This window comes from Haemaphysalis longicornis, unplaced genomic scaffold (assembly GCF_048455015.1).
Source record: "Haemaphysalis longicornis isolate Haplotype H1 unplaced genomic scaffold, Haemaphysalis longicornis Haplotype H1 scaffold_8, whole genome shotgun sequence".
NCBI lineage: Eukaryota > Metazoa > Arthropoda > Arachnida > Ixodida > Ixodidae > Haemaphysalis > Haemaphysalis longicornis.
The window spans coordinates 162238202-162382380 of NW_027526445.1; the positions used below are offsets into that span (position 1 = coordinate 162238202).

Below are 144179 nucleotides of genomic sequence, written 5' to 3' on the forward strand. Positions count from 1 at the left end.
GGTGCATAGAGGCCAACAGAGACTGATCTTGTTAGTCTAAAAACAGGCTAGCAGGCACATTAACAGAACAGGAACATACTAACAAGAACAGACCAACAGGAACATTTCGGACATAGAGAGTTCGACAAAGAATGTTCCTGTTAATCTAAGAGAAACGCTAAAATCTTAGCAGGTCATGTCGAGCTTTGTACTTTGATTGCAACGAAAATTTCGCCAATAATTTATTTATTCATTTACAGATACCTTAAAGACCCCAATGGGTGGGGTCTTAGGGGCAAGTATGGACGGACAAGTATGAAATAGCGAAGTGTGTCCAATTAGCCCACATTGCTAGATACTGAAGTTCAATACTTGCGCACATTCCGAATGCGCGTGGCGGGAACGAGAAGTTTCAGATCATCACGAAATTTCGTAGGCATGACGTATACCTCAACGCAGATTCTTCGTGACTTTAAGGCTTACTATCGCGTTTGCCGCGACAGAATTCGCCGGCACCCTTTTCGAGGGTGCTGTTTCACTGAGGACCAGATGCTCCCATAAACGGGACGACAGCGCATAGGCGCGAAACATTTGTCAATTCGACCGAAAGCTCACAATATACTCTGCTGCTGCTTTTCGGGCACGCATTTAACGTGAGAACATATGCAATACTGAAAATTAATGCGCAGCAGACGACAGCACGTAAATAGCGACTACGTGGTGAAACTCACTTGGTGGATCAAGTGACGCTTGCCACCTTTGCGGGAGTATTCGTAAGGCATCCTGGACGAAAGTTTTAGGTCTAGCAAGACTGATGTCTCGTCGGGTCTAGAGAGATTGGCCCCGCGCGCAATTATGTCGCGTGATCCGTGCGCAATTTATAATGATAGATTGGCATATGCATGCGTTCCCCACAGCGGGGATCGGCCAAAATTAAAACGTATGTGCTGTGCGCCCATTGATGCCGATGCGCACGGAGCAAATCCATTTGTACGCGCGTTTATTTCCTTTTTCCAGTCTGAAAAAACACGATCAGTGAAGACCACTGATCAGTGAAGATCAGTGCAGTGAAGACACGATCGGTCTAACGATAGAAAAAAAGGGTAAATATAAGGTTACAGAAAAGTTTCTCCAAATGAAGGAGAACGGCAAAGTATATAGGAGTGCTATTAATTTGATTGCAGCAAGAATTAAGGCAATTGTAGCGCAAGAGGGCGAAGGTAAAAAGTAAAAAAAAAAAACAAGCTTACCAGGTAAATAAAATGAAAAAAAAAAGTGTAACTTTTAAATTACCATAGCAGCCAGACGCAGACAGAATTTATTGCTAGATATGCATACCCCAAAATTGTGTATATGGCCATGTCGTAGAAACGAGACGTTTCAGGTCATCATGACATTTCACAGATAAGAAACACTTGACACAGGTTTAGCCGGGCTTTCTACGCTATCGTTTTTGTTGTCGCGACAGCACTCGCCGGCACCAACTTCGGGGGCCAGTGCGCGTCCAGACGGGCGCTGTCTCGGACACCCAGAGATACAGAAATAGGACGACAGCTCAAGCGCTGACAATTTTGGCAGTTCGACCGAAAGGCGTGTCTAGACCTACCGTGGCCCAGACTATTACGGGGCAAAGCCGGAACTGTAGTTGCAACCGCAATCCGCTCTGCATTTTCATTCATGCTTCTTTTAGAGCACTCATTCAACGTGTGGACATTTAACTGAGTCGTCGCTACTGAGTACGCCGACGTGCAAGCATTTTGTTCGTGCAATATTGAAACGGGCGCGACAGACAGGATCGGGAAACGAGTCTTGCGGGAAAAACTCACGCGATAGACGGCGAAGCTCTTGCCATCTTTGCGGGTGTATTCGTAAGGCATCCTGTTTCCGGAACCGTTTCCGCATCAGCACATCGCGCACCGTCCGAGCTCGAGGGAGTTTCGCTGGTTTCTTGAATGGCATGCGGCGGAGCCAACCTTCAGACACAATCAGGCCAGCGAAATCCGGAGGCCGCCGACTCATTACCAACTTTCGACCTCTGTCGCCAGATGCCGCCAGCATCGCTTGCTGAAACTGACGCCACTGACGGCGTTGGCGCCCCTTACCGCAATTTGAGCCTACGATTGATGCCACGAGATGGAGTACGCTCATCACTCCATGTGAGCGACTGGTGGATGAATAGCGTGAGTGCTTCAGTAATTGCGCTTTTTTTTTTTTTTGCTCGTTGCTTTGTTTTACCGGCACGCGCGCGTGCTCCGTACCGCGGCATTTTAAAACAATGAGCTTTTGTCTGCTATAATGGAGGACCGAAAAGGTGGGATGAGTGCACGCAATTTCTAACGTCGCGTGCTGGCGTACAGTTTGTTTTGAAAAAAATCTATAAATTGAGTATTGAACTCGCAAGTGCCGTCACGCAACTTTTTTTGACTACCTGCGTAAAATATTACATTCTTGCCCTGGAGTCATATATATTCGTTGCATGCTAACTATCATTGTGGCACTAATGTACACACAAACACATCTAACCTAAAAACGTTAACACACGCACACGCACTCACGAAATATTTAACATTCCACGGAACGTCCTCGGGAGATCTGAAATGGCTGGGAAAGAAAATTCACCCTCCAGCCTACTTGCCAGAACGCAACCAAAATTACCTCCCGCGAATTAGCCGCAAGCATGAAGGAAAAAAAGCCTTTCTTTTCTCCACGACCGGGAAGGAGCCAACACACTTACCCGCAAACAATCGTGCATCTTCATGTCTTCGGGGGCGAGACTCACAACGCGATGCGAGTGGTTTGCGCCGGCTGCGATGCCAACTTCACGGAGGCTTCCGCGGTGAAGTCCGCACCACTGTCCTCTTGCGTCCGACGGTGCACGGCCGCATGCTTGGTTGACTCACGCGATGCACAAAGGCAGCGATGCGTGCTTGAAGAACCTTTCGCCGGGCGGCGGTGACCGAATACGTGCTGCTCGCAGCATGGTACGTCGGGCCACAGCTGCTACTGCTGTCCGCGCGCTCAAGGTTGACAGATGCACCCGGCGTTGTAAATAAAGCGCGCACGGCTCCAGCCGCGCCCGCGAAACAATCGACGTCTCGTCGGGCACAAAGGCGTCGTAAATAAGACAACGTCATGGGGTGCTTACGCGGGGCTATTGTGTTTGGCGATGGAATATGGACGGGATGGATATGGCCAATGATCCAATGGCCCGAGGCATTCCTCAGGGCCAAGGTTAACTACATACTGCCATGCAGGAAGGAGATGCAAATATGATCCAAGGTCAAAATTTTCGAAGTAAGCCATTCCTGCTTTCAGTTTCCAGCAGTGACGACTTGTACTCTCACTTTGGGTACTGTTTGCAGGGTTGTTCAGCTGTGTTTTATTTTTTGCAGTATAGTACAGTAAAAGCTCGTTAATTCGAACTCGAAGGGGACCATAAAATTGTCCGAATTAAGCGGAGTTTTAATTAACGGGTGGGCGCTGGAATGAATAGACATCGTGCCATACTGCGCAGGCAGAACACAAAGAAACCACCTCTGGACTCGTTATCGCAAATTAGGTGCTACGACACGTTTGTGGCAGGTGATTTCTGAGAAAACCTGCAACGACAAGCACTGGAGCACTCATGCCCGCTGCGGAAGTGAAATAAGCTGTTGCAGCAGCTAGCGTAGCGCATGTGCTACGCTGTTTTTTTATTCTGTTGTTTTGCATCTCTAGTAAATTTGGTTTAGTTTAGAGTTGCAGCACATTGTAATCACTCCTGGCCGCTTTATTCTGCAAGGAACGATGGAAACAGGATCCCAGTACAAATTAACCGTTCTGGATACAGACGCGTTCGAATTATCGGGAGTTTTCTCCCATTGAAATATACAGGGCTGTGCCGGGACCATGGCATCAGTTCGAATTAATGGCAAGTTCGAATTAACGAGCTTTCACTGCAGTAGGTTGAGATGTGAACATTTATTAAAAGAGCAAAACAGAAGACCGTTGAGCTGCTGCTCTTATTAAGGAGGGGTTGGACGAGGTGAATTTGAGATGCGAGAGAAAGAACATTGGGGAGAACTGAAAGGGAGTAGACTGCAAGGTATTTAAGCCTGCGAAACGTGGTTTCTTGTCTTGTAGGTTGAAGTGAGGGATGGACAAAGGCCAGAAGTTTCTGGCTGAAGCTGATGATAATCCAGAATTTCATTTGACGTAGTACAGAGATGACACTGCGCATGGTCATTCTAGTCAGCAGCTTCCATGGGTGACCGCGGTGTGAACGCATAAGCAGAGGCGAGAGTTTTCTCATTCCCTGAAACGAGAGACTCGCGGTCCGCACGATGCAGATGTCTGGGACATCAGTCGTTTGGCGAGAAGACTGAAGCCCGTCCGATTGTGGCAACAGGATTTGTCTCCTGTTTTGTTAAAATAGCAGGGTTAATTTTTTGGTTGTATAAAACTGAATTACATGGCTCACATAATTACAAGAAACTTGTAATGCTAATTAACTAAACAACATCTGCATATCTTCAAGTCAAGAGTGAATACCAAGTACCTTTATTGTTTACCTGTGCTTAAAATTATGCAGCTCACTCTGTTCTCAGAACTGCTAGAGATCCCTTGCAATGAAGCTATTTCTACATTAAACCATACGTGGCAATTTTGTGATGCAACTTTTGCAATGAAGCTAAGAGGAAAACGACTTTGTGAGCCATCCTTCATCGGGGAATGTAAAACACTGAAAACGATGCAAGGAATTACCTAGCAAACTTCACCATCATACTTCGTCCATGCAATTCAAGTTCACCCTTCAAGCAAACGAAAAGTTTGTCGAAATTCACTTTATTCACTCTCAAGCAAAGTGACAAGAGCAAGAAAGACCACACACAGTAACTTGCAAAAAAACACTCGAGTTTATTTAACCTATAAAAACTAAGCTTCGAAACGCACAGCATATAGGCCTGAGACCGGAACGAAATAAGTCCAATAAAACAAAGGAAAAGAGCAACACGCACAAATGACAGAATGCCCAAATCCGGGCTGTGTACAAAGTGCAGTGGTGTAAAGCGCCATTCGCAGCAAACCTTTCGTACACGCTACCTTCCTCCCTGAAATAAACGCTAGGTAACCAAGTAAAAGTCTCCCGAAACAAGGCCGCGCTTATTTACATCATGGGCCCACCGCTTGTTATAAACCATCACGCGCCCATCCCCCTTAAAAAACTTATTCTTCTAAAAAAAGATACGCGTGAAAAGAGATGGTGGCGTACAATGCTTAAATGTTAATACTCGCAGAGAGTAAACGCACCCGGAAAATAATTTTTTTCTTTCTTGCCATCAAACAGAAAAGGGAGTAAATAGTCTTTTCTGGAACAACGTGCCGTTTCGTGAATAAGAATGGAGCGGCCTGTTCCCCGCCCCCCACTGCACACACACACCACACAGACGAGAAGGCTAAGAGACGACGTGAAGCGTCCATTGTTCGCCGATGTTCACACCTGGCTTGCGCACTCGTAGGAGCTGCTTCTTCTCGTCGTAGGTGAACCGCAAGCTCTCCACTCCTTTGCCTAGAGGAGGGGGAAAAAAAAAGAGCAACAGTGATGTTGGAATGAGATTTTTTAGTCATATATGTATCTTAACAGTTGAACACTTCCATGAGGAGCACCATACGTTAACAAAAAGTACAAGGAAAGAAACAATTATCATCAACATCAGTCTACGAGATTCCACTGCACTAGGAAGCTGCTTCTACGGACTTCCTATCCTGCCCTGTTTGAATCTATAGTATGCTACCAAATTTCCTTATCCCATCCTTAAATTCAGTTATTAGCCATACCCTACACCTAGTCCCGACTCACAGCAACCACTCTTAACCTCATGGTCATTCCATCTCACTGCATGGCCAGCCCAAGTCCATTTCTTTTCCTTCTATACGAATCCTGCCACCACCGGAAGGACACGGAAGTCGACCTGATAATGGTCCCACCCAGGGCAACGACAAAGTTTTCTCTAATCTGATCTTTACTGGACCTATGATTTCGATCTATGAACAAACCCGAGTTTGTTCCCTAATCCAATCGGCTTGTTGCCCATGCCTGAGCATGACCCCCACCGCTCTTTTATGCACGGCTTGTTGGGATGACGTCAATTGTCCTTCAAGGTATTCAGTAAGGGGCCAAGTTTTGCCCCACAAGCCATCATTGGCAGTACACATTGGCTGTTTGTGTTTCTCTTCAGCAATAGAGGTAACCTGTTCATTACTTGGTAAGAGGTTCATTATTCGGGAGTGCTTGCCAAAAACGCCCCAGCACACGCCAATTTAAATACACCGCCATAAAGTGAGAAGTCCACCATCCATTAATACCAGATAAAAACCAGCATCCTTGTATGTCGAACAGAATGTAAATTCTCTAAACTCAGATCAAAATATGATGAACTTTTCAAAACTGCTCGGTTAACTTTTTTTTTTTTTGCCAACTCTTTTCCGGCCTAACTTCGTAGGCAGCTGATCACAAGACAGTGCCCAAATGAAGATGAAGATTACAATGCAGGCTGTACTGCTGGTTCACTACAACTTCGAAAAGCAAGAAGCGCATCCAAGAACCAGAGAAGTGCGAAGCGGGAGCCTTACTAGTCTTGAGCTGGACGTCCGTAGGCCGTGTGGGATAGCCAGCTATGACCACACGCTCCACCCACGCCTTTGTCTTGAACTTGCCCGGGCCGTTCAGGATCCTGGGACGAGTAATACCCGCGGTTATTCAACTTTCACAAGCCCAACACCACTGACAGTGACGGAGACACCAACAACGAGAGGTTCAAAGAGCACCCCATACTGTTTACAAGCACTGGAAGCCCTTTCCCGAGTCGAGACAGTGGTTGTCTGTACAACCCTTAATGCCACACACACTCCCACAGATTATAGAAACAATCTCTTTAATCAAACTTGCTCTAACATTGGCACGAAACCGGTGCCCTTGAAAGCAAGAGGACCGCAGGCATTAGGATATCGCAGACACACGAGCTCCCCACTTATACCCCTGTCAAACGTGCCTGTTTAAGTGCACTTACGCCGAGTGCACTCAGGTTTCCCGAAAGACACTTTGGCTGAGCGCTGCTAAATGACGAAACTAAGTGCCCCTGGCTGTGATGTCAGTGATGATAGCCGGTGTAAATATTTCGCAATATTACTTGAAATTCCCCTCTTTATCAAGTTAGAAACGATGCACACATTTCGTTGTGCTTGCATTGTTCAACACCAATCGGTACCTCTCACAAGTCCACAAAAAAGATGGTCATATCTTCTGGCGGTCATATCTTCGCATTTATTCACTACACAGCGAATCGCAGCAGCATTATCATTGGGGTAAAATTATAAGACAGTGTGGGTTATAACAGAAAATCCTGAAATGGGAGCACGAACGCAACACACCACCTACGCAAACGCCTCAGAGAACGGCCGCCATGGAGCATTAGAATATGCTTCATCAGTATGGGACCCCAGTCACGATAAACTAACCTACCGTCTTGAAATGGCCCAGAATAACTCTGCACGCTTCATTCTTTCCAATTATAACCATAGAGCCAGCATAACTACAATGAAGTCCAGTCTTGACCTGCCGTTACTACAGACTCGTCGTAAAATTTCTCGCCTCGGCCTATTTCACAAACTATACCATCATAATGAGCTACGCCATCAATAATTTCCATCTCCATCATACCTTTCCCATCGCATTGATCCCGCTCACAAAGTAGTTCTCAATTCATGTCTTACGAGAACGTTTGCGCAATCATTTATACCCCGTACATCACGAGACTGGAACCACCTTCCTGCAGAAGTTGTATCAATTACTGATAACCATTTTTTTCACGATGCCCTTCCTAACATTGTATAATAAGGTGAATTAATCTTTACATAACAAACTGATTGCTTTATTTGCATTTGTATTATATCTGACTGCTTTTGTTATTTACCTGAATTGTTTATTTACTTGAACTGAATGTATCTTTATATAACAAACTGATTGCTTTATTTGCGTTTGTATTGCAACTGACTGCTTTTTTTATTGTGCTTGTATTGTAGATTGTAACCACTCCCCTCTGTAATGCCTTCCCGCCCTGAGGGTAAATAAATAAATAAATAAATAAATAAATAAAACAACGCACCAGGCGGCGCTGGCGCATCGTTAGGCAAGTAAGTGTTTTCACTTTTCATCGCTGCTTCGCTATTTGTGAAAATAAATCAATACCAATAATGAACTTTTAACATTACATATTTACATATAGACCGCCGCTATTACTTGTTATGTTTTCCGATTTCCAGACCTCTGCTGACGAGACAACTCACTCGGCGAGCCTGCCCGGGTAAAGTGTGTTTCGGGAACACACTCAGCTTAAAGTGCGTTCCCTGGAAAGTGTCATTGCTCCTGAATGACATTTTAGCCGAGTGCAGTCTGTGGAAGTGCACTTTAATAGGCACGTATGACAGGAGTATTACTCTCCCCACTTTTCCAGTCTCTATCTACCTTGGTTTTTACCAAGTGCACACTGGCATACGGGCCAGTCCTGAACTTGGTGTCACTGGCACTTACTACTCGGTGCTCGACAATAATTCTTAAAATCTCTTTCTCATCAAGAAATCATGTTTTCTTTTTTTTTTTTCCAAGTGCTGCATTACCACCTGATAAACCAACACAAGAACAACTCAAGGCCTGCTACAGTCAAGAAAAACGGACGCAGGTTAAATCGCAATGTCATCAGTGATGTTCATTATCACAGGCAGTAGGCTCACAACACTCGGCTCCACATTCTGGGTCATTTCCAGAATGTTAAAGGGGACATAAACCAGAAGTACTCATTACAATTTATAAGTATTCAGAATGCTTGCCTAATTTAAGCACTTATTTTCCAGCAGGATACACCAGAATAGGTTTTACCACACATTTGTTGCTATAAAAGAAAACACATTTGAACAAGTACAAATCAAGCAATCTCTAAAAATCTTCAAATTTTTCAAATTATAGGGGTTTAGTACATCAAGACTGCACTTGGGCTACGAGCAGGGGTGAGACAGCTGCGCATATTGCGCAGATTTGATACAAATTTGTTTTCCTGCAACAGGCTGCTCCAAAAGCTTGAAAATTGGTAAAATTGCGCCAAACTGCTCCAAAACAGTCCGACAGCCAACGATTTTATTGCTCCCATCAGTTTCAGTGGGGAAAAATGTTTACTGACCACATAATTTTCCATTACCCCCAAGGTGATGCTGTTTGTAAAAATTAATTGACTGATCATTCAAAAAAAAAAAAAAACGCATAAAATGGTCCCTGAAATAGTTTTCTCGGAAGTCACAATGTCAGGTTGCACATGTTATATTCTGTACGTTTTTAAAGCTTTCCCATCGAAAATCATTGCAAAGTCCTGTATAAAAATACTAATGTTTACTGAGGCGACAAAACTCGTTCAAGTTAATGACAAAACGGCAATTTTCTGAGCGCCGTATCTCCGGAACGACATGACGTACGTATACGGGGCACCGCCATCTTGGTATGGTGAGGATCGGAAAATATGGCCAGCGGGCGAAACAGTTGCTCGTAGTTCAGGCTAGTTCACTCTAGTTCAGGCGTTAAATAATCTGCATTTTGTGTTCCTGCAATTAGTGCCTAACCAATTTTTTAGCAGGAAAAAAAATGTTTTCTTGGACCCCTAAACTTAGTCAATTTTCTGGCGGTAGCGAAAGAGTTAAAGCCGAGTCTGGGATTACAAAAATAATAATTTCGGCATTCCCATGATAATAAAAATGCCTTACGATTGCTTAGTTTCTCAATTTGATATTTTCAACGGAACTCCATGCTATCTATACATAGAGCCTAAGAATTTAAAAATGGTTTGTAAAAAGGTAGTGCATTTGGTACCTCGTGATATTCTGGTAGAAAAACTTTATTAAGCGGCTGTTTCAGTGTTATATACATTCAAAACCGATTAAAAAGTGCTCTCCCCCCCCCCCCTTTTCAAATTGCCAAAAATATGATTTTTTGGGCAATCTAAGGTGACATAATAAATGTCGTTAACTGCTCCAAACCAAGGTTCTTCTGCTCCAAAATCGAGATTTTGCTGCTCCAAAAACTGCTCCCAAACTTGATTCAGCTGTCTCACCCCTGTACGAGGCATATTGTAGTGGAGGGGTCCGGGTTAATTCTGGCCGCCTGGGGATCTTTAACATGCACCAAAATGTCGACACACGGGCGTTTTTGCTTTTCGCATCCATCCGAAAAGCAACCACCATGGCCGGAATCGAACCCATGTACTTGAACCCATGTACAGCTCCCAAGAGTACTCACTCGGATGTTAACGTGTTGTCAGCGAAGCGGAACTTTAGGTAGAGTAGGTCTCCCCTCTTGTAGTTGAAGCTGGAGCCATCATCAACGTAGAGAGTTCCTTCTGCTGATTTGCCCTGAACATGGGGGGAAAAAACGCATGTTTAAGTGTTTCAAAGGTTGGTTCACACATTTTATTATGGGCAATTCCAAAGTCACATTCAATGTCTCATTGCAAAAGTTGCGGCTGCTATCCGTTGCTTAACTGTGCCACTGCTTCGGATTGCATAGGAGACAATGTTCTGTGCTGACGACAGTCACAAGAAGGCAAGTGCGGATAGAACAAGTTTTTCATTGCGAGAAAAGTGGAGGAATAAAAACTCCCCTCTCTAATCACAAAACATTTTGGGCACACTACAATTCAGGGCATTGCTTTCATACAGCGCATCAACACATGCACTACATGTGACCCAAAATCTTTTCACATCGATTTCTCCGTCGTAGCTTTTTTTTTTTTTTTTTGAGTAAAATAATCCACAACCAAGCGCATATAAAAGCAGCAACGAAATCTGTGGACAATGCAAGAGCACTGTGACTGGCAGTCTTCTCAAACATTTACGGCACTGTCAACAGCAAAACACATGCACTGCACCTCGCAGAAGGTAAATGCATAAATGTGTTTGTGTGCCCTTTAGCAAGCTTATGATTTTTCCAAGTAAACGGCAGTGAAGCCTACTCCTCAAATGTCTCCTCTTTTGACAGTGCTAAAGATAGTGCTGAAGCATCAATCCAGTGCACAGCACATAAACCACGCTCATACCACGATCTTGCTTCTTCACATAGGAGGCACGACCTCTCATAAAATATAAATCAATGTGTGGATGAGTGAGTGAATAAGTGCGTGAGTGAATGAATGGGTGTAAACAAGTTTGTGAATGAGTGAATGAATGAACAAACGAACAGGACAACTTTCAACTTGCCTCCTTGCCGAGTGCCACTTGAAGCGTGTACGGGTCGTCCCTGGTCAGTGCAGAACACCGACGGATGCGCTCCTTCTTCGGGATGATGGTGCCGCCTCTCTGGAACACCGGGATCTGAGGGACGGGGAACGCGGGGACGGAAAAAAATGTTTATAAATTTCCTTCGAACTGGTGTCAAATGTGGGGACAACGAACCATCTGTTCCCTACCTCTATGCTAACTAAATTATTGCATGCAGAGTGATTTGGTGTGGCAGGTAGCTGATACATCTTTCAATGAATGAATGAGAGAGAGAGAGAGAGAGAGAGAGAGAGAGAGAGAGAGAGAGAGAGAGAGAGAGAGAGAGAGAGAGAGAGAGAGAGAGAGAGAGAGAGAGAGAGAGAGATGCAAACGGAAGGGTCACTCAATTTCAATTACACAATTGCAACAAACGATCTCTCACAGAATTGCTATACAAAGCCAAAAACGAAACAAAAAAGTAAACCCTAATATGTTCCTCTGAGTTCTTTGTAAAAAAAAAAAAAAAGAAGAAGAAGAAGAAGTGGAAACGTGCCCATTTTAACAATTCAAGAAACACTCTCACGAAGAGTCTATGCAAAAGGTAGAAAACTGTGCAGGACTGTACCTTGCTGAGAGTGACAGGAATGGAAACGGTGCTCAGGCCTTCAAACTTGTCCCAGGTTTCAACGTCGTACCAGATCTGGTAGAAAATAGGAGCAATGTTGTAACAATACCAAACCACTCGCGTCGTGCTCTGGCAAGCTCAAATTTACCATCACAACACATTACTGAAGATGAGGGCATTTCTGACTCTTAGTTAATTAACCCAACAAGAAACGAAAAAAGCTCAAGCAACATGCATGAAATCACGCACTCCATGTGCCTTAAACGCTGAAAATCAGGTGGTGACTAGTAAATCTCTTACCCCAACACAGAAGAAAGTAAGTTATTGTTATAAAGCTAACTCTTGCAGGTGTATTAAACACACTGGTTACTTCAGAGCAACCAAAATCCAGCAGAACTAACTGTAGACTACAGGTGTACCAATAAAAACTGTTAACTGCCAACATTCAATTCAATTTCAATTCCTTCATTACGCCAAGGCAACAAACTTTCCTAGCAAAAAAAAAAAAAAAAAGACGCTATACAGGTAAGTACAAGATTATGCCCAACCAATCATACAGGAACACAAAACACGATCTCATAAGCCTATCATGAGGAATACCATCATTTTTAGAAATTCCACACGAACAACTCTCAAATTTTGTGTTCCCAGCACAGAAACCAGACTAAGGTGGATGCGGAAAAGTTTGAATATTGATTCAGACCACTCTTTATTGAGAGACAAATACCACACACAAGGTTGGGTTACACTTTGCCACCGTCAGCAATCTCAAAACTGAACCCATAATTTCACTCTTGGAAAGACAGAGTCCTCCCCGACTGTGCCACCACAACAGGTATTATTTACAAGGCACGACCACCCTTTAATCAAACCAACTTACAAATACCACAAAAACAGATTGTCCCCGATTTGCACAACGTGACATTCACTGTGCGTCACTGAAAAACCTTGCAAACCGAGATGCGAATAAACATGACACCATTCCCTGGTGCTGTAGGTGCTGGATGAAAACAATTCAAACACCACACAAGCGTTTCGAAGGCCTTTGATTCTAACGTCATTTGACTCAGACGACACCTCTAAGCTGCTGCATGACGTTTTTCAAAGGAAAGCATTTGCTTGAAATGCCATTTGAGTCAAAGAAGCACGACAACCGACATTTGAGAATCTCAAAGGCCTTTAAAACGGGAACGTTTGTACTCTTGCACGCAGTTTCTGCATGCCGTATTTACAAAAGTAATTATTTACGACTGAAACTTGGTTTTTAGAGAGCTTGCTCTTAAGGGGGGAAGTGGGTCTTTAACCTATTTTTTTTTATTTCTTATCCAATTTTGGTGAAACTATGCACTCTTGTACAGTTTTTTGTGCTGATTACAAATATCCAATCAGTTTTTGCAAAAGTCAATTAGTTTTAGGGATAATTACTAATTAGCCGCCATTTTTTAAGGCCTAAATTTAAAAAAAAGTGGTCCATAAAAAAATGTTTTGAACACATGATTGGGTAGTCAAATGCATAAGCGGTGAACTAATGGGAGCACTTTTCTCAACTTGTCTTTAATAGCAGTTTTACAGCTCATTGAAAATCGGTGTTGAGATGGTGGCCATTAGTGGTGGAGGATAAAATGCAAAATAAGTACATATCAAAGCTCATTTTCATAAATCCGTTCTCATTAGTGCACAGTACACATATTTAGCTTCCTGGTGCAAAAAAAATTATAGCTCTACCTGCCATACATGCAGAGATATTGAGGCCTTAAAACTGGGTGGAGTCCAAAATTTGTGTTTTGAGGAAATGGCAAAAAACAAACTACATGAGATTTAATTGACAACAGCAATTAGTATGTACATAATTATAATGATTGAGAGTTAGTAGCCTCCAGGGCTGTAGTCTGTTTGCTTTCCAGCATTTGTGTGCCGCTTTTTCACCGCTCGCTGGACATTTTCACCGCTCGCTAGACATTTTCAGTAGCAGCAGGGGTCAGCTCTGTTTTCACGTAGTGCTGCCACGTCTTCGTATGCAGGCCACGATGGGAAATGTTCATCTCAGCAAAGATGTCGTTTATCGCCGTTTGACGGTTTCCACTCGACTGCATCGTGCGTGCAGCCAGTACGTTCACTACTAAGGGGTTCACCTTCTGTTCCCCTTCAACACGCGGAGAACTCCACGACGACGACACGACTCCGCAGTTCGCGCATTCAAGGCACAATTTCACCGCAAGGCCGTGTTTGCGTTCACCAGTGGAGACGCTAACGTTCCCGCCGCACGTTTTACACTTCACACCATTCATCAAGCCGTTCAACGAGTCCAGGCTCGCAATGACGAAGTTCGTATCGTCAACGGGGCCTGTCGCAACGTCGGGGCTTTCAGAAGCAAAGCAATCCATCTTTCTCTTCAGTGCTGGTTTTGATGCAAGGTCATGTAGGCGCTTTTCAGCTTTCACTTTTTTCTCGCGCACTTCAGACGGCTGCAGCATTACTGTATCTAGTCGAACGCGCTGGCTCAGTCCCGGCGGACCCGCCGGGGCTGCTAGGCCTATCTGGCTGTCAGGCACATCGGCAGCTCCGTCGGCTCCAGCATTACGCTCAGGGTCGCGAGCAATCTCTTCAGTTTCCACTGATGCAGAACGCTTGTTGAAGTTGTTCACTTGTGACTTCTTCCTTTTCTTGCCATACTTCTTCCGCGTACGATATTTTTTCGCCGAAGCAGGCATCGCTTTGCGTTTTCGCTGCCGTTCGCACACAAGAGAGATGGCGGCGGCACGTCCAGGCAACTGATGCGCCTCTACTACTACTACTACTGGTAAGTGGTTCAAGAGAAAAGGAAAGGAAATGCACTGGGGATATTATTGAGCCCAGCTGGGGGCTCACCTGCATACAACCCAGTGCGGGGGGGGGAGGGGGAGGAGAGGGGATGAAAGATTAGAGGAGAAAAGGGGTGATGAAAGAGATGGGTAAGCTAGGAAATTAAAACGTGAAGCCTCTACTTAAAAGCGAAGCAGCAGCAGCAATGGCGCGGACAGCAGACGGCCGTCTACAGGCGCTTGTTGAGACCGGCGGCCTCTGCGCGCGAAGCAGACGGCCCGCGCCGCACTCGGCCAACCTAATCGCGCCGTGGCATCACGTGCGCCCAACGTCCAATCAGGCCTCGAGTTTTACTTTTTTTCAATGCTTATTTTCTCTTCGCCAAGTGGGCGAAGCGGGACAGCAGTGGCGGGAGATTGAAGCGGGAAGAGCGCTCTTTCAAATGACACCGCGATGGCGCCTGTCGCTCCAGGGGGAAAACGGCTGCGCGCCGTGACAAAAGTACCGTTTAAGCGTTCGCTTTTGCGCGCATTGGGCTCGCGCAAATGTTTTGAATTGTTATTGCGAGTGAAATACTAGTTCCCGAGTTTTGAAACTTAGCAGACTTAGGCAGAAAGACTTGACGATTCCGAAAATGCCACTTTCAAAAAATCGATTTTTTTTGCCAATTTTTTTTGTCCAAGACTCGTGCCCCCCTTATTCATTTTCCTTTTGTTTTTGTTTACTATCACTGTCTACGTAACTTGGTACTCTCAACACCAGTGGTGCGAAAAGAAAAGGAAAAAATACTGCCTATTTTGTGATGTGCTTGTGTATGTAGATCATAATCAATTTTATCGTCCACAAAGGTGTTTTTTTGGCCTGGCAGCAGTGGCAACACCAAAACACGGCGAATGAATGCAGCAACTGTCAACTGCGTTTGAGAATTGTCATGAAGATCAGCGGAACTCCTTCCAATTAAAATGACCTTCCAAACCTCCAATCGACTCAAATGCCTTTCAAAAAACGCTCGTGCAGCATGGCTATAACTTCCACTCCACTAAGTCCCACGGTTAATTTGATAAAACTGGGATCGGTTACAACATGCAAGTTGTAGACCTCATCTCAGCAGATGTTCCCGTTTTAATGCTCATGTGATGCGCTAACACGCCACCCTCAACGAGGCGGCGAAAATTCCCGCTCACCTCATTTTCACCGGGGAAGTAGACGCTCACGCTGGTCGCTCCGGCCTCAACAACAGGATGGACCAGGAGGCAGTTTCCTGGTGGCAGTGGACAGTGTATCAAGACTTTTACTAGGCACACAACTACTCTGCTCGACATAAAGTGCACGTGCACACTACCAGCATGGTCAACACTGCAGCCATATGGAGTTAAAAAGCAATTTGTTAGCGCAGGGGCGGTATTCTCGTAACTTTCCCTTTTCAAAACGTCCCTTTTGCGTCTCTTTCATCGTGACGTACTTCCGGTTAAGAAGTGGACGGTGGCAGCATGGAGGAAAGTTGGCAGTAGGTTTGCAGCGCTTGCGTGACGTCACTTCCGGCTGTTTGCTTTTAGCCAATCAGGGCTCGCCAAAAGGGACACTTTTGAAAGGGACGCAAAAGGGACAAAACTTGAGAATACCGCCCCAGGTTTCTTACATAAAATGAATTGCGCTCAACTGAAGGAGCACATCCTAGGTGCATTTTTTTTTTCTTCAGCTGCGCAGAACTGATTGATGGGTGAAGATGACAGGAGTGGCACACATCATAATTTTGGCAGAGATTTTATGGGCCATCATCGGGTGTCACAAGCTAACGGGAGAAGGAGGACATCACCCTCTACACATACGTATGCATCTACGTTGTAATGAAGCGGGAGTGAATCATCCAGAGTGATTGTCCAACCCCTGCTTGGGTAGGTGTCAAGGACTGCACGCTACCAACCATCACCCAATCCTTGCACAAGTATACATTGTGGACCTGCGAGCATTGACACCAGTGTCCGTGTGGCTAGAGGGAAGGCCCCTCGCCTAATCGCTTAGGACAGACTGTGTTTACGACAACATAATCACTTAGGTGCTCCAACCCACCTCTTGCTTGTACACCAGCGGCACAATTAAAGAGCACTAGAAGATGTATAAAAAAATTCTTTGGGCTCTTATATCTGCTCATATGCTTTGAAAGTGAAAGCCCAGTAATTATCAAAGACTTCTTTACTGGTACATTGTGTTTGCGCCTCTTTTTCCGCTTTCGTTTCTTAATCTTTTAACGTAAATTACCCTGACGGACAGCTGCTACAAACTACACTTCACGTTACAACTTCTAACAGTCGGAGCTCTCTTCCGCGTGCCCCAGTTCTACACCCACCACGTGCACCTATCACAGTGCACACATCGGGCCGATTCTTGTTGCATTCTGGTACAGTTCCAGGTTAGTGCGCCGGTAAGCGCACGTGGCTGGTGCTCTGGCGACATGGGTTCAAATCCCATGCAAACCCAATGCTTTACAGCAGTGGCCGTTTTGGTACCATTCATGTTGACGCCACCGACAACTTTGACAATGGTCAGTTTTTTTGTGTAGAGTGATACGCATTAAAATTTTGGCACAGGCCATATGTGCACTACAACACGATGGGTATTACGAGCGGGTGCCCATCGCCATCTTTAAAGGGACACCTCACTGAGTTTACGCGACTTTATTCAAAAGAAACATAATTCGAAAAAGCTGTCCTGCCCTCCGCATCCTCCTCGCCAATTTTCTACGACGTTTTGTGCGACGTCAAAACGAGATCGCTTGGCTTTACTCTGCTACTGCACAGCTGGCCGACCCTCTGACAGAATCAGTCGGCCCAGCATTTAGTCGGTCGGCCGCCAACGGGTCGTCGCGATTTGTTTGCTCAGTTGAAACTAAGCCACGGTACATTTGTGCCTCGAAGAATGTGCCTTTAGTTTGTTAGTTCGTACACTGTATAAAGCACTAAGTTCAGGTAGTTCCACACAAGTGCACATGCCACGCTCCACTAACTGGTACGCTAGTAGAAAAATCTAAGGCCAATTGAAAGCGTGAGAAGAGTCAGCGAAGGTAATATAGGTACTAAGGAAATAAAATCAACTGAAACATTTACCGTACAGCGTAAAACCAGGGTGCAGGAAGCACGACCACACATCTGCGAACGCTTTTCCGTATAAGAAATGCAGTCGCTACACGAGATATAGTGGGAATTTGGGGGACGCTTATTGCACGAGCGATATACAAGAATTGGTCATCTAAGCTGCTTGAAATGCGAAAAATAGACAGGAATGTAAACTGGCTATACATTAAATACTTGTGCTTTTTTTTTTTGCAGTTGGTTTGTTTGTTTTGGGGCAATGTTTTTTTATATTGAATCCACCATTTTTGCATTGCAACGTTTACTGCTCCATGAGCGAGTTCACAGAATGCACACACTGACACTGACCCGCTATCGAGTTCTCTTTGGTGTGGCTGTTATAAGCACCGACTGCTTGCGGGCAGTAGGCCCAGTCCCGAATCAGCCGACCCTTGGCCTGGTGCGAACCGACCCTTGGCCTGGTGCGAAAACGCTTTTTATGATACAGGCACGAGCCAGGCAAGCTCCAAAGATGGGGGAAAAGAGCATTGCATTTGAGCATCTGAACTGACGCGGAGGGCATTCATCCACCGTGTACGCCTCGGCTAGTGATTTTTATGGTTTCAAGCCGCGCTGGTAGGCTTATCAGGCGCATTTTACAGCCAACAACATGGCACAAGTGCGGTGTTCCAATTACTGAGATATCGAGAATGCCCATCCAATGATAACGCTGGATTTCTAGCCACCCTATGTCAGATGCCAAGCTTGTTGTTTCACAAAACCGAAACAGAAATCGGTTTGAATTCTAATCTTGGACATCGTCCAATCACGTGGCACCTTTTACTGACGTCACTGCTTTAGTTAACTAAAGTGCAGCCGCCGCAACCTGCGCATGGCAGTTTTTCTTCTTTCGGGCTTTATAAAATAAATACCGCCTTATTGCCTGGATAAACGATGAAAAGTGTGTTTATTTGAAACGGTCTATGCAGTGCAAGCAAAAACAGGAGCTTGACAAATTCACTTCAGTGTCCCTCTAATGTACACGTGTTCACATAGACGCACACAAAGACTGTTTACACAGGAGGAGAAGGAGGAGAGAAGAGATTGCCGCCCACTACTCACCGACAAGGTGCTGGTCGTCGGTGGCAAAGCCCTGCCGGTCCTTGGGGAATTCCATCCAGAGGGGGCGCATGGGGGGCACACCCGTGCGCTCATTCTCGTAGAACAGGGTGTACCACAGGGGCAGCAGTGCGTACCGCTGGTGCAGGGCCCCCCGCACCAGCTCCAGGGTGTCCGGGCCAAAGCTCCAGGGCTCCCGCCGCTTGGTGTGGATGTGCGAGTGCGCCCGGAAGAAGGGCTGGTACGCACCCGCCTGGTAAAGGCAAGCAGGAAACGTCGTTCAGGGACCAGGACTGGTGTCCGAGACAATTACAGGTTCTTAAAGTACTCCGCTTTTAGATTTTGGTTCGAATAGGACCCGCTGATAATGTTCCACCTTTGGCACACATTTGGGCTGTTGAAGATCAGTGCTCTCTGCACGTCACACGCTATGCGTATCAATGAAATGTGCCCTACATTCTGTCTCAAATATCTTCAAATGGGATACTGGTACCGCCCCCCATTACCTTCCCAGATATGAAATGCTGCCTCGTTTGGTTATGTATGACACCGCCAGCAGATACCAGAGAGGCTGTACCAGACATGGGCGAGACTCTCCCAGATTCAAAACAGCATTCCCTCAGCATAACAGGACTTGGCAACCCAGGTCGACTATATGTGCCAGAAAACGCACAAATGAACAAACAAACAAATTTTGTTTTTTTAGTTGTTACGTGTTAGCAAATTCAGCGTTTTTCACCTGCATAACCCACAACAAAATAATGATACTAACGACAAATCAATGAGTACGTACTAACACAAAGGCAAAAAAAGCTAACCACAAAGAACTAAATTTATTGCAGAATGGCTCTGGTCTGTGATAGTTGGTACCGTACATCTTTGACGGGAATCAGCTTGAACAATAACAAACACAAAGAAGAGGGAGTCGTATGTCGTGTATGGCAGTGTGCCGTGCATCTCCCGTGTTTCTCTGTTGTGTATCTCTGAATTGCAGTGTGTCGTGTATCTCCCTCTTCCTTTGTGTTCGTTATTCTTCAAGCTGATTCCCACCGAATAAATTTATTGGTTTAGGAAAATTCAGGACGGTTAGGAGCTTTCCCAACTCCTTCACACGAGGCATTCAGACACAAGCATTTCTATTTGTAAGTGGCCTTCCCCCCTCCTCCACCATCATCATCAACGGCCTCTCTCCAAATGACCTCTAAACTCTCCTGCACACCCCCTGGCCCGTCACAATGCATTTGGAGGTTGCACAGAGGCAGTGGAGTGCCTGCAGGGGCAAATGCCCCCACCCCAACCCCCCATGGGCCTTTGAAACGAACTGCAAAGGCTACGGTGCAAGTCATTCCCCCCATGAGAGGTGACAGTGGAGGAAGGCAACTCACCTGGTACCAGCGGACGCTGAGCTCGCTGTCGGGGTTCCTGAAGAAGCCGCCCACATCAGCACCACAGAAGGAGATGCCCGTCACACTGAGCGACAGGAGCATGGGCACCGTGATGCGCAGGTGCTTCCAGTCGGCATCGTTGTCGCCCGTCCACACAGCCCCTGCACAGACGATAACACCCAAGTCAGTCAAACATTCCCCAACAAGGAAAGCACTGACAAAATCTTATCATGCACAGGACACTTCTCGTGAATTTGTGTGCTTTCTTTTCTTTCGTTCTAAAGCGAACATTTCAGTCTCTCACTGATGCAAGTGGTCAACCCAAAACACACTGCAGGAAAGCAAACTTCCTCTGAAGATGATGACGATCATGGGTGAAGTGAAGAACAATTGCAACGCTTCCTGTGGTCGCACCCAAACCTGGGTCCCTCACGTTATGAAGCAAACGTCTATCTGATTGCTCCATTGCAGCACAGTCTAAGCAGCTTGGATACGGAGAGGACTGCATGGATGTGCAAAATTAGAAAATGCACCCCTCCATCTCACGACGACGATGGTTGAACGCTAGGGCAAGCTATGGAATGCCCGTATCAGTAAAGCACTAGACAGCACAATCGCATGGCATGCAAACCATTCCAATAAGAAACACCTTATGTGTAGGGTAAGGTGGTGCGATGTGGGTCTGCTCACTTCTCGGTTGGTTCATTTGCTGTTGGGCTTGATTTTGGAAAGCTTCATGGTCCACCCATAATTGTCATTTCAACAAAGGGGTAGCTGATTTTTGAAAAGGCGGCCTCAAATCCCCCATAATTCTTTTTCAAAGTTGACAGGCTGGATCAAGGCAAATGCAGGTTTGCCGCAATTTTTTTTAGCTGTTCTGTAGCGAAGCTTCTGTAGCTTAGAAACACACTTGCATACTGCACCTCTACATTGACTACCGGCATTTCATCACATGACGCCGAACCATTAAAGGCATATTGGCGCAACACATGTGTCACTACTTCCCATTTTTTGGGGTCTTCTTTTCTGACAAGATAGGCAAAAAGAAAAGCAGACATCCAGTACTGTTACCTGAAAGTGATCACTTTGCACTTTAGGACTGAGTGTGGTAAAGGAGCCCCCAGGATTTGATCAGCACTGCATTCAGGGGCCCCCCACTACCACAATACTGTATACTGTTAAATCCCCTGACATGAACCTCCTACACCAGAAAAAAATATTCACACATTCAGACATTCATACCGTCTGGAATGAAGCCAGCAACACCTTTCTGGGGCCAAGGAAAGGCACAACTACTTATACAATGGTTCTTTGCACACAGTGCAGACTGCTCCGCTCCTCTTGTCTTACAGCTGAGTCCACCTGGCCTGAATATCAAGAGGTGCAAAGCACACATCTGTCCTCAGTTACTTTTCCCCATATAATAAGCCTGTGTTTCCTGTTGACTAATTGTATAATGCCATTTTCTTCCCCATATAATCCGCTTGAAAGAGCCCCACCCGCTACTGTCCTACGAAATACCACCATATATCCCAGCCACTTGGCAATAATTAGCAAACCATGCCTCACGGAGAGCCTGGCCAACTTACCGTAACGCTGCGAGCCGATGAAGAACGATCGCGACAGGATGAAAGGCCTGAGCTGGTTGCCAGAACGCAATAGGTGACCCATGTAAGTCGACATGGGCTGCAAGAGAAAAGCGAAAATGGAAATATGAAATAGAAAATTTTATAATACACTCAACGTGGAAGCTACACCACAGTACACAGAATGATCGACTCAATTATTCTTTCCTTTTTTGCCACTGAACCTATTAGAGCACTCCAGTGCGTGTTTCCAGCACTGGGCTTATCCTGCATTAAAAATGTACGCTTTAAAAGTGCCTGCAGTGTACTACAAAGTTACCGCATTTACTCGGGTAAAGAACTCCCTCCCCACTTTTCTTCTTGAAAATTTACTTTTCGTCACCTTGTATAAAAAATGCAGCGGGAATACGTTTTTATCTTGGCAAGGTTGTTGATGGCATAGACGGTCGCAGTAACTTGACATCACGCCACAGTATGCGCTGAAACACTAAAAACGCATTTTAACAGAAAGAAATCTCAACAGTGGCCGGAGACGTGAGCGCGAATGCCCTAACTCACAATTTAAAAATTGCACGCTTGCATAGCACCACCTGATGAACGCAAAACAGACCTTCGACGCTGTGACATGCGGACAAAGCTATAAGCATAATCTTCACTCCTTCCCTGCTCTGTGCTGTTCTGGCGGCATGCAAACAAAGCCCCAAGCATACTCCGCACTCCTACCCTGCTCTGTAGTGTTCCGCGACTTCGCCAATATGCTCCATGGTTTGTTGTTCAACTGTGTTCCGACCTTTTTTTTTTTGTGTTCATGGTGTGTGGCATACAAATGGGCCAGTAGATGAACTACACAGTTAGTTTTAAACTGAGGGTTTTGGAGCATGCATTGAAGCACATGAAAACCGCGTGGCTGGGCGGCACTTCAGTGTTGACCCAGTGCGCGTAGGCTACTGGTGAAAACAAGAGGTTTAGGTGATGAACAGGGATCGCTGTGTTTAGTGGGACCAAAGAAAGCAAGTGGGAAAAGAGGTTTTGGAGGGCCTTGATGGCACGGAAGACGATGCGCTGTGGGTTGACGACAAATGTGAAGCAGCAAGTAACCTCAGAGAGGAGGACAGCTCAGTGGCGAGTAGCATGTTGTGAATAAAACATAAATTTCATTACTTAATTACCTACGTGTTTTTACTACAAAGGTAAGGTTTTTGACAGCACTTCACTTAGCATCTTTATTGTACGTTTTAAAAATCTGTTGCAACTTTCCCCCGCATATTGAACCCTCCCCCAAAATTCATTGCAAATTTTCTGGAAAAAAAAAATAGAAGAAAAAGTGGGCTCATTACGTGAATAAATATGGTTCCATTCCAAAATTACTACCACTGAAAGCTAAAGCCCCCACATCTGCTCAAAACAGATTGTGAGTGTGGTTCTCCTCACACGTTTACTTGGTCGCACTCCTATTCCTCTCGCACGTTCCAGACCAGCCCAACCCCTATGCATGCCACCTTCCAAACTGCCGGTGCACACGAAACCGCTCTGCTACTCTGCCAACCAAGCGTCTGCACGCGACAGAAAACAAGAGAGGAGAGGAAGTGCAGTACTCACCAGGAACATGCCGTACATGTTGTGGATGTCGCGGTGCTCCCATCCGCCCGTGTGCATGCAGTCCTTGTGCATGGTGACCTCGGGCCCGTTGAACACCGAGGGCTCGTTCATGTCGTTCCACGTGTACAGGTGCTCCGTCGACCCCTTGTACTGGTCCAGCATGAACTTGCTCGCCCACCACTGGCGCACCTGCGAATGCCCGAAAGCGGAACAGAGCAGCGACGGGTCACAGGCATTACCACGGCGATAATACATAAAAATAAAATGGAGCTTACATGCTCCAAGTCCGAGGAATTGCACGTGACACCGTGTGGCTGCATCAGCACTTGGCTACACGGCAAGCTATCAACCTCTCACAAAGTATGAGGCAGGTACTATACCGGCACATTGCTGTATTTGACCCTCAATCCTAGAAAATTTCCTCCCAAGCTGCAGCAACACATGACAACATCGCATCAGAAATAACGTTCCTGGCCGAAGGCAGAAACCTGTACTGCTCGCAAAAACACTGCTCTACAATTGCCTTTCAATGGCCACGCCAGTCAATGGCCCTGCAGGGTCACAAACGTCTACCCTCGAACAATGCTCTCCAAACTTGCCGTACCCTAGAAACGCTGCAACAGTGGATATTGAAGGGGGCCATGGTGACAAGATAACACTTTGTTCAATGTGGAAGAACCAGCTTCTGGTTGATTGATTGATTGATTGGGGGGGTTTAACGCGCCGACGCAACGCAGGCGATGAGGCGCGCCGTAGTGGACGGCTCCGGATTAATTTTGACCACCTGGGGATTTTTAACGTGCGCCGAAATCTCGTACACACGGGTTTTTGCTTTTCGCCTCTATCAGAAAAGCGGCCGCCGCGGCCGGGAATCAAACCCGCGACCTCGTGATCAGCAGCGCAACGCCTTAGCCACTGAGCCACCGCGGCAGGTAACCAGCTTCTGGTAACTCAGCTCTACTCAAATTTTTCATCACAAGGAACGCAAGATACATTATCTAACTTTTAAATCTCGCACTACAGTAACATTACATGGGCTGCAGAGACGTAATATGGGGAAACACTCAGACCACAGTTATCAGTGTGTTAACTATGCATTAGCATTCATGTGATGCGATCAAATGGAACTAGAGCCATTACTAAACTCACCCAGTCATGTTTCTAGGCGGTGGCCTTACATTGGCGGCAGCCACCAATCGCACGAGTGAGATTTCGTGACATCATAGAGACCACCTCAAAGTGTCTGGGGGGGTCGCCACAGCTTTATCCGTTTTCCCCACAATTTCTAGTACTTGCTTGAAGATTGTAATGAAATTGGGTAAGAACTAAGGAGCCTTTTTAATGAACAAAACTTATACTTTGTCTTCATGGCCCTTTGAAACAGGGCAAGCTCTGCAAACACCGCAAATTCAGCCCTGCCCCTGCCGCAGCTAAGAGCTCGTCTGCTGACGATCACAACACGCATGCACGCACCTCCGGGTTGACGAAGTCCAGGTAGGAAGATGAGCCCGGCCAGCACCAGCCCTCGAAGTCCCCGCCGTCCTTGTTCTTGACATAGTAGCCGCGGTCGGTGGCCTCCGAGTGGATGTGGTAGCCGGACTCCCGCTTGATGTGCGGGTCGATGATGGTGATCATGCGGCGGCCCTTGGCCGTCAGGTTGCGGATCATCTGCTCGGGCTGCGAGAACTGGGGGAAAGGGGAGAAAGGGAACATGCAGGAGAGGGAGAAATACGTCACGGGAGATCCTTCAGCACTGTGGAAGAGGTTTCAGATGCGACAGCTACCAATACGACACATTTGCAGAGCCCCAAGTGATCAGGCACTCTGTAAAGAAGTGTAAAGTGTAAAAAGAGAGTAAAAATGCCAAGCAGGATCAAATAGGCGTAAAATTTAAAGAGTAAAAGGAGAGTGACATGAGTGCCAGAGTTAAATGGATGTCAGACAGAATGAAGAGTCAACGGAAGTGTCATATAGAGTAAAAAAGAGTAAGAACCTCAAACAAAGTCTATTCCACACCTTCCTCTCACCGGTGGCAGTGGTGTCAGAGTTAAATGGGTGTCAGACAGAATAAAGAGTCAACGAAAGTGTCATACAGAGTAAAAAAGAGTAAGAGCTTTAAACAAGTCTATTCCACGCCTTCCTCTCACTGGTGGCACCGGTGTGGTGCCAGTGATCGAGCGATACTGCTTCCCACTATATCTCCCCTGTCAAGTCAGAACAAAATTCATAAAGTTTGGAACTGGAACGATAACATGGTGGTCGCCATAGTATTTCGTAATATGAACATTTAGAAAAAAGAAACAACACCGCTTCTCATGCGCCAATGCACAATAGGCATGCTGCTACACTGATGGCAAAAGCCATGCTTGACTTTTTTTCTGGTTGATAATTTTCTTTTTCTTTCTTTAAAGTGAGTGGCACATAAACATGCTTTTGCAGCAGCGTTGCTCAAAACGACAGCGGACTTGACGCCTCCCCATCTAAAAAAACTGACCATTCGCTAGTTAAGCTCATCAACCAAACTTTTACACATGGTTTTATGCTTTCTTGGTTTATCTAGGGTGTCATCAGAGGTGCTGCCTACAGTTACAGTACATGGACTGTTATGGCAGGGAACACCATCTTTCAGAACTCAGCAAAACGTGCACCTTAATCCTACAGAACCTTCACCTCCCTCAGTTCGTTTTTTTTAGCACTGGCTGTGCCATCTTTTTTACACCCTTGCAAAAAACAGTATGCCTTGAAAGGGGCAAAATAACCCTATTTCATTTACTAAAGGTAATACAGATAAATAACACTAGTTTTCCGCCTTTCCCTAACAGTGCTCCATAACGAAATAAAGCTTTGCATAGGCTACTAACTACAAGCTATTCCCAATTCACTAGTTTATTCCATGTCACGACATTACAGGTATGCTCTAAAAAAGCACAAAGGAGTTATTTTGAATGGCTCCGTTCAATTTGTAGCCTATAAAAGATAGGAAAAAATATTACAGGGCGGGCGTAGAACTTCCCAAGAATGTGAAAGCGAAAGCCTAATAGGACCCTCCGTCGACCTGCAGTGAAACTTCTGGCAGAGGTTTGCAGCCACTCCCGTCAACTTGGGAAGCTCAGAATGAAGCTCGTTCTGCTCGCTAGCCATTGCCAGGAGCATCCTGTTTGCTCACGACAACACCTTCACCTCTCAAGCTTGTACTGCATGTTTGGCACAGGGCTGCTTCCTTTGACGCTGCTGCTTCCCATTCCCAGCATGCACTTTGTTGGGCTTTCTCAAAATCTTTTTTCGACGCAGCTGTTTCCCTCTATCAATGCGCCCTTCAATTTTCTGTGTAATTCAACTTTCCGTACCTCAGGTTCCATACACCTAAGGCTTTCACCTTAAAGAACTTTACTCTAGAAGACCATGCCGTTTCCTTGCCATTCCAGCTGCATCACACATCACACTAAAAAAGAATTTGCACTTCCGCAAAAAGAAAGAAAAAAAAAAGTAAAGAAGTCCCACCTTGAAGGGGTCCCACGTGAAGTACTTCTTGCCGTCAGTGTGCTCGATGTCAAGCCAGAGTGCGTCGTATGGAAGGTTGTGCTCATCAAAGCCCGCATCGACACTCCGCACATCGTCCTGGTCATTGTAGTTCCATCGGCTCTGGTGGTACGCCACTGAGAAAAGCTGCACACCCGAGACAACCACAGAAATTGCGATGAACAAATCTCGTTGAACATGTAAATGGGGAGGTCCATCTCTCTTGTTACAAACGTTTTAATAGCACAGAGGTCAAAGACAGGCACTTTGTGTAAACCCTTCTTTGTGATTGAGAAATCGTCTTATCCCCTCTCCGCATAACCATGACCACCTCAATACATCCCTAAAATGAGCCCTAAAAAGGGGCTCCTAGGAGTGTAGTTTATCTCCTTCCCCACCTTAGTGTATGTCCTAATGAAAATCCTCTCCCCGCTCTTAGTGGCAATTGAATTTCTTCTGGCCTTCAAAGGCACATTCCCTGTAAAAATACAACTTCTTCTGAACACCGTATATATGGGAATTCACAATCTTGTTGAAACCACGTACAAAGCTTTTTTGTGCTGAAAAAAAAAAGAGAGAAAGAAAAGAAGGCCAGTATAAGAATAATAGGCACACCTGTTTGCAACTCTGAACGGGAGTTACAAAGCTATCAGGCACAGGTTGGAAAAATAGAACACGCCCCCCCTCAGCACAGTGAACAATAGATCACTACACGCAGATATCATGGTGATATGTATATCACCATGATATCTCTCACCTTTGGTAGAGTGTAAATGCCCTTTCATCACAAGTGTAAAATGAGAGTAAAAAGCGAGTAAAAGTGCCAAGCAGGATCAGGTTAGGTGTCAAATAAATTAACAAGAGTAAAAAGAGAGTTAAATGAGTGTTAGAGTAAAATGGGTGTCAGAATAAAGTGTCAACAGAAGTGTCATAGATTAAAAAAAGAGTAAGAGCATCGAACAAAGTCTATTCCGCGCCTTCCTCTCACCGGTGGCAGTGGTGTGGTGCCAGTGATCGAGCGATACTGCTTCATGACGTCCTTTGGCCCCGGTCCCAGCATAAAGAAGACATCGATGAGGCCATTCTCCGAGAACCAGTGGGTCTCCCGATGATTCGGAGGTGGGCTACGCTTCACGAACTCCACCACGGAGGACAGCACTCCCTGCAACAAGGCACAAACCAGGCATGCTTGCAGCACATGTACTTGAGAGTCTTGAAAGGACGGGCACAGAACACAGCGGCCAAGCAAGAAGCACGTGTTAGCAGTGGCAGCAGGCATGCATGTGTTCGCTTGTGGGGGAGAGAAAAAAATCTAACCGTGCATAAACCCTTGCACCATTTTTCTTGTAAGGGAAATATTTGCTGTGGTTGAACGCAGTTAAACCAAAATTGTCAAGTGATAGCGCTGTTTTTGTGCAGTAGACAAGCACACAAATTGCACCACACGGCAATACACAGACACTGATCGACACAGTCAATGCTGTACACACGCACGTGCAGTGAACTTGGATAGATGCAGCGCATCCTTGTATTATTTTCTGACGGCACGGGCCCCTACGTGCGATTACCTGCTTTCACTACGCAAGCGCATGAGGTGCTGGCTTGACCTTGGCCGAGTTCGAAAGTCATATTGATGCTACGGGCTGTTTTTGTGAGATACCACGAGAGCTTAATCATACGGTAAAGAATTTACAAAGGGATCCTGAAATACGTTTTGAATGTGGCGAAGTGTAAGGATCGTTAGGCTACATGGTCAGTGTATCCTTGGTTTTAACGAATGCATCAGGTGCAACTTATTTGTGCACATCAGAAAACTCAACTGTTTTGCAGTGAAATTCGTAGCCCTTTTCCTTCATTCTGTATTTCAAATGTCTGCCATGCATTTACACACTGCTATGTTTACAAGTTATAGAGCAAAGTTTCTTGCTATCAGACAGCTTTTTCGTGCCTTTCTGGTGCGGTGGGGGAAGTAGCTTTTGGCTCAGCTCAATACACTATGTACTTTCACAAAGTTGCACCCACTCTCTCCTTTCCCGTCTCTACATTACTGTAGTCCTAAGCCATGACATTAGTAAATAATTGTACCACTCAGCCCCAGCACGCTTGCAAATGCAGGACCCATCACCACAGTAACACAGATAGCAGCCAGCAACAGTGTCTTGTGCAAGTTCAGAATTGTACATACCGTATTTTCCGGTCTATAAGTCGCACCTTTGTATAAGTCGCATCCTCCTCAAAATGTCAGTTTTTCCGAAAAAAATGTATATAAGTCGCACCGGTGTATAAGACGCACCGGTATATAAGACGCACTTGTTAATTAGGTAAACTCACAGTGAATTAGATCGTTAGAAAGTACAGCGAAAGTACATGGTTGCGGCAGCCGCCGCCTATGAACGCATCCCCCGGTAAGGAGGGCTAGACACGGGCATATAACACCCAAAGTCTACACTGAACCAACTTCTCAAAAATGGTTTATTGATACACAGAGATGGCATGTACTTACGGACAGCGTTTAGGCAAAACCATCGAAGTCTTTTTCCTCAGACTCACTAACAAATAACTCAGTATGTCTTCAGTGGGAGTTCCGCGGGCACATCACTGTCGTCCTCCGGCTATCTAATGTCTTCTTCGCCAACATCGTTACCACTCGCGGACCGGCTACAACTGTTTTGGTAGAAATGGAGTACCAAGAGTCGGAGACCCATTTGGCCACCTCTCCAAATGTTGCGCGTCTCTTGTGTGATGTCATAAATCAGCGCAATAAAGGTGTCATGGCGGACGGAAGTGACGCGACTGGAAGCGGCCCGAAAATCGAAACTTATCAGTCAGCTGTCATTTTAAAAATTAGCAGCACTTTTACCTCCTTCAGAGTAACTCTCTGTAATAATTCATAAGCTGCATTTTGTTTTTGCAACCCAGTGTGATGTTACTTTGAATTTATTCTGAACTGTAGTTACTGTGCATGGCATGAAGTGGCGTGCGGTTGTCGCAGGCCATTATCATTGTTTTTGACTAGATAAAGCTGCAAATTCTTAGGTGTAACGTCCCGAAGCGACATATGGGCTATGAGAAACGCCGTAGCAGTGGTCTTGGGATTAATTTACACCATAGAGCTGTGTCTCAACGTGCGCTGGCCACACGCGGCCGCCGCGAACTGGAATTATTCCATACATAAGTCGCACTGGTGGATAAGACGCACCAACGAATGGGTCTATTCGTTTCACCTGCACCGCGTGAACCAGTTCAGGCGGTGCCGCACTTCGCCGTTCGTTTCAGCGGTGCAGCTCGCGGCACCTGAACCGCGCCGTTCGATTCACCGGTGGTGCCGACGGGTGCAGGACGGGTTCACGGCTTTGCCTGCACTCCCTGCCGAGGAGGTGCAGAAGCAGACGAAAAAAGTGCAGGGCTGGTTCCGCCGATGGCGGAACCCACTTTGCACCACTGTGAACTGGTTCAAGAGGTGCAGGCTGAATCGAATAGACCCGAATATTTCTCAAAAAAACCGCGACTTATACACCGGAAAATACAGTATTTGAATTGGAATATCTGCTGATAAGCCAAAAGACAACACTAAAGCACCATAATCGACATAACAAGCACGATTGAGATTGCAAGCACAAATGTGACTACAGCGTTTGGACCTCAAGATGTTTCAGTGACGAATTCCCACAAAAAGCACATTGCAACATATCTGAATCGACCTCTAACCTATTTTCTGCTCACGGCATAATAACTACATGAAGGATGTGGTTTCGTTTATTTTGTTTACTGAGCTGGTGCCTTGTGCAAGGTGTAAGCACAGCAACCGTGTTACAAGCGAGAACAAGGAAACAGACAAATCCAGGAGTGTTTTACCGTGTCAGGGTCACCTTCCTGCAAGAGATAACAATGGCTATTCTCAGATCACAGTCTTCATAGCCACCAAAACATGTGCGTTTGTAGTCTCAAGATGCCGCAATTTTAAAGAAAGCCGATGACCGCCCAGGACAGATGATCTTAGGTGTGCTAACAGGGACTTACGTGAGCTGGTTCATCAAATTAGGTCCCGGCAGAATCATTAGGCATTTTTGCGCTCTCAATCTTACTTGGCACAAAGCCAAGGCAAGGGCGGCCAGTTGACCCCTTTTATAGTCAAACGGTGCCTTTTTTGGACCACCTTAAGAGAAATGGTGCAAGAGAAGCAAGTTTTACTTTGTTCCCATTAACAACACAACAAATGCCTTTACAATGGCCTTAATTAAGGGGCCATGAAGACAAAATACAATCTTGTTTAATTTAAAAGGACTAACTTTTGCTGAACACTCAACTTTCATTCAAACCCCAAAAGCCTACGTGCTATCAGCCGCAATGCAACAGAGGGAAAGACTAAATGTGTTACGAGTGTGTTAACTAGATGTCAGCGCTGAAGTGATACAGTGGAACCCCGGATAATACAACTTTCAAGGGACCGCGAGAAAGCATCGTGTGACCGGGGTGTCGTACAACCGGGGTGCGGGTAAATTCTGTTTGGTAAATTCCGCCCTAGTGGAAGATCTCACGCGACAGGTGGGGTAACAAATTATTTAAACTACTACGTTTTGCGCGTTCTCGCGTAATTTCAAGTTAAAAAAAAAAGCAACGTTTATGTTGCACCCCCCTTCCTTCTATGCGTCTAAGCTAGCCCGCCAGCCAAGCGCAGCGAGCGCGCTACGCGACAACCAGTGCCTTGCGCACGCGAGATAGACCAACGTGGTCGAGCGAATGGTGAGGGAAAAGGGCGAGTTTGAAACTGCCAAGGACAAGCGAAACGAACGATAGTAGAAGTCAAAGATGGAAAGAAAAAAAAAAAAAGAAAGAAAGAAAGAAAGAAAGAAAGAAAACGGCATTCCCGTACATGGTGGAGACACCCTTTGAACGGTCCCGGGCCGTCACTACTGGGTCAAAGTACTCAACACATAGCCGTTTTCGTTTCCCACAAGATCCAGCAACGCGAAATACACAATTCAAACTTCGCGAGTAAACCGTGTTGCGGCAAAAATTATAGCACGGTCTTGCTACAGTGACTTGGTGCAGTGGCCAGCGATTGACCTTAAATTACAAAAATTTCGTGTCAGTACTCCTTTAATAACAGCTCCCTTTGTTGTTCGAAGATACAATTGCTGTCACTGTTATTGGGACACAACATTTTCTTAAACAGACAAAACTTTCATTTTGTCTTCATGGCCCCTCTAATGCGAAACCGTCAATGTTACTGGTTACTCGTCGGCAAATGTCCACACCACGACCCAGATGTCAGTCAGGTTTAACAGGCGCTGCATAACGTTCTGGCATGCGGAGGGTGCGGCGGGAAGTTCGCACTGACCTGCTTGGAGTTGGGCTCAATGTCCACCCACGTTTCAGCCGCGTTCAGCCACAGCAATCCAACTGTCCTGGACTCGCTACGGGAACCCAACCACACACGCATGCAAATTAACCACCAAACAAGCGTTTACTTTCACTTTTTTTCATACCCTCAAAAACTTGTGCAATGCACAACTGCCAGCTTTAAATACTTCACACAAACTAACCAGACCAGAACACTACTTTTATACTATAAAAACAGCACTGGGTTTCCTGTGATGATCGTTGGTTCTCGTGCAATTTCAGCCTTTGATGCCATTCCTGACCAAAAAAAAAAAAGTCCTATTTTCTCACACCCAAGGATGATATTTTTCGATTCCTTTGAAGTTACACTTCACAGATGACCATATCATCATACCACGTTATAGCATGGTTCAGCACGTTATTAAAAAAGACATAACTTGGGATGTAAGTGCTGCTTAGAAGGCCCAATGCATGCAAGCATGCAAGACATGCATAATCTCCCATACAGCACACGTACACACAACTCAGAACAAATAGTCAAACTGTTGTTTTAACTCAGTGTAGGACCTTTACTCGAAAAGCACACCAGACAGGCAAAAAAAAAAGAAAGTGGGAACAAAGCCATCTTAACACTGAAAACTAAAACCCACTCACGACAATATTTGAAACTAACAAAACGTCACCGTTATAGCCCATCATTAAGCTTAACTGGGCTTTGTTTGAAAACCAATAGAGGCGCCAAAACCTTCACTGCTGCTACTATAAGAAGTAAAAAGTCAGGATACAGATATCAATCAGTGTTTCAAAATAGAAAAAGCAGTCTTAGTTTAGTTTCCTTCACACTATGGCTCCCTGCGAATTACAGTTTACAAAATGCATTTGCATTCATTGCATAATAAAGCCTTCGACTATGTTTCCTAGAAATTGGAATGAAAAGGACATAGAAGCCCAGTGCATGCACAGAAAGCACAGTGCCTTTCCAGTATGCCTCCAAACTTCAGTTTTTCTTTTTTTTAATTAAGGGTGGTTATCGTGACTGAATTATTCTGTGCAATAACATGATAGAGTGGCACTGAAATAAAATGAATGCGAGAATGATGCATGATGAATGTGACAATTGTTGCATTTAGCACACTGGTATGGCCAGAACTGGGGTAAATACAACCGAATTAGTACAAGAATTACGTCAACAGTAGAGGTAACACTGAAATAAAATGCCAACGCATGAACAAATATTTCTCGGAGCACTTAAACCTGCTTACGCGCTTTGCAGACGAAAGCCTGGTGCACTATTGTGACCTTTTATATACACGTCTACTCGTCAAAGCAGCAGCCACGCTAATCTACCTTACTGCTATGAATCACTAATCAATCATTATTCCATCTCAATTCATTTTGATTCACCTTGCCCTCACATTACTATTCATTACTATCAATCACTAATCAATCCTTAATTAGCTTCCGTAATCCTTAATCACTTTCTATACACAGCTGGCATGCTCTGGTTCGCTTCTGGCCTCCCGTAGGTTCTTGCACAGTTTGCATCAACACCAGGGTCATGCAAAACCACCTTTTAATGAAACATACCAGGACTTTGTCTTACAAGAAAAAGAAAACAGCACCCGCACGCACCTGTGAGCCAGCATGTAGGGGATGCTGCCATAGAGGGCCATTGGACTGTCCACCTCGTACTCGAACACATCCAGGTTGTACAGTCGGTAGGGGTCCGTTGAACCACTGCAGGAGAACCACGCAACACAAACAGCTAAGGGCAATTTATCAAAAAATGAGTTCAAATCATAATTTCTAAATTACAACAATAAAGACACACCCAGGCATGTTGTATCTGACTGCTGTGAATGATTTTGAACGCAGGGGAATTGGGCTTTGGAAAACATTGCCCAAACTTGGTTCTTAAGACTTGGTTCTAATCGGATTGTATCATGCGACTGCGTCCAATTTCTTGGTATAATTCTTGACACTAACCTTAAGTTCACATCTCACGTTGATCATATCAGAAAAAAAATGGCATTTGGCATCCGGGCATTGCTGAAGGCACGACCATTCTTTCCAACCAAAGCTTTGTTATCACTTTACTTCGCTTTCATGCACAGTCATATCAACTATGGAATCACTGCTTGGGGTAACACATATCACACCCACCTATCATCCATTCAGCACATTCAAAATCAAGCTATCCGTATCATTACTAGCAGCCCTCGCCATTCAAGTGCATCACCTCTACTCCGCGAAAATTCAGTTTTATCGGTCACAGCATTGTTTGATTATAACTTAGGTATTTCTTTTTTCAAACTACTCAACAACCAATTATGTTTTGAACTTCTTGACGTAGGTACTTTAGTGAACCATAACACTACTAGATTTGCCTTGAATAATAACTTGTTGTTACCTAAGGTAAAAACTAATTATGGCCAGCAAACTTTCCATTTTGCCGCAATTAATCTATGGAACCGCCTACCACTTAATATTAAATCATCACATTCTATCACAGCCTTTAAAAAATCTCTAAAAAATCTTCTTCTAACCTGATATGTTTCCTAATTTCTTTGTTTTGCTGGTTTGACTTTCGTCATTTGTTTGCACAGTAGTTTTTTGTGTACTTTTGTAAACCGTTAGTATTTAATTGTGTATAATGACAATTTGTTTTTTGAATGCCGTGTTTATGTACATAGCTTAATATTTTAGTAACTTCCATATGAAAACCATGCACTACAAGTTCTTGCTTATTTGTTTTCTTCACAAATGTTTTATTGCACTTGTTTTCGCTTTCATTGCTGCTTCTGTAACGTTTTTTGTGTATTTCATCATCGAGGGTCCCAGTGCAGTCGCTGACTTCGGGACCCTTGTCTGTAAATTTTCTTTGTAACCGTTTACTTTTTATGAATAAACTTCAACTTCAACTTCAAAAAAAACAAGTACAACCTATATACACCTCATTAGAAAAAAAAAGTAAAATTAAATTGATGGCTCTTTGCTGAAGAAGGTCGCAAGACCCTGAAGTGTGTGGGGAAAAGTAAAAGAAGACTTAAGAGGTACGATAATAAAAGTTATCAGAAACACATTCATGCTCATTTTTGTCGTGCTGAAGACAAAATCTTAGCACTTGTCGCAGAATTACTAGCACATTCCGGGTTAAGTCAATGACGGATCAAACAGCTGCATAGGGGCCATTCTCAAACAAAGAAAAGAAAAAACAAATGCGGCTAAGCAAGGAAGCAGACGTTTTGCGCGAGAAAATAGCGAAAGTGGGGCTCACACTGTGGACCGTAGGGCAAAGGAGTCTGCGTGCTCGGGGACTCCGTAGACATGGTCAAAGCCCTCGAACGTGAAGTCCATTCCAACAGACATTGGACCTGCGGGCAACCAAATAATGCGCTTTTTTGTGAGACCCAAAACCGATAAGCTGAAGCGAGTAAGCGTAACACAACTAAACTGCAGGCTTTTTGTCTTATCATCGTGGGAGATAAGACAAAAAGCACGTTAATTCCAACATTTCTTTTTTTTTTTTAATGAAGATCCTCATACAGTCAAGTTTTAACCGTTTGTACAGTCCGGGGTCATTTAATTAAGGCTACCTTTCGTTAAAATCCTCTGCATCCCCACATGGGCAGCTAACAAACAACAGATAGGAACTGCACACCACACGCTGGGAAAGGTAGCTTGCTCGCACCTGGCTCCTCCCTTTGCTTGCCAACATGACCTCCATAGGGGCCATTCTCACTCTCCATGAATTAATTAAACTAGTACTTTCCCAAGATAAATTCAGCTGCCATTTTTTTCCCCTTTAAAATAGCTTCGTTCCGTTTCATTGTAAGATTATCCAGACAAGGTCAGCTGCTAATATTTCCTTTTCCTTTCAGAACGGCTTTTGTTCCATTTCCCTCCAACATTATCCCCACCAAACGGGGAAAAAAAAAAAGGAGATCTTAGCAGGTACTGGCCCGCCAAAATGAATCGAAGACAAGAAGAAGGTACCGTGCTTCTTGGAATCCTTGTGTCCCTTGAAGGTCTCCTCCCAGGCACCATCCAAGTCACCCTCATCGTGTGGTTTTTCCTCCGCCTGCCACCATGCCACCACACAAAAGAGAAAAGAGGGAGAGGGAGGGGGAGAGAGTAGTTGAAAACATACACAGGTTTGAAAAGAGCATAAGTGGTACCACTAGACACAGTCATACTGATGCTGCAGAGAAAAGCAATGTATTCTGTGCATAAAAATCCCTAAAAGTAATTGCAGTATTTATAAATATTCATAAATAAATGACTAACACGGCTTGTCACGGAGTCGAACAGAAAGAAGAAGCAGTACGACGCCCACGCAGGAACATACATGCACTCCAAAGGACAAGCACAGTGCCATAGCCATCCTTGTAGGCTTGGCTTGGCTAGCTTTCGCACAGTGAAGCAAACATGCATCGGAAAGCAGTTAAAGTAAAAGCAGCAGGGTTGGAAAATAGGTGTGCTTGCGACAAGAGGCGTAAGAAAAGCAGCTCAGAAACAGGCAGGATGTTCCCTTTGGGGGCAAACTCAACTTTGGCCACTAGCCAAACCAGGTTCCAGCTTCTAGCGGTTTCTTCTCTATAAGCCGGTACCAACAAGTTTCACAGTGCCAAGCGCACTGGAGGATTGAACGAGAGGCCACTTCCCACAGCTATGCTGAACCCACTGCGACTTCGTATTGCTCGGCAGGTAGCATTTGGCAGCATCTGTATGCTCGGCACAAACTTCCAATGGTAAGCTAATCGGGATAAACTTAAGCGCTAAAATAAATTTACAATACACAGACGTCCTCAAAATTAACCCTTTCGGCCCTGGTGGTGTCAACTGATGCCATCACATAAAAGTTCTAGTGCAGAGAGAACGAAACCAAAACTGCTTGTTTTTTGGGTAACTGCTCTTCATTGATGCCTATTGCGATGGATACCACTATGGTTTCATTTTACTGGAACTGCACGCTACAAAGAAAAAGAAGCTCCGGTGAAGACAAAATTACGACATTGAGGCCAAAAAAAATGGCGGTCCGAGTTTTATTCCCAAGCTTGCAAATCTATAAGCAAGTCCATCACAAAGTCATTTCTTGTTTGTAGGTTCATGCAGTCAAAGTTTTAGAAAATATAAAAAGTGATTTGTCTGTTTGACAGAAACGTTTTAATTGCCAGATGTTCTAATTGCCTCATTATTATTTCTGCACTTCCAGCTGTATTTTTTGTTTGAGGGCGTATGGGACCCTGAATTTTAAGAAAACACAGAAAATATTGTTTTGCTTGAAATAAAATAATCACGGCTGAAGGGGTTCCCAGCTAGACCTTCGCAAATTTTCAACCATGGCTCTACTGCGGTATATGGCCGCAGGTTATTTAATAAAACTAAACTCCCCTCGAAAAGTAAATGCACAAATTGTAAAGATGAAGGCATTTGTATTTCACTCCCACGTAAAGTTCCGCAATGCAGACGGCTCTGCCTTTAATGACATAAAGCTAGTTCTTCCGATGCCCCTGTCACATGAAGCTAAATGTCCTTCGAACTAATTTTATTTCCTTCAATGCCTGAGCAGTGAGAGCACATCAGCCAACACTCGCAGGAAAAAACTGCTTTGCACCCCGCACACCAACCCCAACACACACATTTCCTTCTTTAGCGCGGTTAGTTGTTTTCGCCCAATAAACGAAATGGCAATTCAACTGGCCCCCAAGCCCCAGAGCTTTGCCTATGGTCCTACCAACACTTTTCTTTTAACAAGTCAAGTCCAAACCTGTTGAGCTTTTTGCTGAAAAAGTCTGGAACAACCACGCGGGGTTGATTATTTTTATTTTCTCCCACGAGCAGACACCACACCTCACCTCGGGCAATTTATCCCCTCCGTCATTTTCGGCGGCATGATTGTCAACATGCTCGTCGGCATGCTCGCCATCATGCTTGTCGGCTTTCCCGTCAGCGTGCTCGCCCGTTTGCACCTTGTAACCCCGTTCGTCGTAGGCCTGCTGCTCCTGCTAGTGACCGAAGCGCAAAAATTCTCAAACAAAGTCATCGGGTACATCGTCGTTAAGTTCCTGGCACGAAAGTCTGTCAACGAGAAGATCTGCTTTCCCCCGAAAGGAGCGAACACTAGCTATTGAAAAACTTACAGGCGATACATACTCTTCGTCGTCCTGTAAAAAAATGACCGGAAAAGTTTTAAACGCAGAAAACTTTTTTTTTTTTTTTGAGGTGACGTTATGCGAGACAGCGCTGCACATTTCACACGATCAAAACAACCAAATCTGATCGACATTTTTATTATGACGAACATTATAGTAGTGGATATGGGGAAACATGACATAAGTATGTCTGTAATTCAGTTTACCGGGACTAGTCTTGGAGGGTCATGCCACCTGTCATAACCCTCCAAGACTAATCCGCATAACTTGATGTTCGCGCCTATGTAGAGCATTGTCACGTTGGTCATGCAGAGAGTTGGTCACGTGTGTAACCCTCAGTGCTAAATGTCTTTTCGTGCAACCACCACATCACTGCGCTCAATCGCACAAAAGTATGACAAATGCCCAAAGACACCTAAGCACTTCTAAAGGGTTCTGAAAGCGACAACATTAATGCCCAATTGAACGCTTGAGACTTTTTGCTTTCAACCTGTCCATTTGCGAAGGACCATATCCTCTCGTCCCTCTACACAATTTGCTTCACAATCCACTACCGCCGTATGCTTTTGAGTGGCTTCCATCTGTTTCCCACGCGTTGCGCCACTGCTCAGTACTGCCACCAGATACTGGAATATTTGATGACAATGGTGGATTTGCCTGTGTCTGTTCCCTTGTTCAGCTGCATTCTTTTGCTTTTTCCACTTCAACTGTGGTGCATTGGCATCGACAGCCACCATTCGCTACAGTGGAGCTCAAGAACGTGACATGAAATGCCCAGTGCCATACAAGGCTCCAAAGACTTGGCCAAAAAGCCATCTTTCTGTTATGGACGTCGACGCCGGACACCAGCTGTTTTGCTAAGTGGGTAATTTATTGGTTTGGCAGTAGTACAGAGTTTTAGTATAGCGGGAGCTAGCGTTTAGCGCGCGCAAAATATTGCGTTTGCGCTCCGCAAACGTTTTCTACCAACCCCGCTTTTAGTACTGCGCCAGCAACGCTCCGCTAATAGCGTGGTTCTGTTTTTGATGATGATCGTTGTGGCCAGAAACCCTTTGTATTGGGTGGACACCGAAATGTCCGACCCAGGTGAAAATGTTTACAAAATACATATAAAGAAGGGAAAAAAAACGGCTGAATGCCCAAAGTCACTGCACCGTCCCCACCAGCGAGAAGGCTCAGTGTCGTCGCTAGCGCCATCTAGGATATGAACAAATAACTATAATTTCGCAAGCCAACCAGCCCATACAAACGCGACCCCAGGCAAACGGCGTTATCGCCCACACCGGCGGTGTTCGGTACGGCTTGGCACAGCGATACAGGGAAGTACAGTCTAGTATGCTGTGCGACCGCAGGTACCTGTCACTGTCAGCAACGCGAGATCGTCGCTGAAGGCGAGGCGCGCGCGCACAGAACCATTCCGGCCGGCAGCGGCCAGCGGGGGCAGGCCGTCTCGAGAAAACAGGTTTCGCGAGACCAGCGCCAGCCGCGCGCGGCCCGCAACGCCGCAAAGTACCGCCCGCAAACTCTGGAAAATAGCGTGCGTCCGCTAAACGCAAACCTTCCTTTTGCGGACTGCGCATGCGCACTAGGCCGCGCGCAAGAAATAGCGCGCGCTAAACGCTAGCTCCCGCTATACTAAAACTCTCTAGTAACGCGTTTTTTTTACGCAATTATGCCTAAGATGAGCAAGTACTGAGAACACTAGCGCATCGTCGCCCCGCAATTACTGCCTGTGCACATTGCTTATTTTTACATGCTTTTGCTGAAGGCTTTTTAAACTTCGCTCTGGATAACTCAAAATCTTGCCTGGGAAAGTCCAGAGGAGCATTTACACTTAAGTAAAGGTACTACAGTCAAACACGGATATATCGAAGTCCAAGGGGATCGCAAAATAGTTTGATACATCAACACAGTGAGACCCCATTTATAACGTAACAGCTCATAGTGCAGGACCGGATATAATGCGGGCTTTTGTGACCATTCATAGAACTCAATGCATAAGCATACCGCTTAAAACGCGGCTGCCCGAAGCACAATACTGTTTATAGTGTGGTTTTTTGGTGGGTCTGCTGATTGACCGGTGCAGGTGGGGCAGTGCTTTATGGTTGCAAAAGAGAGAGAGAAAAAAATAGAGTAACCAATCCTACGTAGCAGCGCGCTCGCTGCTCTCCTCTAACTTAAAAAAAAACGGCACCCTTAAGTTCGCATGTTCCGTTTGCACTCGCGTGATAATCGCAGCCGTCCATGCTTTTGGCACACCTCTGAAGATAGCGAGGTGCCACGCATGCGGTAAATTGTTTCTAGTAGAATGCTAGCAGATTAGCAAGCCCCCTTTCTCTTTCCCAACATCTAAGGATAGCCAGCCGGGCGCGAGCGACTCGGGAGGTTTTCAATAACTGTATACGTTGTGCTGATAAGATGCTGTACTGTATACGTTACGCTGAATAAAATATGCCCATCCTAAGCTTATCGGAAAAATCTCCACATCATTGAGACCTTTTCAAAGTGTCAACAAGCGGTAGCTTACAGATTTGCTCCTCACAGCATGGAAAATTCCAACCACAGCGCAACGACCCATGCTCTTTATTTAACCCAAAAAAGTCTGAGATTCGTTTGCCTCTTCTGCGTCAAAGTTCACCAGACTATCTTCAACCTTACTAGGGACGTCCAAATTAGAAAATCCGGCGTTGTACACAGTACCACAACAGTGGTAAATATGGACACTGATGCAAGCTCAACTGCAGTAGGTGGTTTCAAACGTTTGTGAACGTTGAAGGGGCGCTATACTCGTGAACAATAGCTCATATACGGTATCACTCCATCTAAGCGTGGCCCCGGATGTCAACAGACGCACGCATTCTGAACGGAGATGCTATGAATGCGTGATATCGTCTGCCTTTCCTCACGTAGTTTGTCTGCCATCGCTGCAGTACTTTATAAGCATATTAAGTACAGAAAATTACGGAAACGGCTCGTGTGATGTTCAAAATATTCCCAGTAACGCACTACTTGCGGCGCGCGGAGTAACATCCAGCTGCGGTGATGAGGCAAAGCGGCAACTTCCGTTGCCGTTCTTAAGTAGTAACCGAGTATAGTAGGGTTTGCTTCTTTCGCCCCGGTGGTGTTCGCCACAGCCCGCACATCGTTGTCAGCACTTACGAACTCGTGTGTCATTGTGTCATTCGGAATTCTAAGAGCTCTTTCAATTCACTCTTGAGACACTCAGTGCTGTCGTCTTCGGTACCTGAACACCTCTCGTCAGGAGCTACGCAACAAATCCACTTTGCACACGAAGCGCACCGGAATGAACGGACCACGGCCGCGCCGTCTTCGCCTTTACGTCAGGTTCGATGCGCAGTATCGCACTCAAAAATGCTGCCAGGAATTCAGCCGACATCGTTTCACTGGCCTGTAACCGTCGAATAATGTCCGCTGTCATCGCTAAATCCAAATTCCTCTGTTTTTCTGTGACCATGGCTCAGAAACGCATGCCACAGACAAAACAAACATGCACTACACCACACAAGTCCCGAGCTCAAGGCACCAGTAATGACTGCTCAAGCACACAGAAAAGACTACAGAAACCGAGTGCTTTCAGTCGGCTTCCTTCCTTCCTTTATTGCCTTTCGCACCCAATCACTCTCTGCATTCTCGCTGCTGTGTGGCTAACCCCCCCTGCTAGTGTGCGAGCAGGTGTTGAAGGCCATTGAAGCGAAGCGGTGACACCTCATCGAGCATGGCAGCGCCCGCAAGAAGTCATCATCTTCATCACGCACCCCCACCCCACCCCCCCACCTTCCATCAGGAAAACCGCATTTGTCCGGTATGTCGAATGTCCCAGTGAGCAAGGGTTCGATACACGTGTACAACAGCGCTTTACTTTTGCATGGGATTTCCAAGGGGATGTTCAGACTGTTCGATATTGGCAATAATTTGATATATCCGTGTTCAACTGTATTATATCAGATCTCAATAGAAAACAGCACAGTACAAGTGATGAACCACCTTCGCTATACATTACGTTTCAAGCAACATGCCACCGAAGATATTTCCGAAAACAGAAACTTATGGTTGCAGCGACAAGAGTATGCAACAATGCAAGCACCCCAACAGCTTTGCTCCCGCCCCTCCAATTCCAGAATTTATTTTCAAATCCCTCCGCTCCCTCGCCATACCCTAGAAGCTTCTTTACGCCACCCTGGCATTCCTTGCTTGTTTCAGGGACAGTCAATTCTGAGAGGTGTTTAAGTGACCTCGAGACAAAACTCGACTACACCACTAATTTTAAAGGCAAGGGATATGCTCATACAACTGTAAACGTGAATTGTCGTATTGTGTTTACAGGGAAAATGCCCTTTGAGGTATCTTTTGCATTATTGTACAGCATTTATAAGCAAAAATTTTTTTATTGACAGCTATATGTGTAAGCTACATCTCCAAACTCTACTACACTAAATCTTTCCCCTTTCATATTTTAGAATTGATGCTCTAACTCGCATATTCACAAAGATTGTCACATTAACATATGAACAATTTCAGAATTAAACCGAAAAAGAAAACAGCAAGGATTACATTTGAAGCAACATTTATAACTACGAAGTTTAGCACGTTGCCTTAATCTAAACAAATTAGGAAAGAAGGAACAAAGCCTGGGTATACTAACGTCATAATACGCTTCTGACTCCTGAGAGGACCCAAGAAGAAGAAAATGTGCAAGTTAAGGTAAAATGAAGAAGGCAACTACACTTGCTAAATCTTCGCATGTTTGAGAAGTTACCTGCCCTGAGCAATGTGCAGCAGCTTAAGTAATAAAGTTAACTCAAAGAACATTAATTAAAGTTCAGAGCTAGTGGGAAGCTCAGTCGTTATATGCCCTTGATTCGGCATTTGGATTGCATTGACAGAAAATAAACAATTACCGTTAGTAATTTACCAACTTGCTGACCAAATGTACACCCCAGGACAACACTTAACAAAACACAGCTCCCGCGTTAATGCATTTTACGTGATGATGATGATGGTTTGTGTTTAATGGCACAAGGCCAGCTAGGGCTGTACATTCTACATCACCGACCAGACACCAGCATCTGTGCCCAAGAACAGGCTTGCCTGTTCAGCAGCAAAGAAATAAAATAAATTCCCCCTGCAATCATACTGCATTCCATATACTTTTGCACCAGACTGTATGTGCATCTAACCATTTTGCTTTCGGTCAGTCCTCTCCACCAATCCCAAAAAGGAACCACAGTTCAACATGTGTTGATTTCCTTGAACAGCGAACTGCCAATTATTGTGTCTACCCAAACACAGCCTACCCCTTTTCTTGTTATGAAAAAAAAAAACGGATTAGAGCCGGATGCAAAACTACAGAATCATTTTAGCAAGAGCACAGCATTACCATCATTCTTGGCAGTGAATGACAGTGAATACAGTTAGTGATTTTTAGTGAAAAACCAATCCATTAAAGTTAGGTAGCAGTCAGTTTCAAAAATAAGTAGGCCCTCTGTTACAACGAAGTTCACCGTTAAGACAACACTTTTGCTCGCATGTGATATGCATAATGCAAAGAACATCTGCTTAATTAAAACAAGTTCCTGGTACTACGAACAAATTTTCATGGCACATTGAGTTGGGGGAGTTTACCGAGCTGCGACGGCAAAACAGAGGGTAGTAGCACCTAGTCGATGATATTGATAGCAATCACAATTCATTCTGGGGCTGCATAGTGAAATCTATCACATGGCTGTACTGTTTTATCTTTTGCGACAGATGACACTTGCTTAATTAAGCTAGGCTGAGCGGTTGTGACGTTACCTTGCCACGCTAGAAAGTGCCATTTCCGCTACTGCCATGTTCCTGCTCCATGCACGGAATCTACAATAATTCATCAATTCCAGCTATGTTCAGCATTCTTTTTATCCCAGAGACACTTCAAGGCATAAAAAGTTTGACGTTAACAGGGCATCTGTAGGGGTTAGTTGATGTCATCCTTCTAGTCTTTGTTGCTACTGTTCAAAGTACAAGCGCTTTCTACTTCAATCAAAAAGGTTTTTTTTTTTTAATTTTGTACTGCTAATGAAAAACGTGTATCTCTGTGTGCCCATGCATACAAATGCATGTACAGTTTGCAGCCAATCCATATTTGTAAGAGCAACATAGAGATTAATACAGGATATATAAAAAAAATCAGAATACTAACTTCACCGAACTCTTCTTCATCCTGAAAAAACAAGGAAGAATTTTAGCCATAAGCTCTCGCCGCCCTTCTTTCTCAGCTACTTCACACAAAGCTAGTAATTTTCCAAAATTTCCCTAACCACGCTGCCCCCCAAAGCCGTTAGTTAAGTCCATGCACTTTGCCGAAAGATAAAAAAAAAAAAAAGAATAAACACATGCTCATGTTTTGCCTAATTTAGGCAAGAAAATATTGTATACACTGAAGTCGAATCTCCACAAAGACGGTAGTGGTGCACACAAACGCCGCCATGCAACCCCTGTTGTTCATCAAGAAAATTTCGCTAGAAAAGGACTGTATTGAGTTAACGGTTTCCTACTGCGGTGCGCAATGGCCTCAGTAAAGCAACACTGAAGCAAAGCTGCCAAGCTGTAACTAGTGGTGGACATCTAAAAAAAAAAAATTAAAGCTGTTCCACTCAACGTGAAAGCTGTCGGAAGGGCAGAGCAGTGATTCGCCAAAATGGGCTGTAGCGCCGTTATCCGCTCACCGCTACCACGCAATGCACTTCAAATTCCCTGCCTTCGCAGTGCTCTCGCGTGCCCCCTGCCTGAAACTGCGCCAGCGAGAGTACTGTTCTTTTTGTGCTTGCTTTTCCTCCCGCACGTGCCGGCATTGGACTGCCACTTTTTTTTTCACTTAATATCGTGAAAACCAAACGAGCGTTCCCAACTAAATGAACGCAGGCACTGCCGGTTAATTACATATATTTTGCCTGAAATGTGCCTGTAGTTTTCTTTGCGCTGAACAACGGGGAGATGTAGGACAAGCGCCAGCGGTTCACGAGTTTCGAACGCTTGTGACTATATAAACTGCTTGGCTTTCGAAGCCTCCGGGTTACGCCGCGACGACAAAATGCCGTGTGGCTCTACTTCGGTCCAGCGAGCGAGCTACGATGGCAAGGCGAGCCCCTAAAGTGCTCTGCACTTAAAATCAATTTCTGGAGATTGAGCGCGCCGAAGCTACACCTGACCTAGGAGGCACGCCGTAGTGGAGGGCTCCGGATTAATTTTGACCATCTGGGAATCTTTAACGTGCGCTAAAATCTCAAACACACACGGGTGTTTTTGCTTTCTGCCTTACTCTGACAAGCGGCCACTGCAGCCGGGAATCAAACCCGCATCATCATGCTCAGAAGCACAGTGCCTAACCACTGAGCCACCGCGGCAGGTACGGATAAATTTAGACCAGCTGGGGATCTCTAACGTGCCCTTAGATCTCGACACAAGACCGTTTTTCCTTTTTCGCCTTGAACATAAAAGTAAAAACAGTTCCCACGACAGAAATCGAATCCGCTAACCTAATCATGCTAGGTAGCAAGTCTTGGCCACTGAGGCATTGTGGCGACTGCATAAGACCCGAGTGCCTTAGCTGCTTATACATCCCCTGCTTTGGTGGTCTCGGACAGCTGATTGACGAGACCATTTTTCGCATTACAGCTTTTTTGCAGGGCAAGAAAACAAGAAATATAGAGCCCTTCCCACTAGAGTGGAGGTGGAAAACCAGCAAAGCAGTATTGGTAGATAACTATACTGAGGTATGTATGCGAACTTCCTATATCGATCGAATGAGAATGCACTCGTAATTTTATTAGAAGCAATTCTAAGTTAATTTTCGTATAATTTGTTTTTGAACAGTTTTGATATTACAAGATTTATACCTGCACCACACGTACACAAAAAACGACATTAACTCTTTCGTTACCACGCCTATTCAAATCGATCACCGGTGATCGATGATTTATATTGCCTATTTCGATATGTTGTAGTCGTTTCTCGTACACCTAATGCAGCCAGTGATTAGTCTAGGCATTGCCCTTTTAGAATCAGTTTAACTTTTCCCGCTCCGGCGACATTGAGATTTTTGGCGGCGTTTTTTGCGAGCTGAGGTGCGTGTGTTTTTGACGAAGGGGGCGTGGCTGCTGCACTTGAGAAAAAAGGATGCAGGTCGTGGTTAGGCTGCATTACCATAATATTTTTTTTGTCAAAAGGCTCCTGGCAAGTCAAATACCAAATAATGGGGTCAGCTTTGTAATCCGACAGCGTTGAGAGGTGATAATTACTTGAAAATGGCCCCAGCTATTCACTAATGATCTTTGGTTCGGACAAAGGGCAGCTTTATTCTCCCAAAGCTTATTTCTGATGGTCCCCCGCATGTCTAGCAAGTGTGCCTGACATTTTCAACCAGTTTCCAGCAGTTTCGGTTTCGTTTTCGCATTGCGAAATTCATATTTGGCGCTACTACGCAGTTGCCCAACTACAAGCTCATGTGCCATGGCGCCTCCGTTGCCCGCTACTGCTCCTCAAAACAAGCATGCCGCTCGCGCTTCCACTTTATCTACGCCTTGCTTCTGCGATAAGAGCTTCCGCTGAAAGTCAAACGATAACACCAAGTCGTCGGGTATCAGTTCAGACGAGGAGAACGCTTCCAATTGGCCTTGAACACCGCCAGCTGTTCACCGGCCAGTTTCGGTTTCATACGAGGGTATTTCCAGAAGTCTAGTATCGCTTCTTAGTAGTACTGTTTATTCTGACAAAGTCTCCAACAGCCTTGTATTTGTTTCTTTTCGAAATTGTTAGGTGGCGCTGCAATGTAGTAGGCTCGTAGTGCTGAACTCGCTTCACAGCCCGACGGCGGTTTGGTGAAAGCTTGCTGGGCATGATTCTAGCGCATCGTACCTTATTCCTGCAAGCAGGGCTACCATAGTGAGTCAGAACATGATAATAAAACGCAAATGAAAGTTCTGACTGATGAGCGATCATCAGAACGTCAACAAGCATCCACCAAAGAGTTTGGTTCTCAACTCCAAGCGGATTTTTTCACATCGCTTGCTTGCCTTCAATATTGTGCCGGTCATAATCATTGACACTGTGTTTTTACATCACGTGGAGGCTAATTTGGGCCTTTAATAATGTCAAACCACCAGATTTCTTCTAGAGAACTATCCAAAATAGCAAAACTTGAAATAGAGGTAGGGCTTCACCACATGGCATGGGCACCACGTGGGCTAACATTTTCTTTTATATCCGACAAATTGTACTGCGCAACTCAATTTTTTTTCTAGGATGGGTTTTTGAAATGTCTACCTACAAAATGTATATTCTAATTTTTTTTCTACTACACGTGGTTTATTATACACAACTTACTTTTTTCTTTTTTCTTCGACGCGCGGACAAAAATTTCGAATTCGATAATTTTTTTCGGAATGATTATTTAGGAAAACATTAATAAAACTGGTGTCGTTGGAAAGCGCGTGGAATAATCTGCATTGTATGTCACTGCAATGTGTGCCTAACCAATATGTATAGCACAAAAAAATGTTTTGTTAGACCCTTCAAAATTGGTCCATTTCCCGCGGTAACGAAAGAGTTAAGTGCTTTAAGGCCGTAAGGTTTAATGCCATTAATTCGCTGCTACACGCAATAATCTAATGCCATTTGCTCTAGTGTCATTTTTGGTTCACGGAGTTCTGCACAACTCATTTGCCTGCACAAACATCTTAATTAAATCTGCCTACTCTCGAATGCAATGGGCACCAAATGGAACCAACGAAACTCTCAGCACCAGAGCGTTGATGCAGAAACACGGCTGAACTTCAAAATAAGACGATTTTTTGTGCCTTCTTGGTGGCGAAGTTCTGAAGAAGACGAAGTCCACCAGAACAGTGGCAAAAGGCAGAACGTGATGTAACTCGTCGTTTTGAATATTTGAGATTTGGCTACCACTGGCAGGCAACGGCAGCTGCTGAAGCCACTTTCAGAAATGGCTCACACCATTTTTTAGAAAGCACTCTTTTTCATAATGCTTTCTTTCACGAAAACACTTCTAACCCTTCGAAGACATTTTTCTCTATGTTAACTTCTACAAAACGAGTGCATTTCTCTTTTCGGTCATTACCACCATCACGCCTAACACCTTTAATGTCTGCGTTTTAGCGTGTAACACGGACCGCCCAAATAATGTCATTCGGTTTCTTAAGGCCTTAAGCACTTAATGTCATTTTTCGCGCACATGTGGCACGGGTATTACAGCCACTTTGTGCGGCCATACTTCCTCCATAGACAGCCATGTTTTCATAGCAGACGGAAATTCGGTAACACTTACAGCATTTCTGTGAACTCAACTAATGATTAGTAAATGAAGCTGGGTATAATAATAGACCCATCTTGGCGGCCAATTCCCGCATGATTTTTTCTAAGATATCTACATTATATTGACAGCTACAGACCATTTTACACTATCTCTGAAGCAAGCGCATGCAAGTCCTTGACGACGCAACCTGATAAACGCCTGCAATTTCGGTCAGAATCTGATTGATTGATTGATTGATTGTAGTGTTTAACGCGCCGACGCAACGCAGGCGATGAGGCGCGCCGTAGTGGAGGGCTCCGGATTAATTTTGACCACCTGGGGATCTTTAACGTGCGCCGAAATCTCGTACACACGGGCGTTTTTGCTTTTCGCCTCCATCAGAAAAGCGGCCGCCGCGGCCGGGAATCGAACCCGCGACCTCGTGCTCAGCAGCGCAACACCATAGCCACTGAGCCACCGCGGCGGGTGCTACAGACCATTTTACACTATCTCTGAAGCAAGCGCGCGCAAGTCCTTGACGACGCAACCCGATAAACGGCCGCAATTTCGGTCAGAATCCAACGCAAGACAGCTTCAATGCAAGTTTCAACCACATCACGCCCATCGTTTCTCCAACAAACAGCACCAACTTTGCCCCATGCCATGCCATGTGCAGACAAGTCAAGCCGAAACTAGACATTCCCTCGCGCAAAAAAAAAAAAAAAGGTTTCCAAGAAAGCCCACGTGCTGCTTACCAAAGTGGTGCCGAGCTGATTATGAACGAAAATAAGAATCTTCCCAATCCCGGCCTTAATGTGCCGCGGTATGCTCAACACCGAGCGCAGCAGAGCGTGGCACACATCGTGGACTGAACTTACAGGCTCGAAAGGCTCCTACGGGTTTTTCAGTCGTTTTCGGAAGGACGGGGAGAAAAAAGGAGAAAAGCAGCAGGAGGGGTGGAATGAGAAGGCTGGGAGGCAGCAGGCACAGGTGAAGCAGCAATAACAGCAGAACAACAAGCTGGCATGCAGAGTGGGAAAGGGGGAGGGAGGCAGACAGGGCAACAAGGCAACAACAGCGGGCAGCTACGCAATGGGGGATTTTTGCACGTTTAGCGAGGCTTTTTCGAGAAATGCAGTGGCTAGAACGCGTCAAAAAGAGTGCAGTGCCAGGCAACAGCCATGCTAGGCTAGTTGACTAGGAGCAAGCAATTTTATGAACAGCAGGCATCGACATAGGGTGGCACATCGCACTGTGTACTATATACTTAGAAATGAAAAGTCTTTGAAAACAAAAGAAAATTGTTTCAAGAAATCTCACCGCATTTTGGTTGTCTCCACCAGCGGCGTCACCTTCCCGTCTGAAAAAAGTCGAAAAAGAAAAAGTCTCAAACCTTCGGGCGCAAGTTCCGCTATGCTGTTCTGCCAAACTCCAAGAAAAAGCCAGAGTGGGCATTTTTCTCGACAATCTTACAAAACGAGCTTGCTGAGCGAACGGCCACGGGAATGGCCCCATTTCGTGAAAGATGCGAAACGAAATTCTCAACAATCTACTGTTCGAAAGTTCCCAGACCCTCTCGTGAGCAAGTTCTGGATGGCCAGTAAAGGAGGATGGTGTCTGATTACATAATTGATTCATCAGTGTAAATGATTTGAGTGTCAACTTATCTGCTAATTTCGCTTTCTCTTGGATTTGGGTCAACAAATTCCGCATGCAACACTGCATCACTGCACTGCAATGACGTTACATGTAATGATGTCACTAAAAGAGAACGGTACGTCGTAAAACTGAACCACTTCAGGTGCAGTACGCCTGCAGGTACTGCTCTCGGTAGTGAAGCCACTCCCAGTTGTGGACATCACATGTACTGCGAACAATCTGCATCAGTTCCCTTGCCCAAAATGGACACTTTTCAATCTCCTTGCAGTGGCCTCAATTCACCAGTCAACAAATTTTATTTCTTACACACACAAAAGCCTGAGCATTACACAGGAGAGGGCCCCACAATCAGACTAATATATGAAGGTTTTTGAACTTTAATGTAGCCTATATCAGAGTTAAATTAGCCCAATAAAACTTCTTGGGGTTGTTTTTCATCCAAGTGGGCTTACATTTTGTAACATGCTTTACCAAATTCGGTGTACACATCTCTTTACAACCATCTTCCTGTACTCCTTCCTATTACCAGCTGTGGAAGTGGTGGCATCACTTTATTCCTTTTAAAATTTCGATTGCTAACCACCCACAGTACTCAAGAAACAAAACTAGGCTTTGCCGTAGAGCCGTCTTAGGAATAAAATGTGGTAAATTTCTTTCCAAATATATCCATCACACACGAGTCAAAGCCATTTTTCAAAAGCACATTGCTTTCTTAGAAGCGCTCGCTGATTTCTATCCACTTCCGACATGAAGATGCATTCGTAGCACCCGCAATGTAACCCACTATACATGATGCACCTTAGCCAGAGAATTTTTAAAATTTGTATCATTCCGAAATTTGTATCAGCCACAACAATGCCATAGGGATTTTAATGCATGCCCCTCACAGCAGAAGCAGTTCTTTAATAAAGCAAAAAATATCCCTTTTGTTCTTCTGGAATGCACAATTGAGCAAATGTACATCCGGAATGTACAATTGAGGAATTGTACAAGATGTACAACTGTACATCTTGTTCTTCCGGATGCACAATTGTTCTTCCAAATGTACAGTTTAGGCCACAAAAAATTTGATGCAACAGTTCGCCATAATATACTGCAGAACTTTATCAACACAGATTGATTGCACATTCGTTCTCAGTGCACTAAAACATCCTTGAATGCAAAATTTCCACAGCATAGATTAAAAGGCAACAATGCTGGCTGTAAGGGCAAGGTCTATACCTAGCGAGCTTCTTAGCAAGCCTTATTTTGATTGGGCTGATAAATATTTCTTGCAAAAATGACCTCACCGGGCCCATATTGGTGCAACAGATATGAAAACAAAGCTGAACAATACAGCTGCATGCCCTGTGCATGTGTACTTTGATTTCCCGTTTCCCAATATACACTGTCTACTAATATTGCAAATTCCCAACATCAAAAATAACTTCGGATAATATTTTTCTATTTTCAGCATGTGTTGTTACACCCCTAACCAGAAATGTTTAAATTCTCACTGATCACAAATTTATGGATTGCATTAATACAGGAACTAAGGCAACACAATCTTAATTCTGAAGTAAGCCAAATTGTTAACCACAACCGTTATACTGAATTCATGGCTGTAACTTTTGCGCAACTTTATCATGGAGACAGATATAAAAAGGGACATGAAGACCAGTGCAGGTCTTCGTGTCCCTTTTTGTATCTGTCTCCGTCTAAAGTTGCGCAAAAGTTGCAGCCATGAATTCAGAATACCAACTAGCCCGCCTAACAATGTTATAACCGTTTTAATTCACCTGAATAATTCTTACCAAAAGCTGCAAACCGTATTGAGCGCAAACCTAGTACTTTTTTTTTTTGCTTGTGGCAACACAGATTAAATCGTTAAGTTAAGAGACCACAAGAAAGAAATTGCAATTACATGTTACCCCTGAAAAATAGAAAAAGAAAATTTAAAAAGGAGACTGGAACACTGCGTGGAAGATATCAAGTGCAATGGTTAAAATAACATTATGGTTAATACATGGTTAGACCAAATGAATAAGCAAGCCATCCAACTAAACCTAGCAGCAACTGCATCTTCAACGTTTTCCCACCTAAAGAATGTCCAGATACTGCATTTCCGATTCTCTAGACTGCATCATATTATCATCATCAGCAGCAGCAGCCTATCTACACCCACTGCAGGGCAAGGGCCTCTCCCATGAATCGCCATTTATCCCAGTCCTGTGCTAACTGCGTCCAAGTTATCCCCGCACACTTCCTGATCTTGAGAGCGCAAACTCTTGCATCATATGCTTTACGTTCATTGGTTATAATTAGGAAGACAGCCAAAAGCCATGAATTAAAAAAAAATATATCTTTGGAAGTTTCTGCACTAATAGCGCTAACAGCTCTGCAAGTCTCACTTTTAAACAGTGCGGGCAAAAATCTAGAGCCAGATGGAAGAAAAATTTCAGCTGCCCTACCATATAAGTACTTTGCAACATTAAAATACTCGAAAAATTCACGAACATTAATTTAATGGAAACGATAACATTGAAGTTCATCCTTGCATCATTCAAGTTCCCCACACTGGTTTCACAGTGACTGTGCAAATGATTTGCCAATGCCTTCCAGGAAAAAAAAGTGGAAGAAATAGTCATCCACAATACTGCCCCTTTTACCTTAAAAGTTTACCAAACTTAGTTCGCCATTGTTATCTGGAACACAATGCACAACACATCTTTCAGCCTCGTTTCGTCAAACTGGCAAAACGCAAAAGCAGTGACGCTAAGTCTGCATTTCTTCCACCTGCAGGCAGGCGTTGTGGAGACTGTCGACACGGCCACAACACGGCGACCGCAAAGAAATTGAGTTTGATGCAAATACATTCCATTTCGCACAGTCTTGAGTTTTCTTATCAAGATTATTATCAATTTTGCCCAACAACATGCAATTCCAATGCATGCAATACAACTTCCTACAACCAGTTACGAACAAACCAGCTGATATTAAAAAGTCCACCATTTGCAGAGCCAGTCTTGCCACTGACCCTCGACCAATGATGCTTGACTAGCTCCATTTGACTGCTTTTGGTTATGTATGTTCGCAGCTCAAAGAAATCCATTCTTCATTGCTTAACGAAATATGTTCAAAATGGTTGTACTATTATGAGCAATATGAAAGGGAACACGGGAACGCATAGAAAACACCCTCAGACCCAGATATGCGTGATACGCAGCGGCCGCCGTCGGAAACAAAGTGGAAAGGGGGACGCTGTTCTAACAACTGTTCCCATTCCCACTGTGCGTCTTATCGGCTGTCGGACGATACCATATTATCGGCGAAATGACGTAAGCTGCTGCTTTGTAGAAATCCCATCGTGGTGGGAGTGCCAACAGTTAGTGGAAGAGCGCCCTCCTTCTCCCTTTCATTTTCACAGCGCCATCCGCGTATCGCTCTGAGTCTGCTTCGAGGCTGTTTGCCACGCGTTTTGGTGTTCCCTTTCATATTGCTCATAATAGTACCTTTGAAAATAGCTTTTTTTGTTTATTTTAGTTAAAGCAACGTCTCAATTTAAACGCGCTCCAGGATTACATAAGTGCAACCTTTATACAGAACATTTGCCCAAAGCCTAACTGACATCTTGTAATATTTGCTGGGTCACAAAAAGTATTTTAGTCACAGGCCCTTAAACATTAAATAACTGCATGTCTGATTCTTTTTAAACCACCAGCATTAAATCCTTTCACGAAACAGCTTGTTAATACCCTCTCAGTAAATAGCCGCCTAGCTTTAACTCAGACTATACAAACAAAAACAACATTTAACGAAACAAAAGAAAAAAGAAAACTCAAGATGCTCTTTGTTTCGATATTGCCCAAAAGAAGCCCCATAAAACAGCTGAGTGAATAGCACCTACTGAGCTTTTCATTCAAAGACATAACGCTAACCATTATAGGTGAATACTTCCTTTGTTTTTACTTGGCTATAACGGCTTTCACTGAAGCCACTGTATACTAACGCACTGAACAATAAATTAGTACTATAATCTCAGAGCAGTGGGAAAAAGCCAAGTTTTTAATGAGGCAGATTAAATGCTACAAAATGGTAGCTGAAATTGAATTTGCAAGTCTCGGGGGACCTTCTTCTCAGGAGAGCTATTGCACTCAAGTTAAATGTTAATGTTTGTACATGCATACAAATCTAAAATGTGTTTCAAATTGCTGAAGAGTGAACTAGGTACACCTAGTTTCATAATTTACGATACTCTGACTGAAAATGTGATGAACGCATAACAGAAAATTTGGATGAGGATAGAGCAATTCAGAGAACAGACTGCACAAGGCCAACTTTGGGTATTGGAAGCTGGAAACTACTAGGAGAGAAAGCTTTTCCAAAAATCACACATACTGCTCACCGTAATAATATGCCTAAATGAAAATGCATGCTATATAGAGAAGAAGAAAGCTTGTTAATATACGCTAATATTGGGGATCTTAAACACACGAGCGCATAAAAATCTGTCATTTTCCCTTAGACAGAACTCAACAAGCTTTCGCACTAAGCTCAAACTCAAGGTGCAACATGTCGAAAGGATATTTAAAACATTGCCCCTCCACATAAGCAGTGTAAAGTTCGCCACGGGGCTTCTAGCACTTCGTGTCACCTAAAAAAATCCTATGAAACCTCCTTTTTTGCCAACGCCGTATTCAGCGACCAATGGACATCTATACTTGGTGACAACTTAAGAACGGCACTGAAAGTTGCCGCTGTGCCTTATCATCGTAGCCAGATGTTTCTCCGAGCGGCGCAAGTAGGGCGTTACTGGGAATATTTCGAACATGGCGTGAGCTGTTCCCGTGATTTTTTGGACTTAATATGCTTATAAATGACTCCAGTGACGACAAACAAACTGCGTGAGACAAGGCAGACGATATCACGCACTCATAGCAAACCCCTTTCAAAACGCGCGTGCACTGACGTCAAGGGTCCGCCGCTTTGGCGGAGTGATACACTACATGAAGTGGTGCCGTTCTCGAGTTGCAACCGAGTACAGCCCACCAAATCCCCGATGCCTTGTGTCAAGGAGTCGAAGATACTCCCGCACGTAACCGTGGCAACCAGCACGGGTGAAACGAAGCGCACTGCCCTGCCACCGAGCGTGTTGATCATCCGAGCAGCTTACGGGGAATCCCGAGGCCTGTGGTGCTCGAAGCGCAGCAGTCCGCGGGCATTGGCCACCATGACGAGCTGGCCGTTGGAGTAGAGCTCCACCACCAACGGAGTGGCGCGAACCACCGCCCGGTGCTTGCCGAAAGTCACCGTGAACGACTTGTCGTCCTTGCCCTCCAGGTGCAAGCTGTGCAAAGCGAGAATGGGAAGGAACATTTATCAGCACTCCCTGGCATCGTCGAAGCTTTTCAACGCAACCTACTCGACTGAAGCCTTCCTGGCAGAGTTATCATAAGCGAGAAATTAAAATGTAAACAGGAAACTACTGCACTGATTTGATGCGCATCAAAAGCACAAGGACGAAGAACAGAGTAGACGAGACTGGCGCTAATTTAGCGCCTGTCTCGTTTGCTTTGTTTTTCGTCCATGTGCTTTTGTTGCGCTTAAAATCATGGCATCTATTCACCAACTAGCATCTATTCACCAACTAGTTCTTCTCAAACTACTGCACGCAGCACACTCCCATTCATGCTTTTATTTTTTTTTGTCACAAGCACTTGACACACGACAATCATATCCCGTCTCAGGGTTAAGGGGGTTTAAACGACTTTTTTATTTATGAACCAAATTGAATCAAATTAGGAGCATTGATGTATGTAATCATTTAAACAACAAAACTGAAATCAGTTTAAGGATACCTTCTATACTTTTCAAGTTAGAAGACGAATTACCTGAAACTAGAATTCGGCATAATTGACTAATTAGGCAAGAAGTCAACAAGATGTTTACGTCAGTGTGATCAGAAATGTCTATTCTGTGCAAGGAAGCTATTATATTATTGCATTATATCCTTTAGGCATAAAGAAAGAACAAGACAAGTTTCATCTTCCTTCCTTTTGAAATCACAAATAGTTTCAAATCAAAAAGAAAGTGAAACTTGTCTTTCTTTTTGGATACCTAAAGCAAATAAAGCAATAATCTAATAGCTTCCTTGCACAGAATAGACCTTCCTGATCATGCTGACATAACAATCTTGTTGAGTTCTTGCCTAATTAGTTAATTAATCTTGGAGCAGCTTTGTGAAGATAATTAGTCCCGTAACTCAAAAATTATAGAAGATAATTTTAACCTGATTTAAGTTTTGTTATTAGGTGAGTTAACTGCATAAATTCTCCTAATTTGACTAAATTTGGTCCATAAATAACAAAAATAGTTTTACTTGCCACGTCCCCCCTTAAGCAACTGCTTGTTGTTGGCACCAGGCCCATTTTTTTTTATAAGCCACTGAATAAGGTATAAAAACCAGCAGACCAAACACAAGACTTGACACCAATCTAACTGCTTCTTCGACGTCTGTTTTCTAGTTATTTTATTTTGAAGTGCAAGTTCACTCTATCACTCTATTTTGTACAGATACTTCACATCATCAACTTTGCGACACCACAAGTCTAAACACACAAAACAATTTTTTTTTCTAAAGTAAAGTGCCGCTGCGTGCCTGGTACATGCATACAGGGAGACGACTAGAATCCAACTTTTTAGTTGCTAGAGCAAACATTTATCTTAGTTAACAGAGACAAAAGACCACAACTCAAACATTCAGATTCATGTTTTCATGTCCACACTTGATCTCTTGCTCATCCCAATGTCTAGTCCTACGGATAACTGCTGCAGCAGTCAGGCTAACTTCCCTTCTGCCCTTTGTGGCAGCCTAAAGTGCATACACTGTAACCTTAATGTGTGCAGCATGTTCCTTGCGCACGAGCTTTTTATAATTGTGACCTTTGAAAAACTGGCACAAGCATGTCAGTGTTTCTGATACAAAAAAAAAGAGAAATGGCACATTTCAAATCTGCCCAGCTCAGAAAGTGAAGTTCAAATTGACTTGACAGATGCCATGGTTACAAAATGCAATTGTTCTTCAGACTCTGGAACCGGAAGCATTCATTTTCACGGCTACCACAATTGAGGTGCTAGCCCAACCTAAGGTGACAATAGACCAAATGTCAGCTTCTCATTTAAAATTCCACAAAATGTCACTTCATTCACTTTGCAAGAAATTGATAAGCCCTCATTTCCGACTGCTTACGTGTCACTAACAACAGATGAGTTGAGGCTTCTGCATGAAAGCCCACCCGCCTCGTAGTAAAGTCCACAAAAAGGTCATCTTCTATTGTTCATTTAATGTCACTTCTTACCAACAATAAACCAGCTGAGAAGCGGTACAATGCTCTCCGACCTTGCTAGTTTCATCTTACAGACCTGTTCTATCAAGCACTCTTCATGCAACGAGCTTCAGTTCCAAAGTAGTTTGGATTATATGCATTCCTCCAGAAACACCGTATTAGACGGACTTCGATAAAACCATTGCATAGCTAATTCAGCTCATGATGTATGGAAGATTAAAATTGGTGACCAAACTTCCACAATTTCTCACACCCTTTTTTTAATGAGGTTACTTAAACATCTTCAACACACCCTATTCTCTACATTTTAACATTTTTCAAATGCCACAAATTTCATTCAAGTCAATTGTGTGAGCAATTACCAAGCACTTTTTTTCCTTTCATAGGCCACCCCAACGGTTCAGACGTTTTTACTAAGCCTGCCTTCTAGTGCCTCAGTACACTTATGAAACGATTTTTCACACTGCTTGTTTATTTGGACGTTTTTACCGTAACTGCTATATCTAAAATATTGATCAGTGAATGCATTTTAGTTGTATGATCTGAACTTAAGCTCTTCATTATGTCTGCCTAAATACTATGAAAAACTAGACAGGAAGGCTTACTTTTTATAAGCTTAACTGTCCCAAACTGTATTCCTTGGTTGCACTCTTAAGTGGAAATTACTGCATTTTCCTGCATTTAACTCCCAAGACAATAAGATAAGAAGCACTGCTGCTGGTTACTTGCAATTTATGACAGGTATGAGAAAAATCGGCCTTTTTTTTTTTCACTCCTACAAATGCTAACAAAAGGTTTGTGTCGATGGGTTACACACTCAGATGTGGCCGATCAACAATTTCTAAGATGCTGACGTCTCGGCCCACCTAATTGTGACATTCTTCAAAAAAAAAAAAAAAAAAAACATTCATAAACATGGAGTTCCCACAGTTGTTGCTATGTCCCCTATGCCCCCCCCCCTTCTCCCCAAGAAAGAACAGTCGTTGCCTATATTACAGCATTTTTTCACAAAATTGCAGGGCCATGGAGCAAAACACAACCTGTAGCAGATTGGAAGAGCTAGCCTTTGCTCTCAGTCGGCTGTATTCCAGCCATGAAAAAGATTTTTTAGCCAAGAGACGAAAGAAATACAAAAAAAAAAAAAAAAACTTTCTAATTTCACGCCACATGAGCAGGAGTGACATACTGTACTTTGGCGCATATAACCCGCACCAAAAATGCGAAAATTTCAATTGCAAAGTAACTGTGCCGATAATACACGGGGTTCTTCCTTTACTGCAGCTTCACAGCAATGCGTGTTGTGCCGTGAAGCTCCTTTGCAGTAACACTGACAAAGCATTCCATGGCAGCGATTGTGCAAAACATACCAGGACAAAGAAGAAAAAACAAAGACGAGCACACTAACAACTGAATTTTGTTTTTTCTGTCTACGTAGCATGTGATGTGCTGCTCGAGCAGTAGCTTTGGTGCAGCTTTTCCGGTATTAAATGTGCGGGCAATACCCAAGGTATTTTTTTTTTTTTCTTTCCCGGCGGGCTGAAAGTGGGGTGCGGAATATATGCAGGGGCGGGTTATACGTGCGAAAATACGGTATTATGGGCCGGCACTAAAAATGTAGTTCTCAGTGTATTAACTGCCTCATTTGCGTACAAGTGATATGATCAAACGGAACTAGAGGCGCCACTACAATCTCCCAGTCTTGTTTCTAGGCGGTGGTTTATGCCAACGGCCATCAATCACACAAACACGTGAATAAATTGCCGGAAAGCGGCTCGGGAGTCATTACTTCTCCATCTGTTTTGCTTAATATCTTCATTATTTGGTTAAAGTTTGCACCAAAACTGGTGCTATCGTTATTGGGACAGAACAGTCATTCTAATGAACTCAAACTTGTATTTCGTCTGCATGACCCCTTTAACAATTTCCCCCAAAAGTGGCCGTGGAGTTGCCACTGCTTCACATCTTTCCAAGATTCCTCCCCAAACCGATTCAGCTTACTCGGTCTCCTGGATGTTCTCGACGAGCGCCTCCTTGGGCTCGAACCGAGCGACGGCAGAGTTGGCCTCGTTGAGCCGCATGCGGAGGAGGCCATCGTCGATCGCAATCAGTTCCAACCGCAGCACGACGCCGTTCTTGACGTTGATCACTTCCGCCTCGACCCGACTGGGTGAGCTGGACTTGACCGTGGGCAGCTGGACATGGTAGGGGGACTCGCCAGGCTTGGTGTTGCGGTTACGCCTGCGACGCAGAGGTACCAAAAATGGTGTCAATGACAAACTGTACAGCCCACAACACACTTATCAATAACAGCGAGGTCTACTTGAATAAGTTGTGTCCGAAAACTGCACACACAATCTTTTTATGAAAAACATTGAGGACAGAAGTGGTGGGTAAGACTCTGCAATGCCATAGTAGTTTTTCTTAAATCCTGTTTAGGTGAGACAGGATAAGGCTAGAAGTGCAAAAGCTGTGTTATAGACAAGTGTGTTGCCCTTTGTAGATGCCATTTGGCCAATCCCCACACCCCTGGATAGGCTACGACTGGAAATGGCGAATGAGGGGGGGGCGTATGCGCCTACAAATGTTTCAAAAGTGCGCTCATTCTGCTTTCATTAGCTGGAAGCAGAAAACGCGTTAAGGAATTTTTTTTGTTTTGCGTGCCTTGGCAGCGGTGCATGACATTAGCAAGACATAGTACAGGTGAATGCTTATCTTCTTGTGCAAGGGGAGTAGAGGCTGAAGAACCCCGTAATAATGGTGTTTGGTCAACCTTTGTGGTGTTTAAACCGCTAAAATAGCGATGAAATGCAAGCGACAACATTTGAAGTGGTTGATCTAAGAATTTGTAGAAGGCCTTCATCTAAGGCATGATCATGGTCACAGAATAGACAATGACAGTGGTTAAAGCCGTGAAGGCATCACAAAAACCTCAAAAGTATAAAGGTTCTGGTGACGGGAAGCTCTCGTACACCCTCATTTTTAATTTATTCCAAGGTTATAAAAAAACGTACAAAAGGAGTTATTTATTTCTCTAAAACTGTCATAACACAAGGTGAATTTAAGATTAGCACGAGGGCTGGGTGTTGCCCCCTGGCAACTCTTCGTTTAGCAAGATTATAGTTGTGTTACAAGTAATTCCACATATAGAATTAACAAAGGCATTCACAGGGAATGATTTACTTCAGGTTAAGATACACACAGACACACATCACGCATGTTGTCTACACCTGCAAACTAATTTAAAGAAAGAAAAAAGTCTCTGGAAGTGTTTTCCATCCACATAACAAGTAGACATTTTTTTGAGGATAGCACTACCCCAGTAAAATGTTTTTCGATTTTTGGCCCAACACGCTTAACCCTTATTAAGCATTGCTAACACTCTGAACTGGTTAGCTCTCACAAGGAAGTTTTAAACTGGTGGCGCATAGCTACCAAACTGGCCTCACTAAAGCATACTAACATGTCCTAACAGTCGCAAGTTACACAGCTTTACTACACTGAGCAGGGCAGCAACGAAAAAGTTACCTCAACAGATCGCTCTTGAAGGCAGAAGACGAGAGATGGGACACCCAACAGATTAAAAATGCTTTACGCTACTACGTCAGCTTATATTTTCGGGCTAAATATTTTCTTATATTTTCGTGCATGCAAATCACAGTTCATCTGGGTATGTAAAAACACTTTCTTTAGAAACATCACCTATATGCCCTCCTACCAAACGGTACTCGGATCTGTCGGAAACAAATCAAAACTGTACTTAAAAATATTAAAAAAGTGCAATCACATCACATGCAGTAAAAAATTAAGACTGAAATTTCGGCGCATGAAATGCCGTTCGCTCGTCGGCGGTGAAACTTGCACCGGTCGACCCGTACGCGCTTGAATTCTAAATCACAAAGCAGTGGGCACATTTTTTACCTCTTTTTTATCCTGGGAATTCCTCAGTGATGCCCTTTACGCGGAAGTTTAATTTTTGAACGTGCGAAGGCAAAACCTAATGGTAAGCAAAGTTCAGCTGGCGCCGGCGCGCCAGTGGGGGGAGGGGGTGCTTTGCGGGGAAGCAAAAATATGTTAAGAGAACAATGACACTCACTTGCAGAAGCCGCTGTCATTGCACGTCTTGAAGTTTGATCGGTCCACTAGTGAGACGTGTCCCAGCACGACTAGGAACACGGCGAGCCTTAGCATGGTTCTCCGCCTGGGTAGGAGGAAAAGCAACAGCGTAGCGTGAAACCACAAAGGGTGAAGGCGAGGCGGTGGGTCGCTAGGAGAAAAAGCTAACAATCTCAGGGTGGCGGGGCAAAAAGAAGTGAATGGACGAGCGAGCCGGGTACCCGTTCAAGCCGTCGCTTCCTGGCACGTCATAAATGCGTATAATCACTGCTCCGGGACCTCGGAGCAGAGGGAGCTTTGGTCAGGTGGGGAGGTTATGATAACGTGTATATCCCCTCGCCGGCGACGATCGGTAGTTCACAAATGACGCGAGGGGGCTAGGGTGTTACTGACTAATGGAAACGCGCTTGTAAAAAGCGATATTTTCGCTGCAAGGACCTGAGAGCAAAAGAAGTTAGAGCAAGGCGGATATTTACGCGATATTTTGCGGTTGCGAAGGAAGCCAACATCACCTACCGGTCGCACGTGGCCATTTTGATTCGACTGCCGCGACGCCCTGCGGACGTGAAGCGCGACTAACGGCAGTGAAAATGTTCTCAATGAAACGATTCATCAAAATGACCACACTGAAAACAATTCTAAAGGCGTATATTACAACTTACATCCATGCGCACTGTTGGTGTCCCGCAAGAAACTAGCTGAAAGAAACTGCGAAAATCATGGCTCAACTAGTTTCGTTTTTGAGGGAACTTCGCACATGCATAGCAAAACTACTTTTTCTCTGGTTGATTTCTTTTCCGCGACAAGCTCGCATTATTTTTACTAAAAATTCCGACATGACACTACGTTAGCCAACCCAGTTAAACCCACTGCAAAGCCTTCGCAAATGCTTTTTTCAAGTGCATTCTGCGTGCGCCCAAGAGATGATCGCGTTCAAAATGAAATTCACAGCTGGGAATTTTGCCATCAACCAGCTAGTGACAGATACCATTCTCTCTTGGCTGTTGAACCCAGCCGAAAAAAACAGTTGGAGGCCCAAATGGGCCTGCCGAGAACACAATTGCTCTAATTGGAACCATTTGCATTTGTAATTGGTTCCAATTAAACCAATTGTGTTTTTGGCCAGCCCAAATGTACCGCCAATTGTTTTTTCCGGCTAGGAGTAGCTCCCTATACCCCCTCCCCCCCCCCCCACACACACACACAAACACAAATATATACTCCAAATTGACAAGTCACAAGCAAGATATGACATATGTAGTCTTTATTGAGATCCTGTCCGGAGGCAGTGTATTATTGCACGCCGTGCAAAACGCAACACAAGGTAGAAAAACGCCCTTTCTAGACACACTCTGGAGACTCTTTCTCTGCGAAAGATGAGTTAAACATGTCCACAAGCATATGGCTGGGAATCTCCGAGCCACGGACCTTGATGGTGTAGCAGGCATTCTCCACTTTACGGACGCTCTGGAAAAGGGTCCACACCTTTCGGTTCACTTCCCGACCGGCAGTGTTCCCAAGGCCAATGAAGCCAGTGTACACGTCACGAAGGAAACTGCACAGCACGAACGGTTCCTCGAGATTGCCCTGCCCAACGGCGTTTATGCACTTGCGCATCAATTCCCCAGTGAGGTCGGCAATGCCCAGTATGTAATCCATGGGAGTAATCTCCAGGGCAATTGTGGCCGGCGGCGTCTCTGGGGTGGGTTCGCTGGCAGCGACGATGTCACTCTCAGCCTCCTGTTCATGGCGAAAAAAAAAAAAAATATTTATTAAAGCAAGCAACTTTTGCCACACGCAACTTCAACTTGGTTGCTAAAGTAAACTTGCTGCATATGCACACAACAAAGGAATTGACTGTGGCGTTCCTAAAAGATTATGATAATGATGATGCATAGACTACATGAAAGGCCCAAACTTTTCAGCAAGTTTACGGACTAGTAAATGAACAGAATTTACGGTTTTCTTGGCAGACACCAAATCCCCACGATTAACGTTCACCCCGCGAAATGACAACCAGATCTGTTTCAAGTTTTACCTCTGCACTAACCACACACTGCGCCATCCTGTCAATACGTTCCGTGAAAGCATAAGAAATGGAGTGGCGGTCAATTCCAGACACCCCAATGCAACATCTCATCTGATGCAACAGGGCTCTGACGACTTCTGGTGGGGGCTTAGGCAAACGCACGAAACATGCGCTGCGAGTGGAAGATCGAAGTCAAATGTCCCAGCATGAAACAGAAGGGTTGGGGAGGTGACATGATTCCACCCACCTCTGCCTGCTCGTCGAAGATTAAAGCCTTGTTAATCTCCTCCAGGGTAATCAGGCGGCCATCTTTGATGTAGTGAAAGAAGGTCACTGCTTCCACGTACTCTTGAAGCCCTGCGAGTAGGCAAAAATAGGGAAACCACTTCACGAACGATCCATTTAAGGCGTTCCCCTCCGAAAGAACAGCACTGACAATTTCCCGCCACAAGCATGCTCCGTTTTAGATCCTGTGCTGTGCTTGCCGGCTTAGACGGAAGCCTCAGTATCACCAATGCGTTTCCTCGACTCAGCTGAGAGGAGGAGGACACTGCAATGCCTTCACATGCAAAAATCACTTTCAAGGATCTCCTCTAAAGGAAGCTCAAGAAGAGGAGGAATTCCAAATACAAGAGTTAGCCTTTCTTTTTTTATTGCAATGTGGCCCTGAACAAACCGGGTAAATTATAATGTGATGACTTAATGGGTTGAGAGGTGAAAGGCAGCAGTCAAAATCCCGTTCACTTGGTCCCAAATTAGCTTACTCTGGTTTCTGTGTTAATCTTAATGTGGTTTCCTATTGCCCTAACCTTCATACGCTGCACTACCCTTCAGCGGTTCCCTAAGCCTGGCCTAATAAAATGGGAAAAGCAAGGCTGTGATACGCTCTTTTTTCTTTTAGCAGGAACTTCAGGCAGAATATTACTTCATTAATTCTTTATTTCTATCCGCTGAAGAGTTTCCTGACCAATTAAAAAGAAAAATATTGGGGCCTCTAATAAAAATTCATGAGTCATAATTTATTCCCAGAATTTATCGTGAAAAAGTTATGACCAACCACCAATATTAAACCAAGCAGTGCTTACGAAACCATACTAGCCTTAAGGGGTACTGATGCAAGTTGTAAACGTGACTTAATTATCTTATAAGATTAATGTCCAGAATGCGTAGGTAATATTCTGAGCTTTTTTTTTTTTTTTGGTGGGGGGGGGGGGTTCTTTTTCTCCAGCCAACTAACCTCAGCCAGTTCATTCATCAACCCTTCCTACTGTTCTCCTGTCCTCCTGCCACTGTCTATGACAACACCACACTGGCAAAAACCCTTTAGCTATATTTAGTGTACTGCTAGCCTGTGTAATCTGCCAAACCTTTTGCAAAACAAAGACAAAAATTATTGCTTTTAATCATAAAACAGGTAAAATTACCAATTTCAAAGATTTAATGTTAACACTAATTACAAAATCAGCATGACGCTGTGGCAGTAATTGGTGCGGTGGCCGCAAATGGTGCACATTGTTCCCTCTTTTGCTGGGAATCAGAAATAAACTATGGCTCTACACTTTTCATAAACGGTTAAATAACGGATTGCATCAGTTAAGCTACGCAATGCCTTCCCAGATATGACTTCATCAAATCCCTGGCATTACTGCAAGGCTGTACGTTCGCATGCTGTCGCCCAGATTGGAGTTCTTCAGAAATTCCTCCCAATTTTCCTCCCTCTTCAAAACATTATTAACCTCAGCCCACAAGACATGTTTTTGACGCTTGGCAATATTCAGTAAAAATTCCCTCCTTCCTTCTTTCCACATCGACCGCTCACTAAACATAACATCCGACCAGTTTCACATTCCACTACATACTTTGACAAGCATTTGGACACGAAGTGGGAAAGAAGCACTCCTTGAGCAAATTCGCCACCGCCCTTGAACTGGAGGAAGAAATTTCACGAAGAATTTAGCTTCAGAGCAATAATCCAGCTGCCTTTCCCGGCAATCCACAAATAACCTCTAAACGACCCAGCCAAACAAGTTCCAAATGGTAAGGACGATTTGGTGCGATTCCTCGACAGTGTATCACACATTTTCGTGAACGATAAACTTCCAGGGGATCAGGACTTCCCAAACGTCTGAGTCGTTCTTCCAAAAATACCAAACGGAATCGGTGAACTCCGAAAGGAATGGTACAGACGTGACCCCCCAGAATGACAAGTGCTCGAATGCTACCGCATCAAGCACAACTCTTGCGCGTACCGGGAGAGAACGCCCTGAGGTAGAGGTAGTAGCTCTGGCCCTTCAGCTCGGTGGCGATCTCCCTGAGGCATGAGGCATTCAGCTCGGTCAGCTTGCTGTCAGCCTCAGCCAGCACCTTGTCCTTCTGCTCTTGGCTGGAAGGGACGAAAGAGAGGTCAGGCTGCGTTACAGGCGTATGGGTTACATTTACGGGTTATACAAGTTACGTATGATACACGTAACAGATATTACGGGCTTCAGGTTGTACGGCCAGTTTTTAAGGCTTTTAAAGAGTGGCGAATAGAAGAAGGATACCAATTACAATCCACTTTTACGTCCACATTTTGTACATCCACCAGTCCTTCTGAAGAGAGTGCGTTTTGAGAAGCACTACTGGAATACTTGTAGACAAACTTTATGCGCACATGTACCTTTGGGTCCTGTGTTCCAACTGCTCAGAGTATAACAATGCTCCTGTTTCTGAATTCAATCCGAGAGAATTAGATCAAAAGAGGGGATGAAACACCACAGTTTATCTCAAGAGCTAGCATACCGCCGTCCTCCGTAATCATGATCCAGATAGAGCAAGACGAAATGCCGCTGTTTACACCAAGGACTGAAATAATTCTGCTGCACGCTCCACTCCCTACCTTAGTGGGGACCGGGCTACATTGCCGCCATTTCTTTGCAGCACCAAAGAAGCTACGGGTGTTGTTTTTGTTTGTTTGTTTGTCTTTTGCACAGACCCTTATGGTTTGGTGGAAGAGCATGGGTAAGAAAAATTTTCCTTTCTGAACAAACAACGTGCGATGCTCAACTCCTTCATGACCATGCCATAGGCCATTCATTGTTCACGGATTAACGATGATTTTAAAACCTCCCGCAAAAACTAAAAACGGCGCTATTCGGACAACTGACTCCATTTGGCGCATTCATTGGAAACCCCTTTTTTCAGTTCCGTTGCCGCTTGTTTACATTTCGTGTAGTTAGACGGCGTCGCGAGTGAAATTTGAGCCCAAGGTAGCGGCGAGTTGGGCGAAAACAGCATCCTGTTTCACCGCGCTCTGCAAAAGTGGACAGCGGTTTCAGGGACTTCGGCCACTGCTGCTGCTGATTTTTTTTACCCCAACAGCAGTGATGACTCCAGCAACGATGAGGATTCTTCAGATTTCAGTTCTGATGAAGACTCTCCCATTCAACAGCCTCAAACTTCGACCGGTGCAGCCAGGAAAGGTTCCGTTTTTGATTTCATGCTGTATTTATAAACAAAATGTGCCTATTAACTACTTTTATGTGTAGGGTCTGGACAACGTGTGGCCGGGATATTTTGCCAAATGCACCGCACTGTATCGCGTTATCACCTTCAAGATAGCCTGGCGCTCATGTAAAATTAGCACGGCGGAGTGACGCACACTGCTTCTCAAGCGCACTAATTCTTTTTTCTTGTTTTTTACCACTGCAGTGATAAGGATTTTGTGTGAGAACACAAACAAGCATGCTTGGATGCATATTTTGGAGAGTCGAATGATTCTCGAGTGGCTTCGCGGAGTGGCACAGCCGTCAGAGTTGTTAGGTTGGTGGGCCCGCAAAAATCCAGAACTTGATGTACAGCGTTGATGTATATATTAAATTATAGCTTAGGAACATAGAAACATTTTTCATATCTTAGAGTCCCTAAAATAATTTTAGACTCAGTAAAATTGCCTATTTGTGTTTTGTATATACTTTTTGGGGGCAATTTCTTTTGTTTCGTTGACCAATAAACTGTCCATAATTACCAATTTCCCAAAACTGCTGCTATGTCTTTGAAAGAAAACTCTATAAGCTACAATTTCATGCACGGCAATCCTAAATGTGTCCAGTAGCTCAAGAGAAAAAAAACGTTTTCTGGAAGCACCCAAAATCGTCCATTTTTCCACGGTCACGAAAGAGTTAAGATATATGTGAGCACTGCATTGAGGAACACACAGGAGGAACAAATAGTATTCTCTGCACTTTTCGTTAATGTTCCAATAGTGTAGACTAAGAACAAACTTGCCGAGTCTGCTCCCAGCTTTACTGTTACATGTAAACACAAGGAACAAACATTGTGCTTCACAGATATCTTTGGCCTGCTTGAAACGAAGAGAATGGCCACTAGGGAGGGAGCAAGAAACGTGGACTTAAAGTGGAGATTGAAATCTGCGAGTTGGCGGCTGACCTCATGATGCGATGCAGCAGGAAGATGATGCGCTTGCTCTCGATGGTCAGATCCCTGCTGAGCTTGACCAGACGCTCGTAGCGGTCGTAGCGGTCGTCCAGCTCCACCTGAAAGGCCCTGAACATCTTGACGACCGGCAGGGACTCGTCCACGTCCGAACGCTCCCTGTCGTCGGCCCTTCGCTGCTTGTTCCTCGGGGTCCAGTGACCACCTCCCCGGTCACGGCCTGCGGAAATACCGGTACGCACAGTGAGAACCAGTCTATCATGGAGTACAAACAAGACGAGGAGAAGCGGTGCTTCCCAGAGCAGCCGGATAATGTCACAAGTGCTTGGCCCAGGTTAAGGGGGGGACATGGCTCTTACAATAAATTGTTTTAATTGTCAAGTAAACTCTGCGAAACTTGTCAGACTTGCTGCTTTTTTTTTCCACTGATTTAAAATACGCCATTATTTTTTATTAAGTCAATCAGTTCCCAAGATAATTAGAGATAATTAGCCATTTTTGGAGGAACAATGGACAAAACAGTGTTAGCCATAAAACTGTAATCTTTATGTTCTCCAATACTATAAACCCTGGAGAGTGCAATAAGAAGATTGGTTTTTTGGTGCATCGCTTGCAACTAATTTTACAGCTCAATAAGCTTTGGTGCTTGAAATAGGCATTCGAAATGGTTCCTTGCCACTGGTGGCACCAAAGTTTAATGAGCTGTATAATTATTTCCAAGCGGTGTATCAAAAAACAAATTCTCTTATTGCACAATGTAAAGATTACAGTTTTACGACCAACACTGTTCTGTCTATTGTTACTCCAAAAGTGACTAATTATCTCTAATTATCTTGGTAACTAATTGACCAACTAAAAAAATAATGGCATATTTGAAATCAGTGGGGAAAAAGCAGCAAGACTGACAAGTTTCACAGAGTTTACTTAAAAATTAAAAGAAATTGTTTTAACCTAGTAACATCTGTCGTGGGAGAAGAATGTGCAAGGCCATTGAAGGAATCGTGGCCGCTATCATTGTGTCGATCAGGTGCGGCTGCCCTCTCCTTCGCCACTGCAGCCACAAAGCTTTACAGACTGTGTTGGTTTTCATTGTGACATTACCTCGCAGCTCATCTGTGCTTGCTGCCCGTTTCATCCCCTACAAATATTCTGGCTCCGTGCCGCCCAACGAGTATCCAGGATACGCACTACGAAAAGCAACCTGCAGGTTGAGAAGAGTGAGTGAGTAAAACTAGTGTCACTAAATTCAGCGACTGTAAGTAAGACAGTTATTGGAGCAGAGTAAAAATTTAAAAATCTACTGTCCCTTCCTAAAAAAGTTGAGGGAAGCACTAAAGCATTCTGACATCAAAACTGCATAAAAAGTCCGTCAAAGCCTTCATTGAAAGTGCGTCCAATCGATCATCAAACCATCAAAGACCCAAATCGCAAACGAAAAACGAACCCATGCGACGATTTTTCGCGCACCAAGTAAACGCGTCTACAAACGATCTAAATGTATACCAAAACGCGGTTTATGAGACAACGGTATACTATTGTACTCCTTCTTCACGATCGATGCGTGTATTGTCTTATCTAGAACCGTCCCTTTTTTCGCAATTTCCCAGTTACCCGTTTTGAAACGATGGAACTCCAGTTTCGTGCACGCACTATGTGTCCAGGTATCGTATCAGAGCTCCATTATATTTCTGACAGAATGCCATTGATCCCGCCAAAAAAGCTTTCGCTTTAAAAATTAAAAGAACGGTGGGTGGCCTTTTTAGTCCAAAAATTCGTTAGCTGTCACTGCTGCTTTGAGCTGGGTTGAAGACAGGTTGTGTGCGGTGTACTTGAGCTGGGTTGTGTCCCATCATGTTGGCTTGGTTGGTTTATGTTATGATAGGTTAGGTCACGGAGAAAGAAGTATTTCAGGAGGGGAATCCGCTGGGCTGGGACAGCGCGGGCGGGCGGCGCGTTAATGTCACTGTCTGGCGAGGGGGAAATGCAGCTTGCGGAGCAGCCCAACAGATGGTGCGTCAAGCACGTTGCATAGTTTACATGTTCTTCTACGGGCGCGACTCACAAAAATCATATTATCATCGAAAATATTGTGAAAATTGCCAGATTTCTTCCTGTAAAATAAATAAATACAAGTGCTGGACATTTTAGTAGCAGTTATTAATAAATACTGCCCCAGTTACAAGCCGTACCGCTCTTGAAAAGAAGCACTGGAAGGAATCCCGGAGCAGACGACGTCTGCCGATGTTGCCTTCCCGCCACGAGTGGTTCACTCCCGCCGCTCTCTCCTCTCGCGGGCGGCTTCTCAGATTTGCGCACACTTTTCATGTTTCACAGGCAGGGCGGCGAAGTTAGGGCAGTCTAAATATGAACTAATGGCATTGAAGATAATAAACGGCATTAAGACTAAACACTGGCGACGAGGATGACCAGTTTTAAGAACTGGCGCATCAACCTACGGCAACACAGCACGGCTCCATCGAAGAGTTTTCGAGTAAGGGTTGGGCTTCGTGGTCGGAGTGACTTCAGTTCTACTTCGAAGCCAACGGCATCTCGGAGGACACTCGGAAACGTGCCGTTTTGCTGACGCTTTGCGGACCGACTAGGTACAAGACGGTAATAGCATTGGTGGCATCCCAAATACCGAGTGAAGTTCCTTTTGAGGAGATCATCTCTCGCCTGCGAGACCACTTCGACCCCAGGCCTTCCGAGCTCTACAGTCGCCGTCGTTCCCAAAAACGCGACCAGTTACCAGGCGAGTCGATCACGGCTTACGTCACCACCCTTAAAGGGGCAATGCAGACAAAACACAAGTTTGGTTCATTCAAAAAATCCCTCGTTAGAATGATGCTGACACCACTTTTAACACACACGTCGCTCAAATAAGCTATATAATTTTGAAAGAAGGGAATTGCCATGCGATGCACTCGAACCTATGATGTCATATGCCCAGCTGTGCAATTGGATGAGGCTGGCAAAAGCAAATGCAAATTAGGCAGGGCTTAAAAGCTTACTGAATGAGCTATTTGCGATAAAATGTAATGAATACTCATTTTACATCAGTAAGAATGGTGTGGTAAAAAGGGAAGTTAAGAAAATGCACGTAAGCATAGAAGTACCGATGCGCACTGCTGTTGGTACTGGGTGCACTATGCTTGTTTTAGCTGAACAGCAGTCCACCATTTTGGAGTTTTGTTACGCGACACTGGCCGATTGGGGTCAGCGACGTTATCTTATAGTGACCCGGTTTATCGCGGATATCCCCATGTTTCACGAAACTATTACTTTCTACCGTTGCAAATACGGTCAAAAACAAAGCAACGGCAGACCACGGTGCGCGGCTGACTATGGTCGTGCCATCTGGGAGGACTGACGGTAAGCAAGGCTGCAGAACATAATGACGCACTGGAAGTTCGTTTGAATATCCGCCCTTGTGACTTCATGGCAGACGTCCTGAAAACACACGGTATGGTTGGAGAATCAAAATTTTAACCTAAATTGATTAATTTCTCAGTGAATACGGCATCGTTTGCTGCCGGACAAGCGCTGTGGGCACTCTAAAACACGAAATCTTTCGAATAAAGCAAACTTGTATTTTGTCTGCATGGCCCCTTAAACACTTTAGCAGCGCAGTGCAACTTCGGCACACCATTGCTGGCAGATGCATCGCAAGGAGGCGGATCAAGGCCGCAGGCCTTGATGTCATGTTACGTGACAGATTCGTCTGCGGTTTGCAAGATGCCTATCTGCAACAACGTCTCTTCACCAAAAAAGATTCGTCGTTCAAACAGGCATTGGACACATCTCTGCGTTTCGAAAAAGCCAAGTTGCAACAGCAAAGCATCAAAGGCAGCATCGTGGAGGTGAACCAAGCCGGTGCAAAGGTGCCTGGGAGGAATTCAGTGCACCTGACATTGGGCAAGCCCTGCTACCCCTGTGACGAGCAGCACAGCCCTGATATCTGCCCACACCAATCATCACATTGCCGTAAGTCATACTGAGTAAGTGACTTACTCGGTCACTTACTCAGTATGACTTACACTTACTTACACTTACACTTATGACTCGATCACTTACAGTATGACTTACTCGGTAAGTCATACTGAGAAGGCGTGCATGAAGAAAAAGGCCAGAGACCACAGGGCTAGACCTCACAGTGGTAGGCTACACGCCGTCCTTCCACCCGTTCCGTGCAATACCGAGCAATGGCACCAAGACCAATGCTACGACCTCAACCATGTCTTGGCTGCGCCTTTGACACCAAAGCATCTGGTTGAACTTGACGTTCACGGTGTGAACCTAGTTTTCGAAGTGGATTGTGGAGCACACGCTCCACATCTCAGCAAAGACACATTCCGCCATGCTTGGCCGAAGAAGTCACCTTCTTTTCTGGATACGCCTGTGGCTCTGCACACGTGGTCGGGGGAAGGCCTCCAAGCGCTGGGAACTGCAATCGTCGAGGTGCAGTACAGGGGCTCGACCCACAGGTTCGACCCTTGGTGATAATGAAGACGCCTGAGTGCAACCTCTAAGTCACAACTGGTTTGAGCCGCTAGGCATCACATTTATGGTCAATAGTCCCGGAGAGGCGAAGCCAGAGTTTCTTTGCCTACTTGGGAACACCCATCGCACTCTTGCCAGACGCTACATGTGGAATTTGATGGACCACTCAAAGGGCAAATGTTCTTGGCCATTGTTGATGCATACACCAAATGGTTGGAAGTGCGGTGCGTCCCAAACGCTACTGCGGCAAAGGTCATCCTGGAGCTTTGTCGACTGTTCGCAACTTTTAGAATTCCGGAGAAGCTTTTCACCCACAACGGTACTGTATTTGTTGCAACCGAAATGACAGCCTTTTGTCAGAGGAACGGAATCCAGAACATGCTCCATACCATCCGGCAACTAACAGCCAAGCAGAGCGCATGGTGTATGGACTCAAGCTGGCTCTGGCGAGAGAGAAAGGTATGCACATCAACCTGCGCTTGGCAAGATTCCTTTTTAAACAGCACTCCAGTGTTAGCTCCTCAACAGGGAAAAAAAGCCTAGTGTTTGGTCGGGAATTCCGGACAAATCTACAGTTGCCAGTGCCAACTAAGCCCATCCGCCATCCAGAACAATACGACACTTTGTAAAAGGAATGGCAGCCACAACAGCAAGTTTTCATAAGGAACTTCGGAAATGGGCCTCAACGGATTCCTGGCTAGCTACTCGAGAGGAAAGGACACCGCTCGTGGTTGGTCCAGATGTCTGCTGGACAGGTTCACAGACATCTGAACCATTTACGCGTAATGCGGACCGAGTACCCAAATCAGTCGTCGTCTTTACCGATACCGTTAGCCCTGGGCACATCGGGTCCTGAGATAACTCGTGCTGGAGAAAAGCCAGTGCCAAATGCAGTTGCCGACGGGGAAGAAGGAACTACGAATGAGAGACATGATGATGATAGACAGCACACCCGCTGGGAGCTCTTCCGAAGAAAAGCTAGCTTCCACTATGGTTTTCGATGAGGAACATGTGCTGCAGCATCTTCTCAGCCAGCACTGCAACGGCGCACAAATCCATTGCGGAATCGACGTCGTCCTGCAAGATATAAAGACCCGAACTAGCAGGGGGGAGGAGTGCTACATACCCCTATGTCCCGGGCTCAACGTTCAGGCGCTCACGTCCCTGGCGCGAGAGCGGGCAGCTTGTTTCGACGCCATGTTTTAACCGCAGCCAGCGGCTGGACCCTGACTCGCTTCCAAAATAAAAGCCATTGAACCTTGACAACCACACAGTTCCAAAGAAAACAGTTATGTTTTGGTTCGATGCTGCATCTTCAAAATCGAGCGTACAGGAGACAACTCATGATACTTGAAAAGGTGAGTGAACGAGCCTAAGCTTTCCGTCAATTAACTTTCTGTTTTTCATACAACTCGGCGTCGTGTTTAACGCGACCGACTGCTGCCTGCAAGACGACTCAAAAGTTCAAGCCGGCGCCAGTTTTCTTTCAAGACTTTTCTTCGGGCAATAGGGCATCAGCCACTAGATGAAATTTTCCTTCAAAGGGCAACATCAGAATTTCTTCAAGTAGGATGTGGTGGCTTTGAAAGACGGGGAACGCGCAGATACATGGAGCAAATCAATCACTCGTACAGCCTTGGTGCAAAATCACGCGAAACGCGAAAAGACAAGCTGTGGAACGAACTGATGGAGAAACCACAAGTATTGAAATGTAAGGAGAAAACAAATGAGTGTGAGCACAAAAAAAAACAAGTTGCTAACGGCGAACCAAAACGGCCGCGAGCGAAAGCTTCTCAGGTTCGAAGCGTCCAAAAATTATGCAAACAATACATTCACCTCTTGAGCTGTGGCCCTTGTCATGTGTCTTGCTTTGTTCCCTCATGTCCTCACTTTTCGTAAGTTTTTACGCGACACTTTTGCAAGCGTTTTCAATTTTTATCAAAGGCAGCCGGACTCTGTTGGGAAGTTCAGAAAGGCCTCCTCTCCCAATCCTCTCCTACATCTCACAAACTGGTCCTGGCAAAATATTCTTCTTTGAACAGAAGCGTTATTTTGCAGGTGATAGCCCAGCTGCTTTTTAAAAAAAGTTATTGAAGCGAGTGCTAAAACATATTATAAAAGCGGTTTTTCGCATAGATTTTTATACTACTCTATGGTTTTTCGCACTTGATCTCACCCCCACTGCTCCGCGCGCATGCGCCCCTTTGCTGTAGCAACGGAGGTGCGTCGTCTGCTTCCAGGGTCGCCGCAGCGCCAAATTCAAACGGGAAGGCGCAGTGGTGTCGCACGCCGTACGTGGAAACGCGCCGTCGGCAGCGAGAAGCGTCGCCATAAATAAATGCAAACGTAAAGCGCGAGCCATTCCCCTCATTTATCTCAGCCTAGCGACGAACGGCTGAGCTGGCAATTCGTGTTAAACTTCAATAACCGCTGGCTGTGGCTAGGCTAATCGACGCTAGCTTTTTAGGGCTGGGCATCGATTAAAATTAATCCGAATAATCTACAGGCATTAACCAATTAATTGATCGGTTGATCGGTTGGTGCCAAAAAATTTCCAGTTGTCTCCTTTTTTTTTTTTTCTTTTGCTATGGGGTCTTCCACGCGGAAGAGTCAAAATCATATACATTCTTCAATTTTAAGGCAGTATATCGTCAGTGTGGGAGGTTGTCCAGATGGCGCCGACCTTAAACTTCGCGTAGTAGATTTGGCTGGCATATAAGAAGCGAACTTAGAGCCTCTCGTAGTTGCCACTTCAAAAGTGAGGTCTTAATTATGCCATTATACGAGCGGGCTGTCGTGATGTAAGGCGACAGCGTGAGATAATCTAACGTAGAGTTTTGGGGAGCTTGATTTCTGGTATAATAATAATATTATAATATTAATAATAATAATAATCTTTATTTTGCGGAAACGAATTGCCCTGGATGGACCAAAGGCTAGACAGAAAGGCTGAAAGCCTGTACGCAGGTGCGCCGGCTAGCCTTGCCACCCATGGTCGGGGATGGCGGAGCATATGTTCTTTTTAACACACACACAAACACGCACACACTCACACAGCGCACGATATGAAACTGCGGCTGCCGGTTTTTCGCTGGGTGACACAGGGGGGAAGTTGGTTCGGAGGGGGGCAGAGAGGAAACTGCGATGCCAGATAACGCCTAGCTGCTCAGCCGTGGCAGGGCGTCAGAGCTCGCGTTAGTGAACCGATTAAGTGGTAAAACATTTCATCGCGATTAATGCATTAATCGCGATGATGCAAGCCCGGTATTGTAATTTTTAAGGGATGTGCTTCGTTTTGGTTGTCCTGTTTTTATTTGATTAAGATATTCTTTTGCACGTGCGTTGTATAAGGAAAAGTAACTAGTATGTCTTTATGTGTGGCCAGTGTCATGGAGTTACTAAAGGAGACAGTCCACATGCCCGTGGCTGTTCTGGTTTAGTAATTACCGAATAAGCAGAAACAGCTTTTTACTGTGATGCATTTGCATACACTGTGTACCCCACATATCTATATTCAACGAAACTGGTCTTATTTATCACATGTAATGAATATGTGTCGTGCTTTGCTCTTTGCAGATTTATGTCATAAAGTCTCTGTAATAAATTCATGTTTTTCTGCGTTCATAAAATAAACTTCAATTCAATTCAGAATTCGGATAAATTTTGGTGCAACGATCCTGTTTCTGAGAAACTGGCGTCACACTAGAGAGGCTGTTCTGATAGGTTGAACAAGCGGGCTTGCAGTGCAGGCGATCTTGCGGTGTCACTAAAGGCGGTCTACATGCCCTTGGAAACATACTGGATTAGCGTTTTGGTGAGAGAGTTAGTAGAAGCAGCTGTGTATTGTAATAGATTATATAATAGTGTGTTGCTACCATCTTTTCTAATATCGGGTTAGGCTTCATTTGTGGTGCGGGCCTGGATTCACACTAGGAGGAAGGGAAAACGTTTATTAATATTTTTTAGTGGTTGGGTGCCGACGGGGTCAGCACACGAAACTCTCTTAGTGGGACGAGGTATTTTTCAGGATTTCTTGTTTGCTGTGAGCACCATTATTTGGTTGATTTGATTTTTTGTTTTTATGAGATTTAACGCGCCGACGCTACACATGCAGGAGATGAGGCGAGCCTGTGGAGGGCTCCGGATTAATTTCGACCACCTGGGGATCTTTAACGTGCGCCGAAATCTCGAACACAGAGGCCAGAAAAGCTGCCGTCGCGGCCGGGAATCGAACCCGCGTCCTCGTGCTCAGCAGCGCAGCGCCTTAGCCACTGAGCCACCGCGGCGGGTCACAATTATTTAGTCATGTGGATATTGTAAATATTGGTCATGCTTCCGCAGGGGTCATATGCGTGTGGGGTGTACGCAAATGTGTGAATCTTTTTTGCAACAAGTTGGTTTGCAAGACACCTCACCTCACCTTTTTTTTTTTTTTTTTTTCAGATGTTCGTGATGATTACAAGGTGCTGAACTGGATTGTAATTTTGTTTTGCTAGTTTTTTTTTACTAAATTAATGCACTTCCAGAAATGCAACATAAAGATATTGTCTCTGGTGAATCGCCTTCCTGATATAAATAAATTTAATGGTAAATGTGACCCTTGCGGCATTTTTTTCTTGTTTGACATTTCAGAATCTACCAAACAGTACACACCATGCATTGTTTGAGTTTTGGATACCTTGCATCCGTACCATATACGCACGGAATGAGGAAAAATTAAATGCGGTAATCATCAACTGCGTGACATCTGATCATTGAAATACACTATCAGTCGCCTTATCGCAGGCTTGCGCAAATAGAGTTTTTAATAAATGGATAGTTCATGAATCCTGGCCTATAACCATCCATCATTTGTCATACAAGCATTTTGTTATTGATTAGCATAATCCAGCTCAGTCAACGAGTGCCTGTACCTAAAAGAGGTGCTTAAGACCCCATCGTTTGTTTACAACAGCAGCACGTATATTATCTTTCATGACTGGGGTGCTTTTGGCAACTTCAAATTTACAACGTAAACGCGCGTTGTGCGGCGTGTGGACGAGCCTGCCTGAGAGCGTTCGCGTTCAGCCCCATGCTTCCATGGTCTCTTCTCGGGACGGTTTCATGACATCCACATAAACTATGGTATACCGTAAAATCTCGTTATTTGGACCTCCGTTAATTCGGAAATTCGGATAATTTGCCATTCCCACACGCTCCCTTCAAAAATGTACGTAGCACTGTGGCAAAAAACATTCGCTAATTCGACGCGAAATTGCGCGCGCACTGGGTAAATCGGACTGAAGGCAAGTGAAGTACGGCAACTGAAACGAGTTTTCTGAGCCCGCATCGTTACTGTCTCAACCTCTTTCACGCGGTTTATCTTCACGCAATTCGCAGTTGTGGCGAACTGTTTTCGCCGCGGTGGATTTGTGCGGCCCGAGGCTTCTGAAAGCCCGGAACGCAGCCCGGAGCCCGCAGCGCCAGAAGATGGCATTCTTTGGCCTGCTTCCCTCCGAAGCATGGAGCTCCGAAGTGTAGCTTCCCGACTACATTCCAATTGATGAGGGCGTTGTCGTCGGCGGCCCGTTGACCGATGACGAGGTCATCAGCGCTGCCGTCGGTGTGGAAGATGAGGCGTGCGACGAAGAAGGCCCGTGCGATGTGCTACGCCCGGTGCGTCGTACCGCAAAAGAAGCCGCGGACGCTCTCGTCGTTCTACAGGAGTTTTGCTACGATGTTACAGCTAGGCAATACACTTGTGCTAGAGGGATTGTCTCATTCCCGCAAACTAGTCATTTCCGGTCAGCTGTCCGCAAAAAATACAAACAAGCGTCACGGATTCTTCTCAAAGTGAGGGTATGGATTAAAAGAACTGAAAATGTGCGTTGTTGTTATTCATCCGATAATTCGACATTCGGATAATTCGGACATTTTTTTCACTCCCTTGAGATGCAAATTAACGAGGTTTTACTGTATATCCTCTGTTGAAGAGGAGGTTCATGAGATTGGGCCTGCGCCTTTCTTGCGGGGAGAATGTAGAAAAAGATGGTGAAGTAGCAGAGAATTATCAGGATCAACAACAACAACATAAGTGGAATCTCGGAAAGAGAGAGAGAGAACAAACTTTTATTTTCCGCAGGACCTCGGTCCAGGTCCTAATTTGAGTGTTCAATTCATCGGGTCCACGCAGTACTGCAGGATGCCCGTGCGGATCCGGTGCACATGTTCATAGCAGCCTGGGCAGCCTGGTTGTTTACTGTCGACGAGGGAGACAGCCAGAGCTTCCAGAGTGTGATGGAGGCGAGGGATTTTTTCAATTCAATTCAATTCAATTTTTATTCAGGGATGTATACATATTTACATTTGGGTTGTAATACAGACGGAGGTCCCAAGGTCGAAGCCGTACGCGGGACCTCCGATGACGATACACAAAATATTACGAGCGATGATAAAAAGATAAAAAGGTATACAGAACTATTGAACCATAAAGAACTACATATACAAAGACAAACTATAAAACTATACAGAACTATTGAACAATACATAACTATGTGTTCAGAGACAAACTATAAAACTAAATATAACTCCAGATACAGCTATAACAAGTAGTAGGTTTCAAGCAAAATATAAACAACAAGATACAATAAAAAATGGAACATTAATATACCACAAGAAATTTAAATGTCAAGCAGGTAGTTCCTAAGTACATGGAAAGAGATGGCGGGGTGCAGTAGCAATAAGAATGAGAGATGGATCGGCAAGTAGAACAGATGGGACAGGAAGGATGGCCAGGGCGCCGATAGATGCTTTGAAGAATGTGACGGGAGGGCAGTGAAGAGGTTCGCAAAGGTGGCCTCCACTCTCTGTCTTCTCTTCGCACGTCCCTTTCTTCTTTCTCTGCTACTTCATCATATTTTTCTACATTCTCCCCCCAGGAAGGCGCAGGCACAATCCCACGAACTTTCTATTCAACATCCTCCCCCCTTGGAAGATGCAGGCCTTATAAGCAAGACTTGTAGATTCCAGACCCCCCCCCCCCCCAAGTTAGTAGGCCCACTGAGCATTCACGTCCATTCCCATCGAAATGTCGTTGCCGAGAAAAGTTTGGTCGAGTTAATTGTTGCCTTCTTTGCCAACTCTTCCTGTGAGACCATTAATGAGGCCGAGGTCCCCCTTGAAGAGCTCCTTCCGCAACTTATTTCCTTGTACTTGGGGTAGAGGTGTTGGTCCGCATATATATCGCGGCTCGGTTTAGCTTTTCGTTGTTGAAATACCTCCTCGAAGACAGGGCGTTCCCGAAAATGATTCATTGGCGCGGTACCTGCGTACCCTCGCCGCCAGTTTTCTAGCTTTCTTCTTGCTACGCGAAGTGTCAATGCACGCCTTACTTACTGATTGGCCGTGCGTCACCATAGAGGCCGAGGGGAGCACTTTTGTTCACTGCGGTAAAGAGGAAAACAAAGACAGCGGCCGTGACCATAATCCTACAGCAGAAGTGGAGGGTTATCCTGTCTTCAATTTACTGAGGATTGCACCTCGGCTCGTGGAAGATAGTGGCGCAAGGTTTTGGGGGGTGGGCGAAATGGTTACAGCCTTTATGGCAGTGCATACAGGGTCCCAGGAGACAAGGGGAGCGCTGTGAAACCATCTGGATAAGGAGGGAAACGGTAGGGTCGTTCTACACAAGGAAAACAATGACGTACCACAAAACCATTAGCCTTGTATTGCTGATCAGGAGGAGAGCGGTTATTTATCACTGGATACCATTCTCAATCATGACTCGGTCGCATTTGATCCATTTGTGGATCCAATAAAACCGAGCCAACGACATATTTTCTCGGCCAATAAATTGCAGAGCTTATAAATTCGTTGACCTGCGCTTAGCAAGCGTGTTTACTGTCTTTTGCCCCTACGGCGGCCATCACCCGCCGCGGTGGCTCAGTGGCTAAGGCGTTGCGCTGCTGAGCACGAGGTCGCGGGTTCGATTCCCGGCCGCGGCGGCCGCTTTTCTGATGGAGGCGAAAAGCAAAAACGCCCGTGTGTACGAGATTTCGGCGCACGATAAAGATCCCCAGGTGGTCGAAATTAATCCGGAGCCCTCCACTACGGCGCGCCTCATCGCCTGCGATGCGTCGGCGCGTTAAAACCCCCCAATCAATCAATCAAATCTACGGCGGCCATCAGAAACCTTCGCAGCCATCGGGTCTCCTTTACACAACCAAACATTCACAGGAATCCTGGAGCGTCAGTGATTGGGCGTTGGGGTGGGAATCGTGGTAAGAACATTAGGGGCCTCTTGCAAATCCCGTCCACCATGCCTTCGATCGATTAGAGAGACTCGCATCATTCTTAATTAACGGTTGTACGGGCGCATCCAGGGATTGACAGAGTCAAGCCAATCCAGTGCTATACGTTTAGCCAACGCCGCCTATTGGTTTAATAGAATACACCCCGACCTACTGTGACTGAGAATTAAGAGTCGCGACAATGGACCTTGAGCTTTAATTGGGTTTTCCTGCATTAATCTCCAGCCTGGCTTCACCCAGGAATACAGAAATGTGGGAATTCCCCCTTCAGTGGAAAATCACCAAAGGACAGTCATCGTTGCTCTCTCCGGCGAAGTTTCTGACAGACAAGCACAAACGGAGTTGCTTCCAGGGTATCCTTGGGTGCTACTCGAGGGTACTACACACGGGCTGAGCGCCAGGCTCAGTTAGCTTGTACCTGTGTGCTGCTGGGCTTGAATCACTAAGCCCGTCTGGGGAAGTCAAAAGGTCAACAGGAAACCGCCTAACGCAGAGGAGCCGCCATGTGCTTAGTATTGCCTCACTTGGCCTAAAGGCAAGTAGTCACCAGCCCTGAAATCTCTTTCCATGGGCCTCATTAACTGGGACGCTGTAGTACAAACTCAGCAAATGGGTTGAACGTGGTGCCGAAGTACCTCGTACATTTAAATACGAGTCTTTGTGGGGCTACTTAAACGTAACATGTGACTGTCAGTTCTTGACTTCAACCACCCGGTCAAAGGTTAAAAGAATTCTTAAACTTGAAGTTTATATATATAAAAAAACATTTCAGACAACTGTATCGGGTATCATGCTTGATACTTGTCAACTTTCTTCAGCAAAAAAGAAAATCTTAGGTGTAATTACAGCCGAACATGACTTTTTGACAACCACTACTAGCTCTGTTCTTTTAGTCAAAAATACACGTTGGCGTAGTTCTTTTTATGTAGAGAAAAAGAGGGGAGATCTTAATTAGAAGAATAGAGTGGGACGCACGTGTATAGCAAACCCAAAAGCGCGTTAAAAACAATGTTAAAACCAAAAAATAGAGACAGGGCTAACGATCCCAGAAAACGAGACTGAAAGAGATTTGCAAGGCGGCCGCCACATATACACGGCCGCCTTGCCCGGAGGCGCCGCAGCATGCACACGGTGATCGACCACAGATGGGGACACATGGCCACTGAAACCCGAAGTAGCAGGCAGAGCGCTTGTTTTTTGAAGAAGCGGTACGGCAAATGTGCTTTCATTAACCTCTCTGAGCCTGTGGTATTGACAGCGACGTAATGTACCGGTATCCTTTCGCTTTGTCGGGCACGTAGGCGATGTAACCTGGTGATGATCGTTACTTTTGCAGAGGCCACAGTCGTAAGACACTTGGCTCTCAGCTATTTTCTCATCCTGACATGAGGAAGGGCAGGACTTGCGCATATGACCAGGTAGGAAGCATTTGTAGCAGTACACAACACTAGGCTTGTTTGGTTGATGCTGCAAGATGCAACCGTAGCAGTAAAATCAGGACGGGGGGGGGGGGGGGGGGGTGTAGGAGGTCCTTGAAGCGTTACGAGGCAGGAGCTTTCTTGTTTTTTCACACATTTTCATGTCCAAAAACTGCTTTCTTGACACGATATCTTCAAGGATGGAAAATAATGACCCCCCCCCCCCCCCTCCCGTACCGCTTACCCTGCACTATGCTGCCACAAATTCTCGGAAGGGTCAATAACAAAGTAAATGGACTCGGACAGCGAATTCACTGTCATCGCAGGGCGTCGTTTGAAGAAGAAACTCCGGTGAACCTCAACTACAAGTGAGACGATGGCCGCAGGGACCACTGGTCAGAAAGTCTTCACGGTTGGTTGTGTACCCGTCAAGGAGAACGATAACCTAAATACGTTGAACCGTAAGAAACTGACAGAGTACTTTCTCCGGGTTGCGGTTCACCAGGTTAAAGTAATCGGGATCAATGTCCGAATGAACGTGCTAGCGGTTGATGTTACCATTGACGGCGTCATAGACACGTTGAAGGCCAGCACAGGGGAAGGAAACATCAAGGTGCGTTCTTTCTTTGCCGACCGGAAGGAAACAGCGACTGGTGTTACCTATGATGTAGACCTTAAGGTCAACGACAGTAACCCAGTGCAGCTTCTTGCGTCAACGGTCCGAATCCTGGACATTCATCAAATCTATTACTCGCGGTGCGTGAAACTAGTGTTTCAGTGCGATTCACTGCCGGCGTCTGTGAAGGTAGGCTACGTGAGACATTGTGTGCGTCCGTTTGTAACATCGCCCCTTCAATGCCATAAGTGCCGGAACCTAGGCCATTTCAGGGCTGCTTGTAAGAATGCCGCAGCATGCAAGCGGTCTGGTGATGCTCATGCCCATGTTAACTGCAAAGGAACACTGAAGTGTGCAAATTGTTCGGGCCCTCACGAGGCAACCTCTAATGAATGCCCAAAAATGATTCATGAGCGTCGAGTTCTACGCACTACCATCAGAGATTGCTCTACGCTCAGAGAGGCTGCAGCATCCGTTCGGCGACGTCGTCGAAGCTCCCGACGGAGACGTCAGCAGTCACGCAGTATACCTCGCCCCAGTGATTTGCAAACAACACCAGCGCCACCGCTGGCGCCACCCCACAATATTGAAACAGGAAGAACCACGACACCCTCCGATTCCTCCACGTAGGGCAAATATTGCATCTGAAATTATACCCACCGCTGACAGGCCTCCCTTGCCGCAAAGGGCTTCTGCTGCAAACAAGCCAGCAATTGAAGTGAAAGGTCCGCATGACGAGCACAGCGATGAAGAGAGGTTCACCGATGAGGTTTTACGCATGCTTAAATAGCTCCTAAACACCATGCGAAAATTGATTCCCGGTCTGAAAAGTCAATCTGCGAGAATTGTGGTGCATGTTCTAGTTGCGTTGGAGCCGCTCATTGAGGCACTCCAGTGAGTTACGGCGCAACAAACCTAGAACTTTACTGGAAGAGAGAGAGAGAGACAACCTTTAATAGAAAAGGATGACCACTGGTCACGATGGGGAAAGGAATGGGGAGGGAGGGTAAGAGAAAATAAACAAATTAATGCTGGTCGTTCTCAGTAGTCAATAGCTGGGCCAGTTCTTGGAACCTGCAATTCATGGGCCAGTTCATGGTGATCGCAATAGGGTTTGTGCACATACACCAGTTCGTTCGGGCGAGGACCCGCTCAAACAACCCGTGCCAGACCACTTTTGATTGAATAAACCGCTATGTCATATAATAGTTGTGCATCAGTTTGTTGTGGATCGGGATGGGGCTCAGGAGATTGAAATGTACGGTGCGTTGCGAAAGCTGAGCACCACCAAACTAGGTGTGTGAGGTCTGATGGTGTTGTGGTACGGCAGTAAGGACATCGAGGGGGCAGGTGAAGAGACACTTCGCAATTTCTAGATGCGAAGCATCTCATGCTCGTGGCTGTGTCCCTCCCTCCCTCGTTGTCGTTGTCGTTGTCCGCCGTCCGCACTCTACTGCGCATGCGCGTCTCTTCAGCCCCGTCAGCGTTTGGGCTGGCGTCAGCGCAGTTCACTATAAAAAGAAATAGTTAGGCGGCGCCCGGCTTTGATCCTTACCATTGAGTGGGTACCACATCATTGCGGGCTAGCTGATAACAATTGTGCCGACGACGAGGCAAAGAAGGTTTCTGCTAACGCAGATGTAGTACGTCTTCCCTTCGCATTGCCGCACACGACCGCCCTTCTTTCTACCATTCTCCGCCTCGCCTCGGCGAGTCACTGGTCCCACCCTGACAAACGTCGCAGAAGTAGAAGACTACACCGCCTGGACCCGGACAGCAAGTTTCGGTTACCTCCTGGTATTCAGCGAAAATACGCCACGCTGTTTCACCGACTACGGCTTGGCGTAGCCTTTACCCGTCGCTACAAGCACCTCATCGGCGCTACGAGTGGCCCCGATTGTGAAACATGCCGTGTACCAGAGACTATGTCGCATGTTCTCTGCAACTGTCCATCATACGCGCATCCTAGAGAACAATTAGGGAAATCATTGGCCCGTTTGGACTGTCGTGTGGTGCCGGAGGAAGTACTGCTGGGCCCTTGGCCAGATGCGTAGCGTTCCCAGAAGGCATTCAAAGCAGGGCTGACATTTCTGCGCAGCATCGGCCTCGCAGCGATTTTGTAGTTAAGGCCCGCCTGGCTGAAATTTAACACGTGCAGTGTATAAGTATAGGCATCTTTCGTACATAGCCATTTATTCATTTCTCCGCCATCTTCATCTCTCTCAGCATCTGTCCACGCTCTTTCTCCCCTCCCCTTTCCCACAAAGTTGGCCAAATCTATAACATCAGGCCGACCTTTCTGTACCTGTTTTTCATTTCAGTAAAATTCCCCTCTTTCTTGCCCTCATGACAAAACACACGAACGAATATCCATGCATTCCCATCTGCGCTGGCCATCATTTCTCAACAGATTTTCAAACTGGAGCATGGCGGTGGCTATCTGTGAGTTTAACAATGCGTCCCTCATTGCTAGTGTCGCGTGTTTGAGCTTTGCATCGAAAGCCGACATCGGACGAGTACTTGGTGTCAGTCGGGGTGAAAAGCTGAGCAAGGCGGCATCCCATTGCTCTTGAGTCCTGGTGTTTAATCGATGAGATGAGTTTTCTCTGCGAATGTCCATATCAGTGGGCAATATGACGTGAGGGGCTTCCAGCGAGCGGTTGTTTCGACACCAACCTCTTCATGCGACCTAAGGACAATCTGCTTTTCTTCCACATTGTGTCAATACTGACCACGGGTCCCATGAAGAAGCCCTGTGCTCAGAGGTGCGGTGCAGCAAATCACGCGAGAGTTCTCAAAATTAACCACGACTGATTTGACCGAAACTGACAAAACCACTTGGAACGGGGTAGCATAGTACTCGGTTGCTTTTGCTTCCGGCTTATCGTGACGCAAACATCAACCGACAGCAGTCGCTGTTTGCTCCATCGAATCGCTGTGAGGGAAATGAGGTGGGACCATATGGCATTTGATAAAAAATTATCAGCAATTACGGCGTTTTTGGACACCGACACAATGCTAAAATTGCTACAGGAAGGCCAGACTTTCGTTTGAAACCAGCTTGCCGGTTGTCTTCAGCGTTAAGTTAGCTTTTACGCCAATTGAATGTCGGATTTCATAGAATGTGTATAAGCTAGGGAACTTAATAACCCTCACTACCAGTAATGACTCAGAACAAAACCACTAGCTTTATTTCCGCGTATGTAAGCACAGGTCGTATTGTTTTATTCTTGGATAAAACCAGCGCGAACTCAGACGAAGACGAAGGAAGTGTACCACAAGGACAGCCACTGGACTAACAACTAAATTTTAATATCATAAAGGGTGAATATTAGGGGTGTGCGAATATTCGAAACTTCGAATATTCGATTCGAATTTTTTGGTATTCGATTCGATTCGAACGACACTTTTATTGTTCGAAATATTCGACCCACCCAAAACTAAAAAAATAATAATAATAAATTCAGAGCGTGTCTGTATCGGTGTTTATTTACAGTGGACTCTGGATGATACGATTCTGGGGGTGCGAATTTCGGGATGATACGAATTTCCGAAAAGTCCCGGCGAAATTGCATCGTTTGCAATTGGAAAAATTTCGGCTGTTACGAACGGACCTGCGCGACCCGGCGGAAGATACGAACGAGCCGGCGAGGCACCCGACTGCCGAACGAGCAAGTGACGGCTCTCGCTCCCCTGTTCGTCACTCTTTCTCCAGAAACGGCTGGGCTGTTGTTTTCTGCTCGCGAAAACGCTCTGCGTATGGCCAACGCGCTGACACCGCCGCGAAATGCACGCTGCACGCGGCGCGGCCGGCGGCGTCAACATGGCGTCGGCTCCAGCCGCGAAGTGGCGCGAGCGCTCGAGCGACCGCTTCTAACCGCTTAAAATACGGCTCAAGGGAGACACGAAGTTACTTGTGCGGTAAAGGAGCTGATAATGCATGCGAAAACGGTACTATAAAACGTCATCCGCGCCGCTAGTGAAAACGCCCATAAAATATTTGCCGGGGTGCTAAGCCTAACCATCTCCGGCGGAGCCAAGCTCCTCCATTCTGCCGCGCGCGTCGTGCGTCATTTTCTGACCGAGGTATAGGCGCTACCGCGGGCGCAAAATCGTCGATGTGGGCGTGAAAATACAGCGCTCGCAGAGCCGAGGCGAGCGAATCGCGTGCAAAAACGCACCATGCGGTTCACGCTTGACTGTTGCGGCGTGTAGCGAGCTTGGGCACAGCGAGTGAGGAGACGAGCGCGAAGCTTTACGTGCTCTAGAAAGGACTGCTTTGCGACATGGGGGTTAAAAAAAGCAGAAAAAATCACGAATTTCTTCACGCGGAAGTAGGAAAAGAAATAAACGAAAACTTTTTTCAGCGCTAAATTTTTTGGTCTGTGTTGGTTCATGCGAATTTCGGATGATACGAATATTTTTCGCAGTCCGGCGAGATTAGTATCAAGATTTTACTGTATCAGCGCGCGGCAATGTGCACGCGCTCGGGCAGTAAGCGGATGTTTTCGGTATCTGGTAAAGTGGTGACGAGCAGAAGGTTGTCACTGCTCCCCGAACATGTCGAGCAGTTAACCTTTCTCCATGTTAACATTTAAGTGAGTGCAGTCGACCTTAACCTGTTGAGTGCAATGGTATTGTGTAATTCCTAATTTTACTTCGTGTGATTTGTTGTGCAATAAAGTTGCAGTTTTTGTGTCTCTAGATGGTGAAAACATTAATTTTGCAAAAAACAATAAGTATTCGTATTAGAAAAATATTCGAAAAATATTCGATTCGATTCGAACTTTGTTTTTATTATTCGAATTCACTTCGAAATTAAAAAAATGATATTCGCACACCCCTAGTGAATATAAATACTGACCACAAACAACAAAGTAATAAAATTAGCCGATAGTGGTACTGTTTTTTAGGCAGCCTACGCAACGAGTAATTTACAAAAAAAGAAAAAAAACAAAGTACAGAGCTTTCCGACTGTTTCGGATCATCCTCGCGTGCATTCAAGGAACCGCTGGTGGGCAGCAATGTCCGGAGCTATGATGTCTTGCTGAGGCAGCGGGTCGTCCTCGGGGTGGGCTGCGCCACTTCGAAGGCTGCGGAGTTTCCTGAGGAGATGACGCAGTCCGTAGGTCACGAGCACAGAAACGAAGGCTGCTGCGAATTTCCAGGAGTCTAGGTGTGTGTGCGGCTGCTGACAATCACGGGACGCTGTGCAGTCCTGTGATAAAACGGGCACGCACGGAGCAGCAGTTAGGAGAACGGAAGTTCTCTGTTTACGAAGGCTTTTAATGGTTTAGATCACATATTTCATTTAGTGGCTAAATTGCCGTGATCTTTAACGGGGTCAACAACTGTAAAACTTTCTTCAGCTTGGGAAGATAGATGAATTGCCCGCCCCTCAAACAGCAAAGGTACACTTTTCTTAGAATGAATCCTTGTTCTTATTTAGGCATGCGTTATTCTCTGTTAGCGTTTAAGACGACTAACTTTTACGAACTGCTTCGCGTTCAGACTTTTCAGAAGTTTACACTAATGGCAGTTGAAGAGATTTAATGATTAGGGCCTAGAAAAAAGGGAAAAAATTAAACGCGTAAAGATTGCCTAAAGATTACGATACTTCCCAATGAAAAATTTGAGCGTGACACGAACTGCAGCCTTCTTGGTCACGGCGCATAGCTCCTGCGTCTCAGGAAGTGATCGAGTGATTTGGAAACGCACGACGGTGCGCGATGCTCAAGTGTTATCTCGAAGCGCGTCGCCGCCACCGAGCCTGTTGTTGCAAATCGTCTTTAAACCTCCCGCGCAAATGTCACGGGTTTGAGATGAGCCACGCAACGAAGAGGACGACGAAGGACCGATGTACGCGCAGCCCGCAGCATGTGCTGGCATTCTGTGCGTTTTGTGAGCTTGAAAGAATAAGACTCTTGCTTTCACGGGTGCCTGGTTTTGCGTCTGCTTTCTCGGCGCCACTAAACGCTTAGCCGCGGCTTTCCTACACGTCTTGCGCGGCCTCGACATACTGCCGCCCCCCCCCCCTCACACACACACACACTTTCGTCACCTTTTGTAGCGTAAGCTACACACACTGACCGAGGTTGAGCAGTTTCGCGTGGGCCGTGAAGGGCCGTTCTGGGCAAACGCGAGGAGCATTGGATTGGTTTGGATTGGTTTGGATTGGATCGGATCGAATTGGCTTGGCTTAAATTGGATCGAATTGGGTTGAATTGGAATGAATCGGCTTGGACTGAATTGAATTGGCTTGGATTGGATTAAATTGGATTGTGTTGGATTGAAATCCAATCCAATTGGAGTACGGATGTGTAGAGAATTGGGTCTGCACATTCGCCGGTCTGCGCATTCTAGGGGAGTGACGTCATGCGGCAGACATACTGGAGCCGGCGCGTGCCTAGCTGTGCGCCTCCGTTGCGTAGTAGCTAAGTCTGACGCTGCGCAGGAGCCGCTTGATAGCCGTGCTAGTGTTGCTAGCCACCATAGCCGTGCTGCGCACGCGCGAGGAGCAGTGAGTGGACTGGACTGGACTAGACTGGACCGAACCGGACAGGACTGGATTGCATTGGATTGGATTGGAAATTATTTTAGCAGCAGTAAGCATGATAATGAGCTAATCCTAGACAACCATGAAACCCAAGAATAACCAGCTGAACCTTACTTAGCTCACGCTACGTATATCCTGGCATAGCCGAGCTAAGCCACTGCTAATTTTTCCTCTTCCTCTTTCATCTTCATCGTCCTCCTCCTTCGAACAGTTACATCGAGAGACAACGGCGATGCCAAATCACACCAGAGGGCGCTTAAGAGCTCGCGCTCTAAAAAAAATCGGCTGAGGTTTATGCTTGCTTCGCTTCAAATTCCGTCTAAAAAGCGCGACGCGTCTGGTCGCCTGCTGGTTCTCAGACGACGACCCGCCGCGGTGGCTCAGTGGCTAAGGAGTTGCGCTGCTGAGCACAAGGTCGCGGGTTCGATTCCCGGCCGCGGCGGCCGCTTTTCTGATGGAGGCGAAAAGCGAAAACGCCCGTGTGTACGAGATTTCGGCGCACGTTAAAGATCCCCAGGTGGTCAAAATTAATCCGGAGCCCTCCACTACGGCGCGCCTCATCGCCTGCGCTGCGTCGGCGCGTTAAACCCTACAATCAATCAATCAATCTCAGACGACGTGTTTTACGGGATACTCCCCTTCTACCGACTCCGGAAGAATTCCACCATCCAGTCTCCACTTCGATAATGCGCCCTCTCGGGCTACGCCTGCCGTGACACATCTAAACCATACCATACCTTCCGCACCTCGCTTAATCCTGCCCGCGCCTTGCCGTACTGCGCGCCCAACACAGTCCGGCATGGGTTCACTCTTGTGAAGAGTAGATTTGGCGGCGCACTTGGCGCGTAAAGGGTACTTTGATCGCACTCCGTACCTTCCTTTGTGCGGCCTTAATGGCGGGGCACTATTAGTGTCCTTCCTGTCCTCCTTTTGCCCCTGGCGGCTTCGGGCCATCCCTGCTTAATAAAGTTTCTTCCTGCCTTCCTTTATTTCGCTGCTTAGTCCACGTATTGCGGAGCACAGGTTTGCTCCAATAAAGTTGACTATACACAACTGCCTTGCGGCGTTCTTGACTTCGTCTCAAAATGAAAAACCGTGGAGATGGGGAACTGGCTCGAAAGCTCGCCTGGTTTAACAGAAAACACTGTCACGCATACTGAGAAACGCATGGGCGACATGCAAGAAAACTTGGCGTTCAAGCACAATGGAAATCCATAAAAAGGGCTACACACGTGAGAACTCGCGAGGGGAAAACGTTCGGGACCGAACACTTTGATTTACACCTCGATTAATTAAGCAAGAAAAAGCACTTTTGTCGATAAATGTGCTCCCTCAGACAAACAGCCACTGCCGCCGCGGGGATCTAACCTTCACTTTTGCGGCCACCAACACAACGCCTAGGCCTCTGGGCACGCATGACGTCACTGCTTTAGCCGTTCTTCGCTGTTTACGTCCAGTCAGCAATGAAACGTAGGTTATTCAAGCTCCGGGACACTACTTAACATTGTAGGCGGCGAGAAAGCTTTATTTTTCACGACTTCGTGTTTGTTGGAGGCAAAATGTAGTAATGCAGAAGCATAATTTGCACGTGGTTTTGCGTATAACAGGATGCGTTTTGAGCATGGCTCACCTGCTTTGTACTATCAGGCTGCACGTCGAAGTATGCGAACAGGAACGAAGCCACGCAGTGTAAGTATACCAGGTGCAGAAGAAAGCACCGCAGCTCGTCCCAACACCGCCGAGTCCATGAGCCCGTGGACAACAGAGTCTTCGGTATGGCGAAAACACGAATGCTCAAACAGGCCAGGAACACCAAGATCACTTTGTACAAAACTTCATGAATGGGTGGTCGCTCCGGGTTGGCCAATTTGAAGTTTCCTTCACCCACGTACAGAGTCTGCAAAGAGATTTTCATCAAATTTGTGAAATGAAACGTTTGCGGCAATGGTGACTCAAATATGCCACACACGGCAGTTGCTGTGCTAAAATCAACAAATGCGAGAATACGAGGTGGAACTTATACAAACTTGAAACTCGTTCCAGAAAAGGTGCCTCTCGGTTGGGGGGGAAGGGGGGGGTGGGGCAAGGCAGTGATTGCAACAAACTCCCCGACTTCCAGCCATTCAGTCATTTCGTTGGCATCACAACCTCCGTGTTATATTTCTAAGCGAGCCTCGCGGTGGTTCCCTGCCCGCTTCACTAATTGCGTTATTTAAAACTAACGTAAGACCCTCCAATTGTCTTCCCCTAGAAGGTTGAAAAAAAACGTTGCATGAGTGGCCCCCTCTCTTTTCTGGCAGGGAAGTCCAATGCCGAACACAATTAGCTTTTATGATGACGGTTATGGAAGGCTTCATGTGATGGTTGTTGGCGATGACAGGGGGGGGGGGGGGCTTTAGGGTAATTTTCTGCTAGTAATATTGTTTGCATCTTAACTTGCGTCTCTAAGAAGATTGCATCAAACTTTGTTCTACGGGCTTTGAAGGGTTCTCCCACTTTCAAAAAGGTAGTTTCTGATAGCGCCGTCTCATTTGAGAAAAAATGCTAGGCGGGAGCAGTTTCTACCTCTGAAATGCGAAAAAAAATGTAACGATCTGGGTTGGGTATGCAGAACCGGAAGTTGCAGACAGCTTCGTATTAGTTCTTATATGCAGTATCAGTTGAGAAAAATGTGAGTGCAGTATTCAATTTAGCAGCATATTTTTTTTTTCAATTACAATAGCATGTCTTATGACATAAAGCGTACACTTCTGTTAACTCCCGTTAATGTATACTTTACGAAACGGCACCACCCAATGGGAATGTTATATGGGGGCTTGTACAGTTGTCAATGACAGCCGTATAAAGCATGACATTAATTTACAGCGTCGTAGCTCAAGTTATGTTTAGTGGGAGCAAATACTCACCAAGAGGGAGAACCCGACAACGCAAAGGACGATGATGCACCCCAGTGCCTTAACCCGATTGCCTGCGGATAGAAACCGTCTCGGGGAGCCGCCAGGGATGCCCTGTGCTTCAATCAAGTCCAGGTAGACTCCGTCAACGTTGAACGGGTGAGTATCCTCCTCCTCACTCCCACTGATCGCCCAGTAGTCCATCTCTTCCTCTGCTTCGCCCTCGTCCTCGCTCTCAGAGCTTGTTCCAAAATCGTCCTCATCCACGACGTTTTCTTCCGCAAGCGTCGCTTCCTGGTCGCCTTCAAGGTCAGCACCTGGAGCGGACATTGTTGAGGAAGCTGTTGTTGCGTGCTTGTGAAAAAAGCAAGACACTACAGACGCAAAGGTAGAGATGAAGCTCCTCGACGAATGGCAAAATGCTTCTTCTTCTTCATCTTCCTTAAACGCTGCAGTGGAAGTTACCTAAAGGAATGGTTGGTACATTTACTGCTACGAAGAAGGAATTTCACAGAGGCTTCTTACCTTCTCATTGATGAAGAACTGCTTCGAGTGGCATGCGCAGCTGAGGAAGGCACCAGCAGCTAATCTGATGCCTAAATATGATGACAGCTTGACATAAAAAAGGTTCCCGGAAAAACTCCCCGTATGATCACCCCAGTGATGGGATTCACCTGTGTTAAGCGGCAGCTCATCACGGGCTCCGCGTTCCCAAGCTTGTTGTACATCTCGAAGGCGAAAAGAAAGTTTTCATTTTATTAAAGCTTCTAATTCAGAGAATTTTCTGCCACATCGGAGCTCTGTAAGTCACTGTTACTTTACGAGCTGACGTTTTCCCCTTCACGCACCCTTCATTTAGTTTGAGAAGCGGGTAATCCCTGAATACTTTTCGCGGAGCATACTCAGGGCGCTGACAAGGCCCTGCCCACATTCTATATAATGCCGTGTCCACTTACTTTTAACTGGGAATTCCCTATATGCGCAACTACGACATCATTTAGAGTGGCGATGTAGCTCAGCTGTTACGTTTTGAGCTGTCATTGCGCCGCGACCGGAACAGGCGGAGGTCATCGTTCAGAGCTACAATGTCCAGGGTGTTACATCGATAAACGGAACACTAAAGATGTTTTTGAGCGAACCACTGCTTCTTTCGCAGTCAAACTTCGCATGACGATCTATCTGTGTGGTCCAGTTTCTTTGTTATCAGAAACAACGACAGCACTTACCTGTTTATTCTGAAAATAAATCAAAACGATTTTCGCTTATGGAAAAATGGCGGCCACTTTGGACGTGCAAGCTGATTTTGGAACGACGGCGCCACCTGGGACATGCAAAACTAAACGCGTGATAGCGATTCACGGTTGGGAGGAGCCAAATGAAGTAGCAGATGGTCAAAGTACCTGTTAATTCGATATTTTATGATGGCCAGAAGTAGTTACGTAAGAGATCCGACGAATCGTAGTAAAGTATTCCCGCGGTTGTTCGTTCGTATCTGGTTTCAGATCGTCTGTCGTCTGCTGTGCTAAGTTACCCCGCATTCCGAAATAACGCTCCCGATTATTTGTTCACATTTGTTTCTTTGTTCTCGTTTTACATTTATTATTCTGTGCGTGCATGTCTGTGCTTGTGACATGGAGCGGCTAAAAGACTGTCATCATAAAGTATTGAAAAAAGAGGTTTTCTGATAATCTGCTACGTCATTTGGCTCCTTTCTACCGTGAATGGCCATCGCGCGTTTTGTTTTGCATATGCCAGGTGGCACCGTCATTCCAAGATCAGCTTACACGGCCGCTGGCACGGCCACCATTTTCCCGTAGGCGAAAATCGTTTTGATTTATTTTCAAAATAAACAGATAAGTGCCATCGTTTTTCCCTGTGCCAAACAAAATAGACCAGAAAATGCGACCTCCGTGGGAAGTTTGAGCGCGAATGGACCAGCGGTTCGCTCAGTAATACATTTTAAACTGTTCCATTTATCGATGCAGCACACTCTATGTAGGGGCTTGCAGCCCTAAATCGGAGACGTAGAACAGAAAGACAGCTGTTGAAATACTATTTTACCAAAGACTTTGTCGTTATTCTGAGCAAATGAGGTGACCTTTGGTTGTGCTGAAATTCAAGAGCAGTATATTTTTGTCGTTCTAATTTGTGAAAATCAAAGGAGAGAGGAATTTTATTGAAATGAAAAAACACAGAAAGGTCGGCCTGATGGTAGTATATCTGGCCAGCTATTCTGTGTGTGGTAAGGGAAAGGGGAGGAAAGAGCGTGGATAGAGGACGAGAGAGATGAAGATGGCGGAGAAATAAATAAATGGCAATGTATAGAAGACGCCTATACCGATACTGTGCATGTGTTAAAGTTAAGCCGGACTGGCCTCAACTACAATATCTCTGAGAGGCCGCTGCTGCGCAGAAATGTCAGCACAGCTTTATATGCCTTGTGGGAACGCTTCGCGTCTGGCCAAGGTCCCAGCAGTACTTCTACCGACACCGCACGACAGTTCAAACGGGCCAATGTTCTCGCTAATTGTTCTCGAGGATGCGCGTAGCGTGGACAGCGGCAGAGAACATGCGAAATAGTCTCTGGTGAGCGGCATGTTTCACAATGGGGGTCACTCGTAACGCCGATGAGGTGCTTGTAGCGACGGGTCAAGGCTGCGCCAAGCCGTAGTCGGTGAAACAGCGTGGCGTGGTTTTGCTGAATACCAGGAGGTAACCGAAACTTGCTGTCCCAGTCAAGGCGGTGTAGTCTTTTGTCCCGATTGCCAGGGTGGGACCAGTGACTCGCCAGCTCAGACGTCGATAAGGGGAACGGGAAAGAGATAAGTCAGGAGCATGATGTTATATTAGTGTTCAAGGAGTCCGTCGGTGTGGCATGTATCCAGGGGCACTCGTCGAAACAGATTTGGGTAGACCAACCCGCGTCTAGACTATTGTTTCAAGATCATCTTCAGCTTTTCGACATCGACAGCATTCCAATAGTCTGAAAGTTAGATGAGCGTTGGTGGAGTCATATGACAACAATTCATGGGTTGAAGAGCGGTAAAGTGGTGAACGCGGCAAGGAAACTACCCGGCCCACACAAAAGGCAAATTCTAAGCTCCTCCGGTTTAGATTGCGCGCATGCTCAGCAACCGACAGAGTTCGGGTTTTCTAACCTAAAAGCAGTTTTCTAACGGCTTATTTCACAGAACACCGCTTTTCTTGTCATGGCTGCAACATCACGCACCGCTGTTACAGTTGAATGGATAAATTGCTGCGAATAATTTGGACATTTTTTTTAGATCTGCATGATGGTAGTTCTGTGGCTGCCATTGGCGGCTGCATAAGCAATGGACCCATGTTCAGAATGATTGCGTGTTCGCCTATTACTCCGAATGAAAAAAGACCGCAGCAAATGAATCTGAAAGTTAGTTTGGCAGATTTCATGCAAGATCACTGACATTTCCGTAGGAAAATGCAGAATAGAAAAATAAAAAGCTCGAGACATGTGCGCTAATACTCAGAAAGAAATACCTGTTTTGTTAAAGTTAAAAATAAACGCCGAACGATGCTAACGGAACGGCTTATTACAAAACGCTGAATTGGATTTTGTGGCAACCGACCGCTTTTTATTGTTCCGTCCGGCTTCAGTCTAAATACGCTTTGTACGCTTTACGAGCCAAATGAATGGTGCTGTCACACGCATGACAGCTGTGGCAAAGTTTACCCTATTTTTAGGCGTCACTATCGCGTAAATGCGAAAATGCAGCCTCGTAAAATTTTAGCATTGTTGTGCTCTCCTTCGTACGAGTTCCCACGCTGTGCCTTTTGAAAATCTGTAATTTGAAACCTGTTAATTTTTGGATGAAAATGAACGAGTTTATATGCACGAGGTAAAGACATTTGAACCGCAGGAAAAGAGGTAACAAATCGGTCGCGTATCTGCTTGCTTCGTTGCAAATGTCGTCGAAAGACGATAGTACCAGGGACAGGCAGACATTCATACATACCAAAATTCATCTTGCGTTTTCTGGGCATATTTTCGCGTCTAGACTTGGAACTTCATGACCACTGTCATGGTTGCTGAAGCGTGCCAAACCGACGATTCGCCCGTCGCGCACATGGTGCTCGTCGTGTTGCCTTCGGGGTCACCTCGCCTCACTGTCTTTCGCTAGCCGCTCAGCACTTTTCTCGGACGTTTGCTGGGTACGCGTAGAATGACGGGCGTCTGCACGCCGGCACTTTTCTGCCGCAATGTTAGGGTAATGTTCTGCTCGGTTCGAACCCTAGCAATGTTCTGCTCGGTTCGAACGTACTTCTAACATTCTAGTGACACAGGTGGCGGCAGCTGGCAGTCTCCCTGGGAAACACGAACGTGTGCACCCAGGGCCACTGCCAGGTGGCGCCACGGCTGTGCGTTTATTGGGTGAAATATTTTTCACTTGCTATCGCAAAAATCAAGCATCAGTGTATGTTTTATTTAAAGAACGCTGCTAATATCCCTTATGAATCGATTTTTGGCCTCATATACGCGCAATCTTTTGTTTTTTCTCAACAATGTTAACACGTATGAACACTGTCACAAGATTCAGATGTTTAGAAATGGCTTTTACTATAAGGTCTAGTGCAAAATCTGCGTTGACTTTGGTCCGGCGGCTGAATCGAAGGAGAGGTAGACAGACGGACAGACTGGTATACAAACAGACATACAGGCGGACCAAAATTTCCGCGAGTAAGTATTGGGCCAAAGAAAGACTATCGTCATTAAAAATTTAGAACGCTACGATGATCTGGGCAGCTGGCGGTTGCACCTTTATTGAGATGGGCATTGCAATAAAGGAAGCGTGCACTTTCAGGTGTAAACAAGAGAAGTAGAATGCAGCCGGGACTGCTGGATTGAGAAAACATGACATTCATTCATTTTCACTCCCGAGCTGATGCAGAGGAAGGCGATCACGAGTCGAAGCTGAAAGTTGTGTCGGGTTGATCGATACTTAGGCTGTGAAATCTTAAGTACTTACACCCTAGACACACTTTCCAAGGATGCAAAATATTTGTCTCACTCGTCGGCACACACAAATTAGTGATAGATATTTTAGGAGCATAAATTTTGGAAGTCACAATTACCATGCATTTCGCCCAGGTAATTTGAGGTAAGTTCTGTGAGGAATGTGACAGTAAGGGCGGACTTATTGTATTTGGAAAGAGGTCCGCTACGCCTCTCTGTTGGTCATAATACCCGAATTCCACTGCGCATGGCAAAGGTCCCGCTCGCTCCATCTTGCGCCCGCTCCTTTGGCAATAAAGTTAGGCTCCTCACTGCCGGTTGTTGCTATTGACCACCGGTCTAAATGTTCTGCCTTTCAACCTCAGCTTGTAAATCACCCCAAAACATGTGACACCCGTGACAGCCGTGACACCCAGGTTGTTCGTACCGATACGGTTGGAAAGCTGGCACGGCTGTCGACATCGGCGACAATTCCCACGTCATGAACGTGAATGGTGTTTCTACAACACATATTCTCCCCACAAAACAGAAAAGACTTATTTTCCCTGTAAAAGAAGCAAAGGCTGCGCGCTGCAAACCAGAAAACAAAAAGTGTACCCTACGACTGCAGCTAACGGCACTGATATACTGGGGACCATTGTTGCGTCAACAGTGCACGAATCAGTATAGCATCTCTGAAGGTTGTTCAGTGGACCTGCATCACCGCCAATTCTTCTTTCGTTGATTTTAGGTGTCTAGTTCGAAAATATTGTCCTGACAATGTTATTTTTCATGAATCGTGGCAGTGTACTGACAAATGGTTTTCTTTGAGAAATTATCTGGTTTTCAGTGTCAGACGCCAGTAGTAGAGGGGGTAGTTTGCTAACCTTTGTTTAACCAAACATTTTGTCAAAGGGTATTTATGTCGTTGGAAATAATGTCGCCCAGTGACGAAGTAGCCGCGGTAGACCTGGTCCTACCTAACAGTTCTCCAACCTCCCTCGTGAACATGCATTTTCCGGTAGGCTGGATAGTTTTATTTCCACTAAATCGAGAGTCATTGTTGCCGGTGACTTCAATGCTCAACACGTGTCCGCACTTTTAGAACGGAGAATCGTAGTGTAAAGCGTTGGCACTGCCGGGAGGAACATGGTCTTTGTTGTCATAATTCCCGGACAATTACATTTTTTCGTGCGGGATCTCGATCGCCTTTGCACTTAACCTTATCCTCGTGCAATGAACAAGTCACATCATGGAGGATATTACCCTGATGGAGGCGAAAAGCAAAAACGCCCGTGTGTACGAGATTTCGGCGCACGTTAAAGATCCCCAGGCGGTCAAAATGAATCCGGAGCCCTCCACTACGGCGCGCTTCATAGTCTGCGTTGCGTCGACTCGTTAGACCCTACAATTCATTTTATAAAAAATCTCTTCTTAGCCAATCCCCCTCGGTGGATGTGTCATTTTCATAGGCCACCACAACCGTCACCACCACGAGCAGCCAGCGGGAGAAAAAAAACACCGGCTCATTTCTCAGCAGTTGTGATCAGAAACCAACCTTGTTCCTCCTGTGCCCATCGCCAGGATTTGTACGGTGGTCGGTTCATTGGCGTCCGATCGGTTCACGGGTAAGATACTGCTGTCCGATTTAGTTTTCATCTAGGCTTTCTGCTTTTGTCTGGTGTTCGCTCCCGAGGCCTATTTTCGGTGGGAGGCAGGGTATCAATATGGCGTGACTCGCGAACCAGGATCTGACCTTTGCGTGTTGCCGGGAAGAATAATGCGTGCGTCGTTTATGCACATTGTGAATGCATTCTGTTTGTAGTTGGGCCATCCCAGGTCCGGGCGTGCTGCGACATGTGCTCTAACACCACGCTTGCGTGAAGCCTCCATTTTGCACGCTACTAGTTAACGCGCACTGCTAGCAATGCGATCTGTTTTTCCTATACGCTGTTGACCTTTTGCACTCGCTCCTTCTCTTCCTTAGCATGTCAACCATGCCCAAGCTGAACAGAAACTCAAGCAACCCTATGGGGAAATTCCTGAAGGATCGAGCAGAGTCCAACCAAGGAATCTCACTCCAGAAGCTCACCGGCCCCCTGTCGCAGTTGCTGCCGGACCTGAGGACTAAGTACGGCTGCTCGGACAAGTCCCGCAGATTGTTCCTGCAGCAGTTCCCTAAGGTGTTCGCCATCCGAGCACACAGAATTCGCGTATGTGCGGATCAGAAGCCGACAGCCGGTTTTGTCGCTCAACAGCAGTGCAGAGAGCTTCATGACTTCAACGTCGGACAGCGGTACGGACGGGGAGGACGTCACCCGCCCGACTTATGCCACGGGCACCGTATACCGCTTGTTCAGCGTCTGCGGGTTCATCTCCACCGATGACCCTGTCAGGACGACGGTTTACTTCGACGTAAAGTCCTTTGGGAATGCCGAGCACAGAGACCTGCCATCGTTCTGGCTGCAGGTGGGCAACTCCGTCCACGTCGACGCCAATATGGGAACCAAGGACTGTAAAGCCAGGTGATACACCCGCATCACCAGCACCTCTATGTAAGATTCTCGTCATCCCCTTGTCTCTCAATCTCCAGCGTGAACGATAGAGGAGGTGCTGACTGCGACGCCATAACCTTCCTTTTCAATCCAGCGTGAACGATAGAGGAGGTGCTGACTGCAACGCCATAACCTTCCTTTTCAATCTGTACGGTGTGATAGAAACGGTCAAAGTCCTGGTATGGCTTCACAAAATTCGGCCGCAGTCAGAGGGAGCGGGCCTTCTTCGATGCCAACAACACGGACAAGTCAGTCGCTCGGAAAGTCGATCGAGAATCTCCCGCGAGTGTTCGCCGGTGAGGATAGGTTGCGCTGCTACGCCAGGCCAGCAAGAAGGCTTCAGACAAGGTCAAGTGGGAGGCCACAACAGTCTACCTCCGCCGGAGTAGCACCCGCTATGGCGCGGCCGACTCCAAAGATCAGGCTGGCAATGAAGGTTTCATGTCCGACGACGAATGTGACACCAACGAGTATCTTGCAGGACAATATTGATGAACGGGACAGCAGGAAAACATCGATGAGTGTCCACTGATTGTGTGCAGACTGTTTAGTGTACGATTATGAAGATTATTTCCTACTCCTACCAGAGTTGGAGCAGTTCGTTTTGTTCACGTATTCGTCAGCCCTTATGTTGCTGCACGTTGCAGCGATGGCGTAGAGGTAGAACACCCGTCTCGCGTGCAGAAGGACCGTGGTTCGAATCCCGGTGCCGGACAATTCCCACCGGATTAAAAAAAAAAAATCCGCGTATTGATGGAATTGCACAAAGGGGCTTGGGGTGCGGCCTGACCCCGGCGACCATTGCCGGTAATGCACTCCCTCACCAGAGCAGGATTGGCCACCCTGGTGTAGTAATGGCCACAACCTCCCATGAATACGCCAACTAACCCTCGGCCCTCAGTCCCCAGCGGCTGCGAAGCAACTGACCACGGCGGCGGTCAGACCTGTGACGCAGCAGAGGGTGCTAAGAATCCCTGGATCCGGACAGGCCGCCAATGGAATCTGAACCTGGCAACGTTTAACGCGCGAACCTTATCTAGCGAAGCAAGTCTCGAGGTGTTGTTCGAGGAATTAGAGGGCAATAAATGGGATGTAATAGGGCTTAGCGAGGTTAGGAGGGCAGGCGAAGCCTTTACGGTGCTGCAAAATGGACACGTTCTATGTTACCGTGGTCTAGAGGACAGAAGAGAACTGGGAGTGGGATTTCTAGTCAATAAAAGCATAGCTGGCAACATAGACGAATACTATAGCATTAACGAAAGGGCAGCAGGTCTTGTAATTAGGCTAAATAAGAGGTACAAGCTCAAGGTGGTGCAGGGCTACGCGCCCACATCCAGCCACGACGACCAAGTAGTGGAACGCTTCTATGAAGATGTGGAATCAGCAATGGCTAAAGTAAAAACACAGTATACCGTAGTTATGGGGGACTTCAATGCTAAAGTAGGCAAGAATCAGGCTGGAGACAAGGCAGTTGGGAACTATGGTCTGGGCTGTAGAAATAGCAGGGGGGACCTACTAGTTGAGTTTGCAGAACGGAATAACCTACGCATAATGAATACCTTCTGTAAACGGGAGAGTCGGAAGTGGACCTGGAGGAGCCCGAATGGGGAGCACAGAAATGAAATAGACTTCATATTATGCTATAACCCTGGCGTCGTGCAGGATGTGGAAGTGCTCGGAAGGGTAAGGTGTAGTGACCACCGTATGGTAAGATCCCGAATTAGGCTAGATTTGAGGAGGGACCGCAACAAGCTAGTACGAAAGAAGCCGATAAATGAGCTAACAGTAAGACGTAAAGTAGAAGAATTCAGGATCGCGCTGCAGAACCGATATTCCGCTCTAAACGAGGAAGCCGAGTTTACGACGCAGGAAGCCAGCGACAACCTTACACGCATTATTACGGAGTGTGCAGTAGAAGTCGGGGGCACTATGGCTAGACAGGATACTGGTAAACTTTCACAGGAGACGAAAGATCTAATCAGGAAACGGCAAACCATGAGAATCTCCACCGCAGCTGACAGAATAGAACTAGCGGAGCTCTCCAAGCTAATCAATAAGCGTAAGACAGCTGACATACGGAAGTATAATATGGACAGGATCGAATACGCTGTAAAGAACGGAGGTAGCCTGAAAGCAGTGAAGAGACGTCTTGGCGTGGGGAAAAATCAGATGTATGCACTTAAGGATAAGCAAGGCAAAGTCATCACAAATAGGGATAAAATAGTCACAGTGGCCGAGGAGTTCTATAGGGATCTGTACAGTAGCCAGGACATACAGGATAATGCCGAACGAGACAGTAGTTCACAGGAGATAGACATCCCACCAGTAACGACCGAAGAAGTAAGGAAGGCTTTGAAAGAAATGAAAGGGGGCAAAGCACCTGGTGAGGATCAGATAACAGCAGACCTCTTGAAGGATGGCGGAGAAATTGTCCTTGAAAAACTGGCAAACCTGTATACGCAATGCCTAATGACCGCAATGGTACCGGAATCTTGGAAGAACGCGAACATCATCCTAATTCATAAGAAAGGCGACATGAAGGACTTGAAAAATTACCGGCCGATCAGCTTACTGTCAGTCGTCTACAAGGTATTTACCAAGGTAATCGCTAACCGAATTTCTGCAACCTTAGATTTCAGTCAACCTAAAGAACAAGCAGGGTTCCGTAAAGGTTATTCAACAATGGACCATATTCACACGATCAATCAGGTGATAGAGAAGTGCGCTGAGTATACTGAACCCCTATATATAGCCTTCATAGATTATGAGAAAGCATTTGACTCGGTCGAAACCCTAGCAGTCATTCAGGCATTACGGAACCAGGGGGTAGATGAGCATTATGTAAGAATACTAGAGGATATCTACAATGGGTCTACAGCTACGATCATCCTCCATAGGGAGAGCAGTAAAATACCTATAAGAAAGGGTGTCAGACAAGGAGACACAATCTCTCCAATGCTATTCACAGCATGTTTACAAGAAGCATTTATAACGTTGGATTGGGAACAGGTGGGAGTAAGGGTTAATGGAGAATACCTCAGTAACCTCAGATTTGCTGATGACGTTGCCTTGCTAAGTAACTCGGGGGACAAATTGCAAAGCATGCTTTCCGCACTGGGCGAACAGAGTAGAACCGTGGGACTGAAAATTAATATGCAGAAAACTAAAGTAATGATCAATAACCTCGGTACAGCACAGCGGTTTGACATAGGTGGCGAGGCAGTGGAAGTGGTAAGCGAATACATCTACTTAGGCCAAGTTGTGACCCCAGATCCAAACCATGAGGCAGAGATAATTAGAAGGATCAGAATGGGGTGGGGTGCATATGGCAGACATTCTCAGATAATGAATAACAGCCTACCATTGTCGCTGAAGAAGAAAGTGTATGACAGCTGCATCTTACCGGTACTCACCTATGGGGCAGAAACTTGGAGGCTCACTAAGAGGGTTCAACTTAAATTGAGAACGACTCAGCGGGCAATGGAGCGGAAAATGATAGGTGTAACATTAAGGGACAGGAAGAGAGCGGAGTGGGTCAGGGAGCAAACTGGTGTTAAAGACATATTAGTAGAAATTAAGAAGAAGAAATGGACGTGGGCAGGACATGTAATGCGAAGGCAAGATAACCGCTGGTCATTAAGGGTAACAGAGTGGATCCCTAGAGAAGGCAAGCGTTGCAGGGGGCGGCAGAAAGTTAGATGGGCAGATGAGATAAAGAAGTTTGCGGGGATAAATTGGTCACAGTTGGCACAGGACCGAGGCAATTGGAGAATAATGGGAGAGGCATTTGCCCTGCAGTGGGCGTAGATAGGCTGTGATGATGATGATGATGATGATGCTGCACAGCATTTGAATAACAATGCTCTCACCAGCTGTTTGAATATGTTGTGTTGTGACTGGCCATTTTAACTCATTATGAACAGTCTGCAAGATATATGTGCGTCGGCGTTTCTTCGCCGGCACGTTCTTCTGGATATGAACGAATTTTAAAACTCCGTAACTCAGTTTCAAGTAAAGCTGTAGACTGGGCTAGTGGGTAATTCATAGTGATCAAATATAGCGCAGCAGAAACACACGGGACGGAAAGAATACACAAGGACGAGCGCTCACTTACAACTGATTCGTTATTCACATGACGGCAAATATATATGCTTAGCCTTAACAGTAACAGTAAAAAGAGAAAAACAAAACAACAAAAAATAAAAAATACTGACAAAGAAAAAGCGAGTACACCCAACACGCGCCAAACATTTTGCCAATCCCAGTGGCCTGTCGCGTATGGCATCACATTGCAGGAAATGTAATTCACGGTCAGGTAACGCGACCGACGGTTTGCTAACACCGGAACGACTGTGTTAGCAAACGCTCCTGTGCTAGCAAGTCACTAACACAGTCGTTCTTGTGTTAGCAAGATTTTGGCGCGTACCCACAAGGGGGGATCGGCCAGGGCTAAATCGGTTGTTGAAATACGTGGGGACCTCAAAGTAATAAATTATTTCCTGAAAGAGGCCGTGAAAGGAAACTTAGTTATGAATAAAACCCGAATTACCCATTAATTAACACCATTCAACAAATAAAACGACCTGAATCCGAAAGAAAATTTTGAATGCAATTATATATATATATATATATATATATATATATATATATATATATATATATATATATATATATATATATATATATATATATATATATATATATATATATATATATATATATATATATATATATATATATAGATATATTGTAAGATGGGTTTTTTGCGGAAGGAAATGCGGCAGGATGCTCAGAGAAGGCAGTCCAAAGCAAGCGGGGCACACGGCTGGCTCTCACGCGCTCTTCTCGCGGTCCACGCTGAAGATGATGCCTGTCCAGTTCACCGGTGCTTCATCTTCCTTGCCGTTATTGCACGACGGCCAATCTCCTTGCAAGGGTAGGAGATAGCATAGAGCTTTTGACCACTGTCACCTCTTCACACTACAATCACCCCCCGCGGCGAAGGGAGCCACCCTGGCGACTTAGGGGCACGCCACGACAACAGGGTCATAATAACGCTTGGGGCGCTGCACGTGGACTGTCTCGCGGCCTCGGCGACGGAGGTCTGAAGATGGGGTTAGCGGCTCGACAACGTAGTTGACAGGCGACGTGCGTTCGACGACGCGGTAGGGGCCGTGATACTTGGATAACAGCTTGCTGGAGAGACCAGGAGTAGTAGTCGGTATCCAAAGCCATACCAGGGAGCCGGGAGAAAAAGTTGCTTCTGAGCGGTCGCCATCACGATGATGTTTTTGGTGTGACTGGTCTTCAGAAGTGAAGGCGCGGGCAATCTGGCGGCATTCTTCGGCGTGGCTGCTGAGTCGAGAAATAGTCGTGTGCTCCGAAACATCGGGACGATAGGGGAGGATTGTGTCGACAGTGCAGGATGGTTCTCGACCGTACAGGAGGAAAAAAGGAGAGAATCCTGTGGTGGACTGTACCGCGGTGTTATACGCGTACGTCACAAAGGGAACAATCGCGTCCCAGTTGGAGTGGTCAGAAGAAATGTACTTGGCGAGCATATCGCCAAGAGTGCGGTTGAACCTCTCCGTCAGCCCGTTCGTCTGCGGGTGGTAGGCAGTAGTGGTGCGATGAGTCACCTTGCATTTTTCCAGGAGAGCTTCTATGACTTCCGACAAAAAGACACGCCCTCGATCACTCAGAAGTTCACGTGGTGCTCCGTGACGGAGGATGAAACGATGTAGTAGGAAAGAAGCAACTTCGCTCGCCGTGGCTGCCGGTAGCGCAGCGGTCTCAGCGTAGCGCGTAAGATGGTCGATAGCAACCACGGCCCAACGGTTGCCGGCAGCAGTAGCTGGCAGCGGCCCATATAAGTCAATGCCGATCCGGTCGAAAGGGCGCGCTGGGCAGGGTAAAGGCTGCATTGGGCCGGTTTGTTGTTGATGCGGGGACTTACGACGCTGGCAGTTTTCGCATGCCCGGATAAACTTCATCACGAAGGTGTACATGCCTCTCCAGAAGTAGCGCTGCCGCAGTCTTTCGTACGTCTTAAGCACGCCTGCGTGGGCACAATGCACATCCGCGTGGAAGCTTTCACAAATGGCAGTCCGCAAGTGACGAGGGATTACGAGCAACCACTTGCGTCCTTCTGGACGATAATTGCGGCGATAAAGAAGTCCATCACGGATGGCGAAGTGCGCAGCCTGACGTCGCAACGCCCGGGGAGCGGTATGCAGCGTAGGATTGGAAAGGAGGTCGCAGAGTGAGGATATCCAAGGATCCTGCCGCTGTTGCCCCGCCATGTCCTCAAACGGTTGCAATGTCGGGGTAGAGTCAATGGAGGTAAGGTCTGCTGTATCCGTGCCCAGAGGTGAACGGAACAGGGCGTCCGCATCGTTGTGTTTTCGCCCAGACCGATATATTACGCGGATGTCGTATTCCTGGAGGCGTAGAGCCCATCGGGCAAGGCGACCAGAGGGATCCTTCAGTGATGTCAGCCAGCAAAGGGCGTGATGGTCTGTCACGACATCGAAGGTACGGCCGTAAAGGTAGGGACGGAACTTGGCAATAGCCCACACGATGGCCAAACACTCTTTCTCCGTGACGGAGTAATTGGATTCGGCTTTTGTAAGCGTCCGGCTCGCATAGGCAACGACGTACTCTTCAAATTCTGGCTTCCTCTGGGCAAGTACGGCTCCCAACCCTACGCCACTGGCGTCAGTATGGATCTCGGTGGGCGCACGAGGATCGAAGTGGCGCAGTATAGGGGGTGAGGTGAGCAACCGACGTAACCTCAAAAAGGCTTGATCGCATGCAGGAGACCAGGTAGACAAGATTGGTTGCCGCCAAGGAGCTTTGTCAGAGGTGCAATAACGGATGCAAAATTTGGAACGAATCGCCGGAAATATGAACAAAGGCCAATGAAACTGCGCAGGGCTTTGAGAGTGGTCGGTTGTGGGAAGTCGGCAACAGCTTGTAGCTTGGCAGGGTCAGGGAGCACACCGTCCTTCGAAACCACATGACCTAGAATCGTCAGCTTGCGGGCCGCAAAATGACACTTCTTAAGGTTTAGCTGTAGACCGGCATCCGTTAGGCACTGCAAAACTTGCTCTAGACGAGAAAGGTGGGTGTCGAAATCGGGAGAAAATATAACGATGTCGTCCAAGTAACATAAACATGTTTTCTACTTGAGGCCACGCAGAATATCGTCCATCATGCGCTCAAAAGTGGCGGGCGCATTACATAACCCGAACGGCATTACGTTAAATTCGTATAATCCATCGGGGGTCACAAACGCGGTTTTTTCACGGTCATTGTCTGCCATCGGCACCTGCCAGTAACCGGAGCGCAGGTCCAGCGATGAGAAGAACTCAGCTCCTTGCAGATAGTCTAAGGCATCGTCAATCCGGGGCAGAGGGTACACGTCTTTCCGAGTGATCTTGTTAAGTCGGCGGTAATCGACACAAAATCGGATTGATCCATCCTTCTTCGTGACAAGTACGACGGGAGAAGCCCAAGGGCTATTAGATGGCCGAATGACGCCACGCTCGAGCATCTCATCAACATGGCTTTCGATGACAGAACGTTCTTTGGCCGAAACGCGATACGGTCGCTGGCGCAAAGGACGATGGGAGCCAGTGTCGATTCGATGAGAGACAGTCGTCGTGCGACCCAAAGAAGTCTTCTGGCAGTCGAAGGTGGATTTGAAACGTTGAAGAAGGGTCAGAAGCTGGTCGCGCTGAAGGGGATCGAGACTGTCATCTACGGCGGTAACGAAGGCAGTAGAGTCAAAAGGAAGAGGTCGGCTCATTGAGTTAATGGACAGAGAAGGTGACACATCCGGGAAGTCGACGAGGTGGCTGCCAATAGCTTCCACACGGCCAAGGGACTCACCACGAAGTACAGTTAGAGGTGATGGAGATGAATTACAGACAGCCATAGTGCCAGCCCCATTCTCTATAGTAAGGACGGCGTAGGGAAGAGGGGTACCTTTGCGACCGGAAAAAACATTAGACGGTGTGAACACGACTGTTGCCTCGGAAATTGTGTCACATGTCACTGGTAGGAGAACGGCAGAAGCTGGCGGAATTGTGCAATCGTCGGCGGCGCATAATTTAGAAGAAAGCGCAATACTCTCCGTTTCAGCGTCAAACAGAGGAAGTAAAGTAAGCTCAGGTCGGGCACAGTCAACAATGGCGCTATGACGGGACAAGAAGTCCCACCCTAAGATGATGCGATGGGAACAAGTTGGCAGGACGAGAAACTCGATGATGTACAGCTCATTTTGTATTAGAATCCGGGCGGTGCAAACTGCGAGGGGCTCGACCTGATGCGCTGTGGCAGTGCGGAGATGAAAACCGGAAATTGGCGTCCTCACTTTTCTTAATTTGCGGCAAATCTCTTCGTCCATAACTGATAACGCAGCTCCAGTGTTAACCAAGGCGCAAGTGGGGATTCCTTCAACCTGGACGTCAATCGTGTTTGCGGGGGACAGACAAGGGCTTCGGTATTTCGACGGCGCCGCAGTTCTTGCCTCCGGAACTGCGGCAATCAGTTTTCCTCCGGGGCATTCGGACGACGCCGCATCGGCGAGATGGAACGACGTCGAGGGGAGAACGACCGGCGGGTACCGGAAGAGAGGTCGTCACGAGAAGGCGGTGAGTAGGGCGGCTCGGCATGGGCGTCGTTGTAAGGGCGGCGAGCAACGTACGAGTTATCAGCGTAGGCCGGCCGTCGGTAAGCGTCTCCTGGCGGCGGAACCCCACGGCGGCAATAACGTGCGACGTGGCCAGGAATTCCACAGGAGAAACATATCGGCTGGTTATCAGGCGTTCGCCAGGTGTTGGTGTGGAGCGGCGGCGGTCGAACCTGAGTAAGATGCGGCGGCGGCGGTGGGCGGCGGCGAGGCACATAAGCGTTAGTCGGGGACCGTGCCGCAACTTCAGCGTAGCAAAGTGGCGCCGCAACAGGTAAGGGCTCGGGAGCAGCTGGGATAGCTGCTGCGACTTGCTCTCGAATCATCTGATGGAGTGGCGACGACTGGGCGGCAGGATCTTGTATCGGCGACGGCTGCAGCGATAAACAAGGCAAGAGCGAGATCTGCGGCGACCTCCTCCCGAATCAGATCTTTAATGCGCCGCAGCAGGGACGGGTTTTCGTCAACTTCCAGTGCACAGAGCGGATCGTCACGCTGTGGCAGTCGGCGACGAGTCAAAGTGCGCTGCCTGCGCAACTCGTCGTAACTATGGCACAAGCTTACGACTTCGCTTACGTTTTGGGGGTTTTTCGCCAGCAGCATCTGGAACGCGTCCTCGTCTATGCCTTTAAGGATGTGCTTGACCATGTCGGGCTCAGGCATCGACGGGTTCACGCGGCGGCAGAGATCTACTACATCCTCAATGTAGCAGGTGGAGGTCTCACCGGCCTGTTGAGCCCGCTCTCTTAGGCGCTGCTCCGCGAGAAGCTTGCGCACAGCTGGGCGACCGAATACGCCAGTGATGTTCGTTGTAAATGCGGGCCACGTTGCCCTATCAGCTGGGTGGTTCAGAAACCACTGTTCGGCCACCCCCCTCAAGGACAAACCCGCGTTACTGAGCTTCGTGACATCGTCCCATCGATTGTACGCGCTTACTCGCTCAAAACAAGAAAGCCAGTCCTCGACGTCCTGGTCGTCCGCGCCATTGAACTGCGGTGGGTCACGCTGGCGGATCGCGCCGGAGCAGATGATAGCCGGCGGGGAAGGTGACGCGCTGTGTTGGGCATCACCAGGCATGGCTGACTCAGTGGGAGATGGCAGGGTGCGACTTCGGAGCTCCAGGCTTGAGGGTATATATATATATATCTTTTCGCAAACCCCAAATTTGATGCGCCAAATAATACAAGTGGAATCGAAAAAGTCAACCCCGAAGGCTCAACTGGGTCCTTCAAAAGCAGTTGTCTAGCTGTTGAGAAACGGCGGCAGTCTCGAAAAAAAATGTTCGATTGTTTCAGAGACCTGGCACTGCACACATAGTTCTGTAGGTGAAAGTCCTGATCTGAACAGATAGAAATTAAGCCTTGGAATCCTGCAGCGCAGCTCGGTGAAGGTCACTTCGTATTGCCGAGAACCACAACAATGAACATTTCACCCGAACTTTAAATGTTCATACTCTTCGAATGATAGCAGTGAGTCTGAACGAGTAGTTTATAAATGTCAATATCGTCTTAATCTTGAAGGTGCAAAAAGAGCCAGATTAGGTGTGCCGAATTGGACAGGAGCTGTGACAGCGAGATTAGCTAAATGGTCCGCTAGTTCGTTGCCCCTGATGTCTGTATGGCCAGGAACCCAAGACAAGCGTACCTCCTTCACGTGCCTAGGAACAAAAAATAATAGCTCGTCCTCATCCGTGTCATCTTCGTAGTTTTCGTCGTCGTCTTAAAGGGGTACTGACACAAAATTTTGAAGGCGAGATAACTTCGGAGATAGACTGGTGTGAACACACACACACACACATCATCTGAAAAATATCAGCGGCAAATACACCCTAGAACATATTTAAAATCAATTTTAAAGTGTGCGAAACGCAACCGAGCAGCCAGCGGAAGACTTCGCGCAATAGACATTCCCTGGATATTCTGTAAATAAACAACATCCAAACATGTCACGAGAGTGTGTTTGCCGTTGCCGCGCTGCCGATGTTTTCCGCCAGCTCGCCGCTCCAATCGGAGGTCGGAGCTTCTGCTCTCGAGCAACGAACGACCCGATCGTTGGCTGCGGAGGCGCCGTGATTTCGTCGGCTTATCGGGAAGCCGGCCGCGATCTAGGTTCTACAGCGATTCCAGGCACTCTATTTTGATTGCTTTTTATTATACTGGACGCGAAAACGCCCGGGGACACCAAAAGCGCACTGAGCGAGCCGCATGGTCGCTGCGCAGGCGGAGGCCACGGCCGCGAAGTGGCGCAGGCCGGCGCAGGTAGCTCGAGCGGTAGCTTGTTACCGCTGCGCGAAATGGGACCCAAGTACCAAACATGGCAGCACATATAAGGAAGGAGTTAATGATGCAATGATGAGTTGCATTAAAAATCGTCATCTGCACCGCTTACGAGAGCGGCAATCGAATATCCGTCGCAGTGCTAAGCCGAATCGGTGGACCTGCAGGCAGACCGACAGGCTGCTCCCAGCGCCCGTCTTCCCACCCACTGTCTCGAGCGTCGGGCGTCGTTATCTAGCCGCGGCAGCAATTTTCACTCGCTGCGCCTGCGCCACGTCCACGGTCTCTTTTTCATTAAGCGGCTCACTAGATCAGTACGTGGGGGCATTCGCAGAAACTATTGCCGACTCGGATTCGACAGTGCTGCGGTAGCTCTGCTCTGTGATTTAAGTCTGACGGTCACGTGGTCAAATTTGTTTGCACGAAATCTCGCTTTTCGCGGCACCTGCTGAAATCGAAACTGCGACTAGCCGCATTGAAAACGCCTGTAACTAAACAACCGTCGCACGCTGAAGCAAATGCGGTTTCCACACGTGATAAGTAGGTCATTAGCTACTTATCGCCACAAAAAAACCGAGATGCAAAATTTTTGTGTAAGGGCCCTTTTAATGGTCACCTACCAGGTATCGCTATGCATGTGCTTTTATTGAATATTTAATGTAACACGGGGGCAGTTTGTTAGCCGTGCATGCCTATTCCTTTGCGTCCTGGGTAGGGGCTGGTCTTGGGCCACGTCGTAAGGGTGATCTAGTCACCGTCGCGGTGTTCTTACACATCGTCCTCGCATTCAAGGTAGTGGCCGCTTAACAGTTTATTTTAAAATTTATTGTGGGCCGGCTACTGAAAAAAAAATTAGTCCCCCTGATTACTATGCAGGAATGTTTCCAATTGAAAAAGCTTGAAATCATGACCGTATCTTCTTCGTGGCAAAGCATCAGTGTACAGTCGCTATAGCTACGGTTAGCGAAATAGCTTATTGCGGTGCCCTGGTTTGAATATGAAAATTTAATGTTGATGACGACATTTTCGACAAAGACGACAGTAAGCATTGAAGTTGAAGGCGTGACATCAAGATATAATGGCGGTGTTTATGACTGATCCTTGAGGTTGAGGATCTATGATCAAGAAAAAAATGGGGGTACTCACAAAATTTTGTACCTTTCTTAGCTGTGCGACTAAAACTCTATCATGGTTCAGGAAGGAAATGGTTAGGGCTGACGCTCTAAATAGAAGTGGAACTTCCAGATCGTGCTGGAGCATGCATAGCCTTTACCGAGTTCAAGAGAACAGCTGCACAAAAATATGTAGCTGAATGAGATTCCAAGAGCAGATTAAGGGGTTCAAAGGTGGGTTTACGGATAATCCGTAAGTGAAGGTGCCCGCGCAAAAGGTAGTTGCTATTGTTTGATGCAACGGGTAGCTGCTGGTTGTAGCCAATCTCCAACTCCATCAACACCCACAGTGGCTGAGCCCAAAGACGCGGATTCGGTCCCGGCCTGGATGGTTGCTTTCCGCGCCCCGTATAGAGCCCCAGATTGTCAAAATGAACCTGGAGCCTTTCGCTACGGCGCACCTCGTAGCCAAGTTGCAGCTTCGATGGGTCAAACTCCCAAAACGCACAGTGTATTTAAACAAACTTTCATTTTTACACCGGAGCTTTTCTAGGAGTCGCTGTGCCGACAGCCTCATCTGGGATCGTGCCACGCTGTCTCTTCAACGGGCTTCTCCTTCGTGGAGAATCTGGTTCAAAGCATAGAAAAAATTCAGGAGGAAAAATTGCTCCCTGGGATTCCATATTCTGATGTAGGCAAAATGTCTTCCTAGCGATTCGTTAGGGTTTAGAGTTGAAGCCCACTTTAGGGGATTGGTGCAAGATTAGTCTTTGTAAGCTGGCTTTTCTGCATTGTGTTGCCCAATGAAGGTTAACCAACTACAGAAGGAGTGTTATTATAGAAAACGGGTCGAGCTCGTGTGTTGTCGAAAGTACCGCGAAATAAATTTTATGACGATTAGCCGCCAACTCTACGTACCAATATCAAGTTACATTTACTGGCCGTAATTAGTTACGGTGCAGTTGTCCACGCTACAGCATTGTTGTCTGCTGTCAACACATGACCACCTACGGAGGGAGTATGGTTACAGAAAACGGCTGTAAGTCTTGTTTTTCCGAACTATCCGGAAATAAATTATATGACAACTGCCGGCTAAGACGACTCTAACATTAGGCCCTATAGCTTCACTGGCCATCTTTCTTCTCAGGTTGGAAGGGCACTGACATTTTACTTGTAAAGTGCGTGAAAATTCCTCTCTGGTATTCTGTGACGTCGCGACATTCCCATTAATTACTTTAGGGCAAGTACAACTAGAAAACAGGGACGAGAGATGGTGCGGTGTATCTCTCTTTGTTGTAAGTTGTTCATCGAGCTGGGGTTATGACAGGCGCTGCTGAATAGCCTGTATTAGGAAACTATTTTTTACTGCACAAACCCAGTACTTGTCTGAGCTTCAAGGCCTTGCAGAAGTGCTTTGTGTTCCTATAAGTGATCTTGCCAGGATAAAAGTCAAGGGTTGCCTGAAACAATGACCTTCCAGGCTGAGCAGTATGTGTTGAGTACACAAAAGTAAGAACCAAATGTGGTTTTTATTTTGCCAATTGATTGATGCTAAATATCTCTCCTAGGCGTAGTGTCCCCTTGTTTAGGTCGTATGCATTTTAACGCACCCCAGTGTAGACATCATACGGGCGCAGTGCCCTCATCTGATAATGCGGCTGTGGTCGATATTGCTTTTGGGACCAGTCCGAATATAATCTTTGAACTGCGCACGGCTGATCTGTGTTGTAAAGTCGCGACGACGAAGGGAGGACACTGCGCCCCGCGTCTGCACACGCCACTGCCATGAGCAAGAACGCAAAAACTGGAGTATTCCGCAGAATGGCCCCAGACCAGCGCCATTGCTATTTGTCTTATATTTGCCATTTCGCACAGCTCAGTACTGCTCCGGAGGAGTGCATTTTTCGCGCATAAAGTTTCTATTGCGACTGCATTATCACACTGCCTACAAACCACGCAGAAGTATTCTGGGACTACAAATAAAAAAGCCCGTAGAAATTCAGGGACTTGTCGTCGGGGACAATTAGGTAGCATTTTATGCCGCTTGTAAAGAGTGAGTTTTTCAGAGCCAAATAAGGCTATGAGTTGCCACACACGTTGGATTATTTCATTGTTTTCAAGTTTTCTTTGGTTTGTCTTTGCGAATGATGTAAATTGATACCTTTACAGCGATTAGGTGCCCTTACTTGCGCAATCGTGCATTTTCTTGCAGATTTAAGGCTTAAGCGCAGGGTTGCCCCGTTTTTGCTATTTTTATTCGTATTTTGAACGTTCTTTGGTGGACTTCTTTGTTTACTTTCCGGTGTATGAAGGAAATGTATGACATGCATATTTATGATTTTGCAAGTTCACTTTTCTAACTGCTTGTTTGTTTCTATTTCTTGGTTTTTCCAAATTCCGTTCCCAACAGATACCCCAGCAATGCGAACGCAGCAAAAATAGAACGCCGCAAACTCAAAATGGGTGGCCAGGTACAGCAGGAGAACAGCGTGAAAGGTGGGTTGATGAGACAGAAGAGGTAGTTACGTGCCAGGTGAAGCATAATTTCTATTTTCGTACGACGACATTCGCAGCAACGCGATTATAGGGAAGTTTTTTTTCTTTTTTTTTTTTTTTGCTGTGAGGCTTGCCGTAGTTCGAAGGTTGTCCCCGTACCGGCGGTGAAAAGCTTCATGCAGACTACCGCTTCTTTCTATTGTGAAAGCCAGCGTTCCGAGTGCGTCACTGGTGACCTTGACTCGTGCATGTGCAAAGCGTTGTTTCTGCTGCAGACATGGTTACGCACGAATATTCACATACTACATTTCCCACAAAATCGTGTAATTCTAAGTAACATGTTTGGCGTGCAGTGAACGAAATCTCAAACACGCTAATTCTCTCCGAACGCTAGCCTGAAACAGGGGCTGTACCTGGCGTTTACTTTGGAGGCTCCTTACGAAGCAAAGATTGGTGCATCCGAAATGCACAAAGACTATGTCAGGCACCCACGCAGAAGAGAAGAGCATGCTTCAATTTCTTGCTCGTCGCCGCGCCGGGACTGTTCGCCCACGACATCAGCGAAGAGTTACGAAGAGACATTTTGACCAAAACAACCACTTTTATTTGGTCTTCGTGAAACATTTCGGTTCTCGCATTAACGATCACCAGGGGAATCGGGACGGAAGCGTTTGAGGCCAGCCAACCACATCCGGCGTAGCTCAGTGTTGACGGCTGGTGGGCGTCTCATGCTCAGCACGCTCAGCTTCCGCACGTTGTCTTGTTGGCGGAGCTTGAACTCCGGGCTTGGTGGTTCAACGGGTGCGTCGGGGTCAGCAGGGGGGCAGGAGACGGGCTCACGGGACCAGTGCCTCGGGTCGCGCTCGTTGGCCGCCCTCCTTCCAACGATGGCCCTTCTCCAGGGGTTGCCGTACGCGAAGGTCGCGTATGTCTTATCCCAAGGGGGAGCAAACTGGTCCGGGAAGGAGAGGTCGTCGGGGTCCGACACCGTGGTGAAGGCTTCATAGCGCGTCTCGAAGCGCCTTCCCAGGATTGGCCGTCCGCCGGGAACGTAGCCCTCGACAGTCTGCAGGAAGGCGTCGCCAAGCAACGGGGCGATGCGGCGGTCTGGATAGATGCTAGGCAGTTCACCATCGGCGCCATCGGTAACCTGCAGAGTTAATGAGAGAGAAATTAGGCCAACAGCCTAGTGCTCAACTCGTCATCAAAAATCATCTTTTGCCCTCTAAAGCCTGACTCGTTAAATGAGGGAACAGAAACGGCCCTAAAATCGCGGTTCTGCGTCCATTTTAAAGAAAGTTAAAGCGGCTGCATTGCTTGCCAAGTGCCCCCAAAGCCACGAAAACGTAACGCTCCGCATTTCCACAAAAAAGGATGAGTGGCGGAAGCAACACGTTTAATCGTTGTAATAGCGTAAATGGGGGTAGTTGGTAATGGGGGTAGTTGGTCGAAGGGAACTTGGGAAAACATTGCAGAAAAACAACCTGGCAAAATGAGAAATATGGATCTATACACCTACTCTGAAATAAAAATTCTGAAATAGGAATGCCCGGCAGATAACGCCGGAAATCCAGATAAATAAATAGGGAAAGTCAGGCAGGCCTGTAATTGTCTGCATTTCTGCAATCATGAATTATTCACTGAAGTAACACATTTAATTATTATACTAGCGCAAACGAAAATATGTGGAGCGGAATTTTAAAAACCGGCATTGCGAAACGTAGAACAAATAAACGCTTTACAAAAATAAACAGACGAAATCGAACACGTGCATCATATACATAATAAAAAACGAATACTGAACTGAAAAAGCCCGGAAAAGAAAGCTGGAACAACGAATGTAACAATAGAGAATATGAGACAATAATGTAACACCTTGAATTTCGAGAAAAATATGTAACTTACGAAGGTAACACAGTTTATCATTATGTAAGCGTAAATGGGTATAATTTGTCGAACAGAAATTTGAAAAAAAAAAAACAATTGAGAAAATGAACTGTCGGAATTAAAAATATGCATCTCAAACATCTCTGACCAACAAGAACGGAACTAAAATGTCCGAAAAAGACCAGTGGAAACATGAATGTAAAAATTACGAAGTTAAGCCAACCGTATCACCCTTGCATCTGTTTCCACAAAAATGCGTAATTGAGGGAAGTAACAGATTTCATCGTTATAATAGCATAAATGGAGATAATTGGATGAACGGGATTTTAAAAACAAAAAGTGAAGGAATCAAACGTACAGAAAAATAACTGAAAAAATCGAAATAGGCATCGTTTACCTTTCCAGCAAAAACAAAGACACAACTAAAATATATTTCGGAAAAGAGCGACGAAAAGAAGCTACAAATAACTAGGCCTTTTTTAGGCCTTGCATCTGCGGAAAAGTGTATAACAGGCGAAGTAAAGGCAATTTATTGCTTTAATGACCTAAATGTTGATGTTTGGTGAAAATAAGTAGAAGAGAACTTGAAAATAATTAATTGACCCAAACACATGTGGGTATAGTGATAGCCAAATCTGGGTGTGCAGAGCTCACAGTGTAAACACAGGTGTATGAGTGCTACGTATCGGTAGACACTTCTCTGAATACATGTTGGCTTTCCTGCGTCATTTAAAACCGTCCCAATCGGGGAAATGGTAGTGAAAAAAAAAACAAAAAACAAAGAGGCGTGCAGATGAGACTTACCTGTTCTGGCGGAGGGATTGGTCCCGGCGCTTGCACCCCGTTGTAGTAGGTCCGGCTGTCAGGCGCAGAAGAACGGTGACCATGACTGCTCTCCTCGGTCTGCAAAAAGAGACAAAAGAAAGCGTAAACAGTTAATTGAACATATTCTCGAAGGCAGTCACACCAAGCATTAATTAACGAAATAGTTAGCGGCAACAACCTATTTCTCGTAATTATACATTCACACGCCAGCCAAACGCTGTCTCGTAAATGCAGATGCGAACAGCAACAAAGGAGAACAGAAGAAGAACGTGGTACTCACGATTTCTGGTGCGCTAGAAGAGCCGGGCTGTCGCTCGTGCGCGTAAATACGCCGTCCCCGCACCTCGAAGCACCTGACGGTCTCGTCACTGCCATCGGTCTGTAAGAAGACAATATTCCAAAATTGAAAGAACAGTGAAAATGACTGTAAATAATGCGAAACCATGTGGTACTCCGTAGGATTAAAATTAAGTTGCCGATTTAACCCGCACGAGGCTGAACCTACAAGAAGTAACCACTTCCGATTCAATTTCCACAAAAGTGGTCAAGCACTGCCACCGTTGAACGTGGCTTGCTAAATTCACAAAGAAAACGTATAACGAAAAGTATGCTTACGCTCTCTGTTGGTGCTGGGGAGACCTGCTGCTGCTGTGTGAAGTAGAAATGTGTTCCAAGGAACAGGCAGCAACCGAGGGACTCTGCGCACGTTTGACACTAGAAAAAATAAAATAAAATACTCGAATCGATGTTGACAAAACACATTGATGGTATAGCGCAAAACCCGTAACAACTACAAGTGTCGCTCTTACGAAGAGCTGAGAAAAGCACTGAAAGACGCGTACCTTTTCGTACGTTGGCGGAGCCATGTTCACCGGGCACGGTTGAGGATGCGTACTGTTTAGGGTACTAGCTTTTTCGAAATTTTAACCGGGTGGTCAGTGCCCTGCAGCGTTTTGAATGGCCTGGTATTTCGGCCAATCGTGTGCTGCCGATGACCTTTTACGCTTACCCTCTCCTGTTCAAGACGGTGGTACAAGGTGCCATTGTTCGCGCTCCCTCTCCATTCCCCATTCCTGGAGTCACGAGGTCGTACGTGCCGTCCCATCTGGGGATCCCTTCCTTGTTATCAGCGCCCGCAGATGACGATACGGAAGGAAGAAACGACAGGACAAGGCGCTGATGCTTCCCAAACTAGCCCACCAAGCCATCCTTGTGAAATTCCAAGTAGTCGTTGGTTCGACAGGACGGCGGTGCAAAGCGCCATTGTTCACACTCTCTCTGGGTCCCCCATTCCTGAAGTCACGAGGTCGCACATGCCGTCCCATCTCCATCTGGCGACCACTTCCAAGTAACAGGGTTACCAGCGCACGCAGTCGAGGACACGGAAGGAAGAAACGACAGGACAAGGCGCTGATGCTTCCCAAACTAGCCCACCAAGCCATCCTTGTGAACTTCCAAGTAGTCGTTGGTTCGCCGAAAACATCCTGTTTAACACATTATTTAAAAAAAAATGGTTGCGCTCGTGCCTTATTTTTAGTATTTCATTGCCTAAAAATCCCACGGTCGGTGGCATGTAACTATTCTCCCAATTTGGAATAAAGATGATGTACTATCTCATGTTTAAAAAATCATCCTTTGCGCGCCCTCTTAAATGCAGCAATGTTGAAATGTTATCTCTTAAGCATAAATGACAACAAAAAAATTATTCGGAACAATGTTGAATTTACTTACTCTTGTAAGTATTCTCAAATGAAATGAGAATGTGATTTCAGTCACCAAAATATTCTCGGGGAAAAGTTGTGCTGTTTTACAGCCATGTAATGCAAAGGCCGGAGCGAGAAGTTTAAGGTGCACATATCAAAGTTTATCTAGTTATTGATTCAGGTTGACAACACCTCGGAAAAAATTTACTGAATGAATGATTTTGTGACAATATCAAATGCCTTTATCTATTTTTCGTTCAGGTTGGTTTAGTGCAGCTTATTTGTATTAGTTGCGTAATGCACTGCTGCGTAACTACATTTACGTGTACTGAAACGGGGCTGCATTGCGTAATGAGAGAAATACCACTAGGTGCACACTAGGTGCACACCAGGTGCACCACTAGGTGTACACCTGGTGCACCACTAGGTGCACACTTCAAAGAGGGCAAGCCGCCATATGCCACGTGCAGCAAGGGAACTGGCAACCGAGGACAATTTGAAAGTTGATTCATGGTAGCAATGTGCCGTTTTCTTCAAACACGGGTTCCACGAGGAACCCAAATTCTAACCGCCGAGAAGGCTTCAAGAACATGACGAGAATGATGATGAAAGGTATAAAATGAACTTGGGGCAGTGGCACATCCGGAATAATTCTTTGGGCCTTGTTATACCCCGCCGAAGACCAATAAATAAAAATTACGTTTTCTCGCGCTTGGCAAATAAATCGGCACCCTCCTTGTATTAGTTTTCTGTACGCAATAATTATATCGACACGTGTGCAAGTAGCATAGGCGGTAAAAGTGTTGAAAGGTGGGAGAACGCAGCAATCGAAAAAATCTCGGGGGCTCTTCGAACCCCGAACACCCCCCTCCCCTCGTGACTACGACCATGCCCTCAAATCGCCTCTCCATTAAAATTCTTCAGCGGCGAATCATGAGACGTTACTTCGCACAGCAATAACAACAAGAATGAAAAACGAACTTGGTATAACGAGAATTCTATATTTCTGTTTTATTATGTTCTTGCTCTTTGGGGTATTGTGGGTGGATGCCGCTTTAAACAGGTGGCACGAATTATCCACAGGCGTGGCTGAGTACAGAAAAGGGCGTGCCGTTTCTGTGCTAGGTTTGTCTGCACTAGTGCTTCTTTCCCGCAAACGTTCGAAAAAAGGTGAATTATAGAGGCTCGAATCAAGTCACAGGAAAATATAGGTTCCAGGATCAGGGAGTCGAGTGACACTTCATACAATGTCTGAAATCAAGTGCTGATTTTATTCTATTTCTGAACTTCACGTGCCCTCTCATATCTCCACCAAAAAAAAATTCCCCCGCATTTCCCCGAAGGGGAGTATGAGGAAGTGCGAAGCACGGGGTGATGCTATGAGGGGGAGTTTGTTGAAGTTTGGTGGCATTTTGCCCGTTAGTTACATTAACACCCCCTCGTGATCACGTTCGGCTTAACACGCCTCCTTTGTCCCTCTGCGGAAATCTTGGTGAATTAATGTGTATGTTCGAGAGGAGGAGCGCACCGCACCGCAGCTGCGAAGCGCCGACCGGAGTGAAGGGAGAGGAGGCGCAGTCACGTGAGAGAATGCAGAACTAGCGGGTTTGTAGTATCACGTGTACACCACGCAGTTATCAAGCCGCTATAACGCCGCTGAGTCGCCAACGCACGCCGCTGACGACGTAGTTTGAATGCGTTAAAGATATAAGGCGCGTTACTAACACTGATATCAACGTCGCGTCCGTGGCTTAGTCGGTAGAGCGTCGCGCTGCGGCCGCAAAGTCCGCAGATCGAAACCTGCTGCCGGATGCTGTTTTTTTTTATATAGTGTAGTGGCCTGGCTGGCGCGCCGAGAGAGGGTGTTGCGAGCTGGAGAGTAGTAAAGGGGCATTTGGAGAGTAGGCGAGGGGGGAGAGGAGGCGCTATGCGAGCGCGACGATTCAGGCTCGCTTAAGAAGTGCATTCGCACTTATTCCTGGCCAATCTCCCACGTGGGTATGTGCCATGTCAGCGGCCAGGCAGCGCGCGCCCATCTCCCCCCGTTGCTAAGGAAGACGAAAAGCGCGCGCACCCGCAGCTGTTGCTATGCGGACGGCGGAAGGTTCGGGGTCACTTATAAAGTGCATTCGCACTTAAAACGCGAAACGATTCGCTCGCATTAGCCTTGTCCCTGTTGTCGGCTATGGCTATGTACTTCATTCGCACTTAAAACGCGAAACGATTCGCTCGCATTAGCCTTGGCCCTGTTGTCGGCTATGGCTATGTACTTTCTGGTTTCCTCTCGCCCTTTATTGGGTGCTGGGCGGTATTACGAATTTTATCACCCACGGTAACGACTGAATGCTGAGCAAAGAATGGCTTTGCTGGTCCACGAATGCCAGCGCACTCACACTGTCTGTCTTCCGCACATCCTCGGAGGCGCCGCGGATAACTTAGCCACGTGCCTAGAAATAACGCGATTTCGTTTCGCGTAATCATGGCATTACACACAACATAACATGAAGCTACTATTGCCTGTATTTTATGTACACTGCTCCCCCTCACCAAAGATAAGAGAATGAAAAGCGAAGGTCCACTACCCTTCCTTTGAAGGTCCACTACCCTTAAACTCGGCACAGGAAGCAACTTGGAAACGCACTGCAAGGCCTGTAAGTGCTCCCCGCGTTTGGAAGACACTAAGGTACTCAAGACGTTTCGCGTCACACGCGCCCGCGAAATCTACGAGGCGTGGGAGATCGCCCAGCGTGGCGAAGATTGCGTGAGCACCCCTTTCGTAGCTCTGTATCAGAAAGAACTTGTGTACTTGAACATGTAATTTCGAGTTATTTTTGCATAGCGGATGCGCCTGTAGTTTGTGTTTCTTTTTCTTTTTCACGCATGGGTGTGACGTCATATTACTTTTCCTTTATATTGCAGCAAGCAATAAAATATTGCTCAGTTGATAGTCAGTGCTTGTGTCTGTGTCTTCTTCTCTCGCTGTCCTCGTTTAAAGCGCTGTTTCACAGTTTAATTATGAACCAACTGGCCCAAACCCACACTTTAGTTATCTTCCTTCCCCTCGCTCGAAAAACTTTCATAAACAGTAAGCGCGAAAGCATGTAATCAGTTGTCTAAATGATAACAGTACGGCCCGGGAGAGGAAATAAACATCACATTACAAAGTGTCAAGTTATAAAGATCGCCTTTCGAATTATGAGAATACCAAAAATTCAGTCAGATCTGTATTCATTCATCCATGATATATGGTCCATGAAAACCAAAATAAACCCACAGTTTTAGGCAAGCGAGCACACCAAACTGATCAGCGGATTGTTTTGGGGAGAAAATATGTGTTAGGCGGGATCCGAACAGTTTATCGAACGCCGTTTTGTCGAAGACGTTTTATCGAAAGTGTTCTCCCGGCCTTTCCGCGTAACAAAATTTGCAGTACGTTTTTTAGTTCCCCCTCGCTGTGAAATTTACCAATCTTTTCTCCACAGTGAGCCTTTTTAACTGGGTTTTTAGTCGTTGTACTAGTTGTCTTTTATTTCTTGCGTCCTTTTTTTTTTCTTGGTGCGCGAAATTTGTCTCCACATTTTTTTTTGGTTCTGTTCATTGCGCAGGTGGTACTGCCATAACGAATCTCCTTGTGTCGTTAGTATCCCCTCTAATCCGAAGCATGTCACGGCGTTGTGGCGTATAGAGTAGAATGCCTCAATATGATTAGTACTTTTTTTTGTATAAACCGCTTTTGTGTCGACACACAATCTAATTATTTCACCGCGTATGTACTAAATCAGTAAGACACTTCTTCCCGCTTGTGAGTGCTAGGCCAATATATCTACATGTACGTAGTCAAAGCGGCTTCTAACGAGACGTAAAAGAAATGTTTCCTTTAAGAAAAGGGCGCACTAACAAATGGACAGTGAAACTGAATACCTAGACAGACACGTTCTTCCCTACCTACTCCGACTTCCGGGAAGAAATGCAGAAAGCGACCTTTTTTTTTTGGGGGGGGGGGGGCGAGAAGGGAGATAGAAGGGGGCAGTAAAACGGAAGAGCAAACCGAATCATTGCAACCGCCACCTGCAAGCAAACAAACGTTCAGGCGAGTCAGCAAACTTCGGCGAGGTCAGCGCATCCTCGAAGTCACCGCTAAACTATATACGATGAACACTTCCCAAGCTTCGGTCAATGAACTCCCCCCTACACCCCCGTCTTGCGCCCGCCAAAAAAAGAAAAAAATGATGACGAACTCTTCAATGGTGTGAAGGTGAGAGCTACCACTTTCACTACTACGGGATTCCCTTACCATGGTTCGCCTCTCTGCCCAGTTCACTACTGACCAGCTTTCCTACGACTAGTAATATGTGACGAGTGAGCTTGTTCTCAGCGCTGTCTGCAGCTGGTACCTTGATGATTTCCAACTAGCTTCAACTGGAAAAGAGGCAGCTGATATCTACTCCCATATGAAGTGGCATTTGTTTTTACCTCCCTACGCAATTGGAGGTTATATTTCATTCGTGCCACCACTTAATTCACCAAGGGAAATGAATTTTCGTTATTGCTTCCTCTTCAGACGCGCAAGCGGCGATATCGTACTTCCGTCGTATCGGTAGCCAACAAATCAAACGGCGAGATAAATACAAAAAAAAAATAAAACTGTAGACATCACCTGGAGCTTTTTCAGGGAAAACAAAAACGAGAGGCGGACACACCTATTGGAGTGAGCACTGTTTGTTGCTTTTATCACGTGATCCGAAGAGCGTGAGGGGTGGAAAGGGACAAAGGGGAAAGGGTTACATGGCACGGGCGGCCAGAAGACAATAGTCCTTTGACTGCATTTGCATTGAAGCAAGCAGATACGTACAATTTTCCCCCAGTGAGCAAAACTGTGCGTAATAAATTGGGAACAGAATCGCGAGAGTTAAACCAATTGACTCGTTCTTCCTAGGTATATCGAGAGAGGGTGAGCACTTCCGGTTGCGGAGCGCCCTCTGCGACCGCAAACGCGCAGTGGCGTGGCCTTCGAAATACTGGCCGCGTGTATGAGCCCGCGGAGCTGAGCGCGCTGTTTTCTGCACGTGGGGGCGAACGTTGAAGTCTGTTTTGCGCGGAAAGAAAGGATGCGAACCCTTTGTGAGCAGTTCACGTGTTCCTTCACAATTCACAAAGCACCGGAAGTGCACTTCTAAATGCCTTCATCCTCACCTGCCTCCTACTCACCCCCTGTAAACAAAACGCCAGGACACTGACCTCGCTAGGTAGCACGTGGGACGCTTTGCTAGGAATGGCTGCAGAAATCCGGGTTTCCACAAAGCCTTTATTGGGGTCTCCAACCTGTTGACGCACATGACTATGTATGATCTCAGGTGAACGGAGAAAAATTCATGCATTTTTAGCGCCACGAACGCTGATTGATTGTAGGGTTTTAACGCGCCGACGCAACGCAGGCGATGAGGCGCGCCATAGCGGAGGGCTCCGGATTAATTTTGACTACCTGGGGATCTTAACGTGCGCCGAAATCTCGTACACACGGGCGTTTTTGCTTTTCGCCTCCATCAGAAAAGCGGCCGCCGCGGCCGGGAATCGAACCCGCAACCTCGTGCTTAGCAGCGAGCGCCACGAACGTAAGAACAGCGCATTCTTTCTCTTCCAGGCATCCACTCAGATGGCTGCGAAAATGAGGTAGCCACGTGTCTATAAATAATCCCATTACGTCTGTCTTCAAAGCATGAGGCTTCGCAGAAAACGGTAGAAAGCTGGTCTCTTCAGTGTTCTCTGCACTGTTGTCCACCCTCATGAATTACAACAGAGACAAAAGCATGTTTATAATCACCTTCGTCACCTCTCCAGGAAAATTAATGAAGAGTTTTGTTAAAATAATGGAATCAGTTGGTTAATGATGAGAGTACCGCACGGAGGAAGTCGTACAAAAGAAGTGGAAATGGGAAAATTTTGAAGACAAACTAGCTACATAAGACGCTAATAAAAATATTACTGATTGCAGGAAATACTCATGAAAAATCTACGATTAAACTACGCGGAAAGAGAAAATATTGCGGCTGGGACACGTACAAAAGAATCCCTTCACACACAATTGAGCTGCTAGCGGTATTCTGATATTGATAGTTTCAAGCTAGGAACCAGACAATCTCAAAATACAAACTGTGCGCAAAAACGGGTACAAGAACACAGACAAAACGCAGTGCCGTGTTCTTGTCCCGGTTAATTGGCGCGCAGATTGTTTTTTGAGATGCATCACTACCAACTCGCCAAACTTTCAACCCATTTTCAGGAAAATCTGTACAGCGAAAAGGTTCCGCATCAGAATGCCCTAGACTCATACATGTACAGATATGTACTAAAAAGCTACAGAGCGACACGCAGCAAATATGAGTCCCCTGCAAAAAGGACCGAATAAGAAATAAACCGCGACAGTGGGGATATGCCGCAAATTCCAACCAAAACAGTTCAGTTCAGTTTATTTTGCGTAATAAACATCACACAAGGTAATCAGGACAAAAGGCTGAGAAGGGCTTGACGGGCCCTAATTACCCATTGGCAGTTTCGGCGAACAGGGCAGTTGGCATGTGTACAGTGAACACCAGAAGTAAAAAATGTGCCCCCTCTCCCCCCTCCCTAGAAGATAAGAGCGTGACGACCTTTGGGAACCAAAAAGGAAGTGGGGAGGAAGTGGGAGGAAAAGACGGAAGTGGGGAGGCTGAACTTCTAACCGAAAAGCCCATAGCACCGCCCCTGAAAACGAACAATAGGCGACGTGACTCAGCAAACTACAACGAGGTCAGTGCAGCCTCAAGGTCGCAACTGAACTAGGACGAGTACTTTTGAAGCTGTAGCCACTCAACCCTCCCCTTCAAAAAAAAAAAAAAAAAAAAAAACAGGGAGGACTGTAAGTAGGGAACCATGTTTCCAAGAACGACTGGTCAGGTGTCCATTTCGAGGCCATCTTTTACCGGCAGTGATTTTATCGGACCGTCGCAGAAACGAAACCCTGCCCCGCATACGGCCTGCTCTTCTTAGAATCCTGCGTCGAACTTCTTTTCCTCTTCGTCGCCCACTATTCAAGCTAACAATGAAGACGGAGAACATGTCTCGTCTGGAGCCGAAGAGCGCACGGCATCGGCGGGGCTGCAGGAGCCAGGCGTTGCTCCCGGTATGACAAGACCCGGCGGCGAGCGCGTTTTGGTGTTGGCGTGACCAGTGAGCTGTCGCTAGTGGCACTAGCGTCACTAAATAAGGGCTTTTAGAGTATCGGCACTCTTTCTCTTATTGTTATGTACCGCCATAATTTTTATTGGTCGGTTGGCACCACGTGATATTTTTTTACATATAGGCGCAGCCATTTTGGTTCTGGGCTCCTCTTTCTCCCTCTCTGCTGCGCGGACGCTGGAGCGGCCGGTCGCCCTCTGCCCGTCACAACCGCGGCGGTTTGGTTGGGAGAGATGGCAGCACTGCAAGCCAGAAACAAAATGGCCCCCAGACGCTTCCGGGGGTACAAGTGTCGGTACTCTTAAGCGTAGCTTATTTAGTGACGTTTGGGGGCACCACGACCTCAGCGGAAGGCAATGTTTGTTTCGAAGCTGTCTCCGGATACCACACCGGACCAACTCCAAGAACACTTTTCCAGCGTTGGAGTCTAGAAACATTCTGAGCGGCGCAAATACACAACACACAAGAAATAAGACACGGACAGGCGCTACACTTCCAACAGTTTAATAGCAACGACCGCAACGTACATTTATACACACATCCCGACATGCGGAATAAAGATGCCCACAGCGTCAGCGCAAGAATTGATCTAAAAACCACCCCTCAGCTTTGGACGCAGTCACTTCCCTTCAATCCGATACGATGCGCCTCGAGCAATTCTCGGGCCTTCTGATATCTGCTCTTTCCCAGTATCCTTGTCTAGGACAATCGTGGTTCACACTTTGTGCAGGACTCGCAATGCGCTGTGAAATGTGCGCCATTATTAGACTTTATATTTTGCGCATGATCCCTTAGGCGGTCGTTGAAACATCTGCCAGTTTGGCCGATGTAGGACTTTCCACAGGTGAGGGGGATTTCGTAAACCACTCCCACAGCGCAGTCAACGAACGGATTCTCATGTCGTATTTCGCAGGCCCTCTTTTTGCTAGTAGCAACAATGCGAGAGCAAAGTTGGCCGAGCTTACTCGGAGCACAAAAAACGACAGGGACATCGTACCTCGTCGCAACCTTTTTTAGGTTAGGCGACACCTTGTGTAGGTGCGGAACCACTTCAGGTCGCTTGTCATTTCTTAGCTGCGCATTCGTCCTTGGCTTACTACCCTTCACTTTTTCAATGAGTGTTTCCGCCACCGCATTCACGACCGACAGGGGGAAGCCAGCTGACAATAGTCGCTTCACCTGATGTTCAAAACTTGACTGCATCATGTGTGCGCACGATTTCCTCAAGGCAGATTCTAGGCAGAGACGGACAACAAACTCCCGTCGCGGCGGAGGCGGAGGCGGCGGGGGGGAAGAGGGCAGAACGTTTCACTCATCGAGCCCACTGTAGATGGCGAGGCATATTTACCCAGCGTTTCCAGCTCGGAAATGCCTGCTCGCCACCGCCGGCGGCGGTGGCGGTACGGCTTTGTCATCTGCTTTCGCGACGGTTGTTTTGGGCCGGTTTTGGCGCAGCTTCGCGTCCACTGCGCGCTGCCTTCGCACAGCTTGATTAACTTGTTCGACAGCCCCTCCAGGGTAACCTGCACCCGACGGAATTAGGTGGTCGTACGGCAAACACAGGTAAAGCATTGGTTTGTAGGGCGGGAAAACAAAATGTACAAACCACATACAGACATCTGGTCGCTAGAGAAACGAGACCTTTCGCGCACTGCTTGCACGAATGGGACTCCGTTTTCTAAATTGGTTAATATCGTTTCGGTGGTGTTTTAAGAAGAATAACAAAAAGCGAAAGTAGCAACTGGTTACGATAACTATCGATTATAAAAGTACCCTCAACTTTTTCGCAATTCTAACCTTCCAAACGAACTAATTTAAATCGGTGTAAATGGAAATCACTACGCTCACATTCCGAATTGTTTCGGTGTCCGCGCTTGTGTCGCTCTGTGGGGATCCGGACAGTTTATCGAACGCCGTTTTATCGAACGCCGTTTTATCGAAGTCGTTTTATCGAACGCCGTTTTATCGAACGCCGTTTTATCGACGGACGTCTTATCGAAGCCGTTTTATCGAAAGTGTTTTTCTCGGCCATTTCGAGTAACATAATTTGCAGTACGTTTTTTTTAATTTCCTCCTCGCTATGTAGTTTGCATATCTTGTCTCCACAGCAGGCCTATTTAAAAACATTTATAGTCTGTCTTCTAGTTGACTTTTATTTCCTGCGTGTTTTTTTTTGTTTGTTTTTGTGATGCGCAAAATATGTCACCAGAATTTTTTGCTGTGTTCATCGCGCAACTGGTACTGCCATAACGAATCTCCTTGTGTCTCTAGCCCCTCTGATCCGAAGCATATCACGGCATTGTGGCGTATTGATTAAAATGCCTCGATATGCTTCGTACCTTTTTGTATAAACCGCTTTTGTGTCGACACATAATCTAATTATTTCGCCGCGTATGTTGTACATAAGTCAGGCACTTCTTGGCGCTTGAGGGTCCAATGTCAAAAACCTAACTGGAACGCTAGCAAAAGTCTCTCCCGATTTCTGCATTCCTAATTCTTAATGGGATCTGAGTTCAGTTGCTAAGAGGTTACCAAGCCTTGTACTACTGTTCTCGTTGCCTTGCATGAACTAACGAGAAAAACGTGAGGTACAAAATTGTCACCGTACTGCAGGTTGGTTCGTTTTCATCTCCCTCTGGTTGCACCCCAGCATGTCTGCTGGGGTGCATGCTCTTGCCTTTTTATCAGAAGGCATAAAAACAGTACGATCAAAATAGTAAACACCGAAAATGGAGAAATCATGAAGGTCTACTCAAAATACAGCGTCGTGACCCGATTACCTCTAAATAAAAATGGAAAAATTAAAAAAATGAGAACGAGCAATACTATGGCCCGTGCGATTATACCTGAACAAGGCACACAAAAAACCAACAAAATGCGCTGCCTGATCGGGTGTGTTCCTCCAAGGCCACCACGAAAACGTAAGGTTGGTGAATCAAGAGTGTTGACGCAAAAGTAGAAAATTATACGAAATCCTGTATTTTTTTTATTTGAGCATGATTAACAAAAAACGTAAATTGTGATGGGATGGGCAATTGTCCAGCTGTACTAGCTTACGAGTTTTCCTAGTGCGAGATGACCTCTGACGACTTGTCCTACTTGACGAGTTCACCTATGACGAGTTGGCTGTGACAGGTTCCCTTGTGACGATTCTCCTAGACTCCACCACCTCTGTTGGGGTCTCACTATCACTGTCGGAACCCCCCTGTTCCAGTCACATAGCACTAATCTTTCAGAAGTTCTTGGCCCAACATTTCTCCAGATGCAAACAGTGTGACCCCAAGGTCCGAGTAGGAGTCGCGGGTAAACCACGTGACTAGAACAACTGTGGGGTACAAGACTCTGGATCACGTAATGATGAACCATGGCGCAAGGGATATATTTTTCAACGCTAACCTAAACACGCCGATACACTTCTAAGGAATATTGCGCACGGGGTTCGGGTTGGTACTATAGGGGCAAATTCTGTAATATAAACAAGGGGGTCATACATGCTTGAGTGAAATCAATAAAGACTCGAAAAATAAAAATAATTTAATAAAACAAAGGTTATCGAAAACACTGTAAAGGCGCGTCAACATATATAGATATGTTTTTTATGTAATGCACGTCAGAGAGAATGTAGGAGGAAGGTTACTGCAGGTTAGGTTAATGCGATAGCCAGTTAAACAAAATAAACCCCGAAAATTACAATGCAAGCCGCAAAACCGCACTTTCGATAAAACGGACGTAGGTGGTTCGATAAAACGGCATTCGATAAAACGGCGTTCGATAAAACGGGCATTTTTTCGATAAAACGGCGTTCGATAAAACGGCGTTCGATAAACTGTCTGGGAACCCGCTCTGTGATGTAGCCCCGAGCTAGCCCATCAGAATAGCCAGGTTCCGCTGTCTCACCCTTTGAATGACGCTCTTCGCCGTTTTCTTTCTGCCGACGCACGTCCGGGCTACATCGGCGGCGTCCGTTGCTCTAGCCCGGCCGTGGACGACGCTTCTGCGTTCGGGACGGAGCCCTTGCGAATTCCACGTAACGGCTGGTACAATCTCTGGTTTCACTCTTCGTAGACCAATGCGTATGAATTTAAGTGATGTCGCATGGGCAATAGTTGTGGGTGTCGTTTAAAGCTTTGCTTTCTAACCACCTTCACAGCGTGGATTGGAGCCAATTTTTTTATAAAAACATTGTGCGGTGTTATGTACATGAGGAAATGCGAATTCGTATAGCGCCGAGCGACTTCCGCGAGTGTTATAACTTCTGCTATTAAAAAAATATACTGTGTTTGTCATTTGGCGCATTCTTTCATCCACTCAGGCTGGGAAAGTTTCTCTATGTTAAGGTGTCAGAACGTGCATTTAAAGTAGATAGAGTGCGACTCAGATAAGCCACGTGGCAAGACAAACAGATGCCAGATGAAAAATTTAGATGATAAAACTCCTTTGAGAAAATGGGCTTCAGGAGAGGAGGGTAAAGGAGGGAGCGGAGCACAATGAAACTACAAACACCACAACTCAAGCCCTTCCAATCGCTTCGTTCGCACCACAACCTGCATGTCATATTTATGGGCTCGCCTTTACCTGCTTGGTTGCACATTTCACTAATTTCACTAACTGGGTGATTTAAGATTGGCACCCCATCCGGCGCCTCTCTTCACTTAGAAAGAAGGCAGCAAATTTTGCTAAGAATGGCTGTCTCTACGTTTATCTTTAAAATGGCAATGCCGATTATGGTGAACCTAAATTATGACCATGTTGACTGAAGGATCTTCACGTGGTGATTGTGGACATTAACAACAAATCTTTAGAGGATAATTCCACTAGTAATATTATTTACGGCCTGCTGACGTGAAGTTATTGACGAGAAAATTGTAACGAGCTTTGTTTTGAGGCCTTTCTGAAAATTTATTTACTCACTTACAGTAAGATTCTAATTCATGTGGATAACGCACATAAGTATGGGTGTGGGCTTTAAAGGGAGAGCACTGCGTAAGACACGACAAGCTGAAACGCTTGCTTTAAGTTGCACAAATCCCGTATTTTTGCAAAGATCAAACAACTCGCTCAACACCAAGTTCTTCGGGAATAAAATATCAGGAAGCCGACCAGATACTCAAGAATGAAGAGTGATTAATGTTCCGGCACCCACTCATCAGCCTCTGTCACTTTAAGAAAAACGCAGAAATATTCCCCTTATCTACGATCGACGACCCTCTTAAGTACGGCTGTCGGCAGCCGCGCATATTGTTCAGATTTTTGCGTTTTCTTTAATTTTAAACAAGACTTTCGTGCTTGAGCTGAACCAATAATCATTCCGGCTATTGACCGTCTTGTTTGGTTTCTCATATTATATTTATGAAAATACACCCGGAGCGGACGCCCTTCCGTTACACTCTTGACTTCAGCAACAAGTCATTAACTACTCCGGTGTTCTAGCTCTGATCTGGACTGACATTTCAGAGTAAAGGTACGACGTGTTAGAACGGCTTCAGACACTGATCTCAATTTTAAAAAGTTTCATAATTATGCGAAACTTCGCTGAAGAAGGTACTTATTCATGCAGACAGTCTCACCCCCAACCCCACTCCCAAACAGCAATAAAACTAGGAAAATAAGCAGCTAAAAATTGGCCTCGTATCTGCTCCTTTCGTTGCAAATGTCGACGCAAGACGATAGCCGACTGGTGTCTCTGGCAAGTAAATGTCTCTCTTCTCTAAATGCATCCCTTCTCTTTCCCGCTCACCTCTCATGCTGTTCCTCTCCAGTCTCGTTCCTTCCAAGATAACACGCTGCAGGTTTGCTCAAGTCAATTTAAATTTACCGCGTTCCACTGCTCCAAGTCGGGTGCCTCGATGCCAGGGCTGCCGTACGGCGGAGACTACAACGTTTCGACTACAACGTTTCTAGAACCACGTTGCCCTACTCCACGAGCGTTCCGAGCTGAACGAGAAACCTATCTATAGATAGGTCCACAGCAGGCGAGGCTTTTTGCAGTTGATGTATTATTTTATTTGCTATCGCAAAAAGCAGGCATTCGTAGATTTTTTTATGAAGGAACACTGCAAATATCACTCATGTATTGATTTTCTGCCTTATATTTGCGTAAGGGTTTGTTCTTGTTCAGTAATGTTGACAAGTATGAACATTAACACCGCTCTTAGACGTTTATATTTGGCTGTGAGTATATAACAATATTGCGCAGCAGCTCTGTTGCTTTGGCTGGCTGGGTAAATCGAGTGACAGACAGGCAGACATAACAGACAGACCAAAATTTCCCAGTTCAAGTAGCGCGAAAAAGACTATGTATGTATGTATGTATTTATTGCACAAAAAACAAGAAAGGAAGGTCCACCAACAGGCGTAAATTGTCTCGCCTAGGGGCGGACACCGGAACGCCTGCTGGTGTGGGGGATGTGGGATAGGGAGGAAAGAGTACATAGGAATAGGGGGATAGGGTAGAGGGCTAACATAAATATATGAAACATGGGCAGGAATAACCTATATACAACGTTGGGTGAAAGAGAAAAAAAAAAGACAAAAAAAAAGGAAACACTAGACAAATAAATAAATATCAAAATACTGGACACGAAGGAGTAGGACACCTGCACACTTACACACACGCACTCACACACCCACACACACACACACACACACACACACACAGGAATTCTACCCTAACAGCTACACTCCACTGCGACCAGGGCAGTTACATAGAGTTGTAGCTTAGTGCATTGTGGAGCCCCGAGGCCCTCAGGTATGCTCCCAGGGCCTCGAGCACTTTGTCCCGCTCCCTGGCATTTCCTGGGGGCCAAAGCAGTTCATCGAGCGGCCGCACCCCTCGGAGCACGGCCAGAAGCTCCGCCCGCCCTGCCGCAAACTTGGGGCACTCGTACAGTACATGCGGCAGGGACTGCACGGGCGCTCGGCAGTGCGTGCAGGCGGGACTGGCAACCAGCCCCAGTCGGTGCTTCCGCTCTGACGTCCACGCGGCCCCCACGCGGAGGCGCAGGACGGCCGAGCGCAGTCGACGAGGCAGGCGTGATGCCCGCACAGGCGGCAGACCCCCTCCGACACGCAGCCGCGGGTCTGGATGCCCGGTGCGGAGGTGTCGCTGGATGAGAAGGCGGGCGTCGTCCGCTGCCGCCTGGGCCAACATGTCCGAGGGAGGCAGCGCGTGAGCCCCGGCGGCCAGCTCGTCTGCCCGCTCGTTTCCGTCCAGGCCGATGTGGGCGGGGACCCACTGAAGGCACAGCCGAGTGCCCCGGTCCGCCAGCTGCGCCGCTTTCTCCCGGATGCCCCGCACCAACAGGGAGTGCGAGTCGCCGTCCCGTAGACGCGCCAGGGCCACCCGGGAGTCGCACAGCAGGGCACAGCGCTCGGGCAAGGGCTCCACCTCCAGCAGCAGGTCCAGGCCCAGTCCGACACCCACCAGCTCGGCAGTGGCCGAAGATGAGGCATAGGGCAGCCGCGCCTGCCGGGTGGCCCCTCCCAGCACGGCTGCCGCTGCGGCCGACCCCTGCTGCTGCCGCACCGAGCCGTCCGTGTAGACAAGGGTGTGGCTTTCGAGGTCGCCCCAGATGACGCCCCGTGTCAGCTGCAGTTGTCCGCATGGGGGCGTCCGCCGCTTGCTGCGCAGACCTGGGATGTCCAGCCTCACTTCAGCTGTCAGAGCAGGAGCCGGGCCACCAGGTTGCGCATCCACGGGGGCCACCACCTCTTCGTAGAGCGCGAGCATGCGCCCCATGCGCGAGCGGTGGTGGCCCCTCAGTCGCTGCAGCAGCGGGCCGCCCCCCTCGGCGCGCCGCAGCCGGTCAATTTGGCCAAGCGCCCGCTGGTCAGCCGTCATCTCGAGGGTCCACGCCCCCGCCTCGGCCAGCGTCTTCTCGCACGACGAGCTCTGGGGCAGGCCGAGGCAAGCGCGGACCCCCTTGCGGTGATCCCTTTCCAGCTGCCGCCAGGTCGGTTTCCGCAGGCTCACCAGCGGCAGCGCATACATGAGGAGACCCACAGCGGAGGCGTTGTACAGCCGGAGAGCCGTCCGCTGTGAGCAACCCATGTCCCGGGCCACCATCTTGTGCACCGCCGTGGTGGCCAGCTGCGCCCTGGCTCGGAGCTCCTTGGCTGCCTGCCGGAAGTTCAGCCGGTGGTCCAGGGTGAGTCCCAGGTACCGCACCCTGGTCTTCCACTGGAGCTCCTCACCATCGATGGTCAGGCGCCGGGTCCGTGCACGGGCGGCGGCGTCTGGATGCACCAGCATGGCGTCTGTCTTTGGCGCCGACAGCTGTAGGCCGACGCCCGCCAGCTTGGCCCGGACTGCATCCATGGCCGCCTGCAGCTGCCGCACAATGGCTCGGCCCTGACCCTTGAGCCCCAGCACCCACAGGGCGATGTCGTCGGCGTACACCGAAATGTACACTCGGTGGCCCCCTCCTCTGGGCAGGCAGCCTGGCAGGGCGGCCATCACCAGGTTGAAGAGGAAGGGGCTGATGACGGAGCCCTGTGGGGTGCCCACGTCCACCGGCTGGGGGGCCGACAGGGCGTCTCCCACCTGCACCTGCGCCGTGCGGCCCGTCAGGAACGCCTCGACAAAGCCCCGCAGCTTGCCCCCAATGCCAGCCTCCTCCATGGCCAGGGAGATGGCACGACGCTGCAGGTTGTCGAAGGCGCCCTTCACGTCCAGCAGCACCAAGGCCGCCACCTGCTTGGAGGCCATGGCGTGTTCAAGGGCCGCCACGACGTCGGCGATGGAGTCGGTGGCTGCCCGGTGCCTCCGGAAGCCCGTTAGCTGCTCGGGGATGGCCTCTTCCTCCGCTGCGATGGCCTCCAACCTCCGCAGTGCCACCCGTTCGAGCAGCTTGCAGCCACAGGATGTGAGGGCCACAGGCCGGTACGCCGTGACTGCCACAAGGCCCTTGCCTGGCTTTGGGATGGGCCGCAAGATGGCTAGCAGCCACTCTGGTGGTAGCTGGCCCGCGTCCCAAATGACGTTGTAGGCGGCCAGGAGCCGGCCGAACCCCACCTCATCCAGATTGCGCATCATCTGGTAGGTGAGGCCGTCCGCCCCTGGCGCCGACTTACGCTTGCAGCTGCGGAGGGCACTGCGGAGCTCAGTCTCCGTGATAGGGGCGTTGTTGAGGGGGTGAAGTACCTCCCCCGTCTCAGCAACAGCAGCAGCGGGCCCTGGTTCCACCTGGTGTGGCGGCAGGAAGTGTGCAGCGAAGAGGTTGGCCAACTCCGCAAAGCTGGCCTGCTTGCGGATGGCCAAGGCAGCCAGGGGGTTGCGGTTTATCTGGGGCTTCAGGACGGCGTTGAAGATGCCCCAGAGGCGGCGGCAGCGTGGGTCGGCCTCCGAGCTGACGCATAGCTCGGCCCAGCGCTGCCGGCTCAGGCGGTTGGCGTGACGGCGGCAAGCCGCATCCACTCGCCGGTATGCTGTCCAGTCCGCCCGCTCCCCCGAGCGCTGGGCCTTCCTCTCCGCACGGTTGCGCACCGCCCGCAGCTGCAGCAGCTTCAGGTCCGGCGTGGTGGCCCCCTCTGCTACTGTGCAGCTCTGCGTGGCTTGTCTGGCGCAGCAAACCAGGCCCCGGAACAGCTCGGCTCCTTCCCCCAGGTCCTGCTCGGCAAGGCGGCGCCGGAACAGGTCCCAGTGGGTGACGTGGTGCAGTGCGGCTCGCTTGGCTGTCCTGTCGGGTGGTGCGATGTGCAGCGGGTAATGGTCGGATCCCCACGTGCTGGGCTCCCTCCTCCAGGTGGCCTCAACCCCGGCTGACACTAGGGTGAGATCAATGGCGGTGGCTGCGCAATTGCCCCGCCGGAAGGTGCTCTCACCAGTGTTCAGCACGGACAGGTTGAGGCGCAGCATGGCGTCCCACAGATGCTCTCCGCGAGCGTCTATCCGGCCATCTCCCCAGGCAGTGTGGTGTGCGTTGAAGTCACCACAGAGGAGATGGCGGACTGCACACAGGGACACCAGCCGATCCAGGAAGCACGCGTCCCAAGGCCGTCCAGGGCGCACGTACACACTGCACACTGTAAAGTCTGCACCACCCGCACTGAGCCGCAACGTCACTGCCGCGCACTCTTGCACCACTGTCGTCACCGCACTGGTATCCAGCTCTGCGTGCTGCACATCGTTCCTCACAAACAGTGAGGCACGCGAGGTTCCTGGGGGGTGGGACGGGTCGCCACACACCACCTCCGAGCACTGGGCACTGTCACACGCCGTAGGGCTGTGATAGCCGGTGTAGCCCGGCAGGCGAGTCCCCCCCGAGCCGTCCCTTCCCACTCGCACATAGCTCTCCTGTAGAGCCACGACATGGGGCTCGTGCTGCAGCAGAAACGTACTCAGCTCCGCACGACGCGGTCGCAGCGAGTTGACGTTCCACTGCAGCACTGTAGGCACCAGGGGCTGTGTGCGGCGGCTCCTAGCCATGGCGGGGCTCGGGGTGTGGCTGTTCTTGTGAGGCCGGCTGCTTGCACAAGCTCTTCCTTCCTCGCTTCGACCGCACAGGGGCCGCCTGGCTGCTGGGCTGTCGCTGGGCTGTGTGCTGCTGCCGCTCCGTCCCGGATGCAACACTGCTGCTGCCTGGCTGCTGGCGCATCGTAACGGGTGCGACAGGGGGCGGCTGGGGCTGCGTGGCCGCTCGCAGGGCTGCACGGACGCCCATGCGAGAGGCAGGCGCCGGGGCTCGTACCAGTTCCGCACACACACGACGCTCCTCCTGCCAGCGCGGGCAGGAGTGGTCCAGCACGACGTGGGGGCCCCCGCAGTTGGTGCAATAAGGCTTCGCGGCCTTGCACGCTGCCTTCAGGTGGGAACCCCCGCATCGCCAGCACCTCCTCTCGCGGTTGCAGCTTTAAAATCGCCTTTAAAAGGAATTTTAGGATATACTGCGTCATCTGGTTATACCAGCACTCTCAGGCGAGGCTAAAACAAAGCAGTCACAAACCTGAAGCGCCTCCTCATGACACGTGATGCACCAACTAACGGGACTTCCCGAGGCTCTGTGACGACACCAGTCGCTCCCCCTTCGGCCCATTGAGTGCGGTACAGGCAGGCCAGTGTTATCCCGTGAAACTCCCCCGACGACCCCCCTTCCGGCGAACTGTTTTCCTTACTAATGGTCAACGTTATCTCGTGTGAGATAAACCCTACCGGAGCACTCAGACAGAGCGGGAGCATCGGCATACTGCAACACTGAGAGAACAGCCAAAGACAAGCTTCGCTTTGAACAATCATTATGCCCCCATCAGGGCACGCGGGTGTCCGTTAGACTCAAGCAGTAAAGGGTGTACGATACATTAGAGATATCAATCCAATATAAGCTGTACCAGTGTCTTGTTATGAAACTTCTTAGAAGGAGAGGCGGGAAAGGGGTTGTTAACGAAAGAGCTTCTCCAAAAAGACACAATGAAAATCATGTCTGTTTCCCGTGTAAGTGTGGAGCTTCACTTCGAGAGCCAATGCCGAAGGAAGCGCTTGGGATCCGTTTTTAATGGCAGAGAGTTTCGCCAGCACAACGGGCAGGCTGATGAAGGTCTCTTAGGTGCAGGTCATGCTTAGTGCTTGGAGGATGTTACATTTCAAGGCCTCAGTTAAACGCAGCGACGCGAGGGTAACATCGTGGAGTCGCGGTCAGTCACATCAGGGAGGTCTGATTGTGGAGGCTGGTTACGCAATTGGTTTGGACAAAATCCTCGCATACGTTTGTCCCCGACCTGAAGATTGAGCCCTGCCCATCTAGCAGTAGAAAAAGATGAATCCTTATCCGTCGGCTCGCTGTTGGATCAGGCTAGAGCTGCTGCCTCAGGGAATATTTCGCACTTCAATAGGCGATTAAAGTGGCGCTTGTGCATAATCTCACCCAGCGTGTTTAGCTGCCCTGTTTATCTGCGCTTATGCCTATAGCGATGGGATTGGCGGTGTGTGGTTTGAGGCGTGTGATGGTTTGTTTTGAGAAGCAGTAGATGGGTTCGAAAGAAAAAACCAGTCCGCCTGCGCCGCCTACTGAAACTGCACCTGATACCCAAGCCGTGGTTGCAGTATGAAGTACAAGTATCCAGTACGCGCTACCTTTCTTAAACGAGGCGCGTAAAATTATGTGAACCTTCTAAGTTTTGCTTAGTGCAGAACACGTCAGAGACAACGGGCTGCTTATCCCAGAAGTGTAAATCTTCGGACATTTAAACGGTCAACCATGGCAATGGCATTTGCATGCGGCTGCAGTGCAATGGGGGACACCGCAAACAGGCTACGGCCCAAGCATTGGCAACGGAGAGTAGTCGCTTGTATCAATGATCTAATTACGCGCCTGATATTTGGTTTGAAAAAAAAATGCTTCACACAAACATTTTCAGAACATGAATGAATGAATTAACTAATAAATTTAATATAGAAGAATGGCAGTCTGGCCTGTTAGGGAAATAGAATAAGTTAGTGGTTAAGGGTCGATGAAGTTAAAGTTCTATTGACAAGGTAAGCGTCTTTCACAAAGGCGCACAGTCGAGAAAGTAAGCGTGTTTACTGCGAAAAGCAATGGAGAGTAGTCCTTAATACAAGACCCCTTGAGCTTTCCCAGCCTCAACGGCCCTCAACACCAGCAGGCATTGAGTATTGATGTCGTAGATGGTGAGAGCTCGCTCCCAAATATCAGAAGAAGAAAGCAAGGTATCGCGCGAATGTAGCGGGCCGTGTGCGCCGGCCCCTAACATGTGAAAGAGCGTCCCCAGGGCTTCGCAGAAACGGCATAGCGGTGAATATGCGGTGGAGAGAGGGAGAGAGAGAAACTTTAATTACAGTTGAAGTGAGCGTACATGTGATCGGGGTCTTCAGTCCAACACTCCGTTGCTACGGCCGGTGTCTTTCGCCCTTTCCACTAGCACAAGCTTCGCTTCATGGCCGGAACTGCCGAGCGTACCCTCGCACTGCTCGCGTGACTGGTTGGGGATGGGGAAAGATTTGCGTTTAGTTGGCATTCCCTGACAATATGGTAGAGTGTTCCTGGGGCTTGGCAATGAGTACATAGATGATCATAAAGAGCAGGATGGATGGCGTGGAGCCTTGTTGGGTGTGGGTAGGTATTAGTCTGTAGTTGTCTCAGGAGGACTTCCTGTTCTTTCGTGGCCTGATCAGTGACTGGTGGATAGAGTTGTCTCGAAGGTCGGTAATGTTGATTGCATCCGGCGGTTTTTTTTTTTTTTTTTTTTTTTGAGGAGCGGTTGCCAGGTTTGCTCCGACTGTTCTTGGGGTACCCGGTGGGCGAGTTCTCGGGCCAGGACGTGTGCCGCTTGGTTGCTGCGAAGAGCACAGTGGGCCAGTGGCATATGATATTTAGTGTGATGGAGAAATGTATTTGTCTGGAGTGCACGGAGCTTTGTGTGACTTGGTCCGAGGGGTATGTTTCAGCGTATTATTAGGACCGAGTTTGTACGGTCGCCTTGAAAGGTCATACCAAATGATATGGGATCACTTGGATCATGATAGGCTATCACTGATATGAGATCACTGGGATCACTGTCACCATCCCTCCATGTGGATGGTGACAGTGGGTAAGCTCTGAGTATCTTTCTTGTAGAAATAATGAGGAGTTCTGATTTTTGTGGAGAAAATTGGGCACCGCAAGACTGGCGCAATGATTTACCATGTTGGCTGCAGCTTGCAGGAGCTCCTGCATCTCGCCAAGGGATCCTGGTAATATCGTCTGCGGGTAATATCTTCTGCATACAAGCCATGATCTATGCCTGCGACGCAATCCGATAAGGGAGGGAGACAGATGAGCGAAATGCTGAACAACAAAGGGGAGATCACTGCCCCTTGGGGGGTTCCACGGCCACCGAGCAGGATCGGATCTGCGACTAGGTCTCCCAGTTTGGGTATTGCCCTACGACCTGTGCGGAAAAATCCTGGGAGAAAATCCCCTGAGGAAATCCCCAGCTAGGAAATTTCCTGATGTACTGATACATTCTAAGCCCGCAGTCGAGAGTGTTAAGTTGTGAGAGTATGGCGGCTTGTTTAACGTTCTTTAACGTTTTAACTTTGTTTAACATGTTTAACGTTTAGCACAAAGATGTCTCTGGGTGAGTTTCGCGTGGCTGGCAGCATTACCTCTTCCTTGAGCTGGAGTACTATGTCTTGCATAGACACATGAGAGCGAAAGCAAAACATAGTCGTAGGTAGCTTATCGTGATCATCGAGATACGTTTGTAGTCTTTAAGACGATGTGTTGAAACAGTTTCCTTGCACATGATGTGAGGGAAATAGGTCGAAGGTTATCAGTACTCGGGAGTTTGCGGGGCTTACGTATGAGTCGAATCAGCAGGTCGTTGGCATTGTTCTTTGGGTACAATGAAGAGCTCCTCCCGTTGCCTAGTAGCCAACAACACCACAGCTGGCTCAACACGTGTTCCACGAATCCTTGACACGACTCCAGGAGCGCCGCGCATGCGTCATGCACATGCGCGCCACCGCTGCGCCCCAGCGGTCGTCAAGCGCTACCGCGCATGTGATGCTTGGCATAAGGAATATAACGGTATCGTTGCATGTGACGATGAGTACTACTAGCTCAGTGCAAAGCGACGACGGAACATTTAAACAAACAATTCCGAAATTGTACAAATGCGTGGTTAAGGGCTCTTCAGTTCTAACGTAGAATGAAATCCTGTACCTCTGCTAAGGTTCAAGCCTTGCACGACTTAGTGCAAGCTTTGGTAGTCTTTCTAGTCGTTTTTTTTTCGCTTTCGAAACTTGAAGGTGCAGAACATTGGATACATCTGTGTGATTTCGTGACCTAACTTTTAGTTTTTATAATTTTTGTGCATTATTCTTTTTGTTTTTGATCTTGAGGTAACGAGGTGAAATCGCTAGGTTAGATACACCATTCTGATTGCGGTGGGCGTGTGTCCAAGAATCGTAGCATTGCGACGTTTTCAACACCCCACACAAAACGAAGCTCAAAAATTTACTTAGGTGACTTGTCGGGGTTTAGTGTGAGTGTTCTGCAAACCGTTATTAAAGCAGGGCTTGTTGATATTAAGGGGAAATTTAACATTCATTCACGGAGCGAAACAAAATAGAGTTACGGATTCGATTTGTAGAGTGAAAGCTCATTATTCCAGGTGCAAACGCAGAAAGCGCCTCGTTCCGTCAATCTGACGTTCAGGCTCAGGTAATGTGAAGCCAGTGCGGTTAGGGCTTGCGTGGAGGGAAACGTCGAGTCGCTCGTTCATTCCATAGCGGCTGTGGAGTGATGAGCGGGGATATGGGAAAAAAAAGACCACGGTCCGTCACGGAATGATACAAGGAGGGGGAGGAGGCTGCATTCAAGTTTAAGGTGCGTTCGTCCTAGATTCGCGTTGCTTCGAGTAGCGTCCATGTTGCGTCTTGCGTTGGAATTATGTGCTCGTTGACTGCGCGCTCTCCGCACGAAAACCGAACTTCTGCTCCCCGAACTTGGTTTAACGCCACAAAACCACGCAATTTTCCGCGTTTACACTTTTAATAAGTGGCTTCCTTTCGTCATTTTACCAACCTCAATGTGTCTGGTTGGCTGCTTGACGCCGGGCTGTGTATAATACTTGTCTGTAAAGGGTGCACCACAGCAGAGATCGCCTTACAAAGGTGAAGCCAACTTCACGCTACGGAGAAGCAGGTGTTCTAAAAAGCAGTCTTTCTTGGGCCACTTTAATGCTGAGATTTTCGTCCGTCTGTATGAATGACAGTCATCCTGCAAAATGCAAACAAAAGTTTCGAATACGATGTTTATATATGCAAAACATTTGCCTGGTTGTATACTTCATACTCATCAACGTTGTTTAGAAAAAAGAAAATATTAGCCATATTTGACACGAATCAAAAATGCTTAACTGATTCCACCACAATTGTTGTAAATAAAGACAGATGTGGGCGTCATTTTTGCGAGAACAAGCAAGAAAATGCGTTAAACCCTAAAATGTTCACGCAAAATACGAAAACAGCTCGCGCTGAAGTCTCCAGCTTCTGTCTCGAACGCCAAGCCTAATTCCATCCCGAAGGATCAAAATGATGGAACGGCAGCGGTGCGGACGTGGGAAAATTTCACTGATTTCAGCAAACCTCTTTTCCTTTTATAATAGGAGGACCATGGCAGTTGGAGAAGTGCGTGGGAAGTGTGCCGGGCAACGGGGAGAGGCAGTTGCTTGACAGAAGCGGCAGAACACCATCGCTTTTTTGACAACACTTGCAGCGAAACGAGGCGGTACACTGCCAGGTTTTCTGTTTAAAGTAATCGCCCTACGGGGCCTGTTTATTTATTTTGTAATGCGGGTTTATTGCCTTGACAGCGGTAAGCAGGAGGGGCACTCAGAAGTGGCAGACGGATCGGTTGTCTAGCCGGCAGAATGTCTCGCGCTCTCCACGAGCTTCACGCCGATGACGATGCCGCTGCGGTAGCTCACCCTGTTGCCTCGTCGTCATCTGCACAATCCGAGTGGCGAATCCCCTTGAGTGGGCGTACGCCAATCACAATGACAAGGCTGACTGTTGTTCTGGCCGCGCAGCTTATTTATTATTCGTTAGTTCTCGCATGGTGGCTGCGGGCCACTTGCTCATCTTTCGCACGACAATTTATTTATTTATCTATTTATTTATTTCAGGATACTGTCAATCCCGTTATCGCATAATTACAAGAGTGGAGTCACATTGTAAAACAAACAATATACAGGCTAGAAATGTTGTAATACTTGGAATTTAAAGCGGCGCCGCGTTGACTCAGTGGCTAAGGCGTTGCGCTGCTGAGCACGAGGTCGCGGGTTCGATTCCCGGCCGCGGCGGCCGCTTTTCTGATGGAGGCGAAAAGCGAAAACGCCCGTGTGTACGAGATTTCGGCGCACGTTAAAGATCCCCAGGTGGTCAAAATTAATCCGGAGCCCTCCACTACGGCGCGCCTCATCGCCTGCGTTGCGTCGGCGCGTTAAACCCTGCAATCAATCAATGGAATTTAAAGCCTATATCACGGACGTAGTGCAAAATTCGGTGCCGTGGAAGGCAAAGAGTCGTCGTGAATTTAAACATTGGTTCAATTCCTGGGACAGACAACACAGCTTAATAAAAAAAACAAATAGAAAAAGTAATGGCACAGACACATAGTTAAAACTTCAGACATCGTCAAAGTCAAGAAATCAAGGCTACACAAAAGATAATTACAAATTTGTCAACTGTCGGCTGCGTCAACACAGTGGGGTGCAGTACGTTCCAGGTGCCTATGGCTCACAAAAAACAAGTGACCAGAAACATTGTTCTTGAAGGGATACTCATCAGGTGTGTGGCAATGCTTGTTTCGGGTTAGCCGAAACATAACTAGCTGTATTTATTTTTAAATATTTGTGTGACATCAGATATAAAAACATCAAAATATGAAGCTTGGCGCGGCTCGCCAGGGTGGGCAGGTCCGATCGTTTCAAAATAGCAGCAGGTGAATCGCTACGCCTATAACGATCATCGATAAAACGAACTGCCCTAAGGTGTACGCTTTCAAGTGCGCATATATTTTTGTTTGTGAAAGGGAACCAGGTCACATTCGCATATTGGAGGATTGGACGGATAAGCATGGTATACGCTAGAAGTTTTGTTTGGGGTGTCGACTGACGAAAGGTTCGCTTAAGAAAAATAACTTCCTGAGAGCCTTCTTTGTATTATGTTCGACATGCGCGGTCCAATTTCAATTGAACGATATTGAGATGCCCAGATATTTGCAGGCAGTGACGTTGCGAAGTGGTATATTTTCCAGCGAATACGAAAACTTCCCCGTCATTTTTTTTCTTTGTTATTCACATGGCGACAGTTTTCTCGGTATTTATTTCCATTTGCCACTCTCGACATCAAGGT

At 46.8% G+C, this 144179-nt stretch overlaps 2 protein-coding genes across 11 annotated transcripts; both read right to left on the reverse strand.

The window, feature by feature from the left end:
- Positions 1 to 4851: 4851 nt before the first annotated feature.
- On the reverse strand, positions 4852 to 62469 carry LOC144149829 (neutral alpha-glucosidase AB-like). 9 transcript variants are annotated; one of them, XM_077681496.1, is made up of 25 exons: positions 62374 to 62469; positions 61838 to 61942; positions 59743 to 59982; positions 55572 to 55745; positions 50081 to 50120; positions 49639 to 49653; positions 38158 to 38304; positions 36296 to 36380; positions 35577 to 35673; positions 33932 to 34036; positions 32298 to 32373; positions 30812 to 30829; positions 27945 to 28118; positions 26939 to 27103; positions 24911 to 25123; positions 23438 to 23626; positions 21842 to 21938; positions 20253 to 20413; positions 18871 to 19120; positions 15865 to 15941; positions 11879 to 11953; positions 11254 to 11367; positions 10298 to 10410; positions 6592 to 6692; positions 4852 to 5527 (listed from the first exon to the last, which is right to left on the reverse strand). In XM_077681496.1, the coding sequence occupies exons 1-25, from the start codon at positions 62388 to 62390 to the stop codon at positions 5415 to 5417; spliced, it is 2961 nt and encodes a 986-aa protein (XP_077537622.1). In that variant the 5' UTR covers positions 62391 to 62469; the 3' UTR covers positions 4852 to 5414. The 9 variants fall into 9 exon arrangements, with proteins under 9 accessions (XP_077537622.1, XP_077537621.1, XP_077537628.1 ...); XM_077681495.1 differs by having other exon boundaries at positions 38158 to 38307; XM_077681502.1 differs by having other exon boundaries at positions 38158 to 38307; positions 62334 to 62378.
- A 635-nt stretch (positions 62470 to 63104) lies between these two features.
- LOC144148775 (translin-associated protein X-like) lies at positions 63105 to 74814 on the reverse strand. Of its 2 annotated transcripts, XM_077680288.1 has the most exons (6): positions 74657 to 74799; positions 69422 to 69521; positions 68315 to 68540; positions 66136 to 66269; positions 64134 to 64243; positions 63105 to 63597 (listed from the first exon to the last, which is right to left on the reverse strand). In XM_077680288.1, exons 2-6 carry the CDS (start codon positions 69453 to 69455, stop codon positions 63199 to 63201), a joined length of 903 nt encoding a protein of 300 aa, XP_077536414.1. In that variant the 5' UTR covers positions 69456 to 69521; positions 74657 to 74799; the 3' UTR covers positions 63105 to 63198. The 2 variants fall into 2 exon arrangements, with proteins under 2 accessions (XP_077536414.1, XP_077536413.1); XM_077680287.1 differs by lacking the exon at positions 69422 to 69521 and having other exon boundaries at positions 74657 to 74814.
- Between the last annotated feature and the right edge of the window lie 69365 nt (positions 74815 to 144179).

Excerpts from the sequence above, each read along its gene's own strand:
- LOC144149829 (XM_077681495.1), bottom strand. Across the intron at positions 34,037-35,576 it reads TTTGCCCTACGGTCCACAGT|TGGTTCAACGGACCCCTACC; the intron begins GTGAGCCCCACT and ends GTTCTCCTGCAG. Across the intron at positions 21,939-23,437 it reads ACATGTACGGCATGTTCCTG|CCCATGTCGACTTACATGGG; the intron begins GTGAGTACTGCA and ends TTTCTCTTGCAG.
- LOC144148775 (XM_077680287.1), bottom strand. The coding sequence starts at position 74,702 with ATGAGGGAACAAAGCAAGACACATGACAAGGGCCACAGCTCAAGAG. Across the intron at positions 66,270-68,314 it reads CTGCTGCATCGCATCATGAG|CCAAGAGCAGAAGGACAAGG; the intron begins GTCAGCCGCCAA and ends CGTCCCTTCCAG. Across the intron at positions 63,598-64,133 it reads TCTTCGACGAGCAGGCAGAG|GAGGCTGAGAGTGACATCGT; the intron begins GTGGGTGGAATC and ends CGCCATGAACAG.